This window comes from Candoia aspera, chromosome 3, assembly GCF_035149785.1.
Source record: "Candoia aspera isolate rCanAsp1 chromosome 3, rCanAsp1.hap2, whole genome shotgun sequence".
NCBI lineage: Eukaryota > Metazoa > Chordata > Lepidosauria > Squamata > Boidae > Candoia > Candoia aspera.
In genome coordinates this window covers 170,784,885-170,929,063 of record NC_086155.1, presented here as the reverse complement: position 1 = coordinate 170,929,063, position 144,179 = coordinate 170,784,885, and the positions used below count along the sequence as shown (strand labels likewise).

The following is a 144,179-nucleotide window of genomic DNA, read 5'->3' as shown; positions in this document are numbered from 1 at the left end:
CCTTACAGAGCTCCACTATGGGCTGGCCTTGGGGGTGAAAAGATGCTAATCTGCTTTTTAGGAAAATTAAGGAAAATCAAACATATTTATTTAATATATTGAGCACTTGTTTTCAACTTTGTTCCCCCAACTCCAATTCTTGTCTTTACAACTTGTAAGAGATGTTTTGATTCATAGTCCAGTGTAATGAACTACATTTGTGGTTATGTATGTAGGAGAAGCAATATCAGTTATAGTATGGAAGGTTGTCGGGAAAACAGGATGCAGGAGTATTAGGTATGTTCACTGCCTTATGCTTCAGTTTAATATGAATTTATTTTTAATATTCCTCAGATAACACTCTTTATTAAGCCTGAATATCTTAGCTGTCTGTCAAATAATGATCTTGTTGCCTTAATATAGTAAAACTGTGTTATCAGGAATTATACCAGTCTCCAAATGGATGTGAAATGTTTGTTAAGCTGTGTGCATATTTGTGTGTGTGTTGTGCATGCACATGTGCACAAATGTGAGTGTGTATAATTGCATCTATATAAATTTATTTTACAAAATCTTAAATGTTAAGATGTCAGTGCTGCAGGTATGCTTTCAATTTAAAAAGATTGACTCAACAGGAATTACTTTCTCTCAAAGGAGCAGATATGCAGTCTTGGGGTGCTCTTTGACGCTGTGCTGACCCTGTGCTCAGGTCTGCATGGTGGCAAGAAAACCCTTTTCCATCTGGGATGATTTAGCAATTACATCCCTTTCTGGAGGAGTGTGACCTGGCCATTATTACTCAGGTTCTGGTTTCCTCCTGCTTAGACTCCAGATGAAGATATCCTGAGAAGGAGATCCATAAATTATATTTTTTACAGAATGGAATCAAGAGGCTTCTGTTGGTGGTTCCTGATGAGAGCACGTGACACCTGCTTTGGCAAGCTATTAACTACAAGGTGCTTGTTTGAGCATCCCCAGACAGGTTGGGCCCTGCCTATCTTAAGGAGCAGTTTCCCCCATATGTTACAACCTGGAAGTTCCAATCATCCTTGAAGGTTTTGTTGCAGTTTCCAGCCCAGAGGGAGGCCTATCTGAAATTAACAAAGGCTATGGCTTTCTTGATGGCGCATCCTTCCCCCTGCAAGTTTAAACTGCATCTTCCTTGGCTTACCTTAAGAGTAGGCTAGTAGGCTACTACTCTACTATTTTAACACTCAACCATTCCTCCCCTAAGGGTCAGTATTGAATACTGTTATTTCAATGTTGTCTAGTTTGACGTTTTATACTGTTTTATTGTTTTCATATTATGGTCATTTATGTTTTCGACAATGTATTTTATTAAATTTCTGATTGTCAAATTTTACTGATAATCTTACTGCTATCCATTCTGAACTCCATGGGCTGGCTTGTCCAGGAGAATGTGGGCTATATGTTCAATAAATAAATAAAGTAATAATGAAGGGCATGATCCTGGCCAGTTAAATATCTGAAAGTTTCTTTGATTTCAAAAACAAGAGTTAGATCAGGAATGTGGAAAGACTGGACAACATCGAGGGATAATAATAATAATAATAATAATAATAATAATAATAATAATAATAATAATAATAATAATCTTAAATAGCAAAATGTCTTTTAAAAAAACAAAGCTCATTAACAGAAACCAAAGGGAAAAAAACTGAGGTCATTTGGAGTCAGATACAAGACAAAGAGCAAGGCTGTCTTGCATGCAACTTTGGAGTCATCCTGTTGTATAAGACAATCTGTATCATACTTGATTCTTCAAAAGCCATATATAAACCTAGTCTGCAAGCAGTCTCAATACTCAGCTAAATTTTTTGACAATACATATGGCTTTAACTCACGGATGGTTGACATGCATCTCAATAATTACATCAGCTTCAAAGTTGCTCTGTAATAGGTTCTTTATGACTAAAGCATACCATTACCTTCAAAGAACTGGAGAACTGCCTGCAATTCAAAGGGCGGGGGGGAAACCTAGTTATATACATTCACATTAATATTTCATAGCAAATGTTATTTATTTATTAAATTTATATAGCCACCCATCTCACATATGTGACTCTGGGCAGCGTAAACAATTAAAATAACCAAAACCAAACAGTCAAAACAATTTAAAAAGCATAACCATTAAAATACAATTAAAACAGTTAAAAGCTATAAATAAAACAAAAAACATGGGAGAGTGCATTCCAGAACTTACAAACATTATAACCATTTCGCAGGCTCCATGCATCCATGGGATCCCCAGGTCCAAGGCAAAACCAGGTTTTAAGGGCCTTCCCTTAAATAGGGTCAGGGCCAATGTCACTTTGGGGGGACCATAATTTACAGAAAGAGTTGCAGTTACCCAAAAGCAATTTTCACAAATTCTGGAAGCCTGGCATTTCTTTGAGTTGTAGTGAACATATTACAAAATAACCCTGTATAGGACTTCATTATTAATCATTTAATATCAACAGTTTAAATCTGATGTAAAGTAACATTGAATATAAGGATTAACATTAAGTGAATACTACAATTTCATCCCACAGTTTATTGCAGGTTTAAAAGTTTGTCTGGTTCAATTCGGTTCTTATGAATTTCTGACAACAAAGGTGAAAGGGATTTGACCTTTCATATTTCTTCATGTTTTTCAAGCATGTCATGTTTGCAACTTCACAACTCTTGTCTTGTTTTCATTAAAATGTGTTCTCTTTCATGATTATATCCCCAATTATTTGCAACCAACAAATTTAATGGAGGTAAATACAATAACAGTTGGACAGCAAGTTCAAAACCCAAGCAGTGTGATGGATTTCTGATATTTCACAGAACAGGGATTTCTGCACAGGAATAGGTTCAAAACAAAGTTTTTAAGTGATTCTATCCAGCTAGATTGATAGGTAAATAAAACAAAACAAAACAAAAAATTCAGAACTAAAGTTTTGCTGTTTTATTATAAAAAAAAAATAGCAGAGATTCAGAATAGCTGCCAGACAGATGGAAGAGAAGATGATTTTTATAAGGGAGAAGCAGTGTGCCTGTTTTCTTCCAATCCCATATGACTGACATTGAAAATAATTCCTCAGACAATTGTTCTAATATCTTTAGCGTTTTACATCACTTCTTTGCTCAACACATAAAGAAACAAAGAGGCCAGTGGGAGACCTGCTCTTGGTAATATAACCTCAAGGATTTGCAGCAACAGCATTGCTAAGGAAAATGGTTTTCAGATGTTATTTTGATGTTTTTCTTTTCAAATTGAATAAACCTTCATAGATTTTTCTATCAGAAGAGACGGAGTGCATCATTACTGTTAAAATGCAAATAGTGGCTGCAGAGGGACTATGAAAGTGGAGTGGAAAGGGGGGCTTAATTTTTCCCTCAACACCAGTCACAATGAGAATTATCCCCTGTTTTCTGAAGTGGGAGTGAAGCATTTCCTGGCCTCTGGGGAAACTTCCTTCTGAATCAAATATCCCAGTGAGCCTTTGGGGTTATATTTTTTGAAACCATAGCAAGCGAAACAATTCAGTACTGCTTAGCCTCATCTCTAAATAGAAATGGCAGGCTAATTTTCATGTTAGTGCAGGTTTTAAAGAAAAAAATTACTCTTAAAGATACACATTGTGCTTTCCTGATACTTAAATAAAGGAATAAGTTCCATCTCACTGTAGTTCTCATACCACATAGAGTTTGGATTACACTGAATACGCAATATCTGAAAAAGGCTGAAATGTAGTCATTCATAAATGTTACTTTTGTGTACTTTTGCCACTATAAAATTATATACCAGAACACTGGTCTTTTTTTGTACTATTTGATTTGCTTAAGTGTTTATGCAAAGTACACTAGAAGCATTTAGGCACCCTGTAAGTTCTTGGATAACAACCTCTTCATTCCTTACCCGTTGGTTGCTCAGTTACTTCTGTGTCAGAACATCTTGGATCACCTTATCTCCTTTCTGCCTCCATTTACATGCTTTACTATATTTTACAGCTGCACATGCACCATTTGGGTCCGAGAAGCAACTTTTTGACAGCTGGACTTTTTAATAATGGTCAAAAGCAGCAGGGAATATGTCAATGATTTGATGACTTAAACAAAGTGAATGGCTAAGTCCTTGACTATTTTTATAAGTCTGGAAATTTGGGAAAGCTCCACAGGCTGCAAAAAGGGGAATACAATCATATGTGGATCACATTCTGGCTTTGCCCATTCCTATTGGAGACAGACTTTTATTATTAGCAAATCTGAACATTCCCTTCTCAAGAATTTGGCCTTTCTTTCACAGTAATTCTCAGCCACATGCACACTGTACTTGGAAGGAAGAAAGCTACTAGCTCTCCATTGGCTGAGATTTACACACACACAGGTGTTCATTTACATATCTTTTATTTCTTTGCTTGTAGGTGATAATCCTAAGAACAAAGTAAACCCTGGAGATGATGATATATAAATGGAAGAGAGTGGAAGTAAGCAGGAAATCTCTGCATTTAAAAAAATCAATCAGTCCTGATATACAGTATATGAACGATTGAAAACTACATTTCAAAAGATCCAACTTTTTATTCTTTCTTTGCCACGTTAACATGATGTAATCAATGCACCCAGGAAAACTTGTGACAGGATGATGAAAGATCAAATGTGTTCCATACCATTGGTATATACATTATTCTGTTATAATGTATTTGATGAGGGAAGAATTTAAAAATAGATGAGAAGTGAAGGCGCTGTGGGTGAAATGACACTTTGATCACTTTACATCCAAGTCCAGTTAGAAAACCTTTGGGTAACTTCAAGATCCATGTAGTAAGTGTGAAAACTATTTTGGAGGTTTAGGGGTCTTATGAATGTCAAACGTCGGTTATAAATATAGTGTTTGGGGCATAGTAGTCTTGCTGATTAGGATGAACTGCCTTTATGTTAGAGCCACTGAAGTTCTACTAGGCTTATGGCAGCAGGCCAGATGAGGGATTTCTTTCTCTCTCTCTTCCTGTCACTGCCTCCCTCTCAATGATGCCAACAGATTGGACTGTGCCAAGTCTAGGGTTGAGTTTCCAGTACATCACACCCAAGTCCATTTTCCTCTTACTTCTCCTGGCCTCAGAAAGATCAGGACTGCAGAGATTGCCAGAGGGGGAGGAGAGGTCATCCAAGGCTAGGCATCTCACTTTTCTGGGCTTGCATAGGAGATTAGAAAAATCCTATGGCCAATTAATTTCTCTATAGGGAGTTGACTTCAGCAAAGGATCGTTACCTTGTCATGGTGCTGGAGCTTGAGCACCTCAATGATGCCATGAGCTAAACCGTGAAGGGCCACCCAAGACGGGAAGGTCATGACAGAGAGGTCAGACTAAATGCGATCACTGGGGAAGGTAATGGCAACCCACCCCAGTATTCTTGCCGTGAAAACTAAATGGATCAGTACAACCAGAGATATGTCGGTATACCATCGGAAGATGAGACCCCCAGGTCGGAAGATGGTCAAAATGCTACTGGGGAGGAACAGAGGATGAGTTCAACTAGCCCCAGACGTGTTGACGCAGCTAGCTCAAAGCCAAAAGGACGGCTAGCGGCCGACGGTGCCGGTGGTGAACGGCAAATCCGATGTTCTAAGGATCAACACACCATTGGAACCTGGAATGTAAGATCTATGAGCCAGGGCAAATTGGATGTGGTTATTGGTGAGATGTCAAGATTAAAGATAGACATTTTGGGCATCAGTGAACTGAAATGGACTGGAATGGGCCACTTCACATCAAATGACCACCAGATCTACTACTGTGGACAAGAGGACCACAGAAGAAATGGAGTAGCCTTCATAATTAATAGTAAAGTGGCTAAAGCAGTGCTTGGATACAACCCAAAAAACGATAGAATGATCTCAATTCGAATTCAGGGCAAGCCATCTAACATCACAGTGATCCAAATATACGCCCCAACCACAAATGCTGAAGAAGCTGAAGTAGAGCAGTTCTATGAGGATCTGCAGCACCTACTGGACAGCACGCCTAAAAGAGATGTTATTTTCATCACAGGAGACTGGAATGTTAAGGTGGGCATTCAAATGACACCTGGAATTACAGGTAAGTATGGCCTGGGAGAACAAAATGAAGCAGGACATAGGCTGATAGAATTTTGCCAAGACAATTCACTCTGCATAACAAACACTCTCTTCCAACAACCTAAGAGACGGCTTTATACATGGACTTCACCAGATGGACAACACCGAAATCAGATTGATTACATCCTTTGCAGCCAAAGGTGGCGGACATCTGTACAGTCGGTAAAAACAAGGCCTGGAGCTGACTGTAGTTCAGATCACGAACTTCTTCTTGCACAATTTAGGATCAGACTAAAGAGATTAGGGAAGACCCACAGATCAGCTAGATATGAGCTCACTAATATTCCTAAGGAATATGCAGTGGAGGTGAAGAATAGATGTAAGGGACTGGACTTAGTAGATAGGGTCCCGGAAGAACTCTGGACAGAAGTTGGCAGCATTGTTCAGGAGGCAGCAACAAAATACATCCCAAAGAAAGAGAAAACCAAGAAGGAAAAATGGCTGTCTGCTGAGACACTAGAAGTAGCCCAAGAAAGAAGGAAAGCAAAAGGCAACAGTGATAGGGGGAGATATGCCCAATTAAATGCAAAATTCCAGAGGTTAGCCAGAAGAGATAAGGAATTATTTTTAAACAAGCAATGCGCGGAAGTGGAAGAAGACAATAGAATAGGAAGGACAAGAGACCTCTTCCAGAAAATTAGAAACATTGGAGGTAAATTCCAGGCAAAAATGGGCATGATCAAAAACAAAGATGGCAAGGACCTAACAGAAGAAGAAGAGATCAAGAAAAGGTGGCAAGAATATACAGAAGACCTGTATAGGAAGGATAACAATATCGGGGATAGCTTTGACGGTGTGGTCAGCTAGAGCCAGACATCCTGAAGAGTGAGGTTGAGTGGGCCTTAAGAAGCATTGCTAATAACAAGGCAGCAGGAGACGACGGCATCCCAGCTGAACTGTTCAAAATCTTGCAAGATGATGCTGTCAAGGTAATGCATGCTATATGCCAGCAAATTTGGAAAACACAAGAATGGCCATCAGATTGGAAAAAATCAACTTATATCCCCATACCAAAAAAGGGAAACACTAAAGAATGTTCAAACTATCGAACAGTGGCACTCATTTCACACGCCAGTAAGGTAATGCTGAAGATCCTGCAAGGTAGACTTCAGCAGTACATGGAGCGAGAATTGCCAGATGTACAAGCTGGGTTTAGAAAAGGCAGAGGAACTAGAGACCAAATTGCCAATATCCGCTGGATAATGCAAAAAGCCAGGGAGTTTCAGAAAAACATCTATTTCTGTTTTATTGACTATTCTAAAGCCTTTGACTGTGTAAAGGTAAAGGTAAAGGTTTCCCTTGACGTAAAGTCCAGTCGAATCCGACTCTAGGGGGCGGTGCTCATCTCCGTTTCTAAGCCTTGGAGCCGGCGTTGTCATAGACACTTCCGGGTCATGTGGCCAGCATGACGACTCGGAACACCGTTACCTTCCCGCCGAAGCGGTACCTATTGATCTACTCACATTTGCATGTTTTCGAACTGCTAGGTGAGCAGGAGCTGGGATTAACAACGGGAGCTCACCCCGCCGCGCGGTTTCGAACCGCCGACCTTCCGATCGACAGCTCAGTGGTTTAACCCGCAAGTTCTTAGTGGTATGGGGATACCAAGTCATCTTGTATGCCTCTTGAGGAATCTGTATAACGACCAAGTAGCAACAGTAAGAACAGACCACGGAACAACGGACTGGTTTAAGATTGGGAAAGGAGTACGGCAGGGCTGTATACTCTCACCCTACCTATTCAACTTGTATGCAGAACACATCATGCGACAAGCTGGGCTTGAGGAATCCAAGGCTGGAGTTAAAATCTCTGGAAGAAACATTAACAATCTCAGATATGCAGATGATACCACTTTGATGGCTGAAAGCGAAGAGGAACTGAGGAGCCTTATGATGAAGGTGAAAGAAGAAAGTGCAAAAGCTGGCTTGCAGCTAAACCTCAAAAAAACCAAGATTATGGCAACCAGCTTGATTGATAACTGGCAAATAGAGGGAGAAAACGTAGAAGCAGTGAAAGACTTCGTATTTCTAGGTGCGCAGATTACTGCAGATGCTGACTGCAGCCAGGAAATCAGAAGACGTTTAATTCTTGGGAGGAGAGCAATGACAAATCTCGATAAAATAGTTAAGAGCAGAGACATCACACTGACAACAAAGGCCCGCATAGTTAAAGCAATGGTGTTCCCCGTAGTAACATATGGCTGCGAGAGCTGGACCATAAGGAAGGCTGAGCGAAGGAAGATCGATGCTTTTGAACTGTGGTGTTGGAGGAAAATTCTGAGAGTGCCTTGGACTGCACGAAGATCAAACCAGTCCATCCTCCAGGAAATAAAGCCAGACTGCTCACTTGAGGGAATGATATTAAAGGCCAAACTGAAATACTTTGGCCACACAATGAGAAGACAGGACACCCGGGAGAAGATGCTGATGCTAGGGAGAGTGGAGGGCAAAAGGAAGAGGGTCCGGCCAAGGGCAAGGTGGATGGATGATATTCTAGAGGTGACGGACTCGTCCCTGGGGGAGCTGGGGGTGTTGACGACTGACAGGAAGCTCTGGCGTGGGCTGGTCCATGAAGTCACGAAGAGTCGGAAGCGACTAAGCGAATAAACAACAACAAAATAGGGAGTTGAAATCCAGGCATCTTAAAGTTGCCAAGCCTGAGAAACACTGCTCTATAGTTTCCTCTCACAACACTTGGAAGCATAGACTGCTTCTCTTCTTTTTGGTTTTAGTTTCCTAGTCAGCCTTGGCATTTGGCATTTCAGTACTGGCTGAAGAAAACAAGGTTGCCTCTGGCCCCTTGGATAGGCATAACTAAACAGTGGCAGCTATGTTTTGAAAATCATGAACACCATTTCCAGCAAAATCTAGTAACAATGCGAAAAGATTTACCTATTATAACAGGTGATCTTTTACATGGTTTTCCTCAGTGAACTCAGAAATGCATCAAAATATCCTAACTCTGACGCGTATTACTTTGTTTGTTTGTTTGTTTGTTCATCACATTTGTATAGCTGCCCATCTCTCATAGTGATCTGGGCAGCACACACAATAAAACAAAATACATAAAAATCATTAAAAACTGCAATTTAAATTAAAATAAAAAGCAAGGGGAAAAAAAGAAATAAGACAGAATGGTGGCAAAGCATACAGAGTGCATCGGTTAACTATCATGCGACCATCTAACAGACTGCACTCTATCAATCATTTCCAACAGTGCTTACAGGGACTGTGCTTAACTAAGACCAGCAGTAAATTGCTAATACAGATTAAGTGGAAATATGCTAAGTCATCATGCAGAATTTTTAAAAGCTAATGGCAATATTTATTCGTGTTTAGTATGTTCTTAAGTACTTTATCTTTTCATGATTCTTGGCCAAATGTTAATTTTATTTGAGTGCAAATACCTCATACTTTACCTTGACTATGTTAAGCTCATCCATCTCTTTTGCACTCTCAAGATTATCTAGACCAGTGTTCCTCAACCTCATGCTGGCTGGGGAATTCTGGGAGTTGAAGTCCACACATCTTAAAGTTCCCAAGATTGAGAAACACTGATCTAGACTATATGTTACAGCTGATATTGGCAGCTAACTATGGAAGACAAAATAGCTCTTGTAATATCAACTTAGTAAAATTGCGCTGTACTGTTTGACAATACTGGATCAGCACATTACAGCCTCATATATCTTCTCCAGGTTAATTCTCAATGGATTAAATAGAATTACTGAAAATCTTTTTTTTTAATTACAGGAATCAGATGTTTGGTTTGGTTTTCATATTCTCACAGATCAGTTGATATTGGTTTGACCTTCTGAAAACATTGTTTTCTGGGTATATGAAGGAAATTCCCCAAAAGAATACATGAAAGCTTTAACTTCTATCAAAAGAACTCAAATAAAAAAAGAAAGAAATCTGTGAAAATGTATGAATGGACATGTAACAAACATCTGTTAAATTTATTTAAAACCCCATTTTTACTCATAAGTAACTAAGCGCTTTTAACAGCCATTATTGAAACGCAAAGATTTTTTCCCAAAAAAATTACTATGAGATAGTAAAATACTGGCAGAAATTTATCCCAGCATCTTATCAACTAAGTTTTTCATGTCTGTTTAATTTATTTAAAAATAAAATCACATTCGAATATAAATGATAAATATAAATAATCAAGACACAAAGTATTTTAATTACCACCAGGAAATATCAGAATTATATTATACTGAGAAACTGAAAAAAATATTCTGAAATAAGGCAGTTACAAATCTTTCATATAATTCCATGTGCCCATATATGTTACCAGGAATGGGGCTTGACCTGAATGCAACTTTACCACTACTGCACCACCCTAGGAAAAATGTGCTTCAAAAATCAGTGCAACATTAGCATTGTAAAAGAAATTGAAATTGAAATTGAAATAACATATAATAAACCTCTCCAGGCAGACTGCAGCTTCCACACACATTACTCATTTAAAGGTCCAAATGCATGTAAACAGACCGTGTGGATGTGTCACTTTTCCCATTCCTAGCAAGAAATGACTTCCTCCATCCCTAAGCTGACATTCCGTTATGAGGTGGAGATGTCTTCACCAGGAAATCTATAATATAAATATCTCTGTGCATTTGTGCAGATTAGACTTCCACCTCCAATGTGTGGCCATTAGAATTGAGCCAGGGAAAATTCTGACTCCAGCCACTTGATCCAAAATTTATCACTTCTCACCAATCCATCTGATTAAATGAATTTGTTCTTCTTTCTTCAAATTTGCACTAGTGATGGGGAGTGCATTGATTTTGCAAATCAGCATGGAAGATAAAGTTTAAGACCCTTCTATTTGTATGCAGTGGTCTTCATCTGGACTGGACCTTCACATATTTACTTCACTGCAAATAAGAACAAAGGCAGAAGCTCACTGTATATGTGCTTTAGTGTGTAATTTGTTTTTTAATTTATCAATCAACTTTATCATTGGAAATAATTTGAAACGTCAACTATTCATTCAGGAAGGAAAAGGTCAAATCTCTGTCAGCTCAGAGTGATAATCCAGGGATGGTATTCAGAGGAGAGGATTATCTTCTAGGCTTTGGAATTGGTTACCTTCTGTATTAAAGCAGGTAACTTGGTGGTTTATAAAGAGTACTTGTTATCACTTCAGTGGAAAATAAAACTCAGTATCTCAGATGAAAACTCTGAATCCTTTTATACCTATCTGTTTTGAATCTAACTCACCAAAATATTGTTGCTTAATGGGATTCTATTTCTGGAGATATGAGTTATAACACTTATGCATCTAGGCATTCATGAAAAGGACTAAGGTACAAACATAATTTCTGCTACCATGTTCAGAGACTGAAGCACAGATCTTCAAAGCCCAGTGATAGATGTCTGCTAGGAGGACGTTGCTCCCAGACAACCTGTTTTGATGAGATGCTTCATCTTGCCCAGATACCTTGCACACTGAGGCAAAGGGTGTTACAGATTCACTGCTTTATCTCAAAAGGTTTTATTATTATTATTATTATTATTATTATTATTATTATTATTATTACTGCTTTGATGTACAAAAAGGAGGAGAAAAGGAAAAAAACTAATTCAAAGTTTTTAAAATAACAAGAACATATGACATTACAGATGAGATGTCAGCCTGATTTTTAAACATAACATTAAATCTTGAACAAATGGAATTAGGTAGTTCAGTCTTCCCATTACAATAATAGCCATTGATGGTCAGAAAGTAAAACATAGCTTCAGTACAAGACTGTAATCCTGGAATGATCCTGTCTTTCCAACTTTGAAGAGTAATCTTTCTTGTTGCCCTTTTTTTTTACTACACCCTATGATGCTTGTAAACAGATAACTTCCATATAGTGATTTTCCAAATTTGAGGTATATAATTTAAAAGCATATTCATACCCTTAACCTGTATTCTGGGTAGAGGCTGACCTCATCCATTCCTGCATTTAAAAAGTGGTCGGTGGCCCAAACTGGTGATGGGGCAAGCAGAAAATGAGGATCTGCCCTTGATATGATCCAACCTAATTCCCCTTGTCAAGGGGCAGAGATGATGCCCTTTCCCTCATCAAGGTGTTTGACATCTCCCTCCAAGTTTCACCAGGCAAGAGCTGACTGGAATCATTAAAGGAGATTCCTGTACACTTCACAGCATGCCCTTGGAATCTAATTCCAGTTATTGGAACTGCTGAAGGAGACCTCAGATGAAGGTAGAGCAATACAGCCTGACTATTGTGTTTCCTTTTAGGGCTAGGAGGGGAGGTTGCTTCATAGGGCTGCTTCAAAGAGATGCTTTGCATGAGGATATGTCAAAGTAAAGCATCCCATTGAAGCTTAACAGAGGCGTCTACAACTGAATGATTATTTTCTTCTTTAAAAAACCATATTGTCATTCCATGGCTGGTGTTTAAAGCAGGACTGATTATCTTCGAGCATCACTTCGATTGGACTGATTTTTCAAAATCTGAAATGGGTCAAGTTTCAAAGGACAATATAAAATTACATTCTGAAATATTATAACAATGACTGATATTATGTTTTGCCATGTGTTCTTTGTGTTGGCAATCCATATGTCTGAATACATAAAAAAAAGAGTTAAATATCAGCACTACTTGAACTCTTCTATTTTATCATGACTCAAAAGTTACTTTGAAGAGGAGTTGGATATGCCTTCAAATGGTGGCAGTTTATTATGTGTGACATGATGAAGCCTTGATCCTTTAAAAGCTTGCATTGTTTGCTTTAGGACATCAGTGGCAAAACTATTTATTTATTTACTACTTGCTTTTCATTACTGTAGAATTTGTTTCCTGCTCTTGTACTAAGAAAAATAATGTATGTTCTTCAAACTAATGTTCAGATGGAGCAAACAGAGGGAACAGATTATTAACTTCACAGCAGGGAATATGCTGTTACCATCAAAAGGAGCCCAATTTTCTTTCTGTATGTGATTCTTTGTGGACATATTGTCCAGCTCCTCAGCAAAACCTCAGCAGAAATTCCCAAACACTCAACTTGTCTGACTTGTCTTGGCTTTTAGACATGAACGCAGCTAGAGGCTGTCAGACACAACATGGCATGGCTAAATAGGGATTTTTACTGCATATCAGAATAAAGCTAGATAGACTAATTGATCAGAGTTGTGGGGCAAATTCCCTCTTCTACACACAGCAGTCCAAATGTGTTGCCTTTTCTTTCCCCCATGATTCAAACAATTTTTCTGTGTATGTGTTTTATGGCCTTGAATCTGGATGGTTGTTGATAGTTTATATAAATAATGTCTATTTCCTGGAAACCGCTGATTCTCATCCATATGGCTCTTTAACTTTTCTCTACCTATTTCTCTAATTTCTGTGGTATATCAACTCTGAGAATCACTAGCTCAGTTTAGTAATCCAAATGTGTTAAGCCTGATTCTTACATATCAAATAATACAAAATGGTTAAAGAAAATGATCTAAAAAGAAATCAATAATAATCATTTCAGACCTCACCATTATAGTTGTAATGGTTTATAATTTCCCAACGTCACAAACAGGAGTGACAAGTGTAACACTGGAGTTGAGACCTTTTTATTACTTCTTTAGTTTATCTGGAAGTTTGGAGTAGAGCCCAGGTAGAGACAATTTTTTCCAAGCAACGTGATCTGTGGCGGAAATTTTATGTAAAATTCTTCAGAGGTTGGAAGTAATGCCAAGCAAAGCTGACATTTTCTCATAATGAATAGAAAGAAAATGGGGAGGTTATTGCCCCAAATAAGGGCAGTCAGACTTTTAGGAAGCCACAGATAATATTTGGGGGATGGAAAAAATAAAATAAAAAAGAACTAGTTAAATGTTAACTAACTGGTAAAGGGAAAACAACAACACCTATTCTTTGTATAACAACACAATTTTCTTAAGTGCCATGTGAATCATAGATCAAACTCCTAGAATTATGCATCTGTAAATAATCTTTACCAGCCTAGGGCATAATTTGGCTTCAGGTCTCAGAGAAAAAAAGGCACTACTGTAACATAAAGGATTTTGTTAGTATTTCTAACAGTTAAGTAGAGATTACAAATAGTTATTGATCAATTTGGATAGAAATTAAGTCATATTTGTTTTTAAGTGCTACTTCTGGTGACTTCATTTACTTTTTAAAATTTTCCAATATTTGTATACTGCCAAACTATACAATTCTAAGTGGTTCATAGAGATAATCATAAAGCATAGTTAAACATAGTTAAATCATAGTTAAGCCTGTTTTAAAATACAGTAGAAATACAATTCAAATTCAAATGCAGAACACAGCCAAATTAAGTGAAACATAAGGTACCCTGGGCCCAAGCCCTATAGATTTTTTTATGTTAATAATAGCACACTGATTGCACTCAGAAACATATTGTATGGCAGTGCAACAGCAACACTATAAATTAAATATTCTTACCCATAAATATGCAGCCTTACCCATCAATCAGGTAGAATTTCTAGGGAACCCCACCATACCATAGTAATTCCATCTAGTGCAATCCCTTCCAGATAGGACAACAGCCATTCCACCTTGCTAAGATTCAACTTCAACTTGTTTCATTTCATCCAGTCCCTCACAGCCTCCAGGGCAGTGTTTCTCAACCTTGGCAACTTAAAGATGAATAGGCTTCAGCTCCCAGCTGAAGTCCACACATCTACAAGCTGCCAAGGTTGAGAAACACTGCTCCAGGGAAAGGGTAAGAACATCCAAAGCATACTGTATCCTGTTCAGCTCTGGGTGAAGATACACAACTGGGTATTATCAGCATATAGATGATACTTCACCCCAGACCTATGGACGATTTTTCCAATATTGAAGAGCACAGGGAAAAGAACCAACCCTGGTGATGCTCCCTAGAGGAGTGGCTAAAGGATAGATCTTGCCCACCAATAAACTGGCACCATCAACTCCAGAAGGAATGGAACCACTCCAAAATAGCATCCCCAACCCCCAACCCTTGTAGACAGTCCAGAAGGATGCCAGCTTAATGACCAGCTTAATCTTTAGTTTAATATATACCTCCTTTTGCTGGATACTGTTTGAACCTGGCCCCTATCCTCACAGCCTTCCCAAACTGCCACAGCACCATCATTTATTTATTATTTATTCAATTTATCATTACCAAAGCTTTAGGCTGTAGCACTTGCCAACCACCCTACACATCCCTTCCCATATATTATTAACTAAAAGTTTGTCACGCTACTCACCTAATCCTGTTCTGCCAACCAGTAGCATCACCTCTACTTTTCCTACCCAGTATCCATCCACAGCAACATCCACTAATTCCTTCCCTGGAACCCTCATGGCCCCCAGCTTTATGCTCATGAAGGCTGCCTGTTAAAACCATGCTCATTCCATGGTTGGGGTGAGCCTACTTTCTCCTACCATTTTTTGCCTCCTTTCCAGAGAGGGGGAAAACATCTACTCATCTCTTTTCCTACAACTGCTTATTGGATGCATTCCTTTTGGCAAGGAACTGAAGGGGCTGCCAGGGGCAATTACTCCCACTGGGTTCTTCACTTCTTAAGTGTATCCCTTCTAAGGAATCAGTAACCACTATAGCTATTAGTCTTCAGCAAAGGATCGTTACCTTGTCGTGGTGCTGGAGCTTGAGCACCTCAGTGATGCCATGAGCTAAACCGTGAAGGGCCACCCAAGATGGGAAGGTCATGACAGAGAGGTCAGACTAAATGCGATCCCCATGGAACGTAATGGCAGCCCACCCCAGTATTATTGCCGTGAAAACTAAATGGATCAGTACAACCAGAGATATGTCAGAAGATGACACTCCCTTGGAAGATGGTCAAAATGCTACTGGGAAGGAACAGAGGATGAGGTCAACTAGCCCCAGACGTGATGACACAGCTAGCTCAAAGCCAAAAGGATGGCTAGCGGCCGACAGTGCTGGTGGTGAACGGCGAATTCGATGTTTAAGGATCAACACACCATAGGAACCTGGAACATAAGATCTATGAGCCAGGGCAAATTGGATGTGGTTATTGGTGAGATGTCAAAGTTAAAGATAGACATTTTGGGTGTCAGTGAACAGAAATGGACTGGAATGGGCCACTTCACATCAAATGACCACCAGATCTACTACTGTGGACAAGAGGACCACAGAAGAAATGGAGTAGCCTTCATAATTAATAGTCAAGTGGCTAAAGCAGTGCTTGGATACAATCCAAAAAATGACAGAATGATCTCAATTCGAATTCAGGGCAAGCCATCTAACATCACAGTGATCCAAATACATGCCCCAACCACAGATACTGAAGAAGCTGAAGTAGAGCAGTTCTATGAGGATCTGCAGCACCTACTGGACAACACAACTAAAAGAAATGTTATTTTCATCACAGGAGACTGGAATGCTAAGGTGGGCAGTCACCTGGAATTACAGGTAAGCATGGCCTGGGAGAACAAAATGAAGCAGGACATAGGCTGATAGAATTTTCCCAAGACAACTCACTCTGCATAACAAACACTCTCTTCCGACAACCTAAGAGATGGCTTTATACATGGACTTCACCAGATGGACAACACCAAAATCATATTGACTACATCCTTTGCAGCCAAAGCTGGCGGACATCTATACAGTCAGTAAAAACAAGACCTGGAGCTGACTGCAGATCACAAACTTCTTATGGCACAATTTAGGATCAGACTAAAGAGATTAGGGAAGATCCACAGATCAGCTAGATATGAGCTCACTAATATTCCTAAGGAATATGCAGTGGAGTGAAGAATAGATTTAAGGGACTGGACTTAGTAGATAGGGTCCCGGAAGAACTATGGACAGAAGTTCACAACATTGTTCAGGAGGCGGCAACAACATACATCCCAAAGAAAGAGAAAACCAAGAAGGCAAAATGGCTGTCTGCTGAGACACTAGAAGTAGCCCAAGAAAGAAGGAAAGCAAAAGGCAACAGTGATAGGGGGAGATATGCCCAATTAAATGCAAAATTCCAGAGGTTAGCCAGAAGAGATAAGGAATTATTTTTAAACAAGCAATGAGCGGAAGTGGAAGAAGACAATAGAATAGGAAGGACAAGAGACCTCTTCCAGAAAATTAGAAACATTGGAGGTAAATTCCTGGCAAAAATGGGTATGATCAAAAACAAAGATGGCAAGGACCTAACAGAAGAAGAAGAGATCAAGAAAAGGTGGCAAGAATATACAGAAGACCTGTATAGGAAGGATAACAATATCAGAGATAGCTTTGATGGTGTGGTCAGTGAGCTAGAGCCAGACATCTTGAAGAGTGAGGTTGAATGGGCCTTAAGAAGCATTACTAATAACAAGGCAGCAGGAGACGAGGGCATGCTGTCAAGGTAATGCATGCTATATGCCAGCAAATTTGGAACACACAAGAATGGCCATCAGATTGGAAAAAATCAATTTATATCCCCATACCAAAAAAGGGAAACACTAAAGAATGTTCAAACTATCGAACAGTGGCACTCATTTCACATGCCAGTAAGGTAATGCTCAAGATCCTACAAGGTAGACTTCAGCAATTCATGGAGCAAGAATTGCCAGAAGTACAAGCTGGGTTTAGAAAAGACAGAGGAATTAGGGACCAAATTGCCAATATCCGATAGATAATGGAAAAAGCCAGGGAGTTTCAGAAAAACATCTATTTCTGTTTTATTGACTATTCTAAAGCCTTTGACTGTGTGGACCATAACAAATTGTGGCAAGTTCTTAGCAATATGGGGATACCAAGTCATCTTATATACCTCCTGAAGAATCTGTATAACGACCAAGTAGCAACAGTAAGAACAGACCACGGAACAACAGACTGGTTTAAGATTGCGAAAGGAGTATGGCAGGGCTGTATACTCTCACCCTACCTATTCAACTTGTATGCAGAACACATCATGCAACATGCTGGGCTTGAGGAATCCAAGGCTGGAGTTAAAATCACTGGAAGAAACATTAACTATCTCAGATATGCAGATGATACCACTTTGATGGCTGAAAGCGAAGAGGAACTGAGGAGCCTTATGATGAAGGTGAAAGAAGAAAGTGCAAAAGCTGCACTCAAAAAAACCAAGATTTTGGCAACCAGCTTGATTGATAACTGGCAAATAGAGGGAGAAAATGTAGAAGCAGTGAAAGACTTTGTATTTCTAGGTGCGAAGATTGCTGCAGATGCTGACTGCAGTCAGGAAATCAGAAGACGTTTAATCCTTGGGAGAAGAGCAATGACAAATCTCGATAAAATAGTTAAGAACAGAGACATCATACTGACAACAAAGGCCCACATTGTTAAAGCAATGGTTTTCCCAGTAGTAACATATGGCTGAGAGAGCCATATGGTCCATGAAGTCACAAAGAGTCGGAAGCGACTGAATGAATAAACAACAACAAAAATAGCTATTAGTAGCTACTATGTTAACAGTTGGGAGCAGCGATGGTGGCAGCAGCTGTACCAAAGCCCCCAAACCAAATCTGATTTGCCTGTGGTGGCAAGCTAACTTTCTTCTCCATTACCATCATCACACCATCTTTCAGTAATGCTCTGCGATCTGTTTCTGAGCTATGGTGCAATAGTAAGCATTGTAGCTGCATTTTTCATATTTCAAGTACTGCCAAGACAATCTGTTGCTCCAGGGAATACATGCTGGTGTCGATCCAGAAAGAGCTGATTTCTTACTAGTTTTACATTGTTTCTTCAGTTGTTATGGTGCACTTAGGAATCCACTGAAAATACAGGAGCTTTAGACTCATTATTATTATTCCACAAACTGTTTGAGTTATCATATCCTTCTCTTAAAATACCTTCACATAATACTTGCCAGTTCAAGAATTTAAACTACAAGTGACAAATAATTTTTTTGTGAGGCAAGAGTGAATAGGCTACTGAGAAATTGTCAGATATTGGCAAGAGAAGAATACATATGATGCCTAGGTATTTATCTGCACCTGAAAACTTATGAGGGTCACACAATGTTGTTGTTGTTGTTTAAAAAAATCATTTCAATAGTCATGCTACAAAATTGGGCAAGGACTTAAAAATGTGTGTGTGTGTGTGTTGAAAGCAATCCCTCGAGCCCCCAAACATGCAAAACAAGGGCCAATTGTTTGGACCTCTGTCCTCTAGGGTGACTCTTGGACAGGCAAAACAAATATTGGTAGATCATATACAGCCCATATGTTCTAGTTACTGCATCCCTGCTTTAGATCAAGATCTGCCAAAATACACTTTCCTCATTTTTTTCCTGCTACTATCAACTCATGAACCACTTAAATGTATGAATCCCTGTCCCTCATTCCTCATTCCCTATTCGTATAAAGGGAATAAGAGGGATCTATGCCGTAATGATGGTTAACTCAATAAATGTTTTGCAAATGAAAATAACTCTATACATGGCAATGAGCTTCCAAAAGAAGAGCTATTTCCAAGCTATTTTGGAAAGACACTGCAGCAGCATCTCACATAGAATGAAATATTCATAAATACATATTTTCCATTGTGGCGGCATAATTTTAATATAGAATCACAATGCCTACTAATTGCCCACAAGCAAATGTTAAAGTGCCCACACAGTATAGGAAGATTGAAATGAACTCTTGGCTGAGAAAGAAAAAAATACTGGTGACTATCCATACTAGCTAAAATTGTGCTCATGTTAAGGATTCCCAAACCATGCAGAAAGCATACCACATGCTGTTTCTACTGATGGTCTCATTAATCATGAGATTAAATTAAGGATCCATTCATCCATGGAGACTGGCAGGTTTGTTTTGCCTTCATACATACATACCTATCATGTCATTCCCTTTCAGGGTAAGCAACATGCAGAAAACAAAAAAGGAAAATAGCAAAAGAAATGAAAGGCAGGAGATGGGGAAAATAAAAGGAAACATAGCTAAAACTAGTTTACACCAGCATCTTCTAGTTATTCTTCAGATTTGTAGGCCACCCCTCTCATAATGACTCTGCATGGTATACAAATTAGAAACACAGTCAGCACAGTAGAAATGCAAGAAGGCTAGATGCTAATACACATAACACAGCAATTCACTTCTTCATTCTTTTCTGTCCTTGCAAGCCATCCTTGTTTGCGCCACATTTCCACTACACCATGCGTTGCCTTCCCACCCTTTCTGGAGGAGCAAACACTTAAAATTAATAATGCACAAACATGTTTCCATGGCAAAACAAGGAGTACAACAACTCAAGAGAGAACTTCACAGTTTTAAAATGTGAGAAAAGGAGAGCACTAGTCCCTGAAAAATCAGGTCAGATTTTTTGTAAGGGAAACAGTCATTTTCAGGGAATCCAGTAAACATGGGGGTCCTGTTATATTCTGGCACCCTACCAAATATATCCAAGAATATTACCAGGCAGAAGAACTGGATTAATTCCAGCTTCATTATATTGTAACCCAGAGCTTTTTCCTTGTAATTTTTAAAGATATAAAATGTGTTTATTTAAATTCTGTTTAAAAACAAAACAAAACAACTCAGAAAGTCAAGATATCATTTTTTAATATCAAACCAGAGGGAGAATTTCTCCCTCCCATGAATTTCTCTCCCTCCCTCATATTATTCTTCTGCCTAATTCATGCCTGCTTTTATCATTTTTATTTATATAGCTTTATTTTGTGAATAAAATGGCCTCTTTAAGCTATACAGCTTTTTTTTTTTTTTTTGGCTTTTGGTTGCAGATCAGCTTTACCACAGTGTTCAAACCTCATGAAACAATTCAGGAAACTATGAGCATTTTCAAACCAGATTTGTAAGAAGGAGGGTTGACAACCAGACTGGTAAAAGTGATAATACCTTTGTGTGTTCCAATGCTTTTTTTTTTTTTTGCAGTATCATTGGAACAGACTATGACCCATAAGCCCTCCTGTTCTCCTGCAAAACATTCTATGTATGTTTAATGATTTGTTTAAAATGGTATTTATTTTTCCTACTGAACTTCAGTTCTGTGTGATTAGAGACCACCATGCATAATCCTCATCTGCAAAAGTTCCTGGAAATTTTTTTAAAGTGAGAGTAGATTAAGTAATGCAAATGCCATGTTCTTTGGTTTTCTGACATTGCTTACAATTTTTATGGACCTTATTATTTTCACCACTGGAAAATACTTCCCAGCTATGCATCTGCATTTACCTATGGCAGCTATATACAATTAAAGCAATACATATGTGATAAGCATTTCCCATTGTGACCCATTATTGTGAATAACATTGAGAATTCATTGTAGTACTGTAGCTATAACCATAACAAACTTGCTTAGTATTCATGGGGCTGGGAAACAAATTTTGTTCTATTATAATTTAGCAATAGTTAATGGGTACATTTTTCTTTTCTTTTTTAGAAGGTTTGGTTTACAGCAGTTCACATCTGCTGTGGAATACATGTAGAAACCACATTTTGAAATGTTTCTTTAAAATGTTACTTGGCTCAGTACCCTTCTGCAGGAGATTGTGGGAGGTGCACAGTGCTGACATCTTAAAACAAATGTTTTTTAAAATTTCTAAAAGTGATCAAAGACTTTGGTGTCAATGCATGTGAAAGGAAGAACATGCATGTAAGAAACTAGGAAAATAGTTTTTAGATTCTTCACCACTTGGATTCTTTATTTTTACTTCTATTTATATTATTTTGTACTGTGTTTTACTCTTTGTATTTATCATGATGGTTTTAATCGATTGTTGTAAACCGCCCAGAGTCCTCCAACAGGAGGAGATGGGCTGGGATAAATTAGATAAATACATACATACATACATACATACATACATACATACATACATACATACATAAATAAATAAATAGTTTTCATCATGGCATGAGGTATGCATGGCAAGGGAAATTAGGGAAAAGTCTTCTTTGCCTCTCTTTGGGGAAGGGGTGCACACTATATATTTTTCATGGAGGTCTGAATTCCTTTAAGAGGAACTGATCCTACAGTTATCTATCCAGATTTCCAAAACAATCCATTTTCTAGGTTCCTATAATATATTGGACCATAAACCCCCCAGTCTGTATTTCACAATAGGCTAAGCTTAAATAAATAAATAAGTAAATCTAAACAATGTTAACACTAACCAAGCTTTATTGTGAATGCATCTGCTAAGTATTTATTTGACTTAGTTAAATGTGTTGTGTGAGTACAAGAGCTGGAAGAAAAGCTCTTCTAGCCTGAATGTAAAACTCTATGAATTGCTCAAGATGCATGCTGAGATTTGGCTATGAGCCTGAAGCTTTTATAGCCACTTCAATAGCTATCCAGGGTCCTGAATCGGTGTGTACTAGTTAAAATCACTGGAAGAAACATTAACAATCTCAGATATGCAGATGATACCACTTTGATGGCTGAAAGCGAAAAAGAACTGAGGAGCCTTATGATGAAGGTGAAAGAAGAAAGTGCAAAAGCTGGCTTGCAGCTAAACCTCAAAAAAACCAAGATTATGGCAACCAGCTTGATTGATAACTGGCAAATAGAGGGAGAAAATGTAGAAGCAGTGAAAGACTTTGTATTTCTAGGTGCAAAGATTACTGCAGATGCTGACTGCGGTCAGGAAACCAGAAGACGCTTAATCCTTGGGAGAAGAGCAATGACAAATCTCGATAAAATAGTCAAGAGCAAAGACATCACACTGACAACAAAGGCCCGCATAGTTAAAGCAATGGTGTTCCCCGTAGTAACATATGGCTGCGAGGGCTGGACCATAAGGAAGGCTGAGAGAAGGAAGATCGATGCTTTTGAACTGTGGTGTTGGAGGAAAATTCTGAGAGTGCCTTGGACTGCAAGAAGATCAAACCAGTCCATCCTCCAGGAAATCAAGCCAGACTGCTCACTTGAGGGAATGATATTAAAGGCAAAACTGAAATACTTTGGCCACATAATGAGAAGACAGGACACCCTGGAGAAGATGTTGATGCTAGGGGGAGTGGAGGGCAAAAGGAAGAGGGGCCGACCAAGGGCAAGGTGGATGGATGATATTCTAGAGGTGACGGACTCATCCCTGGGGGAGCTGGGGGTGTTGATGACCAACAGGAAGCTCTGGCATGGGCTGGTCCATGAAGTCACGAAGAGTCGGAAGCGACTAAACGAATAAACAACAAAGAATTGCACAGAGCCATTTCACCTACCTTGCTTCCTCTTTCCAAAGCCATCACAAGATTTCCATATGATCCTTCAGAGATGCCCATTATTAGCAGACAATCTGTGATCTATCTCTTTAGTTCAATAACATGCTTCAATGGCTTATGCAATGCGTGGTGAGCTCAGTTAGCAAATTTGCCACCAACCCTTATGGCTTATTCTGCTCAATTCACACCTAGGATCAAACCAGCCTGTCCTTTTAAAAGGCTCATTCAGCTTTCTGCTTTACAAAATCAAATCTCATGCAGCATTCAGAAAAACCTGTGCATTCCGGCTCATACACATTTCACATACAGTTACTAGTTCGGACTCCATTGGCATAAATTTGTTGTTGTTGTTCAAATATATGCAATTCATGAAAAACACTTAAATTATATGTAAAAATCTACTGCACCCAGTAAATTTACAAGAAAACAGTGATAAATCAACTTAACAAACTCAACAATGCTACACTATTTTCCTACCTTATAACTGTAAAAGCAACAGTAAGAGAATAAACGTTAACATGATGCAAGGCAGTTATCAGGACCAGCCTGATATCACCTCATCCAAATGCCTCTCTAGGCTGATTGAGATGAAAGTTGCTGGGAAGTATGTGCTATTGCAGTTGCAATTTATACTTATGTGTGTATTACTTCATCTTGTTTTGCTTTTATTATTTATTTATTTATTTATTTAATCAATTCATTAGCTGCTTGAATCAGTGAAGATATTTTCTCTTTCTTTTTAATTTGATACTTGACCTAAGTGGGGTGTGTGTGTGTGTGTGTGTGTGTATAGATACATACATATATCTTAAATATCCTTCTCTATTATTTCTGTCCCTCCTCTTACTTTTCTGCTTGTGATAGGCCTCAAGAAGCAGAACATTGGAGAGATGAAGGACAAAGAAGAAGAAGCTAGCAGCCCTGATATCAAAACTCCAAAGAAGGATGGCTAGCTGTGTGTGTGTGTGTATGTAACTGAGGGCTCTCTCTTAGATTCAGGATTGCTGCTGAAATTTATTAAAAGTCTGAAGTGAAGATTCTGCTGTAGGCTTGCATGATTGAAAACATGGTGATATAGCTTGAGTTTCTAGAGCTGGCTCCCATTAAAGATCAATTCCCTCCAACATGTGATGTGTGGTAAAACTGGGCAGTGTTGACCCAATGTGGTACAGTTTAATTTGCTCACCCCCAGGCTCATGATCCTAATTGTACATGGTCTGAAATACCTGAAGAGGATGAAGATCTACCATGTGTTGAAAATATGGGTTTTGGCAATACATTTTCTGCAGTGGGGTGGGGTGGGGGGAGAGATTCCATGAAACAAATGATAAATTGATCAGACTTTCTAAACTTACTCACACATGATCTATGCTATCTACCTCACTTCAGACACTGAGTAGAAGCTATTCTGATTATTTGATATATTTTGATATTCTCTATGGGTTTTTATAAAGTTGTTCATAAATTCCCTTGTTTTTGTGTAATAACACATTTTTAAAAGTCTGTAATATAACTATAACTTAGCTTAGGAAGTGGAGGTAACACTATCTTGAGTGTTACTATTAAATAATTTTCTGGAACCAAGTGTAAGAACATGTCTGAGAAGATAAGCAGTGGACCAAATGTGGAGACTCTGAAGATGTGGCTGGATTATCCTGATTAGTCTAATTTTCCACATAAACTAAATGAGAATAATTTCCAGTGTAAACTGGTTTATAAAAGTCTATAAAAACCTATAGATATTTAAAGTAAAGAGGATTACAAATTTGCCTATATGAATTCCCATATTTATTCAGTGAGTATCTACAAGTATAATCTGTAAATGAAAGACATTCGGTACCAAGAAGAATGAAGTCTCCATAGAGTCAGACACTGTTTGCCACCCTACCAGTACCGTAACTGATCACTTTTTTAAAATATCCAGCCTCGTGAAGCCTTTTAGCATCTTAAAGGCATATTATTTTATGAGATGATATTACTATAGCCTCAGCAGGTGGCAGCACATAGCTGATCTCAGAGCTAGCCTGAGCCAAGCTTGGCTAGAACTTGGACTTGGATGATGGACTGCCTAGGAAATCCAGAGCTGTAGGCTGAAAAGTTGAAACAGCATCAGAGGAGAAGGCAGTGGCAAACCACTTCCATAACTGTGACTGGAAAACTGCACGGATACAAGTGCTAGGATTCAGCTCAACTGGAAGATATTTTTACTTTAGTTTTTAAAGATTATAATAATTTGCACTCCTACCCAGAATGGTCCCTCCATCTTGTAACCATTCCTTTGATTTTTCCTATCTAAATGTAAGACTTTGGATTTGTCCCTGTTGGATTCATCTTGCTGGTTTCTGTCCACTGTTCCAGCTTGTCAGGATCACCTGAATGCTGATATTCTCTTCTAGTGACTGCTATGTCCCTATCTTTCTGTTAGCTGCAAACTTAATAATCAGAATTTCAAACCACACATCAAAGTCACCCATAAATATGTTGAACAGCACAAAGCCTATCACAAGGCTCGGTACTATGCTGCCTGACACTTCCCTCCAGGTAGACACAGAACCAATGACATACACGTGTTGGGTACAACTTTTTTACCAGGTCTGGATCTCTCCTTCAGGATTCTCAAATGTAATTGGTCTGGTGCTAGAGACTTCAGCTCATTCAGATACTTGCTACTATCTCATTACTTATCTTGGGTTAGCTCTCCCTCCTTCTGTCAACTGTTCTGTTTAGGTCCATTTGAACACAGTTCCTCTGAGTACACCTGATTATCCTATCGTTTTCTCCTACTGGAAGTCTGACCCTTTCCTTTTTCTACCTTTTACTACTGACATAGTCAAAAAATGACTTGTTTTTATTTTCAGCTTCCCTTGCAAACTAAGCTCCTTTTGCATCTAAGTCTTCCTAATATCTCTTTCTGCAGATATTAGCTACCTTGGTGGTACATCTCCTTGGTGATGACACCCATCTTCCATTTCTTTTATATTTCTCTTTTAATTCTGTGTTCAATCAAAAGCGCTCTGTGCATCCACAATGAATACCTAAGCTGCTTCCTTCAAACATTTTTTTCTTATTGGAATGATATGCTGTTATACTTCCAGTATCTTACTTTTAAGAAGTTCCCAAGTTTCCTGCACTCCCTGTAACCTGAGGATTTCTGCCTATTGCTGGGGAAGATTCTTGAAGCTGTTATTCCTCTGCAAATGCTTTCTTTGTCCAATTCAAAAATTCCCCATCAACCTGATGAGTTTTGCCTCTAACCCATACACCTTCTCTTCAAGGAGAGCACTTATTTTGCACTTGTAGCATGTATGGTTCTTGTTCTCTTGAAGGATGAAAACAAACATGGCACAGGTGAGAGGGGCAGTTCTGTCCATTCCCATGTTCCTCTGATGAGCAACAAACCTTTCCCATTTATGCACGCAAAATGTTGACAAACTATTTGTTGGACTTCCTATTTGCTGACTTAGTGAGGTCATTCTCTGGAGACCTGGCTTCCTTGTATAACTCCTGAAACTCCCTCAGCTAGGAAAATAGCAACCAGTACTCTGATTAGACAAAATTGGCAATGATCAACACAGTGTTCAACCAGCAGCATTCAGGAAACAGTCAACAGTAGTACTCAATCAGCAGTGTCTCATGGTCCAGCAGCCTCTTCAGAGAGACCGTGTGATCTAGATTATTAAAATGTCCTCCTGTTAACAACCAGACACTCAAGGAATGAATTATTCTATGGACTCTGTGCTATTTGAAACACAGAATCAGTTGGATGTTTATGTCCAAACTCTGTCACAGACACATCCACTTCAGTATAACATGTGTGCTAAACTAACATTATTTGAAACCATTGTTACTTAGACTTGGGATGGGCAACCTGAAGCCTATCACCAATATATACCCCTAGCTCCTTCTTTGTAGATCCCAGAGCTATCCAAAATTTCATCTATGGAAACTGACAGCAGCTTTTCTGCTTTTTTCCCACAGAAACAACAAACAAAATAGATGTGTTAAACCTCAGCTATATAGAGTATACTTCAGCATATTCTCAGCATGTTCAAAAAGTAAAACAAAATGCCCACACCTTCAAAGTCCACCTCCAAGCTAGTTTCTAAAAGTGTACCCTTTGGATGAAAAAGCTTGCTTGGCTCTGATACAGATGTTTTGCATTATGACCACCGTGGCAACAAATCCATTATTTCAGTTTCATTGCTAGATTATTTTCTCCCAGTTATAAATTAGTGATTTTGCCAAATCGTCATCTGCTCAGTCTGACACTACAGCTGCCATGGTGGTTTTGTTTGAGGACATGACTGCACAAGAATTTGGTGTTCCATTTGCTAGGATCAATGTGGTAGTATTAAGCTGAATCTGGAAGCATACTCAAAAATGAAGCTCCAATATGAACATTCTAAAATGTCCTTAAAGACTAATAAACTTACTGTGATGTAAATGTTACACCAAAAGCATGAATTATTTCCTTGATTTAGAAAAATAGAGGTTGTGGTCCATGATACACTTTATAGTTTTACCTTGTATTGAGGTCAGCAATACACATTTTTAAATTACGTGTTAAAAAAACTTTTAAACTAGGTGTTAAGTAAAAATAATAACTGAAATCTCATGATCTCCAAATCTCATCATGCAAGACTGCCAAAAATCTTAGATTTCCCCATTATCCTCATTGGTACTTGGTACCCACTGGGGGGTGATAGGTGGCGATACAAATTTAAATAAATAAATAAATACTTACAGTCTACATAAGAGTGGATGAGGTGGGTGGCAGGGCTATTCAGGTGACCCTGATGAAAAACTAACAGGTATTTTTTTTCTCCCTCTCCTGTACTCAACTGCACATTGCTGTATATAGCAATTACAATTTATTTTTTTGAAACACCGCCCAGGCTTGCTTTTTTCCCCTTTTCTTTCCCATACCCCCCCTTTTTTTTGAATGTCATATATTTCAGACTAAAAGCCTGAGAGCTGAAAACTGTTCTATTATTGTTGTTGTTGTTGTTGTTGTTGTGAGCAAGCTGCTCTCAGAGCCTTTCTGGCTGAAGACAAAGGAAAGAAATATCTTGGATAAATAAAATAATGGATAATATCCTGATATTCATTCATATATCCCCTAAATGACTGATAGCCCATCAAACACAGTTAGAATATACTCAAAACTAGTGTTTGTTTGTTTGTTTGCTCAGCTGCTGGACTGCTGACCATGAGATAATTAGATGCCTACTCTATGTTTCTGGGGTTGCAGTCTTTGTAATTAAGGGTCACAATTTCCAATTTCTGGTATATATTAATAGCAAATTCCATAGGGGATGAACTACATGTTATCTTCAGGTAGCCACCCACACACAGAAGTACAAAATGTCTTTAAGGATGAAAGAAACCAAAAAAAAGACAAAAACCCCCCAATAAAGATTTAGAAGACTTACCGCTGGAAGAGAAAGGGTGGAAATTATCAGATGGTGATAGAAAGAATGGAATAGAGTATCCTGAAAAAGGCCACAAATAACTGATTGACTGATGGCTGGTTAAATCACCCATCAGGCAATATTTTGTGGTAGCCCTGCTTTCTCTGTTTAAGAAGAATCCAACAGTAACAGGTTGTTTACTTAGACACAAACATCTACATGTACAAAACCCGGCCCTCTGCTTAGCACACAGACTATCCTTCCAGAGAATGTGTCAGTCTAATGCAGCAGTCAAAGAGTTCATTAAGCAGACTACATTTTTGCAATATAGAAGCCACCAAACAAATGCATACAGGCTGAAAATACCACCATCCTCAACTCAAACATTTCAGAACTCTGTCAAAACAATACATTTAATTCTTCACTGAAGTACCATCAGAAATGCTATCTGAAACCGAGAAAGAAACCAACCAAATATTCATTTTCCTGACATGCGAGTCATAGTAAAAATCATTCGTCTGCAATAACAAAACCTTGCTGGGTAATTCAAGAATCTGAATTTTTCATTTGTTGCTGCATCCATTTCAAAGCTTTCCAGCCTGTTGAAAATGATGACCATATTTTAGACCTTGTCCTGACAGTCAGATATCAGCCCTTTGGAAATAGCAGCCAGGATCTTCATGGATACAAGTAGGTAATGAGGCAAATGGGCTGTCTTCTCATCCACTATATTGTTTTCATTCAAAAGTAAGTGTCCAATGTGCTCTTTGTATGAGAATATACATCAGACTGGGAATCCACATGTACTATGAATCCTTAGACTCATGTATATAACCATAAGAGTCCCCATGTTATGCTGTCAATATTCAAGAGCTATTTCATTTGTATGTATTTTTATTAATTGCACCCTAAAATAGCTCACTATAATTATTAGTAGGAAATAATTACTAGAAAAGCCCAATACCTTCACCACCATCACCCCAAAATGGGTCCAAAATGTCAGTTATACATCACCAGTAATGTGCAGTTCTATACACCTTAAGGCCAAGGAGAGAGGAGAGGAGAGGAAAAAGTGCTCTCATCTTAACTAGAGATTGTGAGATAAAACATTGGGAGTTCCACATTTAGTTTACATCCTTTGCTATCAGCACACCATACTTCTGCCATAACTTAGCTTATTACAGACAAGCCAAAACTAATCCTAATGCTGAGTGCTTCAGATAAAAACTCCAACCCTAATATTTATGGTATCAAATTTAAAATTATCAGAAGGTGCTCACAAACATGCAGCGTCATGCATCACCATCTCACCGGAAGTCCCAACTAGAAGTTGTTGTTGTCATAGTCACTGGAGTCAGGTGGCATATGAATTTAATAGATAATAATAATAACAACAACAACACACAATCCTTTTGCACTAGATTCTTGTAACTAAGTGTCTCTCAACCTAAACATAAAAAAAAATTCTCAGTTAAGGTTAGGGCACTGAAAAACAGAATGTTAATAAATAAAATATGAGCATTCTTTTATGTATAAGTTCTCTTTTTCTCCTTCCTTCTTAAACAATTGTGTGAGTAGCTCCATCGCTGAAAATTAGAGTTACAGTCAGGACCAGAAATATTGGAACAAGGATAACTGTTTTGGCATTTGGCCTCTGTACACCACCACAATGAAGTTGAAAGGAAACACACCCAGATGGGAGCGAAGTCAGGACTTTCAGCTGTAATTCAAGTCAGGCACTAACCATTCAGGAAGTACAGCCAGTGGCATATACACACCCATTGGTGAGTCATAAGTAATGGAACAAATGGCTGACAAGGAGCTGCATGGCCAAACGTGGCCTGTTGCCTGGGTACCCCATGACCAATCAAGCAGATAAAAGGCCTGGAATTGGTTCTGAGTGTTACATTTGCATTTGGTGGCTGTTCACTGGAACTCTCAACATGAGGTCCAAAGAGGTGTCCGTGCAAGTGAAGGAGGCCATCATTAGGCTGAGAAAACAAAATAAACCATCAGAGAGAGAGCAAAAACATTGGGAGTGTTCCAATACAACAGTTTGGAACATCCTGAAAAAGAAGGAATTAACTGGCAAGCTCAGCAACAGCAAAAGGCCTGGAAGACCACAGAAGACAACTAAAGTGGATGACCGCAGAATTCTATTCATGGCGAAGAGGAACCCTTTCACAACATCTAGCCAGGTCAAGAACGCTCTTGAGGAGGTAGGCATGTCATTGTCAACATCTACAGTCAAGAGATGGCTTTATGAATGTAAATACAGAGGCTTCACAACAAGGTGCAAACTACTGGTAACTGCAAAGGATTTTCATCCAGGTATTAAAGGTGATCCTTATGTTTGTAATGATGTTGGTTTGTTCCATTACTTATGAGCCACCAACTATGGGGTGAGGGGTGTATTCCACTGGCTGTACTTCCTGAGTAGTTAGTGCCCAACTTTTATCAAACCCCTTGAATTACAGCTGAAAGTCCTGACTTCGCTCCCATCTGGGTGTGTTTCCTTTCAACTTCATTGTGGTGGTGTACAGAGGCCAAATGCCAAAACAGTTATCCTTGTTCCAATATTTCTGGTCCTGACTGTATATCAGCAACAGTGTGCTGCCACACCCATTGAGTAAACCATATTATTGTTCTGGGGTTTCCAAATTATAACAGTCTGAAGTCTTAAAAAGCCCACTTGTCATAAGATATTTCAGGACATAGGATTTTTCCCTCAAGTATATTGATCTGGGCTGATAGAAAAAATACATTTTCACATGTCCTCAACTGTGCCCATTAGCAAGCCAACTCTCACCATTCTTTTTCCCAATTTTATGTACTGTGTATGAAACAGAACTGGGATATGTACCTTTCATGATCCAACAACTTTGCCACCTCTTTTCCTGGATATCCAAGCAGAGATAGCATGTCTGAATTGAGCCTGTACATACTGTATATAACCCAATATGAGTAAGCATAACCTAGAATATTGTGTCATACTAGCTTACATGCCTTGAACTGTCTAGTGATAGACCATAGGAGTTGCAATCCCAGTGAAAGCTGGGACCATGCATGCAGAGAGCTCTAGTGCTCTGCTTGTGAAATGATCAAGCCCAGGGGCTACAGATGAAGTCAAACTGAGGTTCAAACATAGATTACTTATAGGAAGCTTGTGATTGTAAGGGACGCTGCCTATGTGAGCAAAACTGTGGCAAATCTGGTGAAACTGCCCTGTCGCAAAATTCATCAGGAGGACTCTTATAAAGCTATAAATTAGGCTGAGTTGTGATCAGCCAGCAACCTTGATTTTCTCTTCTGGAGGAGAAAGAGCGGAGAGATGAAAGACTGCTCTATATCACTCATAAAGTACAGGTAGTTCCTTCCAGTTACTTAAACTCCTGCAATATGTTACAGTATTTTCGAATATTTTAAACTTTAGCTTTGTATTATGGTTCAGATTGTTTTGTCTGTAATTTTTAACATGTAACTACCACTGCATATTGTTTTTGCCTGCATATTTATTCATACTGTAGGATGGTTTGTATTTACAGATTGAAGCTTGCTAAATAAACAGTGCTCTGACTAGAGATTTATAGCATTTTCCTGCATAGATGTCCTCCCCTGGAAAATTTATTAGAACTAATAGCATAACTGTTACCTAAAAGTTTTCTGAGAAGTAAGCCAACTCAAAAGTCCAGCTCACTACTTTTGATAATAATTAAACCCCTAAATCCAGAGAGGTAGGTTATGAATCAGAACTACAAGGAGGTTAGAGAATTAAATCTTTTAATACCCTCAACATGAGGGACTGGAACAAAAAGGGAGTAACACTGAATTTGGCCCAAGTCTTAAATGCAGTGATGTACTATGTATGATTACCAACTCTTAGATTAACTGTTCTAAATCCTAACCATCCTACAGCACAAAGCCCATGTATCTTTGCAGAGGTTATAAGATATCAGTGAAGAGCAACTGACATAACTATAAATACTAAAGTGTGAATGGTATTTGAAATATTTCAGTTTTGGCTATAGGAACTTGTCAATAGTGTTTGCTAAGATCAAATATTGTACAGTACTAGAGCTTTACCAACTCCAGTTAACTATCAAGTGAGGCATAAGATCCATCACTTTGTTCTGCAAGGCAAACTAGATAATATATTGATTTATTATGGTACTTAAAAGGATTAGGGTTAGGATTAGGGTTAGGGTTAGGGTTAGCAAGCTGATATTTATACATAATGCAAAAATAAATAATTTTATCTTCATAGCAACCTTGCAAGGTAATTCTGGGCTTATCACATTTTTCAGCCTCCAGATTATCACCATTCTTTGGATGTTCAGAAAAGACCAGATTTTTTTTAACTTTATAATTTATTTTGCATCAAATTCTGACAGGATGCCTTCTGAAGTATTTATCATTAGGATAAACCCTCCAGTCTTCAATATCTGAAAGCAACTGAAGTTTTTACTTATAATGTGGATACTTTCAAAGAAGGTGTCTAAACTGAGTAACTTCCGATGCATTTACAGACAATTATTAAGAACCTCAAATAAGTATAACAGTTATTTTTATCCCTAAAAATTACAAAACTGAATTCTGACTTCTGTAGTTTAATATTTTACTACCTTAGGCCATCTAAGTTGTGTACTCTCCATTTCATCCATGATTTAATAAGATTTGATTTGTAAAGAAAAGTCTACCCATTTTGTAGTTTGATTATTTCTTCTTTTGCATTGTAGAAAAAGGTGCCTATACTTCATTAACCCACAGAACACAAGTTCTTTTTCATTGTGGTTCCTGTTTTAACTATTGAAGCAAGATTCTTTATTGGTGTTAAATAGGACGTTTTTCCTATAGAACTGTTAGCTAGAAAATATTCAGCTCATGCCAAAGTAATTATTTATATAAAATATATGATGCATGCAAAAAAGGGATAAGGCTTCAATCACATGGTCACAGCTGCCACCTTGACATTTTTTCCCTACCCCTTGTGGACAGCCCAGCTTCAACCGTATTCTTTCTAGCCTATGAGTACATGGATGATTCAGTCTTAGAACAAGCATAGATGTAATTAGTCATAAAGTACATTATTATTACACACACACACATCATATACACACACATACTTCCATACAGTACATACATTATTATTACAATATTATGGAGCCAGTTTGGTCTAGTGGTTAAGGCACCAGGTTAGAAACCAGGAGACTGAGAGTTCTAGTCCTGCCTTAGGCATGAAAGCTGGCTGGGTGACTTTGGGCCAGTCACTCTCTCTCAGCCCAACTCACCTCACAGGGTTGTTGTTGTGGGGAAAAGAGGAGGAGGAAGGAGTATTAGGTGTGTTCCCCACCTTGAGTTATTTATAAAAATAATAGAGGTCGGATAAAAAATCTAAAAAAATTATCTGTCAAGAAACCTTATTAACTATAGTTCCAAGAATGACATTGGCCCTTGAAAATAATTTTCTGGAAATTATAAGTATCTAACATCTAATACTTCTATATTATGGTGCCAGGGCTGACTCCATAAGGTAAAAGATTGAAGGTCTCAAACCTCCTCTACCAGAAGCCCTCTGTGTCTACACATCCTAGCTCTTCCTTCTGCTTTGGTGTGATGCTTGGTAATTATTGCTGTGACCATCTAACTTCCAGGAGGGCACCTTACCTTACAAACTCCCCATAACCCTAGAGATCGGGGTCCCACAGCCTACATTCATTTTCTGGCCTTGTAGAATTCAAATGTGCTATTAGGAACATCAACAGTTTCTCCCCACCCCCCACCATTATAAACTAGACCAAACTCATAAGAGAGAAATAAAATAAAATTTTATTTTACAAAGGAGAAGGAATATAAAAATGCTTTTTACAAAGTTTAAATTAGCACATACAAAACATTCTGTAGCAAAAATATAGAGCTGTTCAAATCACATATAACTACTGAAAATAGTAGTATTATTATTATTCTATATCCTATAATAGTAGTATTATTCTATATCCTATAGAATAATAAAAATATAAATATAAAGCTCTGGGCAAGCAACTCTGCTGTAAAGTTGCCTAAACATAGAATTACTGAGCTTGTTCCAAGACAATAAAAACCAGAGACAAAATATTAAACTTATTCACAGTCAGATTAATTTAAAAAAACCCTTACACAATATTTGTAGCTAATTTTTTTATATTCCCAGAGATAACACAGATTTTTCTGTCTCACTGATGCCTAGACTCCCCCTCCAGAGTCTTGGGAACTGCAGTCTGTTAATTCTAAAGCAGCTGGGAAAATGAAACAAACCCCATTTCTCTTCTTAACCTCAATTCCCAGCTACCATATTCATTTTTAAGAGGGAGAGATTTGTAAGGGATCTCCCAGCCTACAGGATCCCAAGCTATGTCTCTGTTAGCTTCAATGTTCATTGAAAGAGAGGCATGTCTGGCTCACAGTGAATCTCAAGCAGGAGCTTGCCTGCCCATTCACTATAGGTAAGTTCTAGACCATCCCAAATGCCATTATTCTCATGAAGTTTCTGAAGTCCAGGAGCATTTTCTTTCTCTCTCTCTCTCTCTCTCTCTCTCTCTGTATGAATATACACTCAAAATACTGAGTACCAAAGAAATAATTTATAAAACAGAATTTTAAAAATCCATTTTGAGGATGTTTACATTGTAATTCAAGTATGACAGTCCACATGGCCAAAATGAATATTTGTGAGGAAAAGAAATATTGTTCCTTCTTACCAGCTTACCAAACAAGTTTCAGAACTCCTTCCATGTTTTAGCTGAATCGAAGCTTTGACTTGTTTCATGCCTGTAGTCAACCAAATTGCCTGCCACCCAGCACACAGTGGACATGATATAAGGACAATCTGCGTCTTAGTTTATGTGAGGCTGTTATTGTATTTTTCTCCCTGCCATTCAAACTTGGAGACTTGACAGAAGAGCTGGAATTATTCGTGTTGCCAATTTGTAAGTGACCCACTACATTTCAGTGAAATAATTGCCTTTTTATATAGGGAAGGACATCATGTCCTACAGTGGGTCAAAGTAAGGTAAATTTTCCACATACTTACCCAGTTGCATTATAACTGCTCAAATTCCTTTCAGCCCAGACAGATAATTACTGCTTGAATGAAATGAGCCATTTCACCTTTGGTAGTTTCCTTCCTTCCTTCCTTCCTTCCTTCCTTCCTTCCTTCCTTCCTTCCTTCCTTCCTTCCTTCCTTCCTTCCTTCCTTCCTTCCCAAGGTCTATAAGTATTACTTAATGGACATAATATACAGTATCTAGCTAGACAATCTTCCAGTAACCTATTTCTATACTTTAGAAAATCACTTTCAGTCATAATGGAGAATTTCTCAGTGGCTATTTTTCCCTTTCCCATCCTCCGTTATTTGTGCATTATCATGAGAACATTAATCCCTTGGTGCCTCATGTAGCTCTGTGAGGAAAGAACATTAAATTAAGAGCATTTTGATAGCATGCCCATGCTGTCATTTAGCCAGTGTTTATCTTGTCATAAGTCATATGACAGTAAATTTCAGAATGCCATTGATATTGTACATACAGCTGTGTCTAATAAGGCTCAGAGGAATAAAAATGTAACCTGAAAGTTAAGAAACAAACTAGAATCTTCTACAGTGCCATCTTAAGTATATTTTTCATGATTGTCTGAAATCATTGGATGATGTTTGAATTCAGGTATCAGATCCTTTGTGGGAAAAAATGATTTTTTATTGCTTGAAAATGCCTGTCTTTATTCTTTTCTTTGAGAAAAGTAGAAAAATTACTGTCCACCCTTTTATCATTGCTTAACCCTTTTGCCTATTTTTTTCCATTGAACATACATTCCTTTTACCAGAGAACATTCTACTCCAAAGCCTGCAAATCTTTTGTTAGTGCTAAGAATCTTACTGCAATCAAGATAATAGTTAACAGGTTCTGTTTAATTGTCAATGTGCCCTCAGATGCCTACAGTAATTATCTCTGGACCTTGGTGCATGCAACAATATCTAGGATTCATGTTGAATATACTGTATTGTCATGAGTGCCGTTGAGCTGAAGACATCAGCGCAATGGCACACATGACAATAGCAAGGAAACAGGGGAAGGGGCTCAAGATAAGTAGCCATCAACTCACAAAGACTGAAGGACAAGAAACAATGGCTAAACGGATCGCGAGGCACACCCAAGCTGTTAGCGCTAACGCAACGGAGATCGCCCAGCTGACAGCAATCACCGGAGGAATAGAGAAACCGATGATGGGCAATCCCGGAACGCCAGCGGGGCCTCGCAACCCCTCACCTACCGGCAGGACAACGTGTTGGACAAAGGGGGGTGACGTAACCGCGAGTGAGGGGGCGCTGACCGGCGCGGGGTATTTAAACCCCGCACCGGCGCGCTCCTGTCACTCTCAGCTTTTTTCCTATACTGTACCTACACCGTGAATAAATCAGAGCCTGTTCCACAGAACCAGTGTCTGAGCATTATTCAGAGGTAGGCAGCGCATGACATGTATACTGTATACTTCTATTGCAGAAAGTAGCCTAAATGAAATAAGAGCATCTTCCATTAAGCTAAAGAGTGTGTATATGTATATGTATATGTATATGTATATGTATATGTATATGTGTGTATGCATGTACTGTATGTGTATATGTATGGGTGTATATGTATGTATGTAACTATATGTGTGGGTGTGTTGGTATTTGTGTTATGGCCTCCTGCACAGTGTTTTCATAACAAGCTTTTCTTTTCCCACCTTGCTAATTTCAGCCCTAATTTCAATCCTAACATTAATTGCATTTTTTTCTTTCAAGCACGTTGTTGAATAGGAATTACTTAAGATGCAGTCCTAAATTAGAACTAAGTATCACGGAAATCATATATATTACTTTGGCTAAGACTACAGTTCTAAATGTTCTTGATGAACCTGTTACAAATGGAGGCATTGCAGGAGAAGGGGAGGGGAGGGGAGGGGAGGGGAGGGTTATTATTTTCAAGAACCGCAGCCTGTGCTGTTTGCTTGTATTTATTCTAGCTCCTTTCTTCATGGACTGCATGAACAATCATTATTCTTTTTAAGTGCCAACAGATACTTATAGTGAGGAAGGTAAGGTGGCTCTAACTTGAAGAATGGCTTGGGCAAAATTCACTTGTCTCCTTTCCCAGGTCTTTCTACTTATTGCTGCAGCCAATGCTAATCTGCTTGACATCCACCATTGAAAAGATCCCAACTTCATAGCCGCTCAGGAAATGAGATCAAGATGATTAACATTTTCTTGCTTGCCTGCTTGAAAAGTGAAGGCAAACAGACAACATCATCAAGGAGGAAAAGTAGCAAGGCCAGAAGCATCAGACATTGGAAATGACCCCTTACTGGTGTGTAACTTTGGTAGGTATCCGGCAGTGCCAGCCTCTGGCCCTAGTTCTGAGAAGGCTAGTATTTCTTAGGACAGTGCAAAATTTTGAAGAGGCAAAGAATTCCTCTGAAGCTGCTTCACAAAGCAAAATGCCCCCAAGTGCTTCTAAAAGCCACGTTGCTGTGTTGCTTCATCTTTTAGGATTGCACCAGAGTGTTGTGTCACCCTAGGGCACAAAGTAGTTCAACAAGGAGACACACAGCCACTTTGCAAAGTTCTAGGATTTCTATGGCACATGGTTTTCTTCTTGATGCCCAGATTTTATAAGTCTGACTACAGCCATAAAATGTCCAACAACAGAACATAGTATGGTGTAAATGTGTCTGAAATGGCAACAATCTTTATTTCCCTTACATTTATTTATTGATCTAATATCTTGATTATTAAACAGAAAGGGACATATTTGACTTGAGAATTCATCCTGTGGCTCATCAGGCTTCATAATGAAGATAATAATTTAAAGCCCTTTCATTTTTTTCCCCCCAATTCTCCACCTGTAATTCAACTCTTAGTAAAAAGCAGACAATATTAAGATTTCTTTTTTGGAGAAAGTGAAAAAGAGAATAACTTTTGGATCTCCAGCTTGAATGTAAATAAATAGAATGAGATTTATTTATTTGTTTGTTTGTTTGTTTTCTATCCCTCCTTTATTATTTTTATAAATACCACAAAGCAGCTAACATACCAAATACTCCTTCCTCCTCCTATTTTCCCCACAACAACAACCCTGAGAGGTGAGTTGGGCTGAGAGAGAGTGACTGGCCCAAGGTCACCCAGCTGGCTGTCATGCCTAAGGCAGGACTAGAATGCACAGTCTCCTGGTTTCTAGCCCATTGCCTTAACCACTAGACCAAACTGGCTCAAACTGGAACAGGTCCACTACCTGAGGCCTGATGCAGAAAAATACCAATTATTCACTCTGCACAAGAGATCCTTGATGATGCAGGGGTTCTATTAGTTGCAATCAGGAGACAGCAAGTCACATTAGTGATCAACACAATTGGAATCACTTACCAATATAAGATTTGCAATGTTATTCCATAAAAATAATTCTTCAGTGTTACATTTCTCAAATCAGTGAAGGACTTTTTAAAAGGACCTATTTTTTGTATGAACATTGATTATGAAAAGGTCTCTCTATATCATTACAAACCCAAATTACATAGTGTTTATTAGTGAGTATTCATTTCTTTGATTATAATAAATCCATTGTATCTTTTGTCCCCCTTTAGAATCACATTTTCATTTCTTTGATATAGGAGCTTGCCTTCTAGCAGACAAGTCAAAGACACCAGCCGGCCTTTTAGCTGTTTCATCACTCTACCAGATGGTATTATAGCTGTAAGAATTTCATGATGTAAATCTTTCATCCATGAATTAATATTGAAGGAACTGGAATAAATGTAATTATATCACTAAGTTTGACTGCTGACAACAGAATGTAATTATGTCACTAAGTTTATCACTATAAATGTAATTATATCACTAAGTTTGACTGCTGACAATAGAATGGGTCATATGTATTCTATGCAGTAACTGGGACCATTGCACTCTGTCCAACCTGAAACAGGATACTGCAGCTATACATCACAATATGTACGATCCATCAGTTCCAAGCTGTTCCAAGCTGGAGTCAACTCCAGGCTGACTCTGTAATTTCACTGCTTATCCTTTTCAACAGGGTTTTAAACTGTGGTCTACCCACAACCACCACTGTCTTAATTTTTTGCTAATCCCATAGCTCTTGCATTATTCAAAGTAATTCATTTTATGGATTACTTTGAGCCTTTTGCTTTTGAAAATTATAGCTTTTAGTTTGTTTACATATTGTTCCTTTCTCCCCATCTGAATTTAGGCTTGAAATAATTAACATTTCTATGTATTATCCCCAGATGTTATTATGACAACTAAAAAAGGATTACTTGTGTCTGGGAAATATGCTTCAGTGTGACACAAATTAACTAACTTATAAAACCTACAAAGATTTTTTCTTCTTTTCCTTTAAGTCTCAATGAGTATTTAATATTACATAATTTGAGAGTATTGCAGATTAAATGTTCCAGTCTAAAGGCTAAGGTTATCTTTTAACCATTATGATTGTTCCATTTCCATTTTAGATAAGATTAATGCTGGCTGACCCTTTTTTACTGTTCTGGCTTTTGAAGAGGAACATTTGGCTGGGAAACAGATTCCAGGTTCCTTTCTGTAGATGACAGTTGACTGCTACACTATTTATTTCATTCGGTTTCCTTAACATTAGATCACTCTTAAATCCAAAAGTAACTCTTGTTTGTTAGAAGTTGGTTTACATTGAAAGCTGAACCATAAACTATCCAACTACTATTTCTTTGTTTCATGGAAACCTACCCAGTGCTATTAATCTGTCGGTCAGTGTCTTACGTAATCTCAGGAAATAATGGTAATTGCAGAATTCATGGTTAAGTTAGTTATGGGAAAGTGTGTCATGCAAATGCAGATATTGGGTCCTATCCATAGTCAATAGGGAACTTCTCTTCAAGTACTTCAACTCAAGTACCTCAATTCAACTGAATTAGTTTAGTTACAAAGTAGTAGATTTAATATGGGAGACCACCAGGAAAACATCAGGCTGTAGACTAAACTGAGAGGTCATAAAAAACACCCAAGAAGAAGCCAAAAGCAAAGCACTTCTGCAATGTCGCTAAGATAACTACATGGTTCTGTCTAGGTTGTTTCCAGATGTTGAACTCACCTCCAGGGAGATTATACCAGTGAAAAGGATTCATCTTTTACCTTACACAGATGGTCACTTTTCAGGGCAATGAGTTTGACTTCCATTTATCATTAGGTGGTACTATTGACTACCATGATTATAAGTGTAATAAAGAAAGCAATGTTATAGTCAACCTTCTTCAATGCTCGATTGAACAGAAGAAAACCATTTCAAGAAAATGAAAATGACAGCATTCTTATAACCATAGAATTCTACTGTAAGAAAGTGTGGTAGTTTTGCACTTTTTCTTTCTTCAAGATTTAATTATGTTTACTGTTTAAACAGTTGTTACTGCTAGAGTTTCACAGGAGTTGAGGGGATTCTGTCTCTTCCACAGAGATTTCACAAACACTACCCAATACTTGCCTGAACACTCTCAGGAAAATGTATATTACATTATCAAACTCCATCAGTCTCTCTCACAGGTGTACTGTTCACTGTTCAAAATATTTAGCAGATCATTGCTCTGGTGACTTTAGCAAATTCCTCCAGTGATTAAGGAAAGTTTAAGATATTTTCCTTACTTTAAGTTCTCTAGTTATTAGAACAGAACTGCCAACAGTGATCTCCTTTAAAAAAAAATACCTCTAAACATTTACTTCCTTATTGGTGGAGAAATACACAAGAAGTATTTTCAATCTACAGAAACCTTTCACATTTCCTTTGTGTTCTTGTTATATACTAAGCATCTCCTGGACACAAGAATGTATTTCAGTACGGTGCTAACAAGACCATTATTGTAATCTAAGTAACAAAGGAAAGCTCATTGTCTGTTTTGCTAAAGATGCTTTGCATTTTTGGTTTTTCATTTTTCAATGTTTATTCCTTTGCAAAATACAAAAAAAAAAAAAAGCACACTAATTTATCTGCATAATTGAATACACAAAAACAGAAATGAAACAAAATGGCTTTCTTGCCTGTAAAACATTATTTGAAAAGCAAAAAACCTATGACATAGTTATGCCCTGGGCTGGAAATCCAATTTTCCTCCCAGACACGCCTGTAGGATTTTTTTTCTTGGATTATTTACTTTAGGTTAAATTGTAGCAGTTATTTTTTTAAAAAAACAATATGATATTATGCACTATTGAAATGAAAGGATGAATATAATCCATGCTAAATTTATTAAATATAGCTGGATATTTGTCAATGTATTTACCAAACTCTGTGCCAGTAACCTCCTAAGCAAAAAGCTGGCAATTTTCAAAGTCAATGACGGCAAATCATAAGCAATTTGCAATCACTAAAAGTTAAAAGGGAGAAATCCTGTGACTATTGTCAGAGTATATGATAGAGGCTTATATGAGCCAGTAGCCTAATTCCCCATACGGCGATGTTCAGTTTCCCTAAAAATACAGATGCAGATTTAAGGATTTATCTAGCTCTCATTCATCCACCTTACCAGCAAATTCAGACAGCATGCTAAATCATGTAGGTCCACCCCTGGCATCTCTCTGATTACTTTGAGACCATCAGTCCATCTGTTCCAAAATTTCAGTGCAGAAGACAACAAACAGGGTTCTTATTCAGCTTGTTTTCTGTCATCCAGGCTTACAACTGACCTATGACTTTTCTCTCTAGAGTATGAACTACACAGCCATAAAGCCATATCCCCAGATCATGATGACCATGCCCAAACTTGTTGTGCCTTAACGTAAGATTCTCAATCAACATCAGGGTAGAATAAACTTTCCATGCTATTAAAAAAGAGCCTGCCTTTGAAAATCTGCTGCAAGGGACGAGTGCCCTCTAGTGCACAAAACTGGCTGGAAAAGATACAGTGTGTATGTTCAAGGAATGCCCATGGCAGCTACCTTTTGCTCTCACCTGGGTTCTTACCCTATGAATAAAAGATGAAAGAGAGAAAACAAGAGGCAAAATTGTGGTACGGATAAGGGAAACATCACAAAAATTTAAAATACCCAATGTTTTGTGGTAATTATTTGTGGAGCCACAGAAGTATATTGAGATACTTGTATGATGTCTCCAAATCACTACCACAGTGAATTCTATTCCATTGCCTCTTTATTTCCTACTTCTTATTAAAGTTCTCACATCAGGAATAGAGAGAAAGTTTTCTGTATAATTTGCAATTTGCAAACAACAGTGATAATGCGACATCTCCTCCCTGATATAAATGAAATGATAGAGACTTGGGATAGCCAGAAGTGGATTTTCATCTAGAACTATGAGTTTAATCCTTTGAGGATCCTTGGAATCCTTAGATCTCAAGATTCTATTTAAAAAACTATAAAGCAAAGTGGATCCTGCATACTTGAAGATGGAGGATTCCTATCCTGGTCCTTAGCAATATTTTGAACTCCTTGTCTTCTTTTTGTGTATGATGCTGCTGACTTTCTCAGCTGAAGCTATGGCAAGGGCACGATTCACCAGTGAACCATCTTTTGTTCTTTCTTTGCTGTGTCTCTTCAAAAAAATTTTTTTTCAAAGTGTATATTCTGTGTCTTTTCTAAACATCTGTATAACTCATCTTCATTTCATTTTTTCCCTTTGAGTTTAGAATAGTTTTAACAGCTATCTATTCAATTTTTATGAATTCTAATAAAGTATGAAACAATCAGAAGCAGTGATTTCAGACCATTTTGTGGGAATGCTTTTTATATGAAGTATGCATAGAAATGCACAAAGAATAGTTTTGTGGCATCTGGAAAAAATAATACATTTCTGGTAGCACAATGAGCACAAAAGGCAAAATGTAAAAGGGATAGAGTTACTATGTAGTGTTCATGTACATATCTCAGCTGAGGGCAGCCTAAGCAGAGCCAGGCAGAACTCAGAAATACAAAGGCTGTAGACTAGATTAAAAAAGAAAAAGAAAAAAACCTGGAAGAAAGCAATGGCAAACCATTTTTATATGAATATCAGAAAAATAACATAGAAATCTCCATGTAGGCATCAGTAATCAGACTCAGGGAATCTTTGTTCTAATGGTCTAAGTTTCTATTTGGAGTTCATGTACAAAATAAGCACATGCCCATCCATTCATTTCACCAGTAACATAACAGGGCAATTGAAACCTGCTTCCTTGCATTCCACTATAATGAAATGTATGGATATTGTACTATTAAAATAAAGAGATATGTATTTCAATATAGTTAATTGAGACAGTCTCTTGGCTTCAAGCCTTTCTTCTGGTATCTACCCCTGGCATGTAGAGTTATTTAACTGATTAATCAGGGATGCTTTTTCACAATGTATGGTTTTACAATGATGTTCATCTAAAAAGTTAATGGAAGATGTAAAAAGCAGGTATCTGAACTTGTACATCTTTTCTTTTTTGATGTAGCTTTTAAAAATGTTTATTCAAGAGTAAGGTGGTAAATCAGCCCATATTTTATATACAGGGAATTGTTTATCTTTTTTAGAGCTATTTGTCTTGTAGATATCTATAAGTGCATTAAGAGTCATTTAAAGCCACATAAACCTCATCTAATGTCACAAAAATTATGCGTTAAAAGTTTTGTTTCAAAGACAACATACTTTAAAAAAAATAAATTAAACTTTTTCTTGCCAACAAATCTTCTGTCTTTGTATATCCTATTGACTTTTGTTTTCTGTTTTCAATAATAATAATAATAATAATAAAACAATCTGACTACTGTGTGGTAAAATGTAAAAGGATACTTTTTTGGAAAATGATGTAACAGTTGTGTGTTCTCTAACCCTGTCCATAATATACTGTTAATTGTTTAGTGCTACATTTTTTGCAGTAAACTGTCCTACTGATGGCCCTCTGTACAGCAGCCCAAGTACACTCTGGCACAAACCCATTTCTCTGGCAGTCAAACCCTTAGTGTATTCCTGAAATTGAATTTCATTATTAGCAACAGACTTACAGCCATATGGAAATTATATGGTATCCTTCTTCACATATGTATCCCTAAACACATATACATTATATATACAGTAGCTCCATAAAAATATGGCCATAGGCTCTTCTCTTGAGTTAACTGTCCCCAATTGTCTTCCTGTCACCATCACCATCACCATCACCATTATTATTATTATTATTATTACTATTATGATTACTACCACTACTCCTACTATCCTGGCTGGTGAAACCTTCTGTTTTCTTCCTTGCTACCAGGGCCATCTGCATGTTAGTGGGAGTCCCCTACCAAACCATGGGGCCTAGAGATGCACGATAATGTGGAAGATGACTTGAAACCATCCAATTTTACACACCTGACAACACAAACAACAAAATCCTAGGCGGCATCTCCCAGACCCTCAGGAGACAGAGATCGGGAAATATGATATAGACCAGACTTCCCCTAGCTAGTACTCTCCTGATGCTCCCTCCTGCTATGGCTGGCTGGGAAACTCTGCAGACTCTAGTTCCAACACATCTGGGAGGCAAAATCTTTCTGGCAATCTTCTGAGTCTGACAGGTTTCCTGTTACATCCTTAAATAGCCTTTGTTAGAATGAACTAAGTCACACTCCACATTTTCCTAGGATGGGGGTCTGGATCAGAGCCCTCCAACAGAAAGGAAGAACTTCTGAACATCCCATGTAGCCAAAGGAGATTGGTCCCAAGTGAAGCACGGAAGGCCCCATTGCCACTGCAGGTGGTGGGAAGAAGCTATCCTGGGGTGAAATGCCATCCCTGATCAGGTGGGGATGACTACCACATCTATCCACTCACTCAAGGGAACAACAGAATCGTGAGTCTTTCTTTGGCCTCAGGCATGATACGACTCTTCCCACCTCCCCCCCCCCCATACCAGATGCTTCACTCCTACTGGATGTCTTAGGTATTACGTCACACGGAGGGCAGTAGGCGATTGGGAGAATGCTGCCCGTTTCTCCTTTTTTAACTAATTATAAAGTCGCCTTCTCCACTTCTCTGCTCCTGATTTTGCTGAAGAGTTCCGAAGCCCACAAGAGATACCCTTCTCGTGGAAGTAGACCCAGCGGCGCCGGCGGCTTGAAGTCGTCCCTTCTCTTCGGTAAGATTGATTTGGGTTATTGCAGTGGATCCTTCTTCGCCAGCTGCCGTTCCTTTTCTTCCTTTTCTTTCCGTGTGTTCATCTCCTTCCTTCCTTCCTTCCTTCCTTCCTTCCTTCCTTCCCCTGCAGTCGGTCAGCTTCTTCGGAGAGAAACCCCGCGCAGCTCTTCCGTAGGCGTCTTCGCCGAGCGGCTCTGAGCGAGAGACTTCGGCGGGAGCTGCCGCTCTCTTTAGAAGCGCGTCCGCGCAACCCGGAGCAGAAAAGAAATGTAAGTCTGGGCGCGGGGGATGGGGGGGGGAGGCTGGGCTCCGGGTCTCGGCTTTTCCTCAGCCTGGATTTCACTCACGCGCCTCCCGTGGCTCGTCGCCGGCGGGGATGAAAACGAAATCGGATTACGCGGGAAACGGGAGGAAATTCCTTTCGCCCCTGGATATATTTCGGGATCTAGAATTGTTCATTGTTCAGTGTCAAATAATCCCGTGAAAGTACATGAAGGTATCTGATCGTTTACTTAGTTTGTTACTAGGATTTGTCCCGCCTTTTTTCTCGCCAGTGTTAACTTTCAGAGTTATACCGATTCAAAAGCCAAGCTGTAGAGAAGGGTGGTTCTGTAATATTATGAAATGAGCCATGTGAGATCTGATGAGGGGGGAAAAATCACACGCGACTTCAAAAAATATATTTTAATCCTGTGATCTTTAATTGCTTCTATCAGAATGTATGGAATTTAGCTGCATGCACATTTGTCCAAATATGTGATGATATTGTTGCTGGTGTCTTACAGCTAAAAATACTTCGGATTCTTTTTCTGTATGTATTTGTTAATGCAATCTATTGCAAGAATAAAAAAGCAAAATACTGTCACTGAATTTAATTCTTCGTTTTTTTTGCAGACCATGACATTGCTTCTGAGATGTTATTTCTTGCTTTTGGCTCTTAGCACATGCCTTATCCTTACTGTTCAGGCAGAATGTACAAAAGATTGTGCATCCTGCACCCATCAATTGGCATATCATGCTGATATCAACCCCTTGGTAAGCAGAATTTACTCATTACTATTTTAAGATTCTTCTTCCCAGCTCAGCTGAAAACTTCATACAGGCACAAATAGATTAAAAAAACTCAAAATTAGACAGATCACTAACATAGATAAGCCACTCAACAATGGACTTGAATTATCACTGAAGAACTTATCTGTTCCAGGTTATTGTCCACATATATTTTCACACATTGCATTGAATCTAATATATGTCAGCTAAAGATAGAAGCACTACAACATTGAAGGTTAGTAGATATTCTTGATCAACAAAATTATAATAGTACATAAAGTATTATTTATATGATTTTCTCCCCAAGGAGTTTAAGCGTGTATGACTTCATTCACCAGTAAAATATTGCCTGAAAGTGTTAGATGTTAGATTTTTATTTTATTTTATTTATTATTTTATTTTTTTGTGCCTTCAAATCAGTCATGACTTCTGGCATCAACCCAGGCAAGTCCCTGCACTTTGCTTGGCTTTTTTTTTTCTTTTTTTCATAAGTGATTTGCTACTGTCTTCTTCCTAAGGCTGGCAGGGGTCACCCAGCTGGGTTCATGCCTAAGGCAGGACTGGAACTCATGGTCTCCCAGTTTCTAGCCTATTGCCTTAAACCACAATACCAAAGTGGCTCTCAGTCTTAACAGTACTATACATTACATATTCAAGCTATATATACTTCACTGACTAATTAATGATGAATATTCATTAAACTTATTGGCATGGATACTACTACATTCCTGTACTTCATCACAGATAGACCAGTGAGTTCACCAGGATGAGAAGTCCTCTATAACTCACTGTATTAGAATATACTTGCTCTTGCTGTAATCTATAAAGAGTTGATGGAATAGCAAAGGAAACAAAAGCGATGGGCATATTTGCACATTTCAACTCATTATCTTGCAAAATTAGTGGAAGCTATAAGTTTTAGGACTAGCATGAACACCAATGACTCAATTATATGGTTTTGTACAGTCTCCCTGTATCTTGCTAATCTCATATTATTATAGTGATGGCAGAATTAATACCATTGTTGGTTTTTGTAACCCCTTCTTTGGGTCAGTCCAATGAAGATTTTATTATCTTCATTGCACTGACCCAAAGAAGGGGCTACAAAAACATTGTGATGGTGGACATTGTCAACCATCTGATTTTATCAAGGCATATGAACTCTTAAGTGAGAAGAATAATATGATCCTGGAAAGATCAGCATTATTAATATGGGTAATTTCTATTTAAACCTGGGCTTGATTTTGCTATGAAAGTGTGTTTGGGAAGGTATAGCATACTTTTTCTAGTTTTGGAGATTTTTTCTGGCGATTTTGTTCTGAATTATATGGATCAATCATACTATATGTATACATGTTGAAGCTTGTAGGTGGTTTTATCCAACTAGTGTCTGCTTTCTTACATTTTTGTAACTATGTAGCTACACTGATGTGCACATGAGGGAACTGAGCTTTTATTGTGCAAATAGTGCTCCTCCATGCCAGATGGCAAATATTTTTTAACAAAATGCTCTTATATTTGTTTTATTTTATGATATATTTTTCTATCAAGTCTAAAAACATCTCATGATTTTCATCCTATTGCCTTTCAATTTGTTCTCACAAATTCGGGAATTTGGTAAGGCTGAGAGACACCAAAGGGTCATGTCTGAGTTTCGGTGATAACTGAACCTGGATTGCTCCAGTTTTGCATTTTGGGTCTAATCTGACCCAAATCAATATAAATTTCAAAAACAGCTTGTGATATCTTAAGGGAGATCCGCTTTCTTTCTTTCTTTCTTTCTTTTTCTTTCTTTCTTTCTTTCTTTCCCTCTCTCTCTCTCGGGGAATTCTTTTTTTTTTTTAATCTCACCAGGTCCATAAAAGAATGTGTGTTCTTCTATATAATTCCTTTGGTTAATAATTAAGTAAGACAACTGAAACTAATGAAATTATCATAGGGAGAAACATGTGTCTGCCTATGTTCTCAGCGTTGATGCCTTTTGCAATTCAAAAGCAAAACAGCAGCCAACAGCTCATTATATGAATGAGCTTCCAGACCTTCTACCAGAAACCACTAGCCGCAACATTTCACTGAAATATCAGTCTCTGTGAGACTGTGAATATTTAGAATTATATTTTTTGAAAGTAAAAAGTGTTTTGTTTGAAGTATTACACTCATTCTTTGGCATGCACATGAAAAGCAACAGCAGCATTTTGGAGTTTGGGTTCAACCATACTCCTCTTAATTCATTAGGCTCATTTGCTTCATTATTATTCCCATAAATACTGTATATACGGTACATTACAGGAAGATAACATTAACCAGAAATAATGAGGGAAGAGAATGGAGGCAAAATAAAATAAAAGTAAGCAGCAGAGCCAAAAGATTAAACACATCTTCCTTTATCAGACTTTTATTGTGGAAAAAAACGAATGTCAGCCCTCAAGATGAAGAAATGGTACTATGGCCACTAAAGGCATTACTTAAGTTACAGTAAACCTTTGAAGAATCTCATGAATGGTTGTGTTGGCTGAAGATGAAAGTTATAATCCAGCAGAACTGGATAGTATCAGGTGAATATATCTATGTAGACTTCCACGAGTAAGTCCCACTGAGTATAGAAGGACATAGTTCTGAGCAAATATGCCTAGGATTGCATTAGATGAGACAGCAAAATGAATTGAAATTCATCAGTTGATTGCTTAACTCATTAATATCTTGCTTAAATTTGCGTAGAGATAGCCATTTATTTTTCCTTTTGTTAAATCGCATCTTGAATAACAAAGTCCTTTCTATAACTATCTCATTTGATTTTCCTTCTTGGTTTAGAATAGTAGAGGGAAAAAAAGCAAAAAAGGTTAGGCAATATTCTCGTAAAGAATTAAAGATTTCTCATAAAATAAAGTCATACACACAGGAGACAGCATAACATATCACAATTCACTAACTCTAGGAATTACTGACATATTTCACTCACCAACTGAATCTCTGCAGAGGTTAAAAAATTTTTGGATATGAAATTTTAACACTAGTGGGAAGCAAAAAAGGAGCAAGAGCCAAATATTCTGTTATACTTTGAAAACCAAGAATTTTTTTTAAGTGTATCTGTATACAGTAATGTTCACACACAACTCTATGCATCACAGTTCTGTTGAAGTATATTGAATATAATTTATAACCAACTATTCATATTCAAGCATGCAGGATTTTCCTACTTCAGAGAAATGGGGTGAATCCCTCGGGATTCTCTAAAGATCCCTAATTAATGTCAATTAACCTTTTATCAAAACTGAGCTGTAGGGAGTAAACTGGTAGAAGGAAGCCGCAGTCAGAACTGTTAAATCAAGCTAGTACAATTCCAAGCAGGAAGATCAAAAGCAAAAGCAAGCAACAAATGTTTAAGCAAAGCCGAAGCAAACTTTCAGTATGAACAAGAAGCATTTGCTATGAAGAAAGCTAATGACCAACTTCAGTAGTTTGAATTAATCACATATCCAGGAACTAGGGACTGTCCATTAGGATGCTTTGACATGTAAACTTGGCTTACTACATGAATCCTATGTGCTTAGATCTTTTTTTATTCTAGTTTCTGAAGTTCATAACATCCTTCTAGTAATCAGAAATAAAAGGAAAAGCCAATCCAGAATGGAAATAATATACCTCATCTTGCAAGAATGTGAGCTATTTGTTTCCAAGCAATGATGAATTCCAGAATGTCAAGAGAATTAGAATAATTTCTCTTTTGAAAATCTGCATTATTTCAGTTAGGATGACATATGGAAGGGGACAATAAGTGTCAGAGACATAATGAAACCAACATTTGCCTTCTGAAAGCTATGAATAAGAATGTTTATATGCTAAATTATCATACTTTTCAGTACTTTTAACATTTTGCAGATTCTAATGGCAAGACCAAGAATGGAGCAAAAAGAAAAAAAAAGTTACCATACACTAAATTACACCTTGGAAGGAATAAAGGCTGAGGAAATTAGGAGTGGATTTAGAATATGTAGATGCTGATCTTTGTTCTACTTGGCTACTCTGAATGAATTCTCATGCTCCAAATTGTTTAATATTAAGTGTATAGTTTTTGCACAGTTTAATCTTCATTTAGTAGGGTAACTAATAGAATATTGCATAAGAACTTTAGCTTGGATTCCATCAGACATTAAGAACAGCCAGTAACTGAGCATGCAAACTATCTACTGAATCCACTGTCAAGAACTTGCATATAATTCTAAAAAATAAATGCAGAGATCAAGCCTAGTAAATGTGTTTGGTATATGTGTCTCATTTCCAGGAATTGCCCTCACTGAAATGGAATAAGCAACAATGCAAATTAAGCATTTTTATTGATTGCATATGAACCAGGTAGGGAAGAATGGGATTTATGTCTGGACTTTTGTGTTTCTACCTGCCATGCAGTGAAAGAACTCTGAAATCTCTTTTTGGAGCCAACCAGATCTTTTTAAGCAGAAGCCTCTATTTAAAAATTAATATGCCTTGTTGGCACAACCATTCAAATAACAACACTGTATAGGCTGTGATATATTCAAGTTTAGTATAGACTCATTAAAATCAATGTAATTTTAATTAATAAAAACTGATTTCAAGGTATCTAAGCATAATTTAGATTAGTCCTTTTCATGCTATAGAAAAGGGGCAGGGAAATAATTCTTCCCTACCCTGAAGTTCTCTGTGTTTCCTCAAAGGTTGGGAAAACTGCATGCAATACGCTGCAGCGGGAAGAAGCCATTGGTGAAAATTACTCCTAAATTACTCCTTACTAAAAATCAAGAAGACGTGCTCCAGTAGTAAAAGGATTGACAGTCATGAATAGAACCTCTGAGAAATTATATCCCTTAAAATATTTTTTCAAGAGCCTTTCTTCTATCCATAAACTGGGCAATCCTGTATTTCACAAGTCATGCATAATAGTTATCACTATTGTCAGACTACTGCTTTGAGAAGTACATCAGTAGAATCTTGTCAATTCCATCTAAAATAAATCCTTTAAAATACTTAGAAGTTGATCATTGGTCAGACTTTGATCACCATTTCAGAAAGATACAAAAAAAATGGTCAAGTACATTTGTTTTGTTTTGTTTGGCCATATTCAGAATTTGAAATTCTGAAACATTTTGTAGATATAAGACGACATTTCAAATGTTATTTATACTTCTCACATGAAATTATAAATCAAACTATTTTTCAGGCATGTACATTAGAATGTGAAGGAAAACTGCCTTCTGCCAAAGCCTGGGAAACCTGCAAGGAACTTCTTCAGATTACTAAACTGGGCCTTCCCCAAGAAAGCAGCAGCATCCTAGTGGACAGTCCAAAAGAGGATGAGAGCCATTTGCTAGCCAAAAAATATGGTGGCTTCATGAAAAGATATGGTGGCTTCATGAAAAAGATGGATGAGCTCTATCATGTAGAACCAGAGGAGGACCCCAATGGAGGAGAAATTCTTGCCAAAAGGTATGGAGGGTTTATGAAGAAAGATTCAGATGATGATGGCTTAGCTAATTCTTCTGATCTCCTGAAGGAGCTTCTTGCAACAGAGGAAAATGCTGAAACAGGGCACTATCAGGACTTGACTGATAGTGAGGTCATCAAGCGATACGGTGGCTTCATGAGAAGCATAAAGCGCAGTCCAGAGTTGGAAGGTGATGCCAAAGAATTACAAAAGAGATATGGTGGTTTCATGAGAAGAGTGGGAAGGCCAGAATGGTGGCTGGACTACCAGAAAAGATATGGTGGATTTCTCAAGCGGTTTGCTGATACGCTTCTTCCTTCAGAAGATGATGGAGAAAATTATTCCAAAGAGGTTCCAGAGATGGAAAAGAGATATGGTGGATTTATGAGATTTTAGCATCTCTCATTTTGTCCTTTTGGTCCCAAATCAAAGACTGCCTCATTGATCATAATTTATTGTAACGTGTTGCTTGTACTGTACAGTTTTTTACTGTCCTGGTTAATAATGCAACCTGTTGTCGGTTATTTCAAGTTTTGTGCTCTTTTAAGTCAAAAATACCTTCTGTTTTAGTCTAATCTGTCTATGTTGTATTTTCATGCAAAATCTATTTTAATTACCATATCCATTTCTTTAAAGAATGTAATTGTTTAACTGTATATACAATAAATTCTTCATCTTAACTGCATAAAATATCCTGAAGCATTGTTTTCTTAATAGTCACTGCATTTATAGACAGCAAGATTTTACAGTGCAATCTTTTTGCATATGTAAGTTTTATGCTGCCCATGAAATAGAAATTAAAATGAAATCAATCATTATTTTATCATTCACTTCCTGAAGATATTACACAAGGTTACTTTTAAAAATCCTTCTATATTTCAATAGCTTAACAAAATTTAATATTTTAAGCTTAAGCTTACTATTCACTGCAACCAGCCTATATGATTGTAAAGAACACATTACATCAAAGCAATAAACCTATCTGATATAATGCAGAGATATTAATTTCATAATAATTTGTATAATGGGCTTGTAAACTGAGTAAGCAATGCAATTTTCTTAAACCATATGGCTTTCTTAGAGAAAATTAAGAATGCAGTCCTACAGTCTTCTACTATGCAATAAGACTCAATTAATTCTACAGAGTAATTTCTGAGTAGATACATAGAATTGCACCATAAAACTTCTATAGTTATGAAATTACCAAGCTACTAATAGACCTTAAATCCAACAATCTCATAGCTTCTAACAGAATTATCATTCTACAAAAATATATTCGCTGAATTCAGAATTGCATTCATGCACTATATTTCAGGATTGTCAAATTCTGTTTGTCTCCAGATATAAAGAGTTCTTTTGCAATCAGGCCTGGGCATCATGAGCCCAAACTGTAGCTATGTTAGCTTCTTCAATCACAGGAACTACCTATATATGTATAGTTACTTCATAAAGTTACACTGCATAGCATTACAAATGCTAATTAGTACTAATTTGTGACTTTACAATGGAATGTGGATGAATAAAGGGAAAGCAAGCTACAACTCATTGTATTCATTTTGCCACGGAAATAGTAAAGTTAATGAGAGAACCCTAGATACAACGTATCTTGAGCACTTTCTCATATGTTACAAGGTAGGATGGAAAGAGTTGTATACTGTATGCTGAAATTGCAGTATTCCTCTCTTCTAACCTAGGTGTGGCATATTTAGGAAAATGCTCATTATCTTTATAGAAAGAGGTTTAATAATGAGCACTTTGCTGAATATACGGGAGATAGCTAAGCAATTTTATATATCATGCATTATATCAAAAAGACTCTTGCTGCTTTTGGCCCTCTTTACCTAAACTTTGCAAAACCCCTTGATACATCCCACGATCATTCTGTAGATCATGAAGGAGATACAAATTGAGGTTTTTAAATTGTACGTGCTCTCTTTACCAAGCATGTAAGTGATATTGTGAGTAGTCTAGGATTAATACTACACTGGTTATTCCATTTGTTCTTTGTTTCTACACACAGGATTATTCCAAATAATTAGAAAAATTGCATTTTTCTGTGGACTGTCCCGACACCTTGGCTCAATGATCCAATTGTTCCCCCCCCCCCACAAAAAAAAGGAACCAAATCTGAGACTTGGCAGACTGCTAAGAATAATGTACTGTTCCTAAAGATGGCAAAGAGATTTGAATAACCTCATTGCTTGTCTATTTCCTTCACTGATGGGATTAAAGGAAGCCACTCATGGAAAAGCAGATTACTATGCAAATCATTCCCAAATCATCCCATCAATGGAGTGATGTAATGAACTCCATTACATCAAAGATACCTGTAAATTGGCCAATCCAGACAATGGTACAAAAAGTCTAATCCTGAAGCATCCCCATCACTAAACAGATCAACTTGGGCATTATCTGGGTACCTTTCTGGTATATTTTGTTTCATATTTCAGTTTCTACCTGCCTTTTGTATTAATGGTTTTTGTTAATCAGATCTACATCAAAGAAATAAGAACCTCACACAAATTTTCTTTTGCTCCATGCATTATGTAAGGAAATACAGATTCTATTGTCCTGACATACCCTGATCAAGATAGCCAGTTTGGTTTAGTGGTGAAAGGCAATGAGCTAAAAACCAAGAAATGGTGAGTTCTAGACCTGCCTTAGGCACAAAGCCAGCTGGGTGACTTTGGTCTGGTCACTCATTCTCAACCCTAAGAAGAAGGCAATGGGAAGCCACTGCCTGAAATGTTGTCAAAAAAACTGCCAGTCACTGCAGCCCTCCACCGATTTGGGCTTCATGGCAGAGTGGCTAGATGGAAGGCTTTCCTTAGTGAAAGCCTGCTTGGAGTTTGCAAATAAGCATCTGAAACACATGAAAGCCCGCTTGGAGTTTGCAAATAAGCATCTGAAGGACTCTCAGACTGTGAGGAACAAGATTCTCTGGTCTGATGCAACCAAGATTGAACTGTTTGGCCTCAATTCTAAACGTTATGTCTGGAGGACTCCAGGCACTGCTCATCACCTGCCCAATAGTGTGAAGCATGGTGGTGGCAGCATCATGCTGTGGGGGTGTTTTTCAGCAGCAGGGACCAGGAGACTGGTCAGGGTTGAGGGAAAGCTGAATGGAGCAAAGTACAGAGATATCCTCAATGAAAACCTGTTCCAGAGCACTCAAGACCTCAGACTGGGCCGAAGGCTCACCTTCCAACATGACAACAATCCTAAGCATACAGCCAAGACAACACAGGAACACATGGCTTAGGGACAACTCTGTGAATGTCCTAGAGTGGCCCAGCCAGAGCCCTGACTTGAACCCTATTGAACATCTCTGGAGCGACCCGAAAATGGCTATCCACCAATGGTCCCCATCCAACCTGATTGAGCTTGAGAGGATTTGCAAAAAAGAATGGAAGAAAATCTCCCAATCCAGGTGTGCAAAGCTTGTCACGTCATACTGAAAAAGACTCGAGGCTGTAATTGCTGCCAAAGGTGCTTCAACAAAGTACTGAGTAAAGGGTCTGAATACTTATGGACATGTGATATTTCAGCTTTTCCTGTTTAATAAATTTACAGACATTTCTAAAATTCTGTTTTCACTTTGTCATTATGGGGTACGGAGTGTAGATTAATGAGGAAAAAAATGAATTTGAACAACTAGTATCAGGCTGCAACATAGCAAAATTGAAAGAAGTGAAGGGGGTCTGAATACTTTCCGAATGCACTGTATTTTACTTTATCCTATAATTTATTATATATTTTACCCTACAGTTATATCCTCTATCCTTGACACTGTTCTCTTTTCCCTCTGTTGATTTCTATCCAACCTAGTTTTAGTTCTGTTTTCCTTTTATGTGGATTATCTATTTTTCATAACAGATAATTTAATTTTCACTGGCTGGGATTGGCTGATTTCCCTTGGCCATTTCTTTCTTTCCCAACTTGGTTCCCCACAGGTCACTCAGCGTGGTCTGCTACCAGAGGCTGGTGAGGGTTGGGGGTAGAGGGTTGATCTTGAAGAAAATGCTACTGACTGGGCTTGCTAGTACTGTGGTCATATTTGATTCCTCCACATGCAAAACCACTTTGGGCTCATTTTCTGTCATGCCCTGAATGCATGCCATTTGTGTCTCTAAATATATTGCAATCCATTGACTTTTGTACTGCTGTTGCACCATCACTCAGTCTTTCACCAACTGCTGCTCTTGAGTGCTACCGTACTGGTTCCTTGAACGCTACTACTGCTCTTCTCCAATGCTGCCATTCCTGTTCGTGGATGCTGCCACCATCACTCAATCATTGCATCTGCTTTCAGCACTTTAAGCCACCCTCCTGCACATGGATCAACACTGTCTTTCCATGAGACAAGATTATTTAACAACAAAAACAGCCTGGACAGCTTTAGGTGTGTAAGTTGGGCAGGGAGGTATACATGTCAGCTCACACACTGAGTAGGCAAGGCCCACACCAAGTAAGTCTACATGCCAGTGGGAGGGAGTGACAAATAAAGGAAAAACTGCTAATCAGGGTGTTCCAACAGGGATGAAACTATCTTGGCAGGTGAAAATGGGTTCAGCAGTGAAGGAGAAGAGGATTCAGCATACAGTGTGTAGTGTTCTATGGCAGAGGACTGTAGTTGGCACTGGGTGAGCAATATTTAGCAGGATGGATGAAGAAGCCAAAGGCTTTTCAGTGGGGAAGGAGAAACCAAGAGTGATGGTAGCAGAGCTGGGACAGGAGAGGTCATCCTTGTAGGCTGAGGAGAGGGAGAGTGAATGGGGGAATGAAGCTTAGGCAGCAGCTACCCCAGGTTTATTTATTCAATTTATATAGCCGCCCATCTCAAACCAGTGACAGAAGATGTCTGATATCAAGAGTAGCCCACCACCCTGGGGTCGCCGCTTGGATTAGCAGCACCACCAAAACTAGAAGGTATGTAGGCTCCAGTGGCAGCTCACAGCTAGAGGGAACAGAAGCCCAGCTATGGAGAGAGAAAAGGCGTTAGTTCTTCCCTATTCCACAGCTGGGAGAATAGCCAAGACCAATTAAGTCCCTGGTAATTGCCAGCAGGCGGCTATAATAAAGACGGGCTCCAGAAAAGGGGACAAGAACAAAATATAGTTAATGTAGTATACAGTAGATTTATAAACTAGGATTAGAAAAGCAAGCTATTAGGAATAATTATAAGAAAAGAAATAAAGGCTATAGCTGTAAAGTTAATAGCATATAAAAACTATAGAAAGGGCTTTTTTGTAAAAGGATTATAGAAATAAGGTATATGATCAGTTTAGAATACTGTATAGGACATTTTATATATAAGGATTTTATGAATTAAGTATAGAATTACTGAATCACAACCTTGTCTGATTAAAAACAAAATATTTTGTACCTTTCTTTTTGTAATAAAAACACTTTCCAAATGGAAGTTGGCTTGTGTTCTGCTGGGGTCTGTCACGCTTCCTGAACCTAGGACAGCTCCACTCTGAGTTTTCCATGTAGAAATCTCCCGATTCTTTTCTTGAGTTATCCAGTACTATCTGGAAAAAGACCCACTGAATCTGAAGCTTGGCCCCACATGTCAGGACTTCCCTCCTGACCCTGTTACTTCACAGAGATTAAATTTTCACCTATAAATTGCTAGTTCAGATGCTCAGGAAGCTGCTACCCCAAGGTGGTCAGCCAAGTTCAAATATTTATCCACCCTTTAGTTTTATATCGAACTGTTGTGACATCATGTTATTAAACAATGACTACATCTCAACTGCCCCCAACATTAATCCAAGAGTTTATTATGTCAGATAAATTATCCAGATGTTTGTTCTTGAAAAAGCTTAAGGGCTAAATCACATGATACACATTTTGTTTCTTGCTCCACTGATGCAGTTTAATTATAAGCACGTGGGTGCTTAACCTGGATTGGGTTTTCCTTAAATCTAATCCTTCCCTTAATCCATGTGTGGGTTTGTTATTTCTTATTAGGCACAGGATTATTTAAAATCAAAAAACCAAAACCTCACTTGGCACCAAAGGAGTCTTTTTAAAAGTGGAGTGAGAAAAGCTACTTGAGGTTTCCCACAATACCTTATGGAGTAGAATCAGATTCTTTCAACTTTATATAAGCAGGTGCAAGTGTATGGGTGGCAATTTGAGATCGTGTATGATGTAAATGACTTGGCATAGGTGACTGACAGAATGTGGAATTAATGGCAACTCACCTGAATGCATCACCTCTTTTGGACTAGAAGAATAAATAAAGTGACAGGCATTAAATCAACAGTATGGGCCTAAGAATAAGTAAGACTAGGAACCAGTTCCAGAGCAGCAGTTTTTGATCCATTCAGTTGTGATTTTGCTTTAGCTAAAAATTGTAATAAAATATATTAGAACATTAAAATGAAGTTAAATAATTATATTATGATTAAATCAATACAAGTTACTGAAACAAAAACTGGTTTATTATATTGGAGCTGCTCTTAATATTTTAGTTACCTTCTATATTGCTTCCTTCTCACCAGTACTAAATGAATAGCAAATCCCATTATTTCATTCTGTACTGATCAGGTAACAGAAAACATCTCCCCACTTGTATTTATGGAACCAATTTAAAACCAGTTACAAGTAACAAATCACATTAAAATAATTCCCTGAAGTGGATTTTGTTCCTTCTTTGAAATATCTGCTCTATTCCAAGAAAGTATGTCAGGCAACTTTATAGAACAGAGTCAATTTAAACATATTTAAATGAAAGAAATAAATCTTATCACAGAATGAATAGGAATGTGGCTTATGAAAACTAAAGAACTAAAGGTATTTGGAACAACAAGAAATAAGAAGCTATAAAAGGCAGTGACAGTGCTAGAATTTGGGACCTAGTGTTCATCATATATAATTAATTCTTCCAATATTTGTTCTATGTTAGTGAAATGTATTAAAGACAGACATTTATTCAAACTGCAATCTTGTATACAATCTTGAATACAAACCACTGCTTTTCGTGGGACTCAGCATAGTTCCTGATGATTTTTTTCACAGTCCAATGTCCTTACTTAATCTGTGGTATATTATTGGAGGGTTCCAAAAATGTAACCTTTTCATATCTTACCACATTACTTTTTCTATCTTCCTTATGATATATACATTTTCATTTAAGCATGCTGAGTGGTTGGACCATGTAGGTTAAAGAAATCTAAAATAGGTAGTATGAGAAAAGCTGGAAGCCTGAAGAAATATATGTCTTCAGTAACATATTTAATAATATTGCCATGTTTTCTTGTTCATGCAAACAGTCTGCATGGCAATAATGTATCAGTGTCTTGGCCCCTTTGGATGGATCTTCATCAGAGGAGGAAGAGGAGGATCAAGGGATGGATACCAAGCAGAGTCCATTCTGAGAGCCAATACCAACTGTAGCACTAAGGTTGTAGAATTGACAAAGTATTTGTAATCCATCTCAGTGCAGCCTGCATCCACACAACCACCTTGTTCTCTGTCTTCTCATTCTTTCCCATCCCCATCCCAATTTAAATCCTATATAAGACACACAACTATCAGTCCTTGTGAGGGAGCCCCTACTCTTACCCCTATTCCCCCACAATTTCTACTGTAGTGTTCTACTGTTTACTATTCTTTCTCCTTCTCAACTCACTTTTGCCCAGTTCTCTAGCAACTCAAGTCACCTGGCATTTCCTGTGCCACCCTCTACAGTCCACAACTGTGTTTTCCTTCCTGCCATCTCTTTGCAGGTTCCTATCTGGCTTTAGCTGCCCAGGCATCTTTCCCCTGGCCATGGATCAGCTGGTTCCTGGCCCTCAGCTGCTGCTTCCTCTGCTCCACAACTCATCCAGTTGCCTTTCACTCCAGCAGCATCTCCTGCCAAACTCAGAAGAACCCCCCCATCCCCCTCCCCCTCCACCTTCTGTCTAACTGCTCTGACTTTTTTTATACTTCTTTCTTTCAAAACCTATTTGCCAGCTTGCAGGTAACTAAGGATTTTTAACTTCTTTGCCTTTTCTCTGTAGCTGCCAATAAGTCTAAGCTATGCACCTGGCAATCAGACTACTAAAAAAACTTTGATGTTGACAATCATACAGAACATCTTTTTTGGTTCAGGGCAGGACATTCTTCCTCCAGCAAAGTGCAACTGAATTGCTATCGGATCCTAAGCATGGACAGTGAAAAGGGTATACTTTACTGGAGCCAGCCAGTCAGCTACCCTATTTACAGGAGAAAAAAATAATGAAAAATAAATTGTAGGTTCTGCTTCAAAATACATATGGAAAATTATATCATACCTACAAGGGTCTCCAGGGTGAGGTTTTCTGAAACCAGGCAGAAGCAACACCATGAGCAATTAGATGCCGAACGTCCTCATGCGATGGATCCTACAATGTGTAGTTTGAGAGAGATTATGCTTCCCTGTGTGGTATGTTCTCTCAAGAATAAATGGTTCGGTGTCACTGGTGCATATGAAGAGGAGAATGGGACAAAGAGCCATATTACAAGGTGACCTGATCCCAGGGACAGTAGAGGAAGCCACATTCTTTCCTCTCATTCAAAGCAGCTGGCTGCATTTACAAATGAGGTAGCCTGAGGTGCAAAGAGTTAAAACAAAAGGTTTTCGGGGAAAAGGTGCAGGACAGCCATCAGTACTCCAGTTGTTCTGCTTCTGACAAAGTCAATGAGTTAAGTGGTAAATGAACAAAAGCAAGATGGCAGGGATTTTAATAGAAAGATTACAGTAGTTCTCTAACAATGGCTACCAGTAAAAACATATGCCAGACACATAACAAATGCTTTTAAAATATAATCAAGCAATATCATCACCAATACTACTATACATTCGAAAGAGGGTTTAAAATCCCCCTCCCCCCAAAAAGGATACTATAGTCCTATCTAGAACATGCTTTTTTAAAAAAAAAACAAGCTTGTGAGCTAAACAGATACCAAATTCTATCCAACAAAAATAGTTTTATCTGGGGTCCTACTTGAAGAAATGCAGAAGCTAGCAACACCAATTCTAAACTATGTTGGTTAGCATAAGTTTCCTGACATCTCTGCTCAAATGTCAGGCTTCTGTTGGAGAACAGCTGACAAGAAACGGGCTTGTTTAGAGTTTTACTAATCAAGCTCTGTATTGTTCCATGCCAGCTATTTCTGAATGGAAACAAAGTAAATGCAGCATGCTGGCAAAAACCATAACTTATGGAGCAAATGTGAAAAACTGACATAAGCTGTATGAAAAATTTTCTGAACCTGAAAGAAGTGTAAAACATACAACTTGCTATTGCCAGTTGAACAAGGGGCAATTGCCAGTGAGGTTCAAACACAAATATTAACAGAGGCAACAAGATGCAAAGAAATACTGATTGTTTTATGTTACCTTATATCTTACGTCAAGAGGTTTAGCATTTCAAAGAGCTAATAACATGATAGGGCACTCACACAGTGAAAATGTTTTTTTTTGAAACTCTTGAATTAATAGCTCATTATAATAGCATGATTCATGGCCATTTGCTCAAAGTCAAGCAGCAAGAAACAGGGCAAAATTACACAAGGACACTTACCTCTCATGGAAAGTGTTTTCCAAACTCTGCTGTAAGAGTGTGCAAAAGTGCTGGCTAGGAATTGGAGCACAAAGAAACTTGATTGATGAAGGCTTTATTATAACATTCTGTGCACGTAAATGTAAGCTCTAATTTACTAAATTGGATTTAGGCCAGCATTTTCAGAACCTAACAAAAAACATTTTTTTGTAATTCAGGATGTAATAACTCTCATGCTTTTTTGACAAGCTTTAATTTTTTTTCTTCCTCTCTAGCTTCTAGTTTACATTGCTACAAAACTGCATCATTTGGCTTTTGTAGGAAGAAAGGTCATATCATCATCTATTCAAGTAATATGAATATAGAATCTGTTACTCGTTTAACAGGAAAAAAACTGAATGCTATACTGGCAGATGCATACAATTCAGTTAATAAAGGTCTGGTCACAAATGGTGAATGTCTTATCAATCAATTCATTTTTATTTACAAAGATCAATCTTAAAATGTAGAATCTCAATGTATACAGAAAAAAATGATAATAATTCAGGAAAAAATAGGTAAGCAAATAAATGAAGAGCTTTACATTTTGACAGTTCCACCTCCTCCAACCTTTTGATATAATTTGGCTTAACTGCTGTGTTGCGACATCTAAAACTTACCTTCACCTTTGCTAACATGCATGTCTTTATGACTTTGCGCAACACTTGGCTTTTGTTGAAACTCATCCTGCATTTTTACTAACTACATGGCACATAATTCAATCAAAAATAATTCAGAAGCATGTGTTTTTTACATATATGCCAAAATTTGAGCAGCACACGAACTTTCAGGCTAGGTTTGGGAAGAGTGCTTAATTATGCTACTTTAACTCCAAATTATGACAAACTGTTCAATTGGATCACTGTTATAAGGAGGTAAACTGTTAAACCCCATACTTTCAAATCTCTGGGGCCAGTGGTCAGGATTAGTTTCAGGATTTAAGCTCAGTCTGCATGTGTCTTTCCCTGGTCAAAATCCTCCTTCCCATTGTGTACGTTTAGCTTGTCTTTTCTGGTTCTCAAGGCGACCAAGACACTCCTTCCCCCTTCCGAGCTCGCCTTCAACAGACCGAAAGCGCCGAGAAGCCCTGACAGAATCAGGTGGCTGCTCTGGCCCAGGTATCTGCGTTTGCCCGTTTAGTAACGCGCCTCGAAGCCAGGACTTGTGTGCAAAGGTCAGCCGTCGAGCACAGAATGGGCGGGTTTATCACATTTTCAAGGGAGAAATAATACGCGTGGCTCGCTTAAGAGCCGGGAGAGCAAACAATTACTACGCCCAGAGTTTAAAGTGATCTAACTGCAGCAGGGACGCTTCCAGCTGCGCCACGGAGAACGAGAGGATCAAGCGGCACCCAGCATTCTCCCTCTCGAAGGGATGCTAAGTGGTTTAAACGCCACCCACCGCGCTGCTAAGGGGGCGCTCAATTTTCCTGCTTGCTTTCTCTTTCTCGGCAGCGGAGTTGGGATAACTGGGCTGAGCGGAGGCGGAAAAATCCTGCCTGCCCTGCTATCCCGTGAAAGATAAACTACCTTTGTCAGCTAACTGTTCCTTTCCATTGGATTGGCTGGACAGTGAGGGAAGCAAACTGGCCCCAGGAATTGCAGATTAGACTAAATTGGCGCGCGCGCAACAGGTGGGAGGACCGCCTTTGGGCGGATCCTCTTCTGGACGGCCTTCTACGAAGTCGGCGTGGGCCCTGCTGCTCGTGGTGGTCAACTCTTGCCCGCAGTACAGAGGCAGTCTTTTCTCCCTCCAGCTAGGTCTCGAGCCGGAAGGAGTGAAACAGCTGAGTAAGTCCGTGCGCGCGGCCGATAGCGAGCTGGAGAGTTTCTGTGGCATGGTTCTGGGGCGATGGGGATTGTGGTTGCTCCACACTTAGACTAGGACCCGAGAAACACTTGGGACTACAATAGATTTCGCTTGATCTGTGTGTGTATACACGCACACACAAGCGGGGATGGGAGACTGGAATGGTCTTTTGGGCCGCTATCTGCAGGCTGTGCGAGTTCGCGCTGTTGCTCTTCGTGTCACCACTTCCTTTACTCCAAAGTACAGCATTACGTCGCCTGAAATGGTTGGTGACTACGAGAGCTGCTTGTCTTTAGTGAGTGGGAGTTAAGTGAGTTTTCTCCCGTTTTTAAAATGGGTGGGATGCACACGTTCATATGGGCAAGCGAGATATTGTCGAAATTAGTGGGGGCAGTTCTTGAGCAAATCTCGCCTGGGGTAACGCTAGACTTTTTGCCTAATGATATGTTGGGCTGTTTGTTTTATTTAAAAGATGTATATGGTCTCTCCTTTTTACACAGTATAGCACTGGGTGGGTAACAAATTAAACTAATATAATAAATTAAAAATACAAACAATTCCCTGTCCCCAGTTAAAAACCAGCTCCCTCTAACCAGGCACCATAACAACCACACACCAAACTGCACTTGTGTTTAGTATATTGTACTGTTGTGATTCTAGAAAGCTGGATTTATCTGGGAAAAGACAATATTTTGAAACTGGGAAAATAAGCAGTTGTGTGGTCTGGCTACAAAACTGGTTATTGAGCTGAAAAGTAAACAAATATTAGCTTTAGTTTATCTATTGACACTCAGTCTGGAGAGACTAAGTTTCCTTTTTTCTTTTGCAAAAGAAGCCTTATATAGTAAGAATCAGGACCAGTAAAAACTATGTAATATTTCATAATGTTTGATGGATTTTAGATAAGTAGAATTTTTTCAGGAGTTCAGTGGATAACACTGCTGGGTCTTATTTATAAGCAAGGATGCTAATTAAAGTGCTTAATTGCACTGTCTTGAAACAGCCAAAATGACACCTTTCTACGTGGGCATCACCAGATGGAGTACATAGAAATCAAATTGACTATATTATGGCTAAAAGGAAGTGAACGATCTCAATTATAACATCAAAGTCATGGCCAGGGGCTGACTGTGGAACAGATCACAGACTGCTCGTGTGCAAGCTCCAAGTTAAGCTAAAGACGAAGAAAGCCATTTAGTTTCCTTGAAGATGTTCTTAAACATATACCCACCATTTTCAAGGAGAACATCAGTCATTTCTTTGAAGTCCTGAAATTTATTGATAGAGAACTAGAGGCATCATGGAATGAGCTTAAAGAAGTCATTAGTGATGAATGTAAAAAGAATCTGTCAAAAATAAAGAGAAGAAAACAAACTGGATATCAGAACAACCATGGAAATTCCCAAGAAGAGAAGCCAAAGCCAAGAAAGATAACAATCTCAGAAAGGAGCTTAAAGACTTTCAGGGAGCTGTTAGAAGAGATAAGAAGCAGTATTATAACAACTGTAAAGGCATAGAAAATGGTAACAGACATGGAGAAACAAGGAAAGTTTTTCAAAAAATCTCTGAAATCAGAAAGAGGTTTGAGCCTCAAATGGTGTGCTAAAGGATGCTAACAGACATAGTAACCGATTCAAAGGAGACCAAACAAAGATGGAAGAAAAATACTGAAATACTGTACAGTAGAGGTATCAACATCCAAGATACCTTATAAGATATTCCCTACTTACAAAAATCTCTAGTACTAGAAGATGAAGTTAGATCAACATTTCAACCATTGCCAAGTCATAAGGCTACAGGAACTTATGAAATACCCACTGTAATATGGCAAGCAGCAGAAGAAGAATCAGTCAAGGTTCTAACCAAGCTATGCCAGCAAATCTGCAGAATGACACAGTGGCTGACAGAGTGGAAGAGGTGAATCTACATTGCAATACCAAAAAAAAGTGTGCCAACTATTGTACAATATCCTTAATTTCACATACTAGCAGAATAATGCTTAGGATCATCTAATGCAGATTAGAGCCATACATGGGGGGGGGGAGCCAGATGTTCAAGCTGGCTTTAGAAAAAGCCAAGGAACATGAGACATTGTTGCTGATGCATGCTGGATAATTGAGAAAACCAAAGAATACCAAAAAGAAATCACTGTGTTTCATCAATTATAGAAAGGCCTTCAATTGTGTTGGTAAAGTCAAGCTGTGGAATGTGCTCAATGAAATGGGAATCCCAGAACGTCTCATTGTCCTCATGGGAAACTCTGGTCAGAAAGCTACAGTACAGACAGAACATAGTGAAATAGACTGGTTCCAGATTGGCAAAGGAGTGTGACAAGGCTATATCCTCTCCCCTTATTTATTCAATCTATGTGCTCAATATATATTAAGCAAAGCTGGATTGGAAAAACATGAGTGTGGCTTTAAAACTGGAGGAAGAAACATCAGTAACCTGCACTATGCTGATGATACTATCCTAGTAGCCAAAAATACAAAGGATTTGTAAGCTCTAGTAATAAAAGTTAAAGTGAAAAAATGGTGCTAAAATTAGATATAAAGAAGACCCAATTAATAACAGGTACTACAACTAGCCTTAGAATTGGCAACAAAGATATCAAAGTGGTGTATAGTTTCTGCCTTTTAGGATCAACCATCAATAGTAAATGAATTAGCAGTCAAGAAATATGCTCCAGACTAGCACTTCATAGAGCAGCCATGAAGGCCCTGGAAACTATATTCAAATGCCATGATGTGTCTGCACCAACAAAGATCAGAATAGTGTGTAAGCCTTGGTATTCCCTGTGAGACCCTATGAATGCGAAAGTTGGACTTTGAACTTTGGTGTTGGAGAAGACTCCTGGGAATACCATGGCAGCCAAGCAAACAAACTGATGGATTATCAAACAAATCAACCCAGAGTTCTCACCAGAGGCACAAATGACCAGGCTCAAATTATCCTACTTTGGACACATTATGCGAAGACCTAGTTCTCTAGAGAAGGCTATAATGCTGGTAAAGGTGGAAGGAAAGAAGAGGAGGACAGCCAGCAGCAAGGTAGATGGACTTAGTTACAGTGGCGATGAGTGCATTGTTGGAAGACCTGAAAGACTGGGTTAGGGACAGATTGTCATGGAGTGTGTGGTTGCTAGGAGTCAAAAACAACTTGATGGTGCATAATCAAATATAATAAGCTCAACCAGTAGAAGGAAAGCACTATCTTTAAAGGTTTTTTTCAATTTTATAATTTAAAAGCTGGACAGAATGCTTACTGGATTATTGTCTATAGTAAAGAAAAAAAATCTGTAGTTTGTTGTAGGATGGTGATGTTACTATTCTGTATCAGCCAGTTTTATTATTTGGCAGTAATAAGGCAAACATTGAACAGAATTATCTATAGAAGGATGAGAGAGAAATGTGGTAAATCATGGGTAGAAGCAGACTAAGACTATAATCCCTTTTGCTCAGTTTATTCAGCTATCCTACTAAATTCAACAGGACTTAAGCCAGGATACAATAAAGCAATGCTCGACCCATAAGAAAGAATTGTAACAAAAAGTGAGTAACAGGGATGTCTGCAAGGTATGGTATGGTAATGGTATGGTATCTGCAGCAAGACTGTGGCTGTGATGCTGCAATCAAAGTTCTATCTGCTGCAATGCACATAATCAACAGGTGGAGCTTTGACTGCATCATTATGGCACCATCTTGATTTTTTTACCATAACCTGTGAATTATTTATTAATTTATTGCCATTAAGTCAGTGTTGATGAGTCCCTCCAGTTTACCAGTCCCCTGGTAAATAATTCAGCAATGCTGTGACAAAAATCCTGAATAATTCCTAATACCTATTTATGGTTATATGATGGAGCATTTGAAGAGTCGGTTGAAGGGTTAATATGTACAACCGTTATGCATATTCACTGCACTTCAGGAGAATGTGCACGCAAAGTGTCTATGAAGAGGGAATTGCATACTTCCTACCATTTTTGACCGAATACACATGGTTTTTGTAATCTCTGTTCAAAGGTAGATAAACCCATTCTTCATATGTTGCATACTATTTACTGTCAGCTAAAGCCCAACATTTTAAGACAAAATGGATACAATGTTCTAATTTATTTCTCGAACAACAATAGTATCTATTTAATGAAAACTACAAATCACAGGCCTATTTTCACCTTCATAAGAAGTCTAGTTCAGCAGGAAAAGTCAAGACTCATCTGTTAAAACATCTCCCATGCTGAGATTATGTTGCTTTATCAGAATCTAGCAACCCCTAACCAACCACCATTTCTGCTACCCCATCCAATTTGATTGGGGAGGCAGGCATCGCCTATGCTATTCATATTGTGCCAGAATTTCAGATAGTACAGATTTACTGTAATCTAACTACAGAAGATGAGAGACTGGATTCTGCCATTTGGTTAATACATGTTAAGGCCAGTGGCTAGTGGAGATAGCTTCTACCAACAGGACAAATAATTGGATTTCCAAGCAGATCTCTTTGATTTTAGGGATGATTTCATGATAAACCATAAACATACTATTTTTTTTTTATTTGGCAGCAGAGAAAGTATCTGTTCTGAAATTCTTGAGATTTTCTCTGCAGGAATTGGAACTAAAATTTTTCTGATTCTAAAAAAACCAGAGGCAGAGATTTTCTGTATAATACAGGAATATACCAGATTCTGAGTTTATGATGCACTTCTGATTCAAAGAACTTTGTAATCTACTTGGCTAACATATTAAACAGGCAAAAAAAATCACCTTCATAACTGTTCTTTTAAAGGAAGGGTATACCTTCTCAGCTAACACTTCTATGTGTGCCTAAATTAGTTTTCTTCAACCAAATGTTCTGGACCACAGCTCCCAACATTTGACTGGGAACGCTGAGAATTATAGCCAGACGTATTTGGAGAATACCAAGCTGGAGATGATCAGCAATATAGGGACTGTGTTCACATATTATGTTAAGCCATAACGTGGTTTGGTATTGTGATTTAGCATGTTGGTTTACTCAACAGACTATGGTTATATAAACTATGGCTTAGGACAATACAAACCAGATTTAAAAATTGATACTTCTGAGATACTGGCTAACAGATACTGGCTAACAGATACTGAGTATCTGCTGATAAAAATCTTGGCAGTAATAGTCCACCCTCAAGTATATTTTGCTCCTCAGAAGACTGTCTATTCTGTTGGTATCCTTTTATTCTCTGAGGTGGCTTCTGCACCTTTGGGTCATATGAGCATTTTCCTCACTCCCTAACATATACTGCCCAAAATTTCCATTTTTGCTTTTGTTAAGACTATTTTATGTTTCACTCCAATCTGTCTATAAGTCTAATGTTTATAGTGCCCTTCTTTGGCTGCAGCTACAGATTTGAACATTGAGATGCTCAAGGAAACACTGCAGAGTCTTTGTTAACTTACCAAGACTTTATTAATTACAACTGCTTAAGCATTTCACGCATACACGCATATCTACTTGCCCTGCTACACAATTGACCAGGCAACACATGAAGGTTGGGGAAGATAGAAGCACTGCATAAATGGTAGTTACATGCACAAACTGTATGTTCTTCCAACCACTCTCATCTTCCTTTTCATCCTATGCCAGCTACATTGCATCAGGTTTCCATCATGTATTACCTCAGCTGAATTTAATTTAGGCTGCGAGTCAAATGTGATTCTCTGGATAACAGTTAACTTTCTAATCTCTAGTTGCTCTCCTCTGGTCCTTGTCTGCTTTCCAAGTTGATTGTTTAATCTCTTCAGCTTGCTTACTCGTGCACATTTATGCATTTTTCTCTAGGATCAGATTTTGGTCATTCTGCTCCATCTATACTTCCCAACATTTTTACTTTTTGTAACACCTCTACTTTCAAGGTTTAGTCCTTTACCTTCTAAATTCTATAACTCATTCAAAGGTATTTGAAATTCTGTACATTGTATGATAGACATGCCAATACTGTATGATATAGTGCTTATGCTGCAAATTGTTTTCTTTTTAATACAGCACCCTTTTTCCCCAGACAGTGATTATTTGGAGTGACTTACATATTTTCTTTCTGACCTTCCTTAATAGTTTTTAAATGGAGGAGAGGGGAATCAATATTTGACCAAGTGGTAGAATCGGAAGTAACCAAGAAAGCCAATAAAAAGAGAGAGGCAGAGAATGGTAAGTAGTGGACAATTTGGAAGTGAACAATTACAATATTTTTTATAACTTTGTTTTTCAATGATACACTATAGTTTCAAAATTATTTTCTGTGTCACAAGCTAAAGTACATATAATAACTACATAGGTATCACCAAGAAATCATGTTGAGTTTTGAACTCTCTAATAAATTTATCAGAACTTGCAAGCATGTTCCATATTGTTTAATCCCTCTGTGCCCAGTTTCAAGATTTTGAAAATGTCAAAACAGTCAAAAACTATTCAAAGCACTTGGTTGCTTTAGTTTCCATCATTACACTGCCCACAAGAATGATACCTGCCTTTTTCTTAGCACTGATCAGCCCTATCAGTTTTGGCCTGCTCTTCTTGATGGTCCCAGGGAGCGGGGAGGAATTGGATCCTAGCTGAGAGAGGGTGAAAACATGACACAAATGGCTGGCAATGGATTTAATTGGTCTTTCAATTTATTCAACAGGGAGTCTGAAAAATGGTCTCCAAATTGAATTTCTTCCTGGAAACGCTCCAAGTAATTTTGCTGTGCATCTATTATCTGCTGGAGTTTTTCTTATCATTTCTCTTTGCACGGAAGAAAAACATTGCTGGTGAAATAGTGCTTATAACTGGAGCTGGAAGTGGAATGGGAAGGCTGATGGCTTTAAAATTTGCTCGACTTGGAGCCATTTTAGTTCTTTGGGATGTTAACCTAGAAGGAAACAAAGAAACCGCTAGGTTAGCACGTAAAATTGGGGCTGTGAGAGTACACGACTACATTTGTGATTGCAGCAAAAGGCAAGAAGTCTATCAAGTGGCAGCTCAGGTAACTCTATATTCCTATAGGCTTTGTACTACCTAAAATATTTTGTTTAACCATCAAACATTAGTTACATCTGTAACAGCGGCTTCCGGAAGTCACTGGAATCATATATCGCGCTAAGCTATGGTTCACTGAATAAGCCATAACTGGAGTCACACAGCATGTTAGGCAATAAACTATGGCTTATAAACCACAATGGCTGGGTTCATACAACATGCTTAATCAAAATCAAGGCAATCATGTTACAGGTTTGCATGTGTGAACCCAGTTGTAAGAGTGCATAATATGTGGTCCTCCAGATGTTGTACCACAGGTCCCAGCAGCCCTAGGCAGCGTGACCAGTAGTGAAATACTCTGGTGGCTAAAATTCAGAAATACCTGAGTGCTGTATGTTGTATTCCAATTACTTGCATGTATATGACACCATTATCAGTTTAATACTACCTCTGCTCTTGGCTTTATTCAGATAACAGTTGTCTTCATGGAGACATCTGGGATTGCATTTTTGGACCTTTTCCATGTGCACCCTAATTCTTAGTGATGCCAGTGAAGCCCCTGGGTTTACTACAGATCTTTAATGCTGATTGACAAATTGGGGTGGGAATGAAGGTGAAATTTAAAACAAAAAAAAATGTTTTTTCTTACAACCGCCCCCAATGTCTTCTCTTCCTTGAAATTTTAAGGAAGTCTACCTTGCTGAACAGTGAAGTGTGAGTATAACAGATGGAATAAGCAGATTGAACCTGCGCTTCAAGTAGTGACTCATGGTTTGTTTAACATAAACACTCATGAAGATCTCTTTATATGCATATTTTTGGTAGCTGTACTTTCTTTTGAATTATGTAGATTTACTAAAATTTGTTTTAACTTGGGCCTGCTCTGTGGCTGTTCTAGGTGAAAAAGGAAGTTGGTGATGTTAGTATCCTTATTAATAATGCTGGCATCATAACAGGAAAGATGTTTTTGGACACCCCAGATATGCTTCTGGAGAAGAGTATTCAAGTGAACACAATGGCACACTTTTGGGTAACAGATTTTTTTATAAATTCTGAAAGTATATGTGAAGTTGCATTGGTTTTTTTCTTAGTAAAAATGGCCTGACGATACAGATAGTCCTCGACTTATGGCGGCAGTTGGGACCAGAATTTCCATTGCTAAGCGATGTCGTAAACCACGACTGCATCACTTAGCAATGGCAATCCCTGCAGTCGCAGTCGCTGTTGTTAGCCAAATCCCACAGTCATTAGTGAGGCAACTTCTTGCCAGCATCCCACAACCAAAGTCAGTGGGGAGGCCAGCAGGAAGCTGCAAGTCCTAGGCTGGTGGGCAGGTAAGTGGTTGCTGCCGGATTGGGGAGGGAGTGAGAGGGTGCACAAGAGGTGCAGCAAGGGTCAGGGAGGGGGTGCACAAGGGGCATGGCATGGATCAGGAGGGTGTGGTACAGGTTGGGGGTGTGCAAGGTGTGGTGAGGGTGCACGAGTGCCTGGCACAAAGTATGAATATAAGTTGTTTATGAGAGTGCCAGCAAAGTAATTTTGGTTCAGGTGGCAAGTCTTAGTATTATACTTATCACTACTGTGTTTTAAACAGCAAAAACCACAAATTAAACTCTGTTCCTAATGAGAACAATCGGTCAAACAGAAAAGTATAACATTACCTCGGAGGAGTGAATCCCCTCTAAAGCCAGAAGACCATAACGTTCCTCCTTAGCAGCATTGCCACTTTCTGGATACTGGTGTTTTGGAGGAAGGGACGTAAATGTGGTTATTCCTACCTTTTTCATCTTGTTCAGCCTTAACATGGCAATACTAACTAGGAAAGGTGCAAGTATCCACCCCTGCCTATTCATTTACACAGCAGAGAGCTCACTGAGATAGCACTTGCGCAAGACTCAGTACCCACCATCATGCCATTAAGGAAAAGTACAGAAAATTGGGAGGATAACCTCCTATGACAGCCTCCTTGGGTATTGTACCACCCAGAAAGAAAGTAGACAAGAACAGCATAAAGTCAGCTTTTGAGACCCTCCAAGTGGGCACACCATATGTGGCCTCCGGGCTAAGATTTACCTTCTTTTCAAACTTTCCCCTCACCTGGAAATGATGGAGTCATAGGAGAAGACATTGCTGGAGAACTCCTGGCTGGAAAGTCCCTTATCTTTCCTCATCATCTGCTGACCAACCGGAGAAATGATTTGATAGTAGAATATCTTATCTCACTAGCTTCTGATCAACTGATTTTTTTTCCCGATTAAAAGTGGCAGTGTTTAACCATGCTTTTTTAAAAACGTGTTTAGTTTAAGTTGTAATTTGATGTTTTGAGTAAAACAACAGTGGAAGAGTCTGTAGACTAAACTACTTTGAGACCTTTTCTTGTAATTGCAAGCCAAAGGTCAGACTTGACTAAAAGATTCAAATTATAATACTTCAAACTGTTAGTAAGTTATTTCACATTAAAGTACCCCAGAACAAAGAGCACTAAGTTTACAATGAAAATCAATTCAGGCAAGATTCCCTTTTACTGACAATTTTCTAGCACAGTTATGGTAGAACTTTTAAATCATTAGCATACAGGTTTTCTACCATTTGATCCTTTTGAGCATAACTGGATCAAATTGGCGGGTGGTACAATGATATTTATTACTAAGAAAAAAGTATTTTTTAAAAGGCAAATAGATGTGTCTGGAAAGTAAAGGCATATTTTTGAACCTACAATTTTCTGTCCATACAAAAGCAAATTAATTTTCCATAGCATGTTAAAAAAAAACCCCATTAAATTCTCTCATAGAAAAGAAAACCATGTTCTTCCTATCCTGCAGACAGTTATAAACATATTTCCTGTAGGGCACTGAGTCAACAATGTGCCTCATTCCCAATCCCTTTCAAGATGGTGAAAAAAAATCGATAATTTATATGACATATATATATGCATGAATGCACTCATTCATGACAAAAACGATGATCATCTTGGAGGATAATCATCACTGAACTCCTAGACACTAGCAAAATGCACTTTGCATTTTATCGACCATTCTGTTCCTTGCCACCAGAAAATTATTAGTTTTTTGGGACAAACATTGGCTCTTGTTTCTTGAAAGACTTTACAAGTAGAAAAACATTACATTTTTGATATTCATGAACAAGAAATGAAAACAGGTATTAATGATTGAAATCCATGTTGTCCCCACATTTTAGATTTTGTATCTAAAGGCTGAGATTTTTAAGAATGTAAGCAAAGTATGCTGATAACCAAAATACATGGGCTATGCATGGGTAATGTTTTGATTGCTTAGTTAGGGATGATAATGCTCTCCATATAAAATATGCATGGAAGTAGTGAGAGATAAAATCAGAACTTTTTCAGTTATTAATTTATTGAGAAATAATTTAAAAACGAACAGATTCCAAGAAAGATGATAGGGGCAAGAGAGACCACATGAGCATGATTGTAAGAAGGGCATAATTATAAATCATATTTTTCATAAGCAGTTTCCAAAGCGCTGCATAGCATTGTCCCCAGCCCCCAGTCAGTGTCCACTCTTAACACCACACCGTATATTTCTATCCTACTGAAGAAGCTATAAGAATTGCATAAAGGCTCTTCAGGAGATGATTCAATATTTTCAAAGCAGTCATGCTAATATGGGGGATCATGTTCTTTCACAAAAAGGCTACATGGTGATATCTAAGAAGTATGAATACTTTAATGAGCCCCTTACCATTTTCAGACCATGGAAAACAGGAGTGGACAATCTGCAGAGTGCTAGTAGCCCATACCCCCTGATCAACAAAAAAATATTTTTAGCAATGTGTTTCTCCACTTTTTAAAACAATTTAAGCTATAAAATTTTCTCTAAAACACGTCCCTTCTTAAGCGTTGTTCACTCCACTATTGCCCACTTCTAATGTAGACCATTTTGGTATTCATTCTTAGCTTTTGGGCTGCTATAAAAGAAGCTAGAACTATTTTAGTTGTGAGCATGTGACAGAAAGCTGGAGAAATTTTGCTTTAGTGGAACAAATTGGAGATTTGGGTGAACTTACTTAAAATGGACAGGATATTATATGACCTGATTATTGGCCATGTTGATAGGAGATATGAGACAGTATCCAACAAAATCTGGAAAGAAAAAAGACCCCATATCTGAAAGGCCACAAATTGTTTAAATAGATAAGGTGTTGATTCTGGGTAAGACCTGCATATACACACAATCATCTATTGCTGTTGGCAATCACAGGTTCAACCCTACAGATTTTTAAAAGCATTTCAGTCATGCTTCTCTAGGCATATTATTTGTCTAGAAACAACAAAAACTAAAGTTTTGACTTCTGTCTCTGTGGCATAGATCTGAAAAAAGTGGGTTTGTTTGTGCCTTTGATTTCAGTCTTGATGGACATACTTAACGACAGCATGGCGATAAGTCCATGCAGTTTTAATGTCTGCATTTTTGCTATTTATGCCCCCTAGTGGTCTATCAAAGAAAGAAAAGACTCATAGATGTGGCTAGTCCATATACTAATAAATGCTGAGCATAACACAGTAAAGTACTGTTGAACTTCTGAAATTGAGCTAGATTAGCTGTATTAGCATAAACAAAGAACTTCAGATTTTATTAGGGTATTACCATGCAAAAGGTTAAACCTCTTGCATAATTTTGTCACTCGGGCCTGATGAGAAGATGTATTGCAAAATAAGCTAACATATTTATTGAACCAGCAATGATATCAGTTTAATCCAACACTGTTAATAAAATGGTGTATACATATTATATTAAACTCCAACATTGACAAATAGCACAACTAAAAACTAAAACCATTGCTTAACATACACACCCCTAGTGAAATTTAAGACACGCAGACTTTTAAAAATGGCTTACAATTATGTTTGTTATACAAATTAACTAGATTAACTAAATTGGGTTGATTGTAGGAATACAGAAAATGGTAAATTTGCCAATCGGTGGTATACTCTCATAATGATTATCAGCTATTTACATATTTGAAAAAACATTTATTTCCCCTAAACGTATTCTAGTGACATACATTCCATCCTAACCATTCTTGATAAAATTGGAAACCTAATCTGGAACTGAATAATTATACCAGGAGTGTGGCTGCAGGAAAATAGAGCACGTTGCCTTGTAGTATAGTACTTGGTGCTTTACCTAAATAAATGTGTTTTCAGTAAATACTAGCCCTGCAAATATTTTTATTATTTATTTAAATTTGTTATAGTCCTGAGGCATCCCACAATTGAGAGGCTATGGGTATAGTCTCTCCCCGCCCCGCTTCTCCAACACCAACTGAGACTGTCTTCTGAGGAAGGAGGTGAATCAGTGTAACACAGTGCCTCCCACTTCCAACCCCACAGCCAGTCCAGAAGGATACCATGGTCAGGGAGTGATCAAGGAGCCCAAGGATGGATGCGCCACCCCATCATGGCTCCACCAAAGGTCATCAACAAGCACAACCAACCCTGTCTCCATACTATATTCTGATCTGAAATCCAGCTGAAACAAGTCCAGATAATCTGTTTTCTCCAAGATCCTGTCCAACTACATTTTCCATAACATTCCCCAAAAAGGGAAGATTGGAGACTGGATGATAATTGTCCAGAAAGGAGGGGTCCAGCAATGATCTATTGAGGTGCGAGCATACCCCTGCCTCCTTCAAGGCTGGCAGGACCAACCTCCTTCTCAAAGAGGCTGATATCACTACATGGGCCCATCCTTGGTCACCTCCCAGGTGTCCTTAACCCAGAAGGGATTAGAATCCAACAAATGGCTAAACTAAAAGATTGGAGGACCTTTCAGAAGCTATGAAATGATGTTGTACCTATCTGATGAGGTCATTGATGCGGTGAAATTTTAAAAACGCTTTCTTCACTTACTTTTCATATGTTCATATGTTAAAATTCATCTGTTTTTTCTTCTTCTCCATAGACTATCAAAGCATTTGTTCCAGCCATGGTAGCCTCTAATCGTGGACATGTGGTGACTATTTCAAGTGCAGCTGGCTTTAATGGAGTCAACAAAATGGCTGGTTAGTATATGGCAAAAGTGCTGCAGAACAGCCTAAAAAGTACTTTTAATCTTAATACATGGTTAAATTAAAAGACTTAATTTGACAATTCAGTTAATACAAAGAGGTAGCAACTATGAAGCTACAAGTCAAAGTTCCCTTTTGAGCAAGAAGCAACAGATTGCAGTAGCAAACACATCTATATGTAAATTAGTAAAAATGTAGTGTATAAACCACATGGTTTCTCAGATAAACTTCCATAGATTTATATGCCAGATTTTTATTCCATTCACTTTAGTTCCTTGAGGTTTATAGGCCCAAAAATAATAATATAGTAGTAATATGAGGCATTGATCTAAACAATATTTCTCTTCTTCAGAAAGCTTAATATTAATTTATTTCTCACATTTCTTCACTGCCCATCTCACCAAGCAACTCTGAGGGATTTACAATGCAATTAAAATAACAGATTAAAATTATAAAAAGTACATAAAAATATAAATATAAAACATAAAATCCTGGATGGACAAACAATCTCAATAAAATTCCTTGGGGCCACATCATGGTGCCAATCACCCCCATGATTGACTCTCCCCGCTTCCACCCCAAGCAAGGTGGCAAAGCCAGGTTTTCACTCCCTTTCAGAAGGCCAGGAGAGTGAGGGCCTGCCTCACCTCTGGGGGTAACGTGTTCCACAGGGCAGGGGACACAGCAGAGAAGGCCCTCTTCCTGGACCCTGCCAATCAACAATCTCTCATGGACAGGGTCTGTAACATGTCCTCTCTGCCTGACCGGGTAGGACAAGTTGATGTAATAGGGGTGAAGTGGTCCCTCAGGTAACCTGGACCCATGCCATGTAGGGCTTTAAAGGTGATAACCAACACCTTGAATTGGACCCGGAAACAAACTGGAACCCAATGCAGCTTGTGGAGCAAAGGTGTTATATGCGCCATTCTTGGGGCTCCTAAAACTGCTCACACAGCCACATTCTGAACCAGCTGTAGCTTCTGGATGCTCTTCAAGGGTAGCCCCATGTAGAGCACATTGCAATAGTCTACACAAGAGATGACTAGGGCATGAGTGACCAGAGTTCTTCCCAATCCAGAAGGGGGCATAAGTGGCACACAACACGGAATTGGGCAAAGGCCCTCCTGGCCACAGCTGCCACCTGCTCTTCAAGCAGGAGTCGTGAGTCCAGGAGAACCCCCAGATTACGCACCGGATCTGTCTGGGGCAGTGCAACCCCATCCAGAACCAAAGATGGTAAGTTCCCAGATGCCAAGGAGCCCCTAACCCACAGCCATTCCATCTAACTAGGGTTCAGCTGAAGCCTGTTGTTCCCCATCCAGACCTCTACACCCTCTAGGCACCAAGAGAGGGTGGTCATAGCATCACTTAAGTCACCCAGGATGGAGTTGTATAATTGGGTATCATCACCATATTGATGATACCTCATTCTGTGGCAACAGATAATCTCACCCAGCGGTTTCATGTAGATGTTAAAAAGGAGTAGAGAGAGTACCAAACCCTGCAGCACCCTGTGAAGGGGGGGCCACAGGCCAGATCTCACTTCTTATCAACACCAATTGGGACCAGCCCTGGAGGAAGGAGGTAAACCAGCGCAAAACCGCACCACCCACCCCCAGCTCCCTGGCCGACCCAAAAGGATACCATGATTGATGGTATCGAAAGCCACTGAAAGGTCAAGAAAAGCAAGGTCCATCAGTTGCCGGGGGCAGACAAGTTGAATGTGTCCTGCCTCCCTTCAGAGGGGGGCAGCATAGGAGAATCTCAAGGCCACCAGGTCATTATCTGACCATGACAATGGGGACAGATTTAACTCTCCCTTCAGATCACATTGCCACTGCTCTGACAAGAAAACCAAGTCTGCTGTGAGGCCACTGTACTGAGTCAGGTCCTGAATAACCTGGGACAGGCCCATGGCTGCCATGGTGGCCATGAACTCCCAAGCCGCCTCTGAGGCACACCTCAGGGATGGCAGGTTGAAGTCCCCCAGAACCGTAAGCCTGGGGAACTCAACCGCCAACCTCGAGATGGCCTCCAGCAGCTTAGGCAGGGAGGCTGATACAATAGCAACAATCCCAACTGTTCTTGGGAACCCAACTTCAGGAACAAGGTCTCATAAGCTGCCACTTGTGGAGCAGCGCCCCTGAAGGCCACCAGAGATTCCCGGATGACAACAGCCACCCATCCTCCCCTGCCCTGGGATCTCGGCTGATGCTATACCATAAACCCACTGGGCTGCCCTAAGGGTTCGCTGCACCGCTCAGTTGCCATGCTGTGCTTCTGCTGCTCTGGGGGATCCCACTGGGCCCCCTCCAGGGGGCTCCGTGCTAGGTCCATTGGGCTGCCCCAAGGGTTTACTGAGCCACCCAGTTGCCACGCTGCGCCTCCTGGCTTCGCCACGCTGCCCAGCTGCCATGCCATGCCTCGCCTCTACTTTTCCGGGGTGCTCCACGTGGACCTGACATGCTGACCATGGGGGCTGGGACACCCCCAGACATCTTCCCCAAGACCACCACCCGGTAAGGTGGTGAGGAGTCTTCAGGCACCTAACAGCCATTCCCCTTAACCCGGCAGCTGGTGTCAGCTCCCAGTCGCCATCTTTTGCAGACAGGACGTCTTTTCAGGGTCTATTCCCTAATAAATTTTGGCTCTGAAAAAGAAAAAATGGACAAAAATATAAAATGAAGGGTAACCAAATTTATAGAAGTATTTGAAATTTTTGAAAAAGGTCAATGTCCTTCAAATAATTGAATTAAATACAGTGAATATGATGGCTGCCCATGTTTTTAATAATTACTCCTTCTGTCACATTTCATTGGTAGTATTTGGAAGACCTGTCTAGGGGCTACCTCAAGTTTTTTGGGTGTAACACACTTTATCATAACTGTGAGACAATAGTTTTGATTAAGTGTTGCTATTAAGAGTAATATACACAGTGATTAAGGAAGTTGCATTTTTAACACATCTAGAGTGTTCAGTTTGAGAAAGGGTAAGAAAAGACTTCCCTGCGGCTCAAAATTCCCAGCCTCCTTTTAACAGCAGTGTTGTAAACATGGGAAATAGTCCTCTGAAGAATACAAACAAAAATGGCCAATTACCTGTGACTTTTATTCAGTTAGTTAGTGATGCTTATGTGTGACATCCAAAATACTTTGCATAGGAAGAATATTCTGCTTTATGCACATGCTAATCTGTTTCCTTCTCACTTTTCAGATTACTGTACAAGTAAATTTGCAGTTCTGGGTTTGGCTGAGTCTCTAGCTTTAGAGATGTTGGCAATGAAAAGGAATGGTATTAAATCCACAATTGTCTGTCCATATATAGTGAACACTGGAATGTTTGATGGCTGTGAAACAAAGTGAGTTGTTTGCATTTTATATTTATATGGCCTTAAATAATTACATAAAAGAATTAGGGATGACAGGTTTAACTATAACAGAACTTGCTCTTGTACAGCCTTTTGCAACCTTAGTACCCCTCATATGTATGGATTTCCCTACCAGAAGCCATTGAGATTTCTAGAATTGGAGTTCGCACATCTGGAAGACTGCTGTTATATGTTGAAGTCACATACAAGGAAGTACGTTCTTTTGGAGAACCTCCTTCTGGTCATGAGGTCCTGCTCCCGATACCTACAGGAATGTATATAGGAGTGCCCTTATGCGCTGGTTCTGTTTCAGCCACTGTGTCCTTTTCCCAAAAGAAAAACCAACAAGAGAAAATGCTTTGTTAGAGCATCGGCATGTTTAACTGCGAATCATGCAGGAAGGGATTATTTTCTCCATGAAGAAGATTGTGGTAACTGACTCAGTGGACAAATCAGATCCCATCTCTTCGTTGAGAAATTTGAAAGAAAAATTCATAAGGTATCAGGGTTAACTTATGAGATTACCTTTGAAGGAATCTTCAAAGTGCCACTGCTTTATCTAGCCTACCAGATCATTCAGCAGAGAAAACGTGGCCTTTTTGCTTCATTGTGTTGCTTATCCTCTGTTAGCTAGTGATTCCACAGAACATACATAAAATGCTTGAGCCATGCCTGTGATGGTTTTGGATGGTGATGTTTCTGTACTATTTAGCAACAGGTTTTCTACTGGAATATAAAGCAATTTGGTCAACAAAAGAAATGTCACATTTGCAATGTTAGATGTGCTTTTCTGAATGCTTATTAATGGAGTATTTACAAATTAGTCAAAATTAAGAAAGCTACCTATAAAAAGTTGAAACTTTGTCCTAACTGGGAAAATAAAGAGTTCAGATTCTGGCAAAACAGGATGATAAGCCAAATGAGAAAATACTATTACAATATACATACAAATATCTATTTCAGAAGTGAGATCTTACTGGACTAAGATACCAGATTTAAAATAAATTATTGACAAAGGTTGAGAAATTAAACTGGGGTAATGATCTGTATAAGTCATCATTGCTTGAAAATCTTTTATAGAGAAGGCATCTGAAGAACTGAGTCAAATACAGATAGCAAGATTACTGAAGATGAAACATGAAAATTTAATAAATGTTGATTGTCCAAAGAATCTCCCCATTGTTAAATATGCAATTGTTGATTCTCTAACCAAAATAACATTTTGCTCTAGAATACTATTTATTGTAAAATACTAAATGTGAACATATCTCTATTACATATACACACAAAAGAAAAAGGGCACAAGCAAGAGAAGGTATTGGGGGTTATGGACAGAGAGCACACGTGTTCATTAGTTTGGTTGGTGCTGGTTCCAAGCATATTGATGGATCGCTTTGTTTAAGCTTCAATTACTGTCATTACAGAGGAGATTCACAAAAAGGTAATTCAGACTGGTGTTCTTTTAATCTATCAGGTGGCCTTATTTGCTGCCCATTATAGATCCAGAATATGCTGTTGAAAGAATTGTGTCTGGGATACTCCGAAATGAACGGTATATCTTCATACCACGAAGTCTATACCTCTTTAATGTAATCAAAAGGTAAGAATATTCTGCCTAGAGCTAATTGAAGATATGTGTGTCAAGAAAGGAGCATTAAAGAACAAAGACAGGTGACAGTATAGAGAAATACCTAAATTGTGTGTTCTGTTGAAAGTGTTCTTATAGACCTATGTAAATTAGACAAAACCTTATCTAGGTTAATTTGATTCGGGAAATTGATCCAATCCAATTTAATAATTTAAATCAAAATTCAGAAAATTGTTCCTGTATTCAGATGTTCAAACAGAGCTGTCAAATCAGGTTGATCTGATTCAGAGTTTTGAATCAGTTCAGGAAAAGCAGGTTCTTACATAAAATCAAATCTGTTTGAAGGCATTTAATTGATTTGATCAAATCTTCGAATTGAATTTTCACTGAGCCCTAATAATTGTATTGGTGACTACATGGGAATTAGAGAACATATATTCTGTCATTCATAAACATATATTTACTATTACAGTACTGAAGATAAAATTAAATTCAGTATTTGAAATAGAAGCCATTCAGTCTAAAAATACTTTTTTAGTAGCAGAAAAACAAGACTAGCTTTTAAAAAGTTCTTAAAATAATTCCTTTAAAAGTCTCTCCTAAGTGCCAGAGAGAAAGATAAAAGAAGGTCCCAGGCTAGCCTATCTAGGGCCACACCAAGATTTCTCTTTTAAAGCAGAGACACTGAAGTTAATCTTCAGGTCCATATAAAAATACAGAAAAGGTGATAGATTAACCTATAGTTAAAAAAAATGGGAAATCTGTGTCATATATACTACCATCAAATGGCACAAAGAAGGAAGGAACATGGTGAGTGAAGACTGTATCTCAATTGTAGCACAGTGGTACTGTTAGGGGAAGACATGGCAAAGAACATGTGTCAGGCAGAGCATCAAATTCCTGGTCTGTGTATTCCTTGGGAAGAAGATTCCTTCCCTTTAATTTGAAGTGGTGCCCACCAATCTTAGTTTTGAAAGGGGCAGGGGGAGGCTTTGTCACATATCCCTGAGTAGCTCTGCCTATTGTTACATACTAAGGTCAGGCATCAGTGTTCTCTTCTGTTTTTGTTGTTTTAAAGAAAGAACACTGAATTTCATATGCCACCTATCAGCACTTAAATAGGGCAGAGCAGTTGTTCAGAAAATTGGAATGTGTAACAGCGGGGGCACCAATAGTGGGCATATCTGGACTTCTGAGAGCATACAGGGAATTCCCTTATGAAAGGGTCTCCAGAAACCTACCCATTCAAAAGAGACTGCTGTGGGAGGTGTATCCAGCTATGAAACTCTGATTTACAAAGTGCTGTCTCCCTCTCTTTAAGCTTCAGTCTCTCTCCCTGCAGAATTCACCATGCTACTTACATTTATCTTTGCCATTTTGGGTGGCAGATATAAGCTCTCATTTGCAGCATTCATTTCCCTTTTTTTTTTTTAACCTGTTCAGTCGTGACTGATTCTCAGACTGCCTAGACAAATCCCTGCAGTTTTCTTGGCAAGGTTTTTCAGAAGTGGTTTGCCATGGCCTCCTTCCAAGGGCTGAGACAGCATGACTGGCACAAGATCACCCAGCCAGCTTTCATGCCTAAGGCGGGACTAGAACTCACACTCTCCTGGTCTCTAGCCTGATGCCTTAACCACTACACCAGACAGGCTCTCGTTTTCTTTTACCTGTAATATAAAAATGATGGGCTCAGAGCCGTATTTGTAAATGAATATTTCATTGGAAATAGATGCTTTGCTTTGCAGGATATTATCGTCCCCTTTTAACTGATTTTTTTAATTTAAAAAACTAGGAGGCATCAAAAGCTAGTTTTGACATTAATCCAGAGAAGTGTTATTACGTATCAGTGTACTTTTATTCATGGATCAAAATAGAGGAAAGAGTGGTTAGATGGTTTTATATACTCTGCATTGCAACATCTCAAAGCAAATTGGGATAGCCAGATGACATAGCCTGCCAGTATCCAAATTTCTGTGTTTCATCAATAGCAGATCAAAGACTGTTTAGGATGCATAAGACGGGTTTGCATACTGTATGTCTGTGCCCACAGCTGAGTATAGACATCTTTCCCAAAGGGCATTCAATTGGTTCTCTTTACTTATTCCCTGTCAACTGTTTAACTTTATTGAAAGGGGCTTTTTATTACAGGTAGTCCCCAACTTACGACCACAATAGGGACCAGAATTTCCTTTGTAAGTAGTTGTGGTCGTAAGTCGAGTCACCACATGACTGGACCCAATTGTATGACCATTTTATGTTACGTGAATCATGGGTTGTTAAATAAATCACTGTGGTCATTAAGTGAATACAGCTTCCCCAATGGGTGTTTTTTGCAGGAAAACGGCAAAAAAGTCATAAAATGTGATCGTGTGACTGCGGGATGCTGCAGCCGGTCATAAATGCGAGCCAGTTGCCAAGCTCCCAAAATGCGATTGTGTGACTGCTGGGGGGTGGTGGTGCAACGTTTTGCGATGCTTGGAAGTGCTTTACAGGCCGTAAAGCATCCATTCCAAGGCCATCGTAACTTAAACAAATGGTCACTTCTACATTATTTGCTGCCACCGTTTTAGTTTTCTGCTATGGTGTCAAATTTAATTTTTATACTGTTTATTTTGCATTTGATCTTAATGTTTAGCTTCTTAAAGAATAATGTATTTTAGAGGAAAACTGGGATAACACTAATGTGGCAAAACAGATAGTATCTCAAAGCTTAACACAGAGGGGTTTGTGTTTTTCTGTCTTCTTTTTAGCATGCTTCCTGCAAAAATAGTTGATGTCCTTTATGACTATTTTGGAATTTTACAAGTTATGAATAGATTCAAAGGTCGGACAACGAAGACTGAAGATTACAAATATCAGACAAAAGCAATAAAACCTCCAAGTTCCCTTGACTGATTGTAAATTGAGAAGCTGGTATTTAGAACTTCCACTTTCATTATGTTGTTGCAAAAGGGTACACTTAAAACAACAAATCTGGAAGGGCTTACTAACAAAAAGTGAAATACTGAAAGCAGAGATTGAATAATTTTAACTACACCTGTTTTTAGAATTGCTGAAATATAACTTGAAGGTGATGCTTTATTTCAATAAAGTTACTGAGTTTTAAGGAACAAATTACCTTTTTGTGGACTGTTATCTTTCTAACTTTACCATTTATAAAACAAGTAAAATAATAAAGTGCTTTTCCTAAGGTATTAAAGACAAAAATTTATCGAAAGTTCTGTGTTTTTACAGTAATAGTGAAAGTGAGAACATTTGAACAGAGCATTTAATGGAACTGTTTTCCATCTGCTTTATTCTGCTCTATTGGAAAGCACCTTGTGACTTAGCTCGTACACTGTGCTAAGCTATTGTTTATTTAACCAAATTGGCTAAACTATAACTGGTGGATTTTACAAGCACACTAAACCACAATTGCTAGGTTCATGCAAGCTAAGCAGTCTGTATTAATTGCTTAGTGCAGATACCTTGTTTTGGAAGCATCCCTGCAAGGTACAGTGAATTTCATGACATAAGAACTTGAGCAGGTGGCCAATATGAATCAAATAATCTTTTACCAATTTACATACTGGTTAATTTAAGAACTTCTGAAATCTATGTGCTTAAAAAGAGCACAATGAAAAATAACAGCTGAACATTACATCTATCTTGAAACAATAGAAATATAAGTTTTCTTTTTATTTTTTGCTAAACAACTAAAAATGCAAATACAACATTAAAGAAGTATCATAACCTGAAAAGGGGCAAGTTATAAAAAGAACTTCAAAAATATCATATTGCTTGTCATCTTCTTTGTCCCCTCATTTAAAAACAAAAACATTTTATAGGTGAATGTTCAACTTTCAGATTTCAGCAAATTGGAATTGTCACATGATGTTAACCAGTTTGGCATTCAATGAATATTTACTAAGATTCTGGCTTAATGAAATATATTGTTCTCTATTCTAATCCTTAATCAGTGGATGAAATTTATAATGGACTGGATATGCAGACCTTATCCAGACTAAGGAAATAACAGTTGATTGTATGACTAGGTTCTAACAGAATTCAGTTATTTGCAGATAAATTCAGTCTAGAAAAGCATAGTAGTTAAGATTTACTTGAGAACAAATGAGATCTAGATCCAAGTCTATTCTCAGCTGTGGAATCTCACTAGGTAACTTAGTTGACTTGCTCGAGGAAAGATAAGGTACAAATCTAACAAAATAAAACAAATTTTGCAGCAATGTTTCGACTGTTTTGTAAAGTTACATTTTGCAATGTTTTCTTCTAAAATGGCACTGTAAACGTGACCTGAAGTAAAATGGCGTCACTTCAGCTTAAACTTTCACATAGTGACAGCACAGAAAACAAACCAAGGCAAAACAAAGTATTAAATGGATTCAATTTCAGAAATACTTTTTTCCACCTTGCAGAAGGCTCCTGGAGGTAGTGGAGCCATTTACATTTTTAAGCATCTCTAGTTTACTAAATGCATGTTACTACTCAGAGAACAAAAATCTAAACTCGTTTAATGAGAAGCATGTGATTGGCAATAAAAGGAAGTATTATTCCAGCTTCAGGAACCAGGAAATGATGGAAGAATCAGAAGAATGCATATATATTCAGAAGTCTAATGCTGAACTTTATATTCCAGAATGTTTCTTAATCTCTTTTACTTCTGAAGCTTGCTAGGAAATAAGAGCTACCAACACTTACAAATAATTTTCAGTAATTTGATAATGATTTTACCTTGCTACTATACTCTAAAAATGGAACTTCAACACTCATGGATTGAGAAATGACTATTAGATATTTGAATGTATAAAATTAAAATACCCAAGTAGAAAAATACAACAGCAGTTACATTTTCAGGACAGGCCCACTCTACAACAAAAAAGAGTGTTGCCACCCAGGATAGCAGTCATCAAGCTAAGTAAAAAATAGTCTCTTTTGTTAAACTCAATTCCAGTTGACTTACGTAAGCACTGGATGGAATTTTCCTGGCAGAAATATAGAAGTGGCCACTTTGGGGGGATTCTATTTATCTTGCCAGTCTACAGTCTACAGCTCTGGTATTCCTAAAGACCTTCCATTCAGATACTATCAGGTCTGATGCTACTTAGTGTCTAAGTCCATAAAATATTAGCCACAGGTTGCCACCTAAGGCATCAAGGGAACTTGAGTTGTAAAAAGTTTATAAATGCTTGCATTTAATAACTTAAACATTGACAATGTTGTAAGTATGCCTTACTGTTTTCCCCACTGAATTACATATATGAATATAACATTGCTATATTTCTAATGGTCCTTGAAATTCACTTATCTATAAAGAATATATTTACCCATAACCAATTTTTAAATTTAACTGTCCAAAAACCAGTCTTTTAATACATTCCATAAAAAATGGTCAAGTATGCTTTTCTACATGAGAGACTTAATCTATCCAAATTTTTCCTTCTCTTACAAGATCAAACAGTTTGGCCCTCGTACACCGCAGTGGCTTTTACAACTGATGAATAATTGTACTGATGAGTTTAAGATCCCCAAACAGTGGAGGCGGGCTAGAGTTGCCGCTTTACTGAAACCTGGTAAAGACCCTGATGACCCGAAAAATTATCGACTGGTGTCACTCCTTTGCCATCTTTACAAGGTGTTGGAACGGATAATCCTTAACAGAATTGTGGATAATATTGATAGAAAAATCATGAAGGAGCAAGCAGGTTTCAGACCAGGGAGGTCATGCTGTGGCCAAATACTTAATCTTACACAATATATTGAAGACGGCTATGAACAAAAGACCATTACTGGAGTGGCTTTTATTGACTTAATTGCAGCGTATGGTACCGTTAATCATAGGATATTGCTACGCAAGATAAGTAAGTCTCACCGGAAGCAGTAAACTCACTAGGGTTATTGGCAGTCCAGTACAGAATCAGGTATTTTATGTGACTTTGAATGGAAAGAACAGTAGATGGAGGTTACAGAAGAATGGACTGACCCAAGGGAGCATACTGTCCCCGATATTCTATTATATACAAATGATCGACCAGTTCCCAACAACACAGAGTTTATCTACACAGATGACGCAGCAGTGGCTACACAAGGATCATGTTTTGATGAGACAGCTGGAAGACTTACTGTAGCACTTGAAAAATTAGGACAATATTACACTACTAATTTGAGGCCTAATCCAAGTAAGACCCAACTGTGTGCTTTCCATCTTCGAAATTGAGACACCGGGCTAAACTGAATGTTATATGGCAAGGGAACCAATTACATAATTGTCCTATACCGAAGTATCTCAGTGTGATACTTGATTGAATGCTTTCCTTTAAACAGCACTGCCTGAATATTAAGGCCAAGGTTAGTGCGAGGAATAACATTATTAGGAAATTGATGAATTATACATGGGGAGCCTGGCCATCCAGGTTACAAACATGAGCTTTGGCCTTGAGTGTCGCTGCAGCAGAGTACACCGCTCCAGTATGGAGCGCATCTACACACGCGAAGCAAGCTGACATTGCCCTAAATGAAACAGTACGAATAGCAACAGGATGTCTTAAACCTACACCAATTGAGAAAATGTACCCTCTTGTTGGTACTGCACCACCCAAGATCAGGAGAGTTGTTGTTGTTGAGGGAACAAAACAAGAGAAGGATCCCTGGCACCCTCTGTATGGTACGAGCTTCAAACACGTCCACTAAAATCTAGGAACAGTTTCATGGCAAGAACAAATAGTCTTTTGTGGGCAAGAGCAAAACTGAATTGGAAGATGGGCGAGAGAAATCACTGACCAAGGGAGAGTCCCAGAAGAGAATATGGTTGAGGGACTTGACCGCCCTTATTTGGAGGATTCTGAATAGGTTGAGGGTTGGAGTGCCTAAGCGTAAGACTAATATGCTCAAGTGAGGATCGCTGACAGATAACATGCTATGTGAATGTGGAGATACACAGAATTCGGCCCACCTGCTGATTACCACCAATAGTATGCACTGAAAATGACTTGTTTTTGGCCAATGACAAAGCCAAGGTGGCGTCATATTGGCAGCTTAAAGTTTGATCTGGATACAAAAGGAGTAGTATAGCAGTTTCTAAACAGCATCAACAAAGCATTTTAAAAAATGTTAAGATTTATATACATTACTGCTCATATTTAAACTTTAGCACTGTTGTTTCAACAGGATTGTAGTACTGAATATAAGCAGGAATCAAAACATTAGCTGAAGAACTTGAAAGGTCGAATCTGATACATCCCTTCCTTTCAAAGAAGTTGTAATTACATATGGTTCAAATACAAAGGTTCATACAGAAGGACATCTATAGACCTACTTATTTTTGCTATTTGTATAACTCTGGCAGTGTTTGTAGACTGTTTGACTCTTCATTTAACCCACCACAATATGCCCCTCAATGAATAGTTGCCAAGTACTTCCCAGCTCGCCTGGCTATTCTCTGCAGGAGACTTTTCTCATAATGTTCAAATATTATGAAGCGGAGAAAGAAGTTTAACCAGCAAGTTGAAAAGTCTGTGAACTCTCAAGAACTTTACAAGTGTATCAAAATACATTAAAGTACTACTCAACTGAACAGCTAATTTACATTAGAAATAAACTGAAGACTGAAGATGTTCTTAATTTTATTCTGAGATAAAACTGATATTGCCAAAAATGAATGCATTTAGCAAGCTATTCTGAATGATTCCATACAACAGATATGAAAAATAGTATGAATGTCCTGACACCCAGAAAGTAAATACAGTAATACTTAAGATGAATTCAGTCATTCCTGATTCCATCTAGACTGATGTTTATGTATGTTACAAACTGATGTCTGCTGGAGATATGGAAGGTCCCCAGTTCTTCCTAAACTTTCGGAAAACGCTATGCAGCATCTTTTAGAGAAAACCCCTGATTTATACCCAACAGATGATATTGATAAAAATGCTACAGTTAATACTATTGAGTTGATAGACTGAGGTTAAAGGTGAGAGTGGAAATATCTATACATCGGTTACAATGAAGATAACCATAAGCATTATACTGAAGAACATCATTCCACAAAATAATGGTTTTTTTAGTAACAGGATATTAAGATTTACTGGTCACTAATGATACACTGATCTAAAATGAGCCAAGAATCCTGGGAAATAAAATCTATGAGAATGTTCAGCCCCATACTATTTTTCAACTGTTTCATTTGAAAACTATCTGTAATCCATTTGAATTGCTTTGTGTGTGTGTATAATAAATATATGAAATTATATATTGTAATAAATATATAACACGTGAAACACCCTCATTAAAAACTGCATTTATTTCTGGAAGTTTTTCCCACAGAACAATGCATTTCACTCTTTAGACATTCAAAGTTTCAGGGTTCCTCTTTGGTTAGTTTTTGTAAACAAATACAGTACAAGGATAGTGGCAACACAACTATCGAGGAACAGCTTTTTTCCCAAATAAAATAAAGCACATTGTTACAGTAAAACCATTGTACATCTTATATTAATAAAACTGTATGGTTAATATGGTGCCCCTCCCAATGAAGCCAGGATTCTCTCTCTCTCTTCTGCTGTAGGCATATATGGTTTTATTCCATCTTGTCTTCTCTGAATCATAATCCCATGCTAGAAATGCAAACAAACCATGAAGTGTGATTAAATCCACTTTGCTGTCAGATAGTTTAGCAAATCAAGTATTTGTGTATAGTTGGAGAAGTCTTGCTCCATCAAAATAAACATGTTATCTCTGTCATCTGAAGTGCTTATCTGTAAGGTTGGAGCACCCATTCGCAATTAGCCATTGCTTCTGGGTCCATAGCTAATTGCGACTGGGTGCTCCAACCTTACACTACCTTTGAAAGACTGATTCTCCATGAATCAGTGGAATATAAATCACTCTGTTCATGATATGCAATCACCAATGATAGTTTGGAGATGGAACTTCCCCATTGGCAGAAACGTTGATCAGGAGAATTTGCACATGACAGAGCTTTCCAGAGAGCATCATGCGTTGACTTTCTCTTTATATGCATAGACACTATTTATATACATGGACACTATAAGAACGAAGCCACAATGTGCTTAGGCCTAGAGACTCAATGTCAATAATCTGCCAGAAGAGTCACTTTTTTACATAAAAAGGGAAGTAGTTTGGTAGCTTCTAGTTGAACAGTGTGATATAACATCAGAGTATGCTCAGCTAGTTTTTTTCCACATGGAGTTAATGAATGCTTTCACCCATAATGTTAGGTAAAGGAAAGACAACCTTTCTGGGCAAGTGGCCATATTTGGAATTCTAAGAGCATGTGATGGACACATTCACAAATGGCTGCCACAGCAAGCCTGCCTCTTAACAAAAGGGCTACTATGGTCTCAAAGCATCCATTCACCTGAAGGAAAATTAATGAGATTACTCTCACCACCCTTGCTTTCTTTGCCAAGTAGGTGAGAATATTTCCAAATAAAGCACTGGGATGCAGCCACCCACCATTCTTTATCTTCTAAGAATGACTAGGAGGTTAGAAATATATATTTTTTGCAATATGTCAATTTTATTTCTAAAAAAACAAAATAGAGAAATCTGCAAATTGCTATATGGAAATCTGGAGAGCACCAAAGAAAGTATCTATGAGAACGTTATCTATCGTTGTGGATTTTTCTTAGTTTGAATGTGAACTTACCCCAAGAACAAAATAGTGGTTTACAAGCCACAGAAGGAGGACATGCACATCAAGCTAACTCCTCCCTCTCAAAATACATTATGGCTTAGTAGCATGTGTAAAAAAGAATAGTAAACGAATTCTGATTTGGTGTCCAAACTCCTGGATCCAAATCCACATTACCATAAAGTTTTAAATATAGTTAGAAAAATATAATCTCTATTACAACTGTTGTTATATCCCTAGTGGGATTCAATCCGCGTACCAGTATCCCATCATATTTTTGTGTGCGTAACTCTGAGTATTGCAGTTCATTAGGACCTGAATATAAAAAGTGTGCTTGTCCTAGTCCAACCTCTGAAGGGCATTTGATACTATCAACCAAAGTAATCTCCTAGACCCCCTATAAGGGCTGGGGTGGGAGGCATTGTCTGCAGTGCTTCCACTACTCCCTGAGTAGGTAGTTCCAGCTGGTAGTGTTATATGATGAGCAGTCAAGCCCCTAGTCTCTCTTTTATAGGATGCCACAGGGCTCTGCGTTGTTCCTCCATGTAACTTAACACCAATCACTGGGACAGGTGATTCATTAATTAGGATGAAGTATTAAGATGGTATCTCCACCATGGGCCAAGCTGGAGACGTGGAGGATGTCATTATATGTGTCTGGAGGCTGTGAGGGGTTGGATGGGATAAGACAATCTAAAGTTAAATATGAGCAAGAGATAAATACTGCTCATTCAAAAACCACTGCCCTTGTGTCAGCCCTTGTTCTGTTACAGGATGGAGCAGCTGCAACTTCAAGATTCTCCTATGTTTACAGCATCTGAGTCACTGTTGTGAGATGGATGGCCATTTAAATCCTTTAAATAAATAAAAATATAAATACAATCTGGTTACTCAGTAGGTGAAGGCTGAGGTTAGGGGAACCTTTGCCCAGCTTCAACTAGTGGACCAGTTACAGCCCTTTTTGGAGCAGCCAGCACTAGCAACAGTTACGTATCAACTCTAATCAACTTCAGTTTGAACTGTCTGAACTGTTGCAGCACATGCTACCTAAGGCTTCTTGTAAACACTACCTGGAAATATCCATTGGTACAGAATGTGGCAACCCACTTACTAGTGTTTGAGAGCCTGGTCAACAGCATGTCATATATACTGCAGGCACTATATTGGTTGACAATTTGTTTCCAAGAACCATTCAAAGTGATTGTTTTGACTATAACGTTCTATAGTTCTTGATATCTTCTGGAACATTTTCTCCCAACAGAATCTGCCCATTCTGATGGATTCAACCCAGAATGGGGTACTTCAGCTCCCAATGCCAATGAGCTTGGGAGAAATGAGTATGGAGGCAGGTCTTACTAGTAGTTACGCTGACTCTATGGAATAGTCTTGCCCCCTGAGGTTCAAAGAGCCCAACACTGCTAGCATTTAGTATGACAGTGAAAACTGTTCTTTTCTCCTGGACACTTGGAAATTAAATTGTTTACTTGGTTATTTTAATTTTTTTTTGTATATAGTGAATGTGTATTTCAATTTATCTTAATGTTTACTGATTTAAATTTTAATCTGAAGTAATTGTGATATTGTTAGATTTCATGGCTATGAAGTGCCCAGAGGCCTTTGAATGTGAACTCATATAAATGATGCAATAAACAATCTGACCCTTTAATATTGCCAGTTTTTTTTTAAATTATATATTTAGAGATAGAGATAGGTAGAGATAGATCAGAGACAGATTTAGAACCTGATTCCTATTTCCATCACTGGGCAAGTTTAGATAAAAGCCTTTCAAATTTACTTACCCAAAATTTTCGGCAATTTTTGTACTTTAAAAAATAGACTGAACACATATTCTTATTGGATTGATTCTCTTCCAAACACTTTCTAGAAGCATCGGTTTCCTTGAATATGAAAGAAAATAAAATATAAAGACATAATGGTTGATAATTATTTTCTACAGTTTGGAGGAGTGCCATGTTCACTTGTTGAAAGGTGACTAAACAATGAGGGATCTTACAAATAATTATGTTGGGATAAAATCCTACTCAATAGTACTCCTATCTGTTTCTTCAAAATATTAGTCTAAGACTTTAAACCTAGGATTAGGCTAAAAAGTTAAATCAAAAAGTGAAGAATAAATAAGCATCCAAAACTTAGATCTTGAATTATACCTGTATTCAACAGGGTGTTCTTTTTTCAAAGCGCAGAAATTTTTGAATTCATAAATATTACTTAAACATTTCAAAAGATGGATTTACAAATCTATAGACTCCAAAATTAGTTGTCTGTGTCAAACTGCAACTTCAAAGAAGTCTCACATAAGCAGTACACACTTTTAAAAAAAGAAGACAATGATGACTGTGCATAAAATATAAATTTTAATTTATTTAATTAAATTTATTATGGGTACCCTTTCTTTTTTTTGTAGTTAATTGTTTCATTGTATTGTAAGATGCAAATAATACATTACAGAATTCATATATTAGCTAGGTACAGAGGTATTTGTGCAACATAAACTAAAAATTGTTGATACTATAATAATTTCAATAACTTGAACTATTAAAGATAAGAAAAAATATCAGTGTTAACTATAATTCTGAGATGTTAACGAATATAAGATTGCTTAAATTGTACAATTAAAGCTAAGTGTGGTATTGACAGACTATTGAGAAATGCACTGAATTAATATGTAATATAGTAAGGATTTCTATCTTTAGCTTGACACTTAGTACTGAGATCTCGACTGTATTTATTGTTTATTAATATTAAAAAAAGAGAGAGGAAAAAGAGAGGAAAAATAAAAAAGGAATTTTTTTTTTAAATGCTTGGAAAAATTGGTAACTTCCCCCTTCTTACATTTATAAACATCTAGACCCCCTGAGAAACCATATTGTGTTTGTACGATAGTCCTTGATAAATGACGGTAGTTGGGATCAGAAATGCTATTGCTAAGTGATGCGGTCATAAAGCACATCACGTGACTGCACTACTTAGAGACAGCAGTTCTGGCAGTCCCTGGTTACCATCTTTAAGCAAGGACCGTGTGCGTCATTAAGCAAGGACCTCACACGATCGCGACCTCGGACTAGCTTCCCCATTGACTGCTTGTGGGAAGCCAGCAGGGAACATTGCAAATTGTGATCATGTTACTGTGGGGGTTCTGCGATGGCTGAAACTTTGAGGACCAGTTGTAACTACCACTCATTCAGTGCCACTGCAAGTTCAAACGGTTGCTGAATTAACGGTTGTTAACTGAGGACCACCTGTATTTGCTGTATGATGTATTGTATATATGGAAGCCATTCTTGCTTAAATTTAGTTAAAATTTCTGATGTGGATATATGCTGCTAATTTTGCCACTGCTGCATATTCTACAAGTTTAAGTTCCAAATCAGATACCATCAGTGTTGTATCTTTCTTCCAATATTGGACAAAATTTATTCTTGCAGCCATGAGCTTGTATCTCAGTAAGTTGTGATATTTCTTGTTGATATATCCTAGAATTATATCTAGTAAAAAAAAACCCTATTCTGACAGACTGGGCAGCTTACAGTATCCAAATATACAATTAAAATAGTTAAAAATATGAAATAAAATGGACTAAAAACAACCATAATTAGATTATTGTGTCTTAAGGCCTTCTGGAATGCAAAGAGCATGAGCGCTGTACGTATCTCTGGGGAGATGCTGTTCCAAAGGGCAAAGTCAATGACAAAAAATGTTTTGTTTTAAACTACTGATGTTCAGAAGTTTTGCCAAACCGTTATGGATTGACTGCAATTCAGCAGAAACAAACCCAGAACATATAGGTAGTTACAGGATCCCCTCAACAGCCAGTCATCAATGTTCTTGTCTGTGTGCTATTCTTCAGTGTGATAGTCTAATGTGGCATATATTCTACCTGCCTACCCATCTTCCCAGCATTTTACCTTCTCTCCCATGGCTTCCCTCAGCTACCCCTGATGTCCCAGCATAGCATATGCTTTCCATTCCCTACACCTCCTCCACTGCCACTGGTTAGGATTGCACATGCCAGTGCAGAGAAATCCCTTCAGACCTTTTTTTTTTTTACACTTAGCCCTCTTCTGAGCCACACCTGCCTGGATCAATGTATCTAAAAGAACATAGCCCATTTCATTCTACATACAAACCAAGACACCTGGAATACATGTCTCAGCTTGAGCACAGACCATCCAAAACCAAGTGTTCTGTGTTGGGAGCATTTTGCACATCGTTATTTTGTAAAGCTACCCTTCATAAAGATAAATTAAGGTTTATAAGAACTTACCACTAAACATGGATTAATGTCATGATCCTGAAATCGGCGTTTTTTGGACATAAAGTTGGTACTGTATTATTTTTCTGCGTGTGTGATTTTTAAGGACAGCACCTAGGAAAAAAAAAAGACAATTTCAACATACAAGGAACGCTTTTGTTTTGACAAAAAAATTTAAAAAATTTCCTAGGGATTTGTATGAAATATTTAGAAAAAAGCAGAGATAATGTGTTTTCTAGGAAATTTTGAATCAGAAAAAAATTTATTTGCAAGTTAGTATAATTAAAAGCAGCAAGTTAGTATAATTAAAAGCAGCATCTATTATTTATAATAAATAAAATCATAGTATTTATTTATTTAATTTATTGATTGCTCAAATTTAGCCACCGCCCATCTCCCCCAAAAGAGGGACTCTGGGCGGTTTACAATAAAATTCCCCATAAAACATAAACATTAAAATCACATAAAACAGTTATAATAAAATACAGTAAATAAATAAAATCCAAGAAAGGTATAAAATCGAGGCTGGTGGGAGGGACTCTAGGGTGCGAGCCACCCCCAATAATGGTTATTCACTTTCCCACCCCAGGCGAGACGGCAGAACCAGGTCTTCAGGGCCTTCCGGAAGGTCAGGAGTGAGAGGGCCTGCCTCACCTCCGGGGGCAAGATATTCCAGAGAGTGGAGGCCACTACAGAGAAGGCCCGTTTCCTGGACCCCGCCAGATGAAATTCTGTTATGGATGGGGTCCACAACATGTCCTCTCTGGATGATCGGGTGGGGCGGGCCAATGTAATGGGGATGAGATGGTCCCTCAGGTAACCTGGCCCCATGCCATGTAAGGCTTTAAAGGTAATAACCAACGCCTTGAATTGGACCCGGAAGCAAACTGGCACCCAGTGCAGCTTGCGCAGCAACGGTGTTATATGTGCCCACCTAGGGGCACCAAAAATAGCCCGCACGGCTGCATTCTGGACCAGCTGAAGCTTCCGGATACACTTCAAGGGTAGCCCCATGTAGAGTGCACTGCAGTAGTCTATATGGGAGATAACCAGTGCGTGAGTGACTGTTTGGAGGGCTTCTCGATGTATGCATAAGTATGTTAAGTATTTTATTTTTAAAAATCTGGCTTCTTTTATGAGGTTCAATATTACATTCAAAGAAACACAAAGCTATGAAAAATAATTTTCACTTGAAAATCGGAAAGAATGTTAAGCAGGAGGTGACAATTAAAAAAAAATCACCTGTAAATTATATTAATTCTATTGACTTTGAAACTGCCAAAATTGGCTCAAGTGAAGCATATTTCAGAGAAAATTTTTGAAATATAAAGCAAAAATACGCTTTTGCCCATCCCAAAATTAGGATAGGTAGGTAACCAGATCAAGCAAGTTTTTATGCGTTTCAGGTAAGTCATTTGAATACATGTATGTAGCCATGGGAGAGGGGGGGGAATAGAAAAGCTATTTTTCCACACAGCGTTAATTGAAAGAAGAATCTAATAGAATGAAAAATCTTGTTTGAAATGTTCTTCCAGAATGTATTCTAAAACTCACATTTCTCTGAATTGCTTCAGACTAATCTTGGAGATTAAAGTACTGCTGCAGTTTATTTAAAGCATTTATACTTCACTCCTCAGCTGCAATGGTTCCCAAAGCAACTTACAAACTCTAACAAGAGACTCTCATGTTCAAAGTCTTGAACGCTATGACATAAAAAGATCAATTGCAAAAGTTGTTACAGATCAAGAAACTGCTGGCTTTCTTATCATAATCCCTGGAAATAAATTAAAGAAGGAAGCAGCAAAATCCCTGGCCTCTTAGCTGAGGCTTCCTGTCACTCTAACTACTATCTCCTACAGAAATGCTTCTGGATGACAACTGAGGGAAAGACAAAGCACAACATTTCCAGACCAGACAGACTGTGGCCTGCTTTCCTTCTTCTGTAGTTTTGTTACTGGTTTAATTTAGATGCAGCAGTTATAGTTTGAGCTTTCAAATGTAAAACAATAAGAGGTTTTCCAAGTTTTAGTGTTTAAATTAAGAACACAAAATATTTTTAATTTTGTTACATTCATGATGCAGGAGAGCCATGTTAGTCTAGCCAAAAATGAGAAGTCTGGTAGCAGTCTCTTGAAGTCTTTTCAAACTAACCATTTTATTAAAAAGCATAGACTTTCATGAACTTTAGCTCACTTCATCAGATCAAAACTGATCAACAATACACAAAAGCTTGTATCTTTCAATAAAATTTGTTAATCTGAAAAGGTGTTACCAGACTCCTCCTGATACATGGTATAGCACTCTCTTGAAGTGGGACAGCAGTTATAACTTTGACAACTCAATTAACATAAATACAAGTACTGGCAAACCACTTAAGAAATGTTGCCAAGAAAACAACATGGACCTGTCTATGTAGTCATCAGAAGTCAAGATTGATTTGGAGGATCATTACATGGACACACACACACACACACAATGATTTGCAAACAAACTTCTAGATGTGATTTATAGCCCCATATTTATTTGTGTGATTTATCTACTACCTCAATCCTTGTGACTCTTACAAAATTTATCTGCTGACGTTGGTCATTCATTTCTTTATTTCAGAATAAGGGAAGACATTCAGGTATTTTGGTTCTAACCAAAAAACAGGGGGGGAGCAAATTGTGCTATTAAAGATATTTCCTATGATAAAGCAGGATACAGTATAGCTATACAGACTAGCTTTTATCTATACAGTATACATTTTATATGAAACTTGCAGACAATCCTACGTAAGTTCTACTAAGTTCAACATGGCTTACTGTCAGACTGCCCAAATAGTTACAACTTATGTTTAAAGCTCCGTATTTTCTTAAAATGTTACAATATGTAACTGCTAAATGTACTAATCACTAAACTGTAGCATATGTGAACTCCAGAATATGTGTAATTTCGTTTTCTGAAATAAAAGATACATTAAGTTTACAGGGTTGCTACCAAGACAAGACTGTCCCTTTTTTTCATCTCAGTCTCAGGCTGAAGCACTTTGTACTATAATAGTCTATTCCTGCATCTTAGAATAGGGAAGCAAGTCCTTTATTAAACATTTTTCCTCCTTGCAAAACACAAACAAGTAAGAATGCACGCAGACTGAGATCTATGAGATTGACTGCCAGTCTGTCTGAGCTCTGGGTAACTTGCAGTAGATGGGAGAAATGCCTGTACTCCCAATTATTTAAAAATGGTAGCAGAAAATAGCAACATCTCCCTCCCCAAAGCAAGCTGTAGAAGTTAAGAAACTTTAGGAAACCAGGTAAGTGGCCCAGACACTGAAAATAAAAAAACTCAGATTTCCCCCCCCCCCCAAATCTATGTATTTTTTGCATCAGACCCTTACGTACACCTTTGGGTATTCTTCTATAAGAGCAAATTTATGGAGGAGACTGACATATGTTCCTTCCACAGCATTCTTTCCAATGAAACACTTTCGGGAAGTCTATAAACACAAAGGAAACAGCTGTCAGTGCTTCAGATCCAACCTTCCGTACAATTCAATGGAGCACACCGCCCTTCGCAAGGGAAACGAGGAAAAGGAAAGGAGAAGAGGGCGGGGAGGCTAATCCTGAACCCCAGACTGGGCGCCAATTTAGAGGGAGGGTTGAGCCTCCTTCGACTGAACTGCTCCCGCCGCCTTCCAATGGAATCTAGCCGACGGGACCCTGGACATCTTGGTGGGTGGCGGTAATGGCCCCGTAAAGCCACTCCGGCCCGTTTGTGGGGATTACCCCGCGACCTCTCCGCTTCAACGGCCGCGAGAAGACAAATCTGAAAGAAGCCTCCAGCACCTTAACGGATCGGGAAAAGAGGGCGAGGCTCGACCGTCCACCTCTCCCGCGAAGCTCCTCTCCCTCTTCAGTGAACAGTCGAGGTCAGCGTCTGCCTCGGGCGCCGCGACGCCCCCAGAGGAAGGCAGCTCCAGCGAGGCCTATCTGAACGGGCGAAGGCGCCCCACGCTCCGCAGGCGACTCCGCGCTCGCACGACGCGGCTCGGCGGCCAACACTCACCTCGGCCACCGCGAGGAAACCCAAATCCCAGCTCAAAGGCTCGTCTCGAATTCGAAAGACGTCAGCAGCTTGGGCAGCGATCTTATAAGTGGCGCAGCCTACCCCATTTCTGGCCCCGCAGCCCGGGAGAAAATGACAGTTCCTTGGCCCAATGCAGGCGGCCGAAGCTCTTTGAAAGGCAGCGCCAAGCCGCCGCAGACTGGCCAATCCTTGCTCGGTTCCTCCCCGGCCTATCCCGGCGGCGTTTCCTCCTACCAACGGGGCAAGCCGTGAGCGCGAAAGGCGCCACCGCCTGGGCGCGGCTAGAGCGCTGAGTGACAGGGGGAGGTGTCCAACCCGCGGCGCGTGTGGGCGGCTGGCGGTGTGGGCGCGGCGTGTGCGGCAGGCTGAGCTGCACCGCAGCGCATACACTACAATGGCTGCTGGAAAGAGGGGAAAGCAAACAATTTCCAGGCCCGCCGCGTCCAGCCCGAAATATGGGGAAAAAATTACAGAAAAATCGGAGAACCCTGTAAAAGGCGGGAAGCGGGCGCTGAGGGGATGCTGAGGCTCCCGGGGTGAGTCTGCTGCGGGTTGGGGGTTCTGCAGCCGGGGTTCAGCAGGGAAATATTAGGGTTATTTAAATTCTGAGGGGGAGGAGGAGGAGGAGGAGGAGGGGGGACGCGAAGAGCGGAGCAACAGCAGCCGGAGCAGCGATGGGAAAAGTTTGCGCGGCTCCATCTCTCTTTTTAGCCCTTCTGGGCTTCTTGGGGGGTCCCTGAGTCCAGCCCGGGAAAGCACCCTAAAAGTAAGCCTCGCTTTCTCCAGCCTTGGCTGGGAGTTCTTCCCCGCTCTCTTCCCCCCTCCCCTTTGCCTCCGTCCGGGTTCCTCGGAACGGTGAAGTGCCCCCCCCGCGCGCGCTTGTTTAAGTAAGTGGGGAGTTTTGCAGAAACTTGGAGAAAAGTCCCCCCCACCTCGTCTCTCTGTATGTGTGTCTTCTCCACCCCCTCCCTTCCCTGAGCTCCAGCGTCTGTGCTGTGAATATAGTGACAGCAGCAGCAGCAGCAGCAGCAGCGAGGAAGGAGCGGAAGACATTAGAGCCCGCGGTGCCCCAAAATGAGAGAAAATTAATGAAAATTCAGCGGTAGCGCCGAATCGGACACATTTTGCGCAGAAACGTTGCAAGGAGGTTGCTCTTTCCGGACGGAGCGCAGGGATCCCCGCAGCTGAAGTTTTAGGGGGATCTGGAGTCACTTTGGGACACCCAGCGCCCTTCTCCCTCTTTTTATTGGACAAAAGTTTTTTTTTGCTCCCCCCCCGCAGCATAAAGAAACGAATTTGCTTCGTTTTTGACTTCGGCGGATCCGGGAGGCTTTCGCGTCCTTTCTCGTGTGGAGTTGGGAGAGAAGCTTATGAAGGCGAACAAGGTTGAGGGTGGGTAGCATTGGGGAGCGGGGTTCGTTAACTGAAAGCAGGAGAGATCCGGAGAGAGAGAGCAGGGACAGCTTGTTGTCAGTATCATAAACAACCAAAATGGAGGGAGAACTGAGGCATATAACAAAATTAAAAATAGCTCGAAAATTCCTAAAAAAAATCCCCAAGTCGCCCGAGCTTCCGAATTGTCCCCTAAAAGATCACATTGAACCCGCATACCCTCGTGTGGCTTTTTAATACTCTCGGAGAGCAAGGAGTTAAAATTGATGCTTATTTTTGTTGTTGATGATCGCTTTAGAAAGGCAAAAGCCTTTTTACAGCTCATTCCCGACACTGCGAGAACGTGAAAACCCCCTTTCTTCCTTGAATGGTGGCGGGAGGTGGGAATGCACGAGCTGTACAGCTTTGGGGCAATGTGGAGCTGATTGCAAAGAAGGTAACTGCTACATTTGCCAAACTTTGTACCTTCCTTTTCTTGTTCTTTGTCTGGGGTGTGTGTGTGATGGAAGCACAGATGGAAGAAGGGGGAGGTGGCGCGAAATGTATTACCTCGAGGTTGCCTTTCTGTCTCTCCCCCAGTTAAGATCTTCAGTGTAAAAAAATAAACCTTTCCTGTTTATGGAATATCTTTAGGTTGGTTGTGGATCCCAGTGTTTGGGTCCCTCTCTGTAAAGTGCATTCTGTTTGTATAATACGGGGTTAAAGCAGCGTGCCTTAGAGTGAACTGGCGGAAAATACATGTAGTGAGGTCGTCTCTTCTGGGAGAGAACCGGTGACTTGGTCTAGCATATTTATTTCACTTGATTTGTATTTTACAAAGCATGTAATCTGCAGTTTTCTCCAGATAAAAAAGATGTATTCTCTTGCATCACATTAAACTTAATGTGAAAGTGCTGCTGATGTTGGTTTCCACGTGGGATCAGAGACGGAGCAGGGTATCTTAAAGAGACAGTTCCTCTTTTAGCTATCCTCACCTATGTCAGATCTCTGGCTAAGGCAAAGTAGTTGTCCCGGATTTGCTAAAATGTAAAGTCATAAATAAAACTCTGAAGGCAGATGATGACTCCTTAAGCTGACAGAGTTGCACCAATTCCAGTATGATTTCTATGGATATTGATTGGATCTAAGTATTTACTTGCTGTGATGCCATGAGACTGTATAGCGGCTGAATTTAAATTAAATTGTTCTCTTTGGCAATTGATTTTGTAATTTTATATGTAGAAACTGAAATCATTTCTGCATTATACTTTCCCAGAGGAACATGTTATATAGGTTCCTTTTACTGTATTAACATAAATCCAATTGAAGGCATGAGGAAGTTGATGACTTACATTGACAATATTTGGGGAGGGATGGTGACAGTTAAAATGAAGTAAAAGTATGTGTTTTTATGAACAATATTCAAACTTGGTCAAAATATATGGCTGTGGCACATTGACAAACAGCCTCTGTATTTTGGAGACCTGATCTGTGTGAAATTTTTACAAATGCTTATGATCTCTCTGTTGTTTTAATTGAAATACAATATAAAATGAAAGCAGGTAATATTTTTAGTATTTGTTGTTGATAGACCCCTGATAATTTGAAGTACCCATGACAGGTTTGCCTGTCTTTTAAAATGAACAGTATTAGTCTTTGTGATAAAGAATTGACCATACATGTTTGAAAAGCTTCTAGCAGTATACCTGAACCTAAAAAATATCTGTAACAGACCTTGCCTTTCTCATGCACATATATGTAATGTACTTGCTCCTATACTGTATAGATTATAAAGTGAATTCAAATAAGTATTCTGGCCAAAACAATGAACTGAATTTTGAGATAAACATCATCAGTGTTTATTTTGTGTATCTGAACCTCTGATTTAGTTTCATTTATACGATCAACCTTATCAACTGAATTCAAGGATTATAGCCTTGTGATCATACATGTCCTGTCACTTCCTTGGGTAAATGTATTGACTCTGAATAATCCTGTGTTTTAAGACCTTTGCACAAAACTACCAAGTTTTTCAGTGTATCACTTTTAAAAATTTAATTACTGCCATTATTTTTAAAGAATAAATAAGCTCATTTGGGTAGAGATTCATCTCTTTATATGAAGATGCTATATAAACTCTTTTTGCTGAGGACTTACCTATTTTTGCTATATGACCTAAGATTTCCAATATAATGAAAAGAACTTTAAAGCAAATAAACTTACAGATGTCTGATGCATGCCATATGTTTTAAGAATGTCACTTGAGTGACTGGTGTTTGTAGTACATAAGCAATTTTCAATTACCAGTTAAAGTCACTATGTTCATAAATACATCTAAGGGAATAAGTAGGAATTGAATCTGTAGTCTTCCACTGTTACCCCAAATATACTTGATATAATATGGCATTTGTGGAACACAAAAACTTTCGACCCAGGCATTAACCTTAATGCTGAATTTTGGAGAATTCTTGAATTCTCTAGAGGTTCACATTAAACTGAATTTCCCAGAGGAACAAATGAAATCTATCTTCCCTTCATAATAGAAGTTTTAGATCTACAAAACTATTTGAGTATAGTTTTATGTGATATACTTGTGTCATGATAAATTGTTAAAGAAATGAAATATTCTGAAAGAAATTATCTGAATTTTCTTGCTGTCTTATGAATGTTCTCCATTTATGGAAATGTTTAATTCAGTTAAATTGGAGTGTTGAAAATATATTTAAAGCTTAAAGATTGAGAAAAGTATTTGTTTCTAGAATATACTTTATTGCCTGACATTTTTTTAGAACAGGTGAATTGCTAAATCTTTTAAAAATTACACTGACATCCAAGAATATAGATCTTTTATTATTGGGAACTTGTAATTCTTTTTAAAAAGTTAAAACAGTGTCTTATGAAGTTATATTGATTCTCAAACTCTTGAATTAATATAAAATCCCACCTTCTAATATGCTATAATGTTTAGAAATTTCAGTGTTTTTCAGTGCATTTTATTCTTCCTGTTACTCTAGAATACAACTTCCACAAAATTTTTAAAATTTTAGTTAGGTTTTCATGCTTGCTGCATGAATAATTCAACTATGAATTATTTATCATCTTACTAATATTTTATCAAGATGGTTTCTTTCCACTACACTTTTACTCTTGATGTAGAAATTTATGTTTCTTAGTTTAATACATTCATCTGAGTTATTAATGTAAATCTGTTTTATACTTAGAAAAGTTTTTAAAAGCAGCTTTCAATTGTGTACTTTACACTTAGACATTATCATTTGTATCTGATCAATTTAATTTTAATAGTTTTTACACTTGATGTTAAACTTTAAAGGGATACTTATTTTATGTGTTAAAAGTTTATAGTATCCAAATCTTCTATGAGCCACACTAAGGTGCTAAAAAGTCTGAAGTGATGAGAATACCCTTCTGAAAGTAGATATCATTCATTTGTTTCAGTAGAAGGATTTAATAAATGTCCAAATGATCTTTTGACCATCTTTAACCAATTATTAACTGTTTAAAAAGTCTTAGAAAACTATGAGAAAAAATGAAATATGCGTACAATATATTTTGTACTTGTCTGATATAGAATTAGTTTAAAAATTACCATGACAGACTGCTCTAAGTAAATAAAAGATGCTAGAAACAAACAAAAAATTGTCTATATTATAAAGAAAGCAAGATGCAGTTGTATACTAGTTTTTTTCTTTGCAATAATAGAGGTTTTTGCAGATAGAGTAAACAGAATAGTGTTTTTCTGAAAAACAGTAAAACTAATTTGTCTTAATTTTATGAATTTTTACTTGCTATTGGATAATAGCATAATTATCTCTATAATGCATTAATATGAACTTGTGTGTCTGTCCTATACCTGTACAACAATTAGATGTCCAAAACTATAGGGCTAAGGTAGCCATAATATAAGTTAGTACTTTCAAATAATATTGTAAATTATTTTATTTTAACAAGTATGATGAATATACTTGTTAAAAATTATCTTCCTATAAATTCTAACAATTGCTTTGTCCTGTATATTACTACAAAATTACATTATCAGAGTTTTTGTGAATGTGTAGAATTTGGACAGTTCATATTTTGTAGAAATTTTAAAACTGAAGGCCATGAGAAGAAGAAAAATAGTTTTATTAAAATTAGGAAGTTTCCTTAGTCTCTGTTCCAAAATAAACATCTTACCATGATATTGTGTGTATTAGTATATTTTTGTCCCAGGCTACTAAATATCAAAACTGTTAAAAGATATAATTGAAAGTGTGGCACCTGTTGTAATTTTTCAAAACAAAAATGTGAAGCAAGATAATATATATGAATGAGAATCAGCATCATTTCACATCTCCCTGAAAGATATGCTGTTCTATATGGAACTAAATGAGCCAAGAGACTAGGAAAAAAAGAAATAGGAAAGTGAAGGAAGATAAAGGAAAACATACTTTGAAAGGAAAAAAAAATGAAGAGAAAATGTTTTTGAATGAGGTGTTGTAATCTTGTTTGTAGTGTGTATTCAGAATATCCCTAGAAATCAGATTAGAAGTATTTAATGGAAATTAGTTTTTAGGCAGTTGTCAGCTAAAATTAATTTTTAAAAGGCTAATATGATCCATGTACTGATGGGATGAACCGGATCATTTTACATTTTAGTAAATCTTTGTGTATTTTTCATAGCTTTGGAGAAATTGAAAAATATACCCTTTTTTATATTACACTGTATGACATACATATTGTGTCTAATGGTGTAATGTAATCCTGAATGAAGAATGCTATTGTCAAAATTATTTTTAATAAAGATATCAGAACAATAATTGGCAACTAAGCCTTATAGAAGTTGCAGTAGGCTGGAAAAATTTAGATCCATTCATGAAAATAATTGTAGAAAAATACTTTTGTTCTAAAATAATGGGGATATTTTTAGCTAAATCTAAATTTCTGACAAATCAAGTTTTAACATTTTCACTATTATTTGTATAACATGCTTTTGGGAATATATATCTCCTTGCTGATACTGAAAAGTTTTTTAAACTATATATTTTTGTTTGAGGCATTATCTTCAAAGGGAAGGAATTGTGCAACCTATATAGCAGAATCACAAAGAATTCAGAAAGAACTAGCTATATATTTATAATATACGTGTTAAATATAAATAATTTCAAAGTTTTCTATCATTCAAACATGTACAGTTTAAACTGATTTTGCTTAATAGAAAGGTAATAGAATTGGATGTTCTGTAAATACTGTTTCAGTCTAATGCACTATTATGCAATTTCAAATTTCATTTGAATTAATGGTCCTGAAAATGCACAATAGCTCTATGTTGGATTAGGAATACTGTGATTTTTTCCCATAGATGTTAAAGTCATACTGCTAATGTTGTTTATCTCCTGTTCATTCTGAAGTTAAAATATGTACAACACATATTGCAAACTTATTTTCTTCCTGTCTTACACTGTCCTAGGTATATGGAATGAACTATACTTATAAAACTATTTGTCATGAATGACATTTCAGATATGGAAGTTATACACAAGTTTCTCCCGAATATTGTTCTAGTTCAATGTTATTCTTTCTCACTAAGGGATAGATCCTTGTGGTATTAAATTGTGAATGTATACTGTGCCTTGCCTTCCTGCCTGCATTCCTAATGCCTGCTTCTCATTGAAGTTAATTTAGCTTTTCCATGATTGATTTCCTTTTTTTAATCTCTCCAGTTTCTTAAATGAAATGATTAATTTGCTTTTAATAACAAGAGCATCCTGAAATATTCTAGCCTATAATAGAAGATACATAAAGTGTATTATGCTTAGTATTTTAGACTTTGCTCCGTTTTAATGTATGCTTAAAGGGGTGGTTCTGGGAAATCTTTGTATTGGAATAATTTTTTCTTTTCCTACAGGAAAAAAAAATAGTCTTTAGTAGATGAAATCAGTTTATAATGGTTTTAATATGGTATATTCCCTTAATTATCCTAAGGTTTCAGAGAATTCATATTAATATAAGATTCCAGTTCTTTAAAAAGTAATGATAGAGAAAACTCTTTCTTTGGTATAGTAATAAAGTTAGGAATTGTATATTTGAAGGAAAACTTACACAGTATTCCAGTATCTATGATTTCATTATGTTACAAGTTGCTTTTAATAACAAGGAGTTGGAGTTGGAAGCAAAGCATAAACCACAGCCAAATGGGGACCAATTCTGAGACTTAACTATCTGACGGACTAGGTCTACATTTTGTTTCAGTTCACATTACCTATTGAAAAAATACCTTTAGTAAAATATTTTTATTTATGTTTGTTTATAGCCATGAAACTAGTTCTATAATAGTCCATGGCTTTAAACTGTTATCTTTACTTTTGGTTGAATAGGTATTAAATGAATAAGTTGAGAACAAAAGAATCTTACGTTACCTTCAACATTAACAAATATACTATGGCAAATATGTGTGTGTGTGTGTATAACGAATATACTCCCGCAAAAAAAAAAAAGCTTTGGGATACAATTAATGAAAGTTTACGGCCCAGAAAATATTTGAGTTTTTAAAGTGTCACAAGATTACTTGTTGGTGTGGTAGGTGACTAACCTAGTTATTCATCTAGAAAGAAAAGGAAGGAGTTGCATTAAAAAAAGAAACAAGCGAACCTAGTTTTAAAAAATTCTTCAAAACCATAAAGCTTGCTCAGTTCATTTATAACGTTTTTTTTAATGTACAATGGCAGATATTAAAAAAATGGGGAGTAAATGAATTTGGGGTAGATGACTGCTTAAGTAACAAATTTTGAGTTAGATTGAAATCTTCCTTTAGTAAAAGGCACATTTCATAGCATTTTCTTGTTGAAATATTCAGTTATGCCAGAGTGTTTCAGATGCTCTCTAACTAATAATACCCTTCCTTAATATGATAAATAATGTTCTAGAGAGTATTAATGGGAATTGTGTATAATAAAATAGACAGTTTTCATATTTACTAGCGTAACTGAAACTACTGCTAAGTTCAGAAAAAGCATTCTTTTACCGAAGTTTTAGGAAACTCATGTCTCCACAAGAAATTAAAGGGATCTCATGACTGTCATATCCATTATACGTTTCTCAGGTCTGAAACGCACAGATGTACAGTGCAATTTCATCTCATTCTAGTTTTTGAGTAAGAGAGTGAGCAGTCCTGTATATATGTAATTTTCTGAGTAGCTCTCTGCTCTTACGTCTTAATGCCAGAATTAAATGTAGTTGAGAAATGAATCCATTGATCTGAACCCCAAATTTCCTTGCTGATTTTTTTTTTATATACCAAGGCATTTTCCTTTACTCTGCAGTCTTTGTGCCCTGAAAATGTCTTTGGGGACTAGTGTGGGAAACTGCAGGGAGAAATAATGAACAGACAATGCAGCGTTAGGTAAAGTTAAGAAAGTACCACATTAAAATCTACTTTCCATTTTGAAGTTCTGCCTTTTGCAATATTCATGTTAAATCAGATGTAAAACAGACATTCCCTTGAAAGCTTTTGTAACTGATGTGCTTATCAGTGTTAATGCAGAAATACAGTATTAATAGTTGTATTTCCAAAAATATATACTAGTGGCATTTATAAGACTAAAGTTCTAATAGTAGAACTGTAAATCTACTATTTTATAATCTGTTGATAAAAAGAGGTACAGGTCTCTATAACTTCAGTAAAGAACAAACTATAAATCAGTTGGAAAAGAGTTCTGTCCCTTTTGGTTATCTGTCTTAAAGACAGATAATAACTTTACCTTGATACAGTGTAAAGACACAGGCAGACTCATGCAGATCTAGATTTTCCAGATCTCTTCCCAAACCATTTACGGCTTTAAACTAAACACAGCACTTTGAGTTGGACCTTGGAAATCCCCTTTAACCTGGGCAAAGTACAAATTGGTTTCATTGGTTTCTGCTTTCTCCAGTTAACCTTGCAAAAGGTAAGGTAAGAACATAAGATTCTAGCCAAAGGCAATGTAGGTTACTTCTAATACCTTTACTTCCAAAGACAATGCTAGGTCCAAAAGAACCCTCAGCCTGAGAATCTGGGCCTTTTTCCCTGATAGTGACTATCAGGTGTGAGAAATTTAATATGAATGACAGGTAAAATTTACATGGTTGTAATATTGGGGTTGGGGAATTGTCTGTGTTCAAAGAATCCTAAGATTGTTGGAAGTAAATAGTACTTAAGAGGTTATATAGTATATGGTAATAATATAACTTTCATCTCAGTTTCATTGCTTGGAAGAATTTTGTTTAAATGATTTATAAACACTGCTGTAATGATAATATGAATGGAAAGAGAATTTGTGCATTTTAACAACTTCTGCAAAAGTATTACAGCTGATGGTGGTTCACTGAGATATTCTAGTTTGAGGTTGCTCATATGGCAAGGCTGTTTCCACATGCAGCAGTTTACTTTTCTATATATAAGTGCATGAGAAGAAAACAAAGAGTTAATTTGAGGAACATTGTTATACTTTACCTGTTATTAAATGAAATAGCTGGGTTAGGCAGTCCTCTCCATCTCAGCTTAATATAAGCCACCAAGAGTTGTTTTTGATTGTGACAGCATAAAAGTATGTTTAGCAAATAAATTCAGCATGGAAATTCAGGGCTATGTATGTAAAAGTGTCTTGAATTTATTTTGTGCAGCCCAATCCTATGTAGGCATGTTTGGAAGAAAGCTCCACCAAGTTAAATGACATCTACCCACAAATAAAGACTACACTAGATATTACTGTATGTTAATAGAATAATTAGCATACAAATCTTTTAAAAGAACATTGAGCTGTGAGAAATTTTCATTAGGGCTTTCATTAGTTCTTCTCTTCCCAGCTGCAATCCATAGTGCCAACAGGAACTTTTTAAAACTTAGTTGCTGTTAGGTAGACAATTTTGTGTGTTCAATGAAGACAAAAGAAAATTGGAGGATGGCGATACTAGTTTAGAATCAAGAGTGTGGATGTGAGCTCAAGCATTACCATTTACCTCTGTCTTGAAGCATCATCTGTCTCCTTTGTGCAACCAATCTGCAGAATATGGAAAACTGGAAGTTCAGAATTCAAGCCATTTATATATTATGTAGGTTTCAAAATGTGTTCTCAGAAGTCTGTTAGTTTACATCTCTTAAGTTTAAGGAAAGAAAAAAAGTTGGGCTTTCTTCAACATGTGCTTTCTTAATAACAAAGCATGTTCTTGTCTTTAAATATTAGAATGTAAAAAATTACAGTGAAACCTCAGTTTATCAAAACTCTATGCAATAGACTTCGTATGAAACGGACCAATTTTGATTACATGTAATTTGTGTAATAAAAATTATATAAATCACCACAGGTAATATATCCTAAATTTCTATGGGCATCTTATCCTGTCTCCCCAATTAGTCTATTAAAATGAAGATTATTATTATTATTAATTTGATTATTACCTTTGAAGTCACACTGACTTTTTAAAAAAGACACTTTTTTCTGATTCTTCTTTCTTCTTGAAAGAACGATCAGATATTTAGATCAGTGGATCATATTGTCAATGAGCATTACAAATCAGATGATCCGTTTTCTGGTACCTTATAATTTTGGTTATGTAAACTAAAACTTAACATAAACTTTCTATATAAAACTTGCTCTCAGCCCTAGGAGGGAGGCAATGGCAAACTACTTCTGAAAAAAACCTTGCCAAGAAACCTGCAGGGATTTGTCCAGTCTCTGAGAATAGGACACAGTTGAATGGATTAAAAAAAAACACTAAAACTTACAGAAATTCAAGGTATTCAGAAGCTAAGTAATAGGACTGTTCAAAGCATTCAGATTGTGCTGGTGTGAATGAGACACCTTTCCTGGAAGGATGAACAAGCTATATCCTTTGGAAGGATCATATAGCTGCTTTGAACGTTTCTGAATGTGTATGCATATGCAGGCTCTTTGGTGGTAGTCAGAGAACGGTTGCCTGTGTGTGCACGTGTACACAGCTGTGGACCATTTTTTAATAAGCTACACAAGCCTTCCAGACATCACAGCTGTGCCAAGATTTTATGCAAAGCAAAGTTTTCAAGTGCTTTGCATAGCCCTACTTTATAGTAATATTACAGACTACCTTTTCAGTGTGGATAGTAATGGCTTAGTAATTAGCAAAAGTAATACAGGGGATTATGAGCCTTTGAACTGAATACAAAAATAATTCTTGTCTATTCCAGATAAGGTTTTAGACTGGTCTATCACTAACAGTCATAAAAATAATCTACTTACAATATAAAGGCAGCACTACAAATCAGTACAAAATATGTACTGATGTCTCTAGTATTATTAGCCATCCCTTTATCCTGTATGTACAGTTTGCTTTTCTCTCTAGAGTTGAGTGGATAATCAAAGTCAGTTGGGGAGCTTCTGGGCAGAAGCAGGACCAAAAGTGGGTAGAATTTTAGATTGCAGAATAGCCTAGCTCTTTCCTTGTGACAATCCACCCATCTTGTGACAGATACCTTATACACATTAAATGAAGAAGAAATAACTTCCAAAGGAAGCGCAGGAGCAGTTCATAGGCATCTAGAGAAAGAGGATAACATATTGTTCCTGATTTGGATGAAAAAATCCTAAAATCTGGAATGAGACAAAAGCAGGCAGGAGCAACTTTTGTGTGTCTGAAATATATTTGAATGTTTCTGAATATTAATAGTGAATCTGTCATAGTTGAAAGAGATGTATAAATAAAACAATAAATTTTTATCCACTACAGAAATACGGCCTGCTTTTTTCCCCAAGTCTATAGTGGTGAATTACAGTCATTAAAGATCCTTTAATGAGCCATTGAACAACTCCACCTGCATGGTTGAATGCCTCTTGGTTGTTTAAATTAGCTGCAAAAGATATTTTTGCTGCTGGCTGACAAAAAATAGCTTTGGGAGAAATTGCTTTAGCAGAATGTTTGCTTTTGGAAAATTAATGCTTCTTTAAAAACTGTCAGGATATTTCAAAAACTCTCCCATTCTCACTTTGTACATTGATAGATACTACAAACACTATGACTTTCCAGAATAATCTCATAAGAATATGCCCTACAGTTTCCTATTGCTCAAGGAAATAGGGAACACACCACAATACTTCCATAAGAATGAAGACATATCTGAACAGTTAGAGGTTCCTCTTCCATATGTTATTTTCAACCAGAGAAACCATTTTAGCATGACACGTGAATCCCTTTAGCCCCTACATTTCAACCCCAGTGCTTAGATTGGTATGGACAGATGTTTAGGATGACTAGAGAGATGAGAAAGTCTTTTTCAACTAGCAGGACAGGTTGAGGAAAAGAGGCTATGCGGGCTGGATATGAGCCTGAAGCCTGCATCCACCCATGGGCCAGAAGTGTTTGAAGCTAGATAGTTGTCTAGCCAACTATCTTGCTATGTCATAAGCAGCCAAGTAGAGCTGCTTGCAAACTCTATGACTAAGCATGTTGTCTGAACATTAGATTATGCTACTTATAGGACACTTTAAACTGTTCCACTGTAAGTCATGGATACTTATTAAAGTTTGCAAGAGACCAAAATTACTTTGTATTCAGACAATACCCTTAAATAATTAGCAAGTTGGAGTCATAGTTGTTCTTGTAACTTGGAGCAGGAGTACATTATTAACCATTTTACAGTGAGGTGTGATATGTAATGAATCTTTTTAAGTTTCTTTTAATTATTATTCTCGAAGTATTGTTCACACATTATGCTAAGCTGTAATAGGGAGTGTGTTTAGGGATCTTGCTTAGCATATTGTGTGAATCCTGTGATAGAGTTGGCTTGCTAGAAAATTCCCACAGTTGCAAAGGAATCATACTGTAACATTTTATAAGTTCTGCATACTATGAAATTAAATTTGATGACAGTCTTAGGTTTTCATAGTCAAGGGAACCAATGGCTGCTTTACCATGATTGTCAAATAGATTATAATTAATAGACATGATAAAGAATTGTTATGGCCCATGCATGGACATAGAATTGTTGATCCCAATACATCAAACACAGTGAATATATGAAGATTTGTCCTTAGCTGTGAGCACTATAACTGTCATAGTGAACTTATACGAAGTCATATTGTTGTAGAGAATTCTTTTGCTTTCCTCCAGCTTTTCTTTCTTGGGCACCAAGTTCTACTTATTCCAACAAAAGTAATAAATGCAGAATATATAGAATGTTTTACTCATGATAGAAGTCATTGGAGATATTTCTTTGATACAGTTTGTGTGTCACCACATGGTTATTTTGAAACCAATACCTTCAGCTTCAGTATTTTGCTTGAGTGATATATCATGTTTGTTCATTTTTCATACTTCTACAGTATGCTTTAACAAGAAATTCCAGAAGCAGCCTAGGGAAGAACTTTGGTGTTGCATCGAAAAACTTGAAGACCATAGAGGACACTCTCATTTTCACAGGCTTCTTTCAGTAAAGTAATTTATGTGTCATGTGGGAGGGTGGTGGAGGAAGACAGTAGCTGTAACAATACTTGGTTTGCAACCTATTGTTTGGTGTAGTTGGTTAACCTAACCTACTGAGAAAAGAGATTGAGGCTGACAGAGCAAGAAATATGCAGAGGGATAGAACCTAATCGTTATGCTTTGCTCTTTACTTGATGTGAAAGTTGTACTGAATGTCAGAGCTTAAAATTAGTATGCTTTTTCATGCAGTAATACGTTTGTAGGCACATCTCTCTCCAATCAAACTTTGTATGTTCCTGAAATAACCTTTTTCTAACTATGGATATAAATATTTAATTTCTTTTCCTAAACAAATATAACTAAACCTGCAGTTTATACACATAACCCCATATCTGTCTGCTGATAAGGGACTATTATTTAATGGTCATGAAAGCAGGTCTGATTGGTTTCCTTAACCCTGGAAACATGGGATATGATTCCATGTTCACTTTTATCACTTATTATATGCCGTGAGATGGATTTTTGAAAACACCGTCCTATATTCTCTTGTCTACTCCAATGCAGCCCTGGACCCTCTCAGTATAACTTACTTGCCAGAAGTCACCTATCAAGGGTATTTTTATCCTAAGCACTTGTATTTGTTGTTATCAACTGAGAAACAGTTGGAATTTATTATATGGCTCGTTTACTTTTTGAAAATACTTAAGCCCCAAAGGTTCCCCACCCTTAACCACTCTTAAGCTTTATGGCTGATTTTCTTTATTAACTAACCTTCAGATATGTGTTTACATTTGACAGGGGGAAGCTGTTGAATTGGCTCATGTTTTTTTTCTCATCAGTTTGTATTTCCAAGTTTGATTTTTATCTTAACAGGTCATGTTACATAGTCATACCTTTTGCACTGCAGTATTTCATGCACTGAGCTGTGATTATGCAAATACCTTTTGCTATATAATGTTTTTGTAACTTTAAGATGCTTTAGCATGAAGAGTTTACATGGTTTGTTTGTTCAGCTATTTCCCTGAAAATTGCTTAAATAGAAGGGCAAGTTATATATTCATAGAATAAAGGTAGCACATGGGCTGCCATAACAGTAACACAATACAGATTGTGTTAAATATTTATCTTGGATCATATGATGTCTAGCTCCTTCTTCTTTGTTTTTCAGATCAGCAAAAATGGGAAGCAGTGGATTCTGGTTTACTTCTAGACATGTCAGTGGAACTGGTTAAGACCAAAATCTGAAGGTTTATCTTCGTTGCCCATCACCAGGTGTGCACTGAACAGAGGCTACCATAAAACTATTTTGAGTATGAACATCTTTTAAAATGGTATAATATATATATATATATATGAAAGTATTGTTTTGTAATATAATTTTAAATGGTTATTGATACTGTATCATTCATTCTACAGTTGTGAAAGAACCAATGTGAATAATGTGTACTGAAGCTGGAAATAGGCATTATTGCTCAAATTTTTTTCAGCTGGTCTTTGAGAAGTGTAATATTTGAGCAACAATATTAAATACTGTCTGCATTGCTCAGCCTGTACATCCACAACTGAATTAGCAATATTTGACGACTACAAATAATAAACTAGTGAGTGTTTTAATCATTTAGAAATTTACCCAAGGGATAGCAGAACCAAAAGCAGCTGGGCTTCAAAGGACTATGCGCATTGTTCATCATTTACATGAGAACTTTTCTGATCATCTTTTCCTGCACTGCTCCTCATATATATTTTCTCACCCTCTACCCAAAAACCCTACTGCTTTCAAAAACCTATCATTATCTGGAGCAGTATTCAGTGATCTAGTTTTAAGGGAGGATCAGTTTTCTCTTCAGGTATTGCATATGCACAGACCTCTTTGGATCCAGGCCACCAAAATCCTTTTATTAAAAAAAAACATAATTCTGAATTTTATTATCACTTGAATCCACATAGTTAATTCAATCATTAAATTTTAAAGCAGGAGGCCATAAGCACTCTCTCCCTTTCTCTCATGGGTTGGGTAAATATATATCTTTTTGAAACCACAAGCTGCATGATTTCGGGTGGCAGGCCACATCCAGCACATAGGCTGTAGGTTGCTGACCCGTTTTAAGGAATGCATCTACACTTTACTGAATTGGTTCAGATTTTGTCTCCAGTCCAGATAGAATTACTGGAAGCATGTAAATGAAATACTTGGTTTCCATATATTTTCATATATTTAAAATAAAATGCTTCCTTTTTCCTCTGAACCCGAGACTCTTATTATATACCATATTAGTATACTTGAACCTATACTGCATAGCTCAAAGATGCACAGATGTGCCCTTCTATGAACATTATGGTTACTCTTCTTGAGGGAATGAACATTTGTTGCTGTATGCTGTGCACTGGGGAAAAGAAGGCAGGCTTAAATCGATAGGATCACTTCCCTGTTAAGCCTTTGCAGGGGCTACAGTGGGAAGGATGGATTGGTGAAAATCACTGTCCCTTTCTTGTTCCCCAATGAAACTCTGCTGAACCCAGTTGGAAGCCAACTAATGTGAACATAAAAGAGGAGAGATGGTAAGAAAGAAGAGTTAAATTCATTGCCCTCAGTTGTATCTTCTAAAAAGCTTTGATCCCAACTGGGCATGAAGACCAGTGTTAAATATGGATAGGAAAAAATATGTTTGGGAGAGCTAATTTAGGAAATGGAAAAGCAGTGTCTGAGAAGCAAGGATTCTGTTGGTCATCACAACCTAAGATGCATTTATTTTTAAGAATTTGAAGATTAACAGGAAAATAGTGAGCAATACAAGATATTATCCTTTCTTTCCTGCTCCATAATGCAATTCTGTAAAAATCTCTTACATTTTATTATTTTTCTTTTTCTGCTTACAGGTTTTGCACTGTGTTCTTTAATCATAACTATAATAGATTCTGGGGTGTTTGTTTTACTTCCTAGTTCCACATCTATTGTACTTTATTAGTTAAATAGGCATTAGTGTTAATAAGGAAAACTTAGATGACTAGCCAGAGTAGCTTTTTTTAAATGCACTTTTACTGTGATTGTTTGTGTTGCTAACTTGAGATAGAATTATAATTAGAACAACTTCAGATTCTTGTACAGCCTAATTGAATTAGGAGATGTTAAATTTATTTTGCAACTTATATACCAATATTATTAATTTGATGAAGAAGATTCAGTTGTCTTAAAAGCTAGGCCATCTGTTGCTTTTAAGACAGGTATCAGTTACGTTTTTTTATCATTGGAAACATTCAGCGTTCTTCCCTTCCCATTAGCATGTCAGTTGAAATACTGAATCATTTAAGATATTACCAAATCTGTGCTTGATAAATACTAACTGTTTATCAAATTCTGTTACCAATAAATAACCCAAGCATTCTGTATTTAAGTTTATAGAATGACTTCAGACTTCTCCAGTGGCTAATTGTGATTAGGCAATCAACAGTCTCTTGTGGACTTGATTTTTTTTTCCCCTTCTTTACATAGCCATTTCTTCTCCATCATTTTTGAGTTAAATAAATATAATTAATGTTATATCTGCAGTTTTATTATTCATAGCATTAAGTCACCTTTATAAAGAATCTATCACTGTTGTTGCAAAGTGCTAAATAAACTTATACAACCTCTTAAACTGCAATTAGCCTAAATCTGAAGGGCTAGGAGTATCCATGTACTTAAAACTCACAGAGTACTTCTGATTGTCTACCTAAGACCAAGTGAAAATTATCTATTCAGTCTCTTGAAAAAGTCTTTGACTAAAGTGATGAACATTTGGATATTTGTGTGAATAACTATAAAATAGTTTTTGTGTCAACTATTTTTTATAACCATTGGGATTTTAAAATATGCATTTAGGAAATGTTTTTCATTAAGAAAAAAATGTATATTTAAAAAGAGTTACTTACTTACTGTAAGTAACTTTACATTGATTGTATACTTCCTATATAGCAGCAGTAGCAGCTGCTAGCAAAGACTATATTTGAATCACACTGTAAATTAATCTAAGGCACTATATGGAAAAAAAAATTCCCCTCTTCTGTGGTACCTCTGCCCCTCTGAAGATATCTCTCAATATTCGACAACCCTATTGATCAATATGGGACGGATTATAATTTTCTGTTACTCAACACTCCAGTGAATAACATCTTGCCTTGTTCCAAGAGGAAATCTGGCCTGCAAGGGGAAAAATGGGAATGAGGAACTTATTAAACTCTAGTTTATCATCGGTTGTAAATCTGTGAACCAGTATACATGGGTATAATCAAACTATACCCCCCTCCCCCAAAATCAGTGAGCAGCAAAAAGGTGAGAGGAATGTTTAGTTCCTCCCCTGTAGCCACCTTGCAAATATCTCTGGAAGATCCATAAATCCATAAATTCCCCAAACAGATTTTGATTTCAGCAGGGAAGAGAGGGAGAGAGAGAGGAAAAAAAAAATTCATTACACTCCATTGATTGAAATTTATGTCCACAGAGGTATTCTAGTTGGATTCTGTCTTATGTTTGTGATAGAGACCCAAGTAGACATAAGAGTTGGGGAGCTGACTAGCAACTAACAGAAAGAAAACACTGGATTCTCCAAAGACCCTGCTGAAGTTTATTCTCCCCAGTCTCTTGAGCATTCAGGGACAGGGGTTAAAAACAAAAACAGACTGTTGGAGCTTCAGCAGTCCAAATCAAGAACTTGAGGTAACATTCAAAATAAAATGTCTAACCAAGAAAGTAAACAGATCTGGCATGGTAGTTTGAGGCTTGAGCTCCTGCTCTTGCACCAACAGTCTCATTACAGCTCAACTATGGGAGTATAAGCAACTCCGTACTTGTATAGCCTCTGGCTTCCTTCCTGTCCTCTGAGGAAGCATTTCCAGCTTGAAGAACCAACTTTCTTCTCTGCCTGGGCAATATGCTGAGTCTTGGGCAGGCAGTGCCGTTGTGGGGTGGTTATTTCTACAAGCCTGATAAGGATAATCCATCAGGTGCTTTTTTTGCGGGCTTCTCCTTGTCATTCTCTGGCATCTGCCATCTCCCTCAACCTTCTTCTCCAACCTCCATGCCCACCCTTCCTTCAGAACAGTCTTTATGCTCTGCAGACACTGATACTCTACTCCTTGCTCACAAGGAGGCTGGCGTTTTCACTTCACCACATTATCCCCTATTCAGGCCTCAGACAGCCCTCTCTGATAGGCTTCAAATCTACCAGGGAGTAGGGAGGCACCAGCCATTCTTGTTTCTCGATTGCCCTGATAACTTCATCTCCTGACTGGAGTAAGCCACATAACATAGAGGAAGTGTCTTGACTATCTTCTGGCTTGCTCTTAACACGTCTTGGTGAAGAATGGACTTTCTTCCATTCTTCTAAATAGCTAGCTTAGTCTGCCAATAACAAATTTTAATATATAGAGAAAAATACATCCTGAAGACCACAAAAAAAAAAGGAAAAGAGTCAATTGTGAAAAATGGAAAGATTCGGTTTTTTAAAAATAAAATAAAATTGGAAGTTAAAGAATCAGGAAGAAAAATAATGTTAGTCTGATTTATGCTTTTACAAGAAACCTCCTTTTTTCCAGCAAGTAGAACTGTTTTGTTTTTGTTTTTTTGTTTTTGTTTTTTTGTCTTTTAAGATACCAAACATTTTAAAAATTGATTAGCCAATTATGAGGACTGAACACAAAATATATCAAAATTTGTAAGCAATCATTTAACTAAGAAAGGCCTTACTTAGCTTATTATGGCATCTTCTATGCTTATGCTTGTCTTTTCTTAAACTATTTGTATCTGTCAGTTATTCCAATCTGTTTCTTTGGCCTTGCTATCTGTGATCCCATTTTAATTTTATAGCTTTAAGACGCTAAAAATTAAAGCAATTGTACAGTGCCTATAGTACTAATACTCAGGTTTAGGTAACTTGGATATAACATATTTAAATAACTAGCTAGTAAATATTAGGCCATTTTCATACTTCTAAAAAATTCCATGGAATAGCTCACTGAGGACTATATCACTTCAGAATATAGCTGGAGGATCTGCATCTGTGAATATTCTCACCGTATTTTACAAAAAATTTTTGTATTCAGGATAAGGTGTCAAAGAAGAAGTTTGGTTAGATTATTTTTTTTTCTGATTTGTTAATAAGAATAGTTTGGATTGCCTGTTCTGCTTTTATTTTTTATATAAAGTTTGGTTTTTTTCTATTTTTTTCAGATTGTTGCTTTCATTATATGGCTTTATTTAAGGCTGTTCTAATTCTCTTGCAAACCATGTAGGGCTTCTGTGGGAAGAAGAGAGATGTAGAAATAAAATTAATATCAATATTAACATGAGACCCTTCAAACATGCAGATCTTTCCTTCTATTCTGTAGTATTACTTCCATATGTTGCTGTACCATATAACATTCATTTTCCACTATACTGTGCTTCAGACAACAATCCTTTAGAAGTATATGATAGCCAGCTTGAATTTTTATGCTTAAATTTTATGAAACACAGCTAAATTAGTTCAAAAGCCTATAAAGCATGTATGAGATAGTTTCAGAGTACATGTGGATCTGTCCATCCTGAGCAGTGAATTTTGAGCTGTAATAAATAGTCTAAAAAGCGCCTACATATATTACATTAGACCAGCTGAACCTAATTTTATATATGCTTTATTCAAAAGCATCACATAGCAAGTAAACTTCAAAATTAAGTGTAGTTACAAATAGTTGTTTCTTATTTTTTTTTCCAGTCCCCTTTTGCTTTCTTTAACGACCACATGAAACTTGAGAAGCCATCTAAAGCTAAATCATTTAGTGGAGTTGGGCAGTTCCCAAGTGTCCAACAAGAAGGCCTGGTTTAGGCTGCGATGGCCACTGTCATTCCTGGTGATTTGTCAGAAGTAAGAGATACCCAGAAAGTCCCTTCAGGGAAACGTAAGCGTGGTGAATCCAAACCAAGAAAAAACTTTCCTTGCCAACTGTGTGACAAGGCCTTTAACAGTGTTGAGAAATTAAAGGTTCACTCATACTCTCACACAGGAGAGAGGCCCTACAAGTGCACACAACAAGACTGCACCAAGGCCTTTGTTTCTAAGTACAAATTACTAAGGTATTAAACTCTATTTATTTTTCAGATTATATTATGTGTTGGCCATTTTAATATATATCTATGTACACCTCAGCTGATTTTTCTGGGAGGAAATGTTAATTTAGACTTCAAATTGTACAATTATAAACTACAGTGCATAATATTATAAACAAATACCTGAATATTGTGTGTGTGTTTTTGAGGAGAAAAGTTTAAATCTTTTCAGTTATAGAAACTTGTTACAGAGAAGTGAATGGACTGAGCATTTTGGGTATGGATATAACTAAAGTAGTTATACATAATAAAATGTTAATGTAACTTAAAATCATCAAACTATCAGTTGATTAAATTAGCTTGTAATGTCTGTTGCTATATGTTAGTATGATACGTACTGTCTGTAGTGACATGTCTCCTGTAAAATTCCTTTCAAAAATATTTAGTATTTAGGTACCATAAAAAATGAGCATGTGTACCTTCTGGTCAAAATAAATACTTACAGAATATATCTGTGTTTAAAGGCATATGGCTACTCATTCTCCTGAGAAAACCCACAAGTGTAATTATTGTGAGAAAATGTTTCATCGAAAAGATCATCTAAAGAATCACCTACATACACATAATCCCAATAAAGAGGCCTTTAAGTGTGAAGAATGTGGAAAGAACTACAATACGAAGCTTGGATTTAAGCGTCACCTGGCTTTGCATGCTGCAACAAGTGGTGATCTCAACTGTAAAGTATGTTTGCAGACATTTGAAAGCACGGGGGTGCTGCTGGAGCACCTAAAAACTCATGCAGGCAAATCATCAGGTGGAGTGAAGGAGAAAAAACACCAGTGTGAACATTGTGATCGACGGTTTTACACCCGAAAGGATGTCCGAAGACACATGGTAGTACACACTGGAAGAAAGGACTTCCTCTGTCAGTATTGTGCACAGAGATTTGGCCGGAAGGATCACCTAACACGGCATATGAAGAAAAGTCATAATCAAGAACTTTTGAAGGTCAAAACAGAGCCAATGGACCTTCTTGACCCATTTACTTGCAATGTTTCTGTGCCTATAAAGGATGAGCTGCTTCCAGTGATGTCTTTATCTTCCACTGAACTGACATCAAAGCCATTTACAAACACTCTGCAATTAAATCTGTACAACACGCAAATTCAGTCCATGCAGAGTTCATCATCTGCACACCAAATGGTTGCCACATCATTACCTTTAGGTATGCCTTGTCCAATAGATATGGAATCTATCCATCCTTCTCACCAGCTTTCTTTAAAATATCCACTCAGTTCTACCTCATATACAGTTTCTATGACTGAGAAAGACCAGCCATTGAAAGGGGAGATGGAAAGTTACTTAATGGAACTGCAAAGTGGTATGCCTTCTTCATCCCAAGATTCTCAAGCATCATCTAAATTAGGGTTGGAACCTCAAGTAGGTCCACTAGATGATGGATCTGGGGATGTTTCTCTTTCCAAAAGTTCTGTTTCTATAAGTGAACCTCTAAGCACCCCATCACTGGACTTCTCCCAGTTATTCAATTTTATACCAGTAAATGGACCTCCTTTTAATCCTTCTGTTTCTGTGGGAAATCTTGGAATGACTTACTCACAAGAGGAGGCACACTCATCTATGACTCAGCTTCCTCCACAGGCACAAGACCTACAAGACCCTGGTAATGGTATTAGTCTTGGATCTCTTCACTCATTGTCTGCAGCTTTCACTAGCAGTCTAAACACAACCACAACCCTACCACGTTTTCATCAAGCGTTCCAATAAGATGAGAAAATGGCCTTGTGACAAGTTTGTAGAAATGCCTTAGATGACATTAAATACTGTAGTGCCTACTATGTCATTTGTAAATCTACTTTTGTACAGTACCAGTCTCATTAAGCCAGTATAAAATTCAAAATAACTTTTAAAATAGTTTGAATGTGTTCATTCACAGTTGTTTACTCTGGTTTATAAAACAATCTGTATTCTCACTGCCAATAGATCCACACATTTTAAAAAGTGTATAGAAAGAAATTATTTCCAGAATAGTATGGATCCCTTGTTTTAAAGCTTCATTGAGATTTGATAATTCTTTCTGTTAATGAAATGTGGTTCTTCTAATAATTTTAAGAAAGAACTAAACATTGATAAGATACATTCATGAAAAATTAGGAACGTTTGTTTATGACTTGAAACAATGATTTATAAATAAGTACATTTGTCACCTGTGTGAAAAATTGTATAGCTTTTTATATGTAGACTTCTTAAAAGGTCTGAAGGACCTACTACTTTTTCTCAAATAATTTCACAAAATTAGAGAGGAAAATCTATTTCTCATTTAAGTGCAATTACAAAGAAGTATGATTTGGCAAAAGAAGTATGCCTTATTGGCAACTCTAAATAGAGGCAAAATTAAGAGCTTACCTTGAAAAATAAATGTTCTGGTTTCATCATTCTGCAAGTATCTATCATTTCCAATTCTCATTTAAAAGATGAGTCAGTCTGCCAAAAGGTTTTCAGGTGTTGATTATTAATTTGAAGTTAAACAATGAATGTAAATCCACAAATATATTTTTCCGTAATTTCATTGGAGCTAATCCCTTTTGAGTTGTATTTCATGACATGTATTGTCCCCTGTACAAGAACTTTGATGGTAATCTTATTTACCACACCTGGATATTTGGCTAGTGATTTTTGTCAATGCCAAGAATTTAAAACAGGACTCTCAGGAGTGAAGTAAAAGCATATTGCTTATGCCACTTTTACTTAATATTCAAGGATATTTAGAAAAAGTAATAGCAAAACAGCTATTCATGCTGTATGTCAAATTGCTATGCCTTTTCAAAACACATTCTTATATTCCCAATAACCAAAAGAAGGAAAAACTGTGATATAAAAAATGGAAAATGTACTTTTGCTGTAACTTGGAAACATTATATCCACTGATACTTTTAGAAGATTTTTAAATCGCATAACTATCTCCATTCATTTGTGTGGATAAACACATGAGTTTTAAGTAGTTAAAGAAATATACTTCACAGAAACAAAGTTGCTCCCATTAAGGAGCTTTGGCTCCCAATATTTGTATCATAAGTTCCTACTTTATCGTAGGAGCAATATGCAGGTATGGTTTTACTATTTTATACTGATGTATTTAAATTTTATTACTGAATAGTAACTTTTTATAAGTGTTTTGTTCCAAAGGCATTAAAATAAGGATGTATTAATAAGGAAAATACCTTTTCAAATTTTGCAAGCTGCTCCAATATGCTGTGAGAATACTTTCTCAAAGTAGACATTAGCTCTGCTGCATGATTGCTTCCTTTAGTTTCTATGAAACAGATTGCTAAAATATATCTTTAATGGAATGATTTGTTCAATATTGCTTTCCAGCCTTTTAGCACCATTATTTTAATCCCGGGAGGGGGGCATCAGAAAGGAAAAGGGTTTATCTTTTCAAAGGAGTCATATTCTACAAGAAATCTAAGTGTCCTTATGTGCCTTTTTTATAGATGTTGATTACATTCAACACCTCAACACAGAATTGGCACCTTCAGGCTTCATTGTCCTTATCCCAGTTTTTTTACTTACTCATAATTGTTTATGTTACTGGGAAAGTACTGTCATCAGACAAATGTTAAAAAAAATCACTCATTACAGAAGTTAAATGAACCAATTTTAACCTATCAGTTTTTCATATTTACCACTACATTACTTATAGTTTTTGACAGGGTTGGTATGTATAAAGCATGTTACAACAATGTTATCTGCTTTCAGTATTAGTTGCTGGTTAACTTGTTTTTTTAAGACAAGACAAATGTAAGAACTAGTTTTTCCAGTAATGCTTGATCCATGTTAAAGGTCCATATTGTTATGCAGTTCTTTCAGGTTCTGAAATGGGATTAATTAGAGAACAGGTGCATTTCAAATTAGCAATAGAACTTCAGACAAGATATTGAACCTCATTCAGTTAGTACTTTGGAAGATGGCTACACCTTGTGTGAATGTCACTGAAGATGTATGAATATATGGAAGCAGAATGACATTGTAGGCGTTATTTACACACTAGTGCTTTATGACTATCATTTAAGCAGAGACATTGTTTGGCAACTTTAAAATGTCAATTTTAAAGCCTATTTTATAATTACCAGGTTAACTCTTAAGAATGAAGTGTTGTGTGTGCTGGCTGCTCATGCACCACACTTTGTATGCTATGGATTTAAAAATATTATATATATAATTTGCTTATGTTTTATTAGTAGTGAATTGTGGAATAGAGTGATTTATTCATTTGACAGTAGAGGTTTCCAAAAACCATATACTGACTAAAACATGAGCCAGACCTGATTGCTTTATTAAGCTAATAATGAATGTTAAGAGTACATATTTTCAGGATCTTTTACCTAGTGAGCTCTATATGTATTTTACGCTGTGTGTGTGTGTGTTTTAAACTAAAGCTCGATCAATTTCTGTGTTACACATAATACAAGATATAGCACTTTCAAAACGAAAATCTAAATCTTATAAAAATTTCTTGCAGGTTATGCTTTCTGTTTTTTTAAAAAAATCTATTATAATTTTTTCAAGTGCCATTAGATGACATATGCAGGCCTTTGGTGTAATGCTTTGGGTACAAGATGGTAAACAGTGTAACTATTAACAGGTACATCATAAAGTATTTTTTTTATCAATTTGCTCTATTGCACAGAACCAGTTTGTCTTTTTAAAGAGTTTTACAGTGGATTATTAGGTTTACATGTTTCAACAATATCTTCTACTGCCATTTAAAATCAGTCCAATAATTGAGTGGTTAACCATATTTAGAACTTGGAGGTTGCAGTCGTGTGCCCACATTTGTTAGCTGAGTCCCATACAAGTCAGTGGAATTTGTGAAATTAGGCACGGGATTTCAGGCTAACAGTTCAGCCCTGTACATTTTATTTGGAACACCTTTTAAGTTCAGTGGAATTTATTCTATCCATTATTCATAGGATAGAAATCTTTAGGATGTTAATAAACAGTATTCTAAAGTGTGATATACTGCCACATGATGCTGTTGTTGAAATTCAGCATAGGTTGATTTTGTGCCTATTAATATAAGGAGAAGGATGAAGCTCTTAATTATTTGTCTCATACACTGGTTGATCAGTTTAAAATGATGTGCCTCCTAGTACTAAGATCTCTCCATTTACATTAAATGTAAATGAATGACAGCTGCCTATCAACATCATATCAGTATACAATAAGTTAGCTGCCCATTTGACAGAGTTCATTTAAAGTACGTCATGTCAATTAACTTGCCCCTTCACCTTTATAAGGGTTCTCATGTGTTGAAAGGCCTTGTCTTTTAATAAGTATTTAACCCTAATTAACATAGAACTATTGTTAACTGCATGCAGAAACTTTTCAGTATAAGCATCAGTGGTACAATTGAACCAGAATGAATGTTTATCTTCTCAGAAACACTCCTGCAAATATATTATAGTGGATCATGCTGCTAATATAACTTGGGATACAACTCCTCTCATGGTGCTACAGATCTCCCTGTCTCATTTAGACTGATGTATTTTTATCCATAGAGAAAGGCCTATACTAGATTTATAGATGTATGATATATTTTTATACTGTGACTTAATTTGTCATTAATGAATTTTGTATACCACAATCTTTTCATATACACTTGCAAAAAGTAGAAACTTGGACATATCAAATGATGCCCAAAAAAACCTATCATCAGAACTAGAAAGGAAAGGAGCTTTTGATATGGTGTGAAGTGAAGAACATGCTTGTCTCTAAAAGCCCTTGAGTATTGACAAACCGGGAATTAACATAAAAAGGACACCCGAAACAGACTTGGATTGCTGAAACTATATTTTTAGATAGTGAGAAATGTTTGAACTTGTGTGCTAAAATGTTTTAATGATACAGATTTTGAGTCAAAATAGAAAAATGCATTCCAGACTGAATTTGTGTATTTCATTAAAATTACTATCCTGTGATATGGAAATTTGTGTTGCTTATCATGTATATGTACTTTACAATGTATTCACAAACTACTGTTGTATTTGTATAAAATATAGACAAAAGATTGCATATATATTTTTGTGTATAAGCTCTGTAAAATAGCTATCACATTATGAAGCTGCAGCAGAAATTCATTTTAGACATTCATATCCAAAGAAACAGACTATTTATTGTCCACATACCCTGATAAAAATATAACTTGCTGCTATTAAACAATAGTGCTGCAGCTTCTTGCGGCCTACAGTGTTATGTTTGCTGTACAAAAAAATATGTGAACTCCACAAAATATCAATAAAACTACAAATGGTTTTAGTTATGTACAAAATACGCCTGGAATTAACCTAATGTATGTTGTTTATGTGTCATTGTGGTAACCACTAATATCTTCTATCAACTTTTTTTATTTGTGGATAATTGTCAATTTACTGTTTGAAAGAAGAATGATAGAGCATCACTCTATGATTTGGCCCCAGAAAGGGAGGAACTGCTGGGTAAAATGCATTCTCCACATTCAGAAGTTGCTGTGTGTATGTGAGAGAGAAGGGGTCCCCAGAGGTTTCTCTTAAATGGGGAATTTATAGCTTGCCACTAGTTATGCTGCATCTTAGAACATCTTACAGATTACCCTGAGTTTGTTTTGTTTTGTTTTTGTGCCTTTGAGTCAGTTTTTGACTTCTAGTGACTGCCTGGACTTGTCCCTGCAGTTTCCTTGGCAAAGTTTTTCAGAAGTGGTTTGCCCTTGCCTCCTTCCTAGGGCTGAGAGTGACTGGCCCAAGGTCACCCAGCTGGCTTTGTGCTTAAGGCAGGACTAGAAATCAGTCCCCCAGTTTCTAGCCTGGTGCCTTAACCACTACCCCAAACTGGCTCTTCTGTTGTTTGGCCACCTCAAAATGTTTTCAATTTCTTGCCATGACCCAGAAACAGAATATGCAACTTCTGTTGAAGACAGCACTAAGTCTTGTACAGCATGGGTGGGTTCCACATTAATAGCTCAGTCCAGAATTTTTTTTTTTTTTTTAGAATCTTAATGAATGAAATGGGTATCTTAAGCTCCTGCAAAATTTTGACTTTTAGCCCACCCCCAGTGAAAAGAGGGTGCTGGAAGATTTGTTCATGCTTGGGGAGGAGTCCCAGAAGGAACATTGGCAGGCTTCATGCAGCCTTATGCACCCTTATCCTAAGACCACAAACGGAAGCTGCTCAGCTGTGCAGTCCTGCATGTGAAAAGGTTTCAGTGAAAAATCCCAGTTAAAAGCAACACAGCCATATGTCCAGCTACTAAAAATAATTCATTTTGGAAGATGGAGAAACTGAAAAATATAAGGCGGCAACAATCAATTGTTTCCCACAACACATTAAGCTCCAAACAAACCACATGTGTGAACCCATTCAATCAGTTGCAAATAAAATTAGTCTAACCCTGCTATCTGCAAATTATGTAGGTAACAAGTAGGATCTTATTGTAGAGAGGATGGTCTGAGAATATTTTAGAAGGATTAGGTTGAGAGCAAGCTTGTGTTTTTATGAAACAAATATGTGAAAGCCATGGTCATAGATGTTTTGTACAGTACTGTAATCCCATTTCTAATATTAGTGGTTAAGCCAGCAATTTTAAAAATTAACTAATTGCCGAATCTATTTTCCTAACAGTCCTACATTTCAATAGTGAAACAAGTGTCCTGGTATATCTGAACAAATAATTGTGCAAATACAAGGTTTAGATTAGTATTTGAAAGCAATATGTGAGATTGTCTATTCAAGTTTCTCACAATGGTACCAAATCCTCTAGCCAAAGTGAGTATACTGTATATTGCCTTCCAGAAGTTCAATTTCCAGTAGCCAAAACCTCTAAGGCCAGTGGTGAGAAATAGTATTAAAGCTCAAGATCCAGAAGGCTGTAGGCTCTCTACCTGTGTTCTGAATAGCACAACTGAGCTATATCAGAAATAGGAATTTCTTTTATGATGCTTTATAATTCATAGGTAGAGATCTATCACATCAGTTATCATTCAGATCTTTCCAGCTTTTTTTAAATTGACACCATTACATAACACTGGAAACGTGAAATTGAGGTAAGTAAAACCAGCAAAGCTGGTTACCACACAAGTCTTATGCCTTGGTCTCCATTTCTTTCCCCACCATGGGAATAACCCTAAGCTCTTTTTGATATGGGAAAAATAAAATAGTAGGTGACTCATGGGTGGGCTTTCTTTTGCTTCACTTTGCATTGGGAATTTGAAGAAGATATAAAATAACAGGACTCCCTCACAAATAACACAATTTATTTGCTTGTTGATATTTTATTTATTTAATACATATAGCTGCCCATCTCATTTGCATGTGACTCTGGGAAGCATACACAATTAAAACAGAAACTTAACATAATTCAACCATTAAAACCAATTAAAAACAGTTAAAAAACTATAACAACAAAAAGACAGAGAAGAGTGCAGTCTACACTTATACCAGCCATTGAATGGGCTTCACTCTTCCATGGGATCCCCAAGTCTGATGGCAAAACCTAGTTTTAAGGGCCTTCTGGAAGGCCAATAGGGTTGGTCCAATCTCACCTTGGGGGGGGGGAATGTTCCAGAGGGCAGGTGCCATGGCAGAAAAACCTCTCTTCATGGGTCTTGCCAAACGAAGCTTCTTGGCCTACAGGACACACAACATGCCCCTTCTGCCAGACCTGATGGGATGGGTAGATGTAATTGGGGAGAGGTGGTCTCTCAGATAACTTGGTCCCATGCCATGTAGGGCTTTAAAGGTCATCACCAGCACCTTGAATTGGATCCGGAAACAAACTGTCAACCGTTGCAGCTTGTGGAGCAGAGGTGTAATATAAACATACTGTATGTGCTTGGGGTAGACAACTGCCTGCACTGCTGCATTTTGCACCAGCTGAAGCTTCCGGATACTCTTCAAGGGCGTCCCCATGTAGAGCTCATTATAATAATCCATTTGGGAGGTGACTTCAGGCATGAGTGACTGAAAGTAGAGCCTTCCGATCCATATCCCAGGATATGGGATATCTCCATATCTCAGCATGAATTTATCCTCAGCCTTTAGTTTATTGAACCTTATAGAGAAGATGGAAATGTTGAGTGAGATTGGAAGACAAATCATGATTGGGTTTAAGTTTCAATTTATAGGATAAAAATCTAATGTGATTCTTCCTATCAATACTAGTAATTGAATAAAATTATTTTCAATCGTTTGTTCAAAATGTTTCTTAGCTATGTTCATGTCAAATAAAAATATAAGATTGCCCTCTTGTGTAGACACTGTATATAACAAACTGTATTATACATCTTGTTAACCTTAAGTCTACAGCAAGAAGGCAATACAGTAATTCTTAATCAAAATGTTCAGTAGGTCAGAGATTTGTGAACGTTATCCAATTCTTCTAAATTCAGCAACTTGCCACTGTGTGTGAACAGTATTTAGTGTGGGCTCTCTCTGCTTATCATTTATAGTCTTTTTATAATGGGAGATGGCAATTCTTTAAAAAGCCATCCCTGATACCTGAAGCCATAATTGCATTTCAGCATAGTTTAATGTTAATTCTAAAATATTAACAGAATTTAAACAACAGAATAATAAAATATAAGGGTCAGAAGACACCTTGAGCATCAACTAGTCCAATTCTATCTCCAGTACAGTATAGTAGTATACTTTATTTAGTAAATTGACCAAAGCATAGGCATCAGTCACAGTAAGATACAACTAAACAAAATTAAGATACAATAAAATGAGATAAAATAGGCTATGGTAAGATAAGATAGATAAAATATAGTAAGGTAAGAGAAAGTAAGGATAAAAAAAGGATAAAAATATTTCCAGTACAGGAATCTACTACTACAATATTCAGGTAGCTTCCATGCCTACAAGAGGACTAGAACTCATGGTCTCCTGGTTTCTAGTTCAGCACCATAACCTAGAGCAAAACCAAAAGCTTTAGAAAGAGAGCAGCCATTAAATGACAAGCAGCATGAGAAATTCGAACACATGGCACAAAAGTTACTTTTTTAGTTCATTGAGAGTCAACAGAAGGCCAAATGAGTTGTCTATACAGGGAATTCCTTGGCTCTGATGACCTACCTAACAAGAATTTCTTCAACCAAACCACTGGAGATTAAAAACAGCAAGGCTCCAGATGAAAAATGTAATCAGAAAGTAGCTACTTGGAAGAGGAAGCAATTCTGCAAAAGCCTACAATCTTTAATAATAAACATTACTTTGACTGTTCTTGGAACCAATTTATAGTAGTACAAGTTAACCAAATCTGAATCATACACACCAAAGTACAAGTTCTGAAGCTCTGAGCTGCATTTTTTGTGGGAGGAGTGGATACTTTTCAAAGGTAAGATTTAAGAGTGTTTTATAGTATTCATGTCATTTGAATGAGTCCAAGACATACTGTACTAGATTCCCTTTATCCAAGAGGCTGTGGAGGAGACAAACCTATTGCAAAGCACCCTCAAGCACACAGCAGTGATCTTTCAAAGACACAACAACTATGTCCAATGCAGACAAATATGCTTTCCAAATCTATTTTGTCTAATAAAGCTTCAATTCATTACCTACCAACTCAATCTCTACATCCAGACATAAATTCAGAAAGCTATCTGTTATTAACATAACTGTTTTTCCCTTAATGTCCTCTCATTTTAAGAGTCACTAGACTAGTAACACATTCAGTCTCCAGATCCTCAGATGACTTCTCAGTGGTTATGGAATCCAATTGTGATGATTCAACTCCAAAGACCCAATAGATCCTCTGAAAATCCTGGAGATAAACCTTCAAGTTTAGCCAGTGATCCTGCAAAGGTTTGGATCTCTGCTTGTTCAGAAGAGCATTGAATGCTATTACCCACTTTTGTGATCTTCATAAATTAAACATTAACTATCAAAAATCCAAAATAATAGGTTTTGGGCATAAGCAGCATAGAAAGGTGGCAAGTGGGACCAGCACAGAGCAAATGCCCTCCTTCAAAAACCTTGGGACAATATTCCATACCTCAGGATCCTGGAAAGCCCACCTTCAGTGTATAAATGAAACATCAGCTAGATCTTCAATGATCATTAGATTCTTCTATAGGAGGAGGAGAATTTATTCCTGCAGGCCTTAAACCTTATATTTGGCATCAGCCAGTTCCAGTGTAGCATCTTTTTCCATCTCATTCTCATAGCCTGTGATTTTTAAATCCATTTTCAAATCAGTCTCAGCCTTGTCCAGTAAAACCTGTTCCTCTTCCATAACTTCTTTCAAATACAGTCTATCTATAATGGCAGACACTTTTAAAATTAATTTCTGGGTCAGTTGTTCACAAATATCCTTCAATACAACTGATGTGAAAGTATTTTGCTCCATTCTGTATTAGTAAGTCAAATTTAAATGTTCTTCTCCTTTAATTGTAATCTTTAGTTCCTTCTGGTTCCCTCTAGTGTCCAACCTTTAAAGTCCCATCCTATCAGTTTTTTAAAGAATTCAAAACAACAGCATTTTCCCACGGGAAGGATTCTTATAATTAATTTCAAAATCTTATTGCAAATTCATCTGGACCCTTAGTCTGTTTGTAACTTTCCAAAATCAACATTCTAATCACCCTTTTATTCCAAAAGAAAATAATTTTTCTTTAAATCCTTAAACCTGTATTTAAAACTTCTTTTGCTAAGGATTGAAGGAGACTCACCCAGTGCTCTAAAACTTGCCATTGTGAAGGTTCATAATAGCTAAAAAGCAGTTAAGAAGCAATTTCGGAAAGTAATTAAGAAATGAGGCTTGGCAAACCTTATGTCCATATAGGCTACCTTATGGCTATGAGCTTAGTTGGAATCTCTCAACTCCCAGCCACTCAACTCATGAGCTGACCACAAAAACTCAGTTCTTGCAATCTGCTCACGAGGAACAGCTGTCCAAAGTACAAGTGGGTGATCTCACAATCTCTCCTTTTTCAAGAGATTTCACTGGCCAGAATTCATTGTCTGGCTGCCAATCTCCACCACACTGCTGTCTCCACTCCTTCGGAGATGTCTAGTTCATCATGAATCCTCACTGGAAGTCCCTAACACCTCTCACTTTAATGGATGACTATGCTTCTCCATGGGCCTTGACAGTAGAAAATAAATTACCTACCACTGGCCTATTTAAAGCACAGCTGATCAAGCCAAAATGAGCATATGTCAAAGGCTGGAGGATGCAGAATTACAAACTGAAATCAGCTCCCTGAGTCTGAGCTCCAGAATGTTAATCACCGTGAACACCTGAAAATCTGTGAATTAATGTGAGCATGTTAACCATTCCCAGTCAAGGGAAAGAATTCTTTAGAGCTAGACATAATTTCTTCCCTTCTGCCTTACTCTATACATGGAAGACTATGTCCATTCTGGAGAAATAGAAACAGTTGAGCATATTTGTTGGGGGAAACATAGTGCTTCCGCCAATGAATAAGATCCTTGCCCTTGGATTTTATGTTTATTTTGTTATATTGTAACTTATATGTTTTTAATTTTGATGTTATTGTAAACTGCCCAGAGTTCCCCTTTTGGGAGAGATGGGCAGTACTAGAAATTTGAAAAATAAATAAATATCCCCTTTATTGCAATTATTATAGAGATCTCCAAAAGTACCATATAGCACCAATCATACAGCAATTTCTAGGCAAAACAGATGAGTTATATAGTGAATAATTATCTTCAGACACTAACCAAGAAGTAACAAGAACAGTTATCACCTATTGCCAGATGGCGGTGAAGACACAACATCAGCTGACACCCACAACTAATTTTAATTTTGTTCTGTAATTTAGATTTTGAATTTTATTTTTCTGATCTATGATCATAATAAAAGATTTTTTTTTTCTTTTAAATCTCTGCTTGAAATGGAGGGATGACCGGAGCTGGAATCCAGCCAGTTCCAGGCATCCTCAACGCAATTAAAAGGTCATGCCATCACTTTAATATTTTTGGAAATTCAGGGTAATGCAATAATATGATTGGTGATTAGAAATAAATAGCAGAAGACTTGCTTCACTCTTGCTCTGCAAATGTGATGATGCTGAAAAAATATCTTACTTTTCTGACACAACTTTTTCAGGTAATGAAGGATTTCGTTCAGGGAAGATCCATTGTGCACAATTAACAAGGTTCTTTGGAGGAAAATGATTCAAGAAAAAAATATGTGTGTTTGTTTTAAAAGATGTTGAAGTTCTCATGAAATTGTGAAAATTAAACATGGTTGGTTTTTGTAGCATGTTTTTTTCCCTCTATTTATATCTTTAATTATACATTTAAAAAATTATATAGCATCACAAATGCTATCAGAAAAAATACGTTATTCCACTAAGAAACTAATAGCATGTTTTACTCTTTGTTTTTTGTGAGAGCAAAAACATCAGTTATAAGTCAATGAATGGAAAATTCTAAGAGTTTCAACCAGTATAGCCAACAAAAATGCTAGAAGTTATATTGTAGCATCATCAGGAAAGCCACAGATTTTCTACTCAAATTAGTAGCAAACTAACATGCAACCAGCAAATGGGAAAGTTTTATTAATTTGTTATTATAGTAGGACAAACTATTGTACAAATGAAATAAAAAATGATTAGCATGATTGCATGCTAGCTAATTAGAGGACTTTTAAGGAAAGGAGACTGGCACAAGTAAATGTCTGTGAACATTGTGCTACAGACTGGTTAGAACAAAGGATCAAATTTGATATGTTAAACATAACAAATATTCCAGCTGCCTTTAAGCTTTTTATGGCCAAACCTCTATCCCAACCTCCTTATGGAATAGACTTAGGGCTAGGAAGTCACCTCTATTTGAGTCTATCCAGTCCAGCATTTTCAAGAAAGCCATCCAAGTGGCATGCTGTCTACCTAATGCTGCCCTCCAGCTGGAGGCAGGTCTGCCCATGGTGGTTATACTAGGGCTTGGGTGAAGATACATAATATCTGGCTAAAGCTGAATTGGCCCCACTTATATTGGCAGACACCTTCCATGCACTCTGGAAAGTTGGGAGAGCAGAAAATGATGCAATATGGGCTTTCCTCCCCAGATGAAACCATTCAAGAGATATTCTGAAATGGAGATTAATGGATATAGGCAGGTAGGAAGATCAAAGCAGAATTTCTGCAAGCCTGGTAGCTAGTTTACTCCATAAGTAGCCCAGTATCTCCAACAACTTATTTTCTCAAAGTATCACAGGGTTTTCATTCTTGCTTGTTATGATAGCCAACAATCCTTGAGAGTTGATATACAAAGATTCCTTATAACAAAAGATTCTGCCCATGCAAAGATGGCACATCAGAAACTATAGTTGCTAAACAGACTCTCATTGAACTTCGTTAGCCCCCTTGATGCAAAAAAAAAAAAAAAATTCTAAATGCTCCAGATGATATCTATATAAGTATCTACTTGAAGATAAGGATCCAAACATTACATGGCAAGTAAACAAATTCTTTCTAACAGCATGCTGAATATGGAGATCTCTTAAGGAGCACCAAACTTAGCTAGGTAAAAAAATTAAGATTTTTATTATACCATAGGGTTCATGGAAGCAGATTAGCACTGATTTGTTATCTTGATAAAGAATTTGATAAAGTAGTTTACAATCAGTAGGTCTTAACCTTAAATATTCTAGTACTTCAAATTTTAGAAGTTTAGTAGTACATTAAAACCACAGTATATTAAACACTATGTTACTGCCTAAGTACTGTATTGCTTAAGGCATTTTCTAAATATACTATTTTATCAAGTTGACCAGTTCTGGGAGTTCTTAACACCAGATAAGCATTTGAGCTTCTCTTTATGAGGCTTATTAACAGTATATAATTTTATCTATGCTCATTTTGGGGTTCTTACCTGGGGTTTACAATTTTACTGGTAAAACAGTGTATTGTACTGGTCAGTGGCTACAATAAAAACTGTTTGTTCTTAAGATTGGTCTTCTGAGGCTCACTTTTAATTTACTATCCAGCAGCTGCTGAAAGCCCAATCCAGAATAAAAGTAACCCTTTGATCTCTGCTGTTCTCAGCAAGATCCCAGCTGAAGAGATTTACCTCTGAAGGAAAACTGTTATTAGTGCCTATGGTTGCTGCTTCAGTTTATAATAGGGAGCGGGAGTTGTTAACGAAGCTAATTGTAACAAATCAGATGTATGAACCATTCCTTTTATTAATTTCACCCACAGTACTTACTTATTTGAAAAACATACTTAAAATACTCAGAATTGTAGTCTATAAACAATCTATGTTCTGTAAAATTTCAGGTGATATTTTGTAACTCAGTTACGTAGCTCTGTAAAATTACCACTTCCAGAGGGACTTTTTGCCCCTCTGGGGCAAACGGACTTACTGCTCAACAGGAAGAATTCCAACAGTTGCCTTTTTTTTTTGGTCACATGAGTGAAATAAGCTGCTAAATGCCTACCTCCCACACCATTTAAAATAAGGAAACTATAGCAGACAATTGTGTTAAAATTTAAAATGCATCTACAAAAATCAACACAATGGACTAATATAGTATTAGGGGTTAACATAAGGCCCCAGTTTTAGAGATACAGTTTGTGATTTGCACTCATAAAAATGATGTTTCTAAAGTATATGTTGGGAGTAATTACTATGAAATTGAATAGGATAGATTTTGAAGTAATCCTTTTCTAAAATGTGTTGTGAGTCTGTTTAGGTTTGGGGCTGTAATTTAGCCTATACGAAGCAAAGTTATTAGGGAATTATTATTAAAATTATTATCATCTGAAACTGATTGGAGTTTATTATCTGACTTCAGATGTTAGCATTTATGAAAAGTATATAGTAACTTGGATACAAAAGAGCAGATGCAAGAAAGAGGGTTGAATTCTCTTTTATTTTCTATTTTAAAAGCAGCTTTTTCCCCCCTTTGTTAATCTAGTTTTGCCTAATCTTTTCCTTAGATAATATGCCATCCCCTCTTCCTCTTAATCGTCTTCTCCATCTGGAATTTTCTTCATCTGTGAATGCACGTCCCTGCAGTAGCCCTTTGGACTGTCCTGCCAAAGGAGAGAAGTTCTTTGGGGAGGGGAGCATGTCTAGGATTCGTCGGCTTCCCCCCCACCTAGCTTGGTGTTCAATAGACTGGGATCAGTTATGTCTCCTGCATCTCCTGGGCTCTGGTGGCTTTGGTTCTGTCTACAAGGCAACTTACCATGGAGTTACAGTGGCTGTAAAACAGGTGAAGAGATGCAGTAAGAACCATTTGGCATCACAACAGAGCTTCTGGGCAGAACTAAATGTAGCGCGTCTTGGCCATAACAACGTGGTACGCATAATAGCTGCCAGCGCATGTACCCCTGCTAGTCAGAATACTTTGGGCAGCATAATTATGGAATATGTAGGTAATTGCACTCTACACCATGTGATCTATGGGACTGGCTATTTAACAGGAAAGAAGAAGGATGGGCTTAAATGTGACCATGGGTTTTTGAGCACAGCTCAGGCTGTCAGCTACTCCTGTGACATTGTGGCAGGGTTAATGTTTCTCCATTCACAGTTAATTGTGCATCTGGATTTAAAACCTGCTAATGTATTCATCACAGAACATAATGTTTGCAAGATTGGAGACTTTGGATGCTCCCAAAAGCTAGAGAATACTGAATCATCAGGTCTGCAGCTTTGTCATCAAGGGGGAACATACACCCATCGTGCTCCTGAACTCCTTAAAGGTGAGAAAATCACACCTAAGGCTGATATCTATTCTTTTGCTATTACTCTCTGGCAAATGGCTACACAGCAAGAACCATATCTGGGTGAGCGCCAGTATATACTTTACTCTGTGGTAGCATATAACCTGCGTCCCTCTCTAACTGCAGCTGTGTTTCAAGGCTCAGCCACTGGCCAAAAACTTGAGACGATAATTCAAAGCTGCTGGGGAGCTGATATAGCCGAGCGTCCTAGTGCAGAACGTCTCCTTCGCCGTCTTCATTCCTTGTCTGGAATAGTATAAACAGATTTTGTCTTGTCTCTTGCTACTTTTTTATTGATTATCATCTTTCTCTGTGGTAAACAAGTATTGGTAACAGGTATTAAGTATTGATCTTAACTTTGGTGCTTTCCAGAAAAAAAAAGATATATGTCCTCTATGCATAAAATTCTTTACAAAAAAAAAAAGTGGCAAGTTTGAGAGGTTTTTCTGCTCATTAGAATTCCCAATACTCAGTTTATTTATTTACTTCTTCTTAAAAGATGCATTCTCCTCTTAATACCCCAATAAAAAAGAGCCCAAGAATTTGTATTGTGAACTTTTGAACAGATTATAATAAACTATCCTCCCTTCCATTAAATATTTTATGGCTTATCAATAAAATGCTGACTATTTTTGAATTACTGTAAAGAATATTTCTCTTTGAACATGGTTGTGTTAATTAGTGTATGAATTGAACCATAAATAAGAAAGATACTTAACTGATTTTTTCCTAGATATTTTCTGAGACAATTTTTAAAATAAGTAAAATCATAAATAAAGTACGGGTGTTACTTCATTCCCACCGTGGAAATTGGTAAGGAAGCTATTATTTATAGAAAACCTTCACCTATATTATTTTCTCTTCCTTCAATGCCCTCTTCAACATCAGATGGTATTGTAATCTTAGATATGTTCACTGGAAATCTATTGAATTCAGGAAATCTCACTAGACTGCAATATTGATTCAGAATGGATTTAATTAGATATAATGTATATGACTTACAAATTTGTCTGATCATGAAATACAACTTTTTAATATAATGACTTCCAGATCCATATAATAAATGCAAGAATCTGTTCTTACTGTTAAATGGTTTCACTGATTAATCAATTGTGTATTATTTTCCTAATCTTTTTAAAGAAGTTACTTCCTATATTTTCTCCATCAAATAAATTACACACATTCTAAAAATGATATTTGCCAAATTTACAAAAAAAATTACAAAAGTTTTTTGTTCATTTTAAAAGAAAAACTGCAATTCTAAAGACACTTCAAAGGCAGCATACTTATTGTGGCTTATTTCAGAGAACAAATGCTAATCTAATACTGCAATCCTATGTATATTTGTAATTTAAATTCTACTGAAATTAGTGAAAATTACTTTTAATAAAAACAAATAAGGCAGGATAAAAATAAAATAAAAATAAAAAATATATAAAATTAGACTGGCCTGTATTATTTTTTAAAAATGTTAAAAACCAAATGGGACAGTTTTGTTTGTGATATACAGTATATTTAACAAAACTTTGAGCCAGATGTAAAAGAAAATGTCTGTTCTTTCTCCTATTTTTTATACTCATATGTGCATTATCCTTTAAATTTTCAGCAAGAAAATTCTAGATTTTAAATTAGAATTACAAAAATATTAAAAACTAAGATAGGCTAAATAGATCAAGGACATATTGGTTTAACATTTGTTGACTAGATTTAGCATTAACTTAGTCTGCAATGTAAGTAATGTGGCCAACTAAAGACAGAGTCATAGTAATGATAAAGGTTGAAGATGAATTTAGGGCTACTGAATTTGTGATCAGTTTTCTGAGTCTTTTTTTAAAAAATACTTTCTCCTTTTGAATCACAGGTATGATCACAGTTCAGAGTGGTCCTCCAAGAAAATGGTGTGTCCAATGGCTTTTGGTTAGGCAGAAATGTCCATTTCTATAGTATGTCAATATCTAATGGTGTAGATGGTGTTTTTACAAAAACTTACAGAATCAAATTGTTGCAGTTCTGATCCTTATATTAAAAAGAGTCTTTACAACAGAGATGGCTTTCCGAAGTTGGTGCTTCGTACTGCTTAAACATAAGTTTTATGGATTTACATACAGCTGCTACAGCTTTACATATTTAAATAGTGATTAAAAAATAAATCAGGTACCAGCTGACACTCTTGAATTTGTGCTGAAGATTTTCCACTTCAGTGTTAGCTGACCAAATGCCAATACTCTGCCATATCTAAAATTGTCCTAAGGTAATTTTTGGAAAAATAATATATTTGGTAACTGGCTATGCAAGATGTGCTATAAATATATGAAGGTTTTTGAGTACTGAAATAGACTTATGGCTTATAAAGTGATCATCCCTTAGCTAAGATGTATTTGTATCTGTAAATAAATAAATAGCATGTAAACAAAAATATTCCTCTATCTGTCATGTCAGCCCCAATAGGTAGACCAGACCGGGAAATGAACTCCACAGGAAGGCTAGATTTTTATTGCGATTATAAAAACAATCTTGCAGGTCTGATTATGCTATACCTCCTCCTCCTCATTCAATGAAAGAGAGGCATCTGCCAGAGCAGTTCCACATGTTATTTTGACTTTAAGATGCTTCAGTCCCTTTTGCCTAGGCAACAGATCCTGCAAATCTCCATCAAGATTTATAAAGTCAAGTCGTCTTCAAGTCTAGCTCAACTTCTGGTGACTTCACAGACACATGCATAAAGTTTTCTTAGCAACCATGTGGAACTAATCTGCCACTGCCACCTTCTGGAAAATGTCCTGGTACAGACTAGGGTAACATCACGTTCTCCTATATGCCTATGATATATTTCCCTCCTGTTTTCATTTAGGCAGATAATAATTTCTTGATAAATACCTAAGGTTGTTGAAACTTTAAAAAAAATGTTGCTTTGCAAGAGCAATCTGTTTCTATTCTAGTTTATACAGTTTTTGTGCATATTACCCCTTGAACAGGAATTCTATTCCCTTCCTCCACATGCTATCATCTCACTTCTGCACTGAGGCATAGCATTATAGTACTTTTTCGCACAGTTCGGGTTAAGTCACATTTATGCTTAATTTCTTATGTTGATAATTAATCACTGGAACACATTTATGGCTGTTTTTATGGTTGTATATATACTGATGTGAGGACCAGTTAGAGATCTATTTTCTCTTTTGAAATCCATATTATGGTTAAATAGAATTTTGTGAGTTACCAATGCTTTTCAAGTTACGTATGGAGCAAGAGCTGGATAGATAAGATTGAGTTGAAAATAGTTTGATTTTTTTTAAAAAAAATAGCTGTATCTGCATCAGCAAAAAAATAGCTGTATCTGCATCAGCAAAATTTTGCATCAGCAAAATCATTATTTTGCTAATCATTAATCTCTTGTTAAATTAAATATGGATTACATCCACCATCCCCACCAAAAAAAAAAAATCTGTTTATCAGTCTGGGAAACCATGCAAGGCAATTTAGTTAGTGTGAAACTAACTAAATCTGCACATAAAACATTGGATGCTATTCATATATTGTATATATGCATACGAGCTATTATATATTTTAATCTATCCAGAGAACTTCAGGCATTGGGTGGTTTAAAACATAAATATATATATTTAAAATGTAATTTGCATAATTATGTTAACAGTAAATGTAGTATATAAGCATCTTAATCCTACAGCTAATATGTAAACTAAATCACTGCTTCTGTAGACACAGTATTATAGAATTTTCCATGTTAGTGAAAAAGAAATTTTATCAAATATGTGTACTTTAAAAAAATACAAAAAAACCTACCTACAAATAGAATGATTACATTTTTATTTGAGGTAAAAAAATGTAAGTCTGGTAATTAAGTATTATATACTTCACAAAATTCTATGACAATATATCTTGTTAAATTAAATACGGATTTAATTCAGGGATTATATATCTTTAAGAGTCTAAATGACAATTGTGTTGTCATTAGCCATCTAGTGGCCTATTGAGGCAATGACACCATTTCTGACAGGTCTTCAGTTTACTGAAGTTGGTGATCAGTTTTGCTTCAGTATTACCTATGACATTTTGAAAGACGAAGGTTCTCAATCAACAGAAATCGAGAAGCCTATTTTATTTCCTCCTTACATACTTTGGCAAAGTTGAAGCTATCTGTGTACATAGGGTTGCCATGAGTCGTAAATGACTCGATGGCAATTAACAACAATGTACATTTCAAAGGAGAAGCTGTATTATTCTAAGGAACTATAAGATTTTATTTTGCTGTGAAACGGACCCATTCTGACATAACCACTGGTTCATAAAGAAAAAATACGGTTTTTCAGTTGGTAAAGTGAATAAAAATTACTGAAGTATGAAATTACTGAAGATCTGATTCAATTTGTGAAGTACATTATAGATAATTAAGTTTAATATTACAATGAATTTATTTTGTAACATTCTTCTTGCAGAATCTGAAACATTTAACATAATTTTTCACTTATACAATTTTTTTTTAAATGTCCTGGTATAGGGAAGGAATAACTGTTTTGACTTTCTCAATATGATGCCTTCCAGACCACTGGGACTACATTTCCGAGAATTCCCAGGCAGCATGGCTCATGCTGACTTGGAACTCCTGTGAGTTGTAGTAGTTTAAATACATCAATTCAGTGTTAGTAAGGCTGCACTTAATTATTTGAATTACAAAGAATAAAGATGACTAGCTATTTAGAGAGATGTCTGCTAGAAATAGACACACGCTCCCAGAACAAAAAGAGATGTGAAAACACTATAGGCATGTGACTGCATTTCTTCTCTTTTTTGCTTTTCTTCTCCAGGAAAAATGGGAAATTTTCATTGCAAATTTTTAATTGCAATGGTCAGAGAGGGGATGTATAACAGCTCAACCTCCATGGTTGCTTTCAAATACTGGAAGCTAGCCTAATATAAAGCCGGGCACTGTACAAATACTCTAGGCAACAATGTAAAAAGGCTTGCTGTTTCTCTTCCACACTAGAATACAGCTCTGGGATTCCCTTGTGGTCTCCTCTCTAAATACTAATCAGATCCAAATCTTTTTTTAATTAGTCAAAATTGGCTAGGTTTTAGCAGAAGTCAACCCCAAGCTGCAGATATCCATAACATCAGACTGCTAGTCCCAGCATCCTAAAGGAAAAAAAAGGGGGGGCGGAGGGGGGGAGAGGAAAGTCGAATCGAATCGACCCATTGAGTTTCACTCCCGGTGCTTCCATCCATGATTCTTGAAAACTTTACGAAAAGGATTTGGCTCTACTTTCTTCCAGGGTGCAGGGGGTCATTTCGACGCACAGTTCCTTTGTGATAATAAACCAAGGCGCAAAACATCAATTCCTTACACATCTACTTGATTCTAAGAGTTGGAAAACTGTCCCTCTTAGCCTAAGTGTGATTCCAGAGGATGGGGGACTACTCGCATCTAAGTACTCATTATGAACATGAAGGTCTCACGTACTAAGAGTAGCTTCCCTGATGGACATTAAAGGCTACCGGTGCTTCTCAACCTCGATCAACTTTAAGATGCGTAGACTTCTTTGCTGGAGGTTGAAAAACACTGAGCTAGTCTACAGACTAAGTCGACCGCAAATCAGTGGCTCCGGGCAGATTTATTCCTAACGCCTAATATCGAACATAGCCCATTTTGGCGCAAGAGGAACCATTTCACTCTTCTCCGCGGTGATGCAAAAGGGAAAGGAGAGGACTCCCACTTCCCCCAGCGCGGAACAAACCGACAGGCTGCTCTCTCCGAGGTGGGAGAGACAAAAACGGTCCGCCGCCTCCTGCCCGAGCAGGGGCACCCCACCCCATATGGGCCTACGTCGGCAGTTCTGCCGCTACCTGGTTGGTTTCTGGCACAACGTTACGGAATCAGTTCCGGGACAAAGGGGAAGGGGCGGGGAATGGTCTCCGCCAGCCTATATAGCGGGTGCCTCCACAAACACTTCTTTCTTTGGGCGGTTGTGCTGGTGGTGGCGTGGTCTTTGTTTCCTGACTCACCGCTGTTCCCTGGGCCTCCAGTGCTCACTTTGGCCGGGATTAAGTCGGTCAGGAAGGCTTCGCGGCGGCCATGGTGAGGGGGAAGGGAGCCCCGCGCCGAGGGGGAGCTGCGCGGACAAGCGCCATGAGGGCCCTTGGGCCGCCTTCCTTCCTGCCCGCGCCATGCTCCCTGGCGGCTCGCGCCCCTCCCTGGCAGGCCAGAGGCGCTTTCTGGCTCTATAGGAACCATCGTGGCTGGGGGAATGTAATCGGTTGTTTGGGGAGGGAAAGGGGCGGGGGGGGGGCTGCCCTTGTGTTCGCTCTCCATGCTTTTTTTTGTCCTTACCTGATGCTCGTCTGCTTTTGTTAGCCGAGGCCACTTTTTCGCCATTGGGGTTGAAGCCTCGCGCAGGTCGGAAACAGCCCTGCTCATTGGGAGGAAGGCAGGTTATGGTCCAGTTAAGATGCGTGGGAAGGGGCTGCCTAAATACTTAAAAAGGCGATGGCTCGCGACTATTAAGCAGAGAAAGGAGGACAGTAGGAAGGGGCCGTATTGCCCAGCCTCCTGATCAATGCAAGGATTAAGTGAAAGCATTCCGCATAGATGGCTTCTTAGCCCATGCCTGAACATACCCAATGAAGGGGAGCCCACCACCTTTCTGGGCAATGGGTTCTGCTGCCAAGTTGCTCTTACTGTTTGGAAGTCTTAACAGTCAATCAGAATTTCTGTTCCTGCATGTAACTTTAGCTCATTCTTTGTGTTCTGCATGCAGAAATGAGGGGAAACTGTTGATAATCTCTGTGACTTCCTTCTAGGTACTAGAACAGGTACATCCCATCTAATTGTCTATTCTGTAGAGTAAACATACCTAGCTACTTCAACCTTTCTTCA

The 144,179-nt window shown here is 37.6% G+C and overlaps 6 protein-coding genes across 12 annotated transcripts in view; 5 read left to right on the top strand and 1 right to left on the bottom strand.

Moving 5' to 3' along the window:
* Window positions 1–46,689: 46,689 nt before the first annotated feature.
* On the top strand, window positions 46,690–52,918 carry PENK (proenkephalin). The gene is made up of 2 exons (XM_063300238.1): window positions 46,690–46,827; window positions 52,040–52,918. The coding sequence occupies exons 1-2, from the start codon at window positions 46,690–46,692 to the stop codon at window positions 52,697–52,699; spliced, it is 798 nt and encodes a 265-aa protein (XP_063156308.1). The 3' UTR covers window positions 52,700–52,918.
* Window positions 52,919–63,567: 10,649 nt separating this feature from the next.
* Window positions 63,568–84,800, top strand: SDR16C5 (short chain dehydrogenase/reductase family 16C member 5). Of its 2 annotated transcripts, XM_063299314.1 has the most exons (8): window positions 63,568–63,671; window positions 69,778–69,870; window positions 70,346–70,687; window positions 71,579–71,710; window positions 76,626–76,725; window positions 79,945–80,089; window positions 81,573–81,698; window positions 84,437–84,800. In XM_063299314.1, the coding sequence occupies exons 3-8, from the start codon at window positions 70,358–70,360 to the stop codon at window positions 84,579–84,581; spliced, it is 978 nt and encodes a 325-aa protein (XP_063155384.1). In that variant the 5' UTR covers window positions 63,568–63,671; window positions 69,778–69,870; window positions 70,346–70,357; the 3' UTR covers window positions 84,582–84,800. The 2 variants fall into 2 exon arrangements, with proteins under 2 accessions (XP_063155384.1, XP_063155383.1); XM_063299313.1 differs by lacking the exon at window positions 69,778–69,870 and having other exon boundaries at window positions 63,614–63,671.
* A 5,160-nt stretch (window positions 84,801–89,960) lies between these two features.
* CHCHD7 (coiled-coil-helix-coiled-coil-helix domain containing 7) lies at window positions 89,961–99,680 on the bottom strand. Of its 2 annotated transcripts, XM_063299312.1 has the most exons (5): window positions 99,656–99,680; window positions 98,992–99,086; window positions 95,621–95,722; window positions 93,135–93,233; window positions 89,961–90,295 (listed from the first exon to the last, which is right to left on the bottom strand). In XM_063299312.1, the coding sequence occupies exons 3-5, from the start codon at window positions 95,669–95,671 to the stop codon at window positions 90,191–90,193; spliced, it is 255 nt and encodes an 84-aa protein (XP_063155382.1). In that variant the 5' UTR covers window positions 95,672–95,722; window positions 98,992–99,086; window positions 99,656–99,680; the 3' UTR covers window positions 89,961–90,190. The 2 variants fall into 2 exon arrangements, with proteins under 2 accessions (XP_063155382.1, XP_063155380.1); XM_063299310.1 differs by lacking the exon at window positions 99,656–99,680 and having other exon boundaries at window positions 98,992–99,112.
* Window positions 99,681–100,026: 346 nt separating this feature from the next.
* Window positions 100,027–126,885, top strand: PLAG1 (PLAG1 zinc finger). 5 transcript variants are annotated; one of them, XM_063299305.1, is made up of 4 exons: window positions 100,027–100,212; window positions 114,645–114,748; window positions 120,205–120,563; window positions 121,061–126,885. In XM_063299305.1, the coding sequence occupies exons 3-4, from the start codon at window positions 120,322–120,324 to the stop codon at window positions 122,319–122,321; spliced, it is 1,503 nt and encodes a 500-aa protein (XP_063155375.1). In that variant the 5' UTR covers window positions 100,027–100,212; window positions 114,645–114,748; window positions 120,205–120,321; the 3' UTR covers window positions 122,322–126,885. The 5 variants fall into 5 exon arrangements, with proteins under 5 accessions (XP_063155375.1, XP_063155377.1, XP_063155374.1 ...); XM_063299307.1 differs by having other exon boundaries at window positions 114,645–114,786; XM_063299304.1 differs by having other exon boundaries at window positions 114,645–114,807.
* A 9,618-nt stretch (window positions 126,886–136,503) lies between these two features.
* On the top strand, window positions 136,504–137,547 carry MOS (MOS proto-oncogene, serine/threonine kinase). The gene has a single exon (XM_063299967.1). The coding sequence runs from the start codon at window positions 136,504–136,506 to the stop codon at window positions 137,545–137,547; it is 1,044 nt and encodes a 347-aa protein (XP_063156037.1).
* Window positions 137,548–143,233: 5,686 nt separating this feature from the next.
* The window catches only part of RPS20 (ribosomal protein S20), a 3,014-nt gene continuing 2,068 nt past the window's right edge, over window positions 143,234–144,179 (top strand). Inside the window, exon 1 of the mRNA XM_063299303.1 lies at window positions 143,234–143,381. Coding sequence (XP_063155373.1) covers window positions 143,379–143,381 — 3 coding nt within the window. The 5' untranslated portion in view covers window positions 143,234–143,378. The remainder of the gene's footprint in view (window positions 143,382–144,179) is intronic.

Bases quoted from the DNA above. Each gene is read 5' to 3' on its own strand.
- CHCHD7 (XM_063299312.1), bottom strand. From the start codon at position 95,671: ATGTCCAAAAAACGCCGATTTCAGGATCATGACATTAATCCATGTTTA. The intron at 93,234-95,620 runs GTAAGTTCTTAT...TTCATATTCAAG, and splicing joins ACATTAATCCATGTTTAGTG to GAAACCGATGCTTCTAGAAA. The intron at 90,296-93,134 runs GTAAGTAAATTT...TTGCATTTCTAG, and splicing joins AAAATTGCCGAAAATTTTGG to CATGGGATTATGATTCAGAG.
- PLAG1 (XM_063299305.1), top strand. From the start codon at position 120,322: ATGGCCACTGTCATTCCTGGTGATTTGTCAGAAGTAAGAGATACCCAG. The intron at 120,564-121,060 runs GTATTAAACTCT...CTGTGTTTAAAG, and splicing joins TCTAAGTACAAATTACTAAG to GCATATGGCTACTCATTCTC.
- SDR16C5 (XM_063299314.1), top strand. From the start codon at position 70,358: ATGGTCTCCAAATTGAATTTCTTCCTGGAAACGCTCCAAGTAATTTTG. The intron at 70,688-71,578 runs GTAACTCTATAT...TGGCTGTTCTAG, and splicing joins TCTATCAAGTGGCAGCTCAG to GTGAAAAAGGAAGTTGGTGA. The intron at 71,711-76,625 runs GTAACAGATTTT...TCTTCTCCATAG, and splicing joins ACACAATGGCACACTTTTGG to ACTATCAAAGCATTTGTTCC.
- MOS (XM_063299967.1), top strand. From the start codon at position 136,504: ATGCCATCCCCTCTTCCTCTTAATCGTCTTCTCCATCTGGAATTTTCT.
- PENK (XM_063300238.1), top strand. From the start codon at position 46,690: ATGACATTGCTTCTGAGATGTTATTTCTTGCTTTTGGCTCTTAGCACA. The intron at 46,828-52,039 runs GTAAGCAGAATT...ACTATTTTTCAG, and splicing joins ATGCTGATATCAACCCCTTG to GCATGTACATTAGAATGTGA.